At 36.5% G+C, this 121,896-nt stretch overlaps 6 protein-coding genes across 6 annotated transcripts; 1 reads left to right on the top strand and 5 right to left on the bottom strand.

The window, feature by feature from the left end:
• Positions 1–2,582: 2,582 nt before the first annotated feature.
• On the bottom strand, positions 2,583–14,545 carry LOC129276824 (uncharacterized). The gene is made up of 2 exons (XM_064109191.1): positions 12,731–14,545; positions 2,583–4,562 (listed from the first exon to the last, which is right to left on the bottom strand). Exons 1-2 carry the CDS (start codon positions 14,467–14,469, stop codon positions 2,669–2,671), a joined length of 3,633 nt encoding a protein of 1,210 aa, XP_063965261.1. The 5' UTR covers positions 14,470–14,545; the 3' UTR covers positions 2,583–2,668.
• A 7,457-nt stretch (positions 14,546–22,002) lies between these two features.
• LOC129276386 (uncharacterized) lies at positions 22,003–38,888 on the bottom strand. The gene is made up of 5 exons (XM_064109190.1): positions 38,819–38,888; positions 30,322–32,064; positions 29,654–29,657; positions 26,874–28,619; positions 22,003–23,979 (listed from the first exon to the last, which is right to left on the bottom strand). The coding sequence occupies exons 2-5, from the start codon at positions 32,021–32,023 to the stop codon at positions 22,098–22,100; spliced, it is 5,334 nt and encodes a 1,777-aa protein (XP_063965260.1). The 5' UTR covers positions 32,024–32,064; positions 38,819–38,888; the 3' UTR covers positions 22,003–22,097.
• An 8,470-nt stretch (positions 38,889–47,358) lies between these two features.
• Positions 47,359–55,554, bottom strand: LOC129276387 (protein fem-1 homolog B-like). Its single transcript, XM_054912763.2, has 2 exons — positions 55,477–55,554; positions 47,359–52,028 (listed from the first exon to the last, which is right to left on the bottom strand). The coding sequence occupies exon 2, from the start codon at positions 51,946–51,948 to the stop codon at positions 50,005–50,007; it is 1,944 nt and encodes a 647-aa protein (XP_054768738.2). The 5' UTR covers positions 51,949–52,028; positions 55,477–55,554; the 3' UTR covers positions 47,359–50,004.
• On the bottom strand, positions 53,590–55,470 carry LOC129276829 (protein fem-1 homolog B-like). Its single transcript, XM_054913233.2, has one exon. It carries the CDS (start codon positions 55,468–55,470, stop codon positions 53,590–53,592), a length of 1,881 nt encoding a protein of 626 aa, XP_054769208.2.
• Positions 55,555–60,101: 4,547 nt separating the features above from the next.
• On the top strand, positions 60,102–60,623 carry LOC135156608 (uncharacterized). The gene has a single exon (XM_064109189.1). The coding sequence runs from the start codon at positions 60,102–60,104 to the stop codon at positions 60,621–60,623; it is 522 nt and encodes a 173-aa protein (XP_063965259.1).
• A 32,690-nt stretch (positions 60,624–93,313) lies between these two features.
• Positions 93,314–120,997, bottom strand: LOC129276388 (rap1 GTPase-activating protein 1-like). Its single transcript, XM_054912765.2, has 16 exons — positions 120,954–120,997; positions 117,078–117,197; positions 116,250–116,537; positions 106,583–106,765; positions 106,043–106,096; positions 105,002–105,186; positions 104,437–104,566; positions 103,856–104,011; positions 103,237–103,477; positions 102,317–102,552; positions 101,829–101,914; positions 101,058–101,183; positions 100,275–100,386; positions 99,702–99,789; positions 98,918–99,003; positions 93,314–98,270 (listed from the first exon to the last, which is right to left on the bottom strand). The coding sequence occupies exons 3-16, from the start codon at positions 116,391–116,393 to the stop codon at positions 98,112–98,114; spliced, it is 1,986 nt and encodes a 661-aa protein (XP_054768740.2). The 5' UTR covers positions 116,394–116,537; positions 117,078–117,197; positions 120,954–120,997; the 3' UTR covers positions 93,314–98,111.
• Between the last annotated feature and the right edge of the window lie 899 nt (positions 120,998–121,896).

Below are 121,896 nucleotides of genomic sequence, written 5' to 3'. Positions count from 1 at the left end.
AATAAATGTTCCCTAGTACTCTTTAAAATCTCAAAATGGAAATGTTTCAAACATTGAGTAATAACATTTGGTGAATAGGCCTAGTACGGAAATCGAAATAAATCTTTATAAGTACTCACTCCAGCATTTTCTCAAAGGTTTGTTACTCCATGGGATAGAATAATTCAAAGATAAGGCAATCTGAGGGTTTGAAATGAGGTTCAACATTCCGAATAGGCCTACGACTTGTACAGTAATTTATCTTGTAACACACTTCATATTTTTGTTGGATGAACAAACCTTTGGAATAACGCCACAAATATAATTTGCGAACCCAATTTTTCATTTGGACTAATGAACGTATTAGTATATGTAATTTGCACATTTCAAAATATTGAACTTTCGAAATAAACAAGTGTATACACATACCTGACTAAAAATAAGCATACTTCAAGAAACCTTAACTTTATGAATTTAGCATCTGTGCCTTCCTGTGGAACATAGCCTACCTCATGAAGCTTGAATACTCAATTTATTTTTCAATATATCTGCAAATTTTTGACCTCATTACCTTTTACAATCCTAAATGTATTTGTAATAAATGTTCCTTTGACCCTTGAGTACTCTTTAAAATCTCAAAACGGAAATGTTTCAAATATCGAGTAATAACATTTAGTGAATAAGCCAATACGTAGATCGAAATAAGTCTTAAAGTACTCACTCCAGCATTTTCTAAAATTTGTTTGGACATAAAATTGATATTATTTTACTAATCCCACACGAATTGGCAAGATAACTACCCTGAATTATCCATGATTTTGATAATGAACCTCATCTCTTATATTTCATGTATTGTAGAGTTTGGTATGTGATTTCCTACATAAAAAAAAGGCCTTCACTTGCATATGGACGAGAATTTTAACTAAAAAATAATTTTTATTACATCTCTTAGAGGGGATGGGGGGGGGGGGCAGGGTGGGATGTTCTCCCCCCCCCCCTGGATCCCCCACTGGATAAGATGCAATGATTTTCAGCAAGTCGTTGCAAGTCAAACAAAACTCTTCATCAAAACATGATGAAACGCTACCGATTACAAATTGGCGGTTCTATCATCAAAGTAGTCCTACAGATGTATTGGAAAATAATGAACACGGTTGTAGGCCCAAATCATGATCACAAAACAATTTTAACACCGATCAACACACTGGACATGATGTAACAGCAAACTACTCTGTCAAAAGAGCAATATGGACAAATACCAAAACTTGTGACAACACCAACATCAACACATTTACTAAGACATCTTGCAGTGGGGATAATAACCAAATACCTCAGTAGAAAATTATGCCACTATAATTGTGAATTATGAAGGGTAATAATTATTATTCTAGTAGAATAAAAAGGTCACTGTTATTTTTCCTCTGGGTTTATTGAATGGTACATGTAGGTATACTTGCATGTGATGGATGAAAGCTTTTGTGACATCCAATATGGATGATCAATCTGAGTAGGAAAATTTCATGGGGCAAAGCCTGAGCTTGAGAACAAGAAGCCATCTCTTTTATAGAATGAAATCCTTTTTCTTTTGATAGAATATATGTAGTATGTACGGCAAGGAAACAGGTTTTATGCTTGCAAATCTGAAAGATTATGCTGTTATTTCAAATAGAGAATTTGAAGGAAAATTGCCTTTATATGCATTTGAACCCCTTTTTCTGCTTGATTCCCTCAGAGGAAGTAAACATTTCCTGCAAACCATTATACTCCATTGTGTGAGGAATAGATTTCTGACATTCATGGTTGTTCAGTATTCCATGCATTGTACTGGTCTTAGGGGTTTGTTTCACAAAGACTTATAAAAATCACACTTAAATTCCAAGTTTTAACACATCGTCGCATTGGTCTGATCATGCCAACTACTATATGTAGTCATCAAAGAATTAGGTTGAGTGCTTCTTGGCATTTCAGTGTGACTTTAAGTTACTCTTTGTGAAACACCCGTAATATGCCTATATTATTATTATCAATATGTTAAAGGCCCACACTGCAGTCATCATCAAAGACCTCTCTGTAAAACAAATGTGACTTGAGAACACTGCTATTTAAGCACCTTGTCCTTGTTGGTTTAGAGCAATGTGCATCAGTAATAAAACAATTTTAGTATATAAGTATAGTAGTTGTTGAAGCATAGTAGGTAGGCCTACAATTGTGGTTAAAAATTATTGATGTGAACTGGATCAATGCTTACATTATCATTCAATTCTCTGATAATTGGAATACTAAGATAAGATAAGATAAGATAAGATATTTATTCGTCTTTCTTTCTGCACATACATTTTATCTTACAAGTATGATTTCACATTCTACAAATGAAAAAAATCAATTAACCATAAATCATTGTTACAGTAGAAAAAAAGAAACATAGCAAATAACTAAACGTATTGAGAGAAAGACAAGGAGAACCCCTGAAAAAGCAAGGCTTGTAAGGCTAGGATCTCCTTTGTTTCAAGTACATGACTGAATAGTATTCAGTGTTGACATGTAATATCTAACTCAAAATCAGAGTAATCATTTTCTTCTTCTTTACTCCTCCTTTTCAGCATCCAGCTAGTACTCCTAACCATGACTTCCACATAGCAATTCTCCTTATTGACACTGTGACAAGCAAATGCTCCACATTGTAATATTCCTAATTATAATTCTCGCCATCCCAACTATCATCATCATCATCATCATCGGACTCATCCAAACTCTCATCATCGTAATTCCAATCACCATACTTAAAATTAAATCTTGGAGGACTTGAAAGAAAGAGCTTGGCGTCTGGTTCGGGTTCTCCTTTAACCATGACAGACAGGTGTCTCGGCAGAATACCTTCATGGGGGATCTTGTGACGCAAGATTTTCCTAGCTGCTATCTCTTCCAATCTCAAAACTTCTGTTGGCGGAGAGATGACAGTCACCACTTGTTTGTCCTTGGGTGAGTTTGGATCAAAGAATACGTAATTAACAAACATCTCTTTTACAGTCTTACCATCAGCGTTGCGAACATCAGGATCACATCCATTGCGGATAAGGATAAGAGACACATCCCGGAGTAACGACGGATACAGATCGAACGCGATAATATTGAACAAAGGATGCAACATCGAATTACCACTGTCACTTATCTGTGTCGCATCTTCACACTGAACTAGAGCTGAAATGAGCAGCTTCAAACGGTTTTCTTTCAATGTACCCTTACTATCAGAGTCCAAGAGTATTTGAGCCATCCTATCCATAATATAGTGGGTAACTGATGGGGAACTTCTTCCACATCTTCTTCTCATCATGGAAATCATACGTCCAAAGACCTGAAGAAGTGACTTGAACATTTCCTTTGACATGGAGAAATCAAAGAGAGGAACATGATACAGGAATGCTCCCAGGTGATCATGGGCCAACTCTGTTGCAAACTTGTGTAGACGAGCATCTGAGAGTTCCGTGAATTCTTGAAGACATAGTTCAAGAAGCTTGTAGCACTCCCCAAACAGGTCATGTTTAAGCTGAATATCTCGCCTAACAAAGAAAATGACGTAGAGGACATTAAGGATCATCTGCAGGACACTCCCCAGCTTGGCCGTGGTGGACTTCAATTCCCATCGGACTGCTTCCTCAAATATTTGAGTACCCTCAGAACGCCGTTCATTTCCTTTGGAAAAGAGATAACAATCATGTCCATGGGCTAGAAGTCTTGGAAAGAGATATATGTCCCTCTTTTTCACTGGTAACACTCTACTTGCAACTAGGAAGCACTGAATTCTTACAGCCCAATTGTCAGATTGAATTCGTTGCCAATCCTTTTCGGTGGTGCATGCCCGCTTTGTTCTAAATAAATGAAAATGATTGGCTATTCCTACTCTCTCCTGATCTGGTACTGGCACTCCACTACCCTTCCGGATAGCAAACGCTTTACAGAGATATTCATGAGGAGTCACATCATCACCTTTGCAAAAGCCCATAGTCAATGCAAGCACCACAGCATAGATTTCACAGGCTCGTGCTTTCTGTTCAGCGGGTACCTTTAATCTACACGTGCCTCTGTTGACGAAAAAGTCCACAGCAGCCTTGAATCTGTGTAGTGCAGCAAATGATGGGGGATCCAACCCATCAGAATTACACTGCAGGGTTGCTCCATGACTGATCAGGTTCCTCATCATGTCTATTCTTGGCTTCTTGGCTACCTTGTTAAGGTAGCTATCGAATAAATCGCAGCTTTCTCCCCACAAGCAGCAGCAATTGCATCCCACTGATGCAAAATGCATAGGTGTGTTACCCCCTTTGGTGCTTGTAGCATTCGGGTCAGCACCATGCTCGAGTAGAAGGCTAACCAATTCATTGTTTGTGTGCATACATGCAATCATCAAAGGTGACCATCCAAGGTGGTTCCTAGAATTCACATCCACCTCGCGAGTAGAACAGAGTGATTTAATTCTGGCCACACTGAGTACGAGACATGTATCTCGGGATTCACGTACTTCAATCATAATAGAGGCAAGATTGATGGGGTCTCTTTGGCCTTTAATGTGGTCTTTCTTCTTCTTACTCATGATTGGTGATCATCTGCACCAAACTTGAAGAATCTGTACACAAAAAAGAAAATATACAAAATTTTTTAGAATAAAGTTAATAACAAAGTCTGTATGACGAATGATCGCCAAGATGGTCATGCTTTATATCCAATTGCAAACTTTGTAAGGGGGGGGGTTCTTTTAGGATTATATTCACTTGGTATACAACGAGTTGTTTTACTTCTCAGATAGCCTTTATGGGCTCAACCAATTTGGTCTGGATGGAACCCTTGATGAATATCCGTCCTTATAAATAATTGAATTACCAATGATCAATAAATGGTGAGCTTCTTAACATGTTCCTTTGCTGGTTGTTTATGATGTATAGGCTGCATAGTGTATGAAATGTTTTGGATATACGTGGTCATTGCAAAAAGGATTTTGCGTTTTGAGTGCAAATTATATTAGCCATTATGCAATCAGGTTTTAAAATAAATGAACTAACGTCAGGATGTTGTTTCACAAAGATTCAAGACCAACCATGGAGAGGTTTACTCGTCTTATGCCAATTTGTCCAATTGCCAACTTGTCACCTTCCATTTGGTCTATCATCAGTTCGTCTACTCACCACATGGTCTACTTTCATTTAGTCTAATGCCATTCCGTCTAATAACCAGTTGGTTCAATGGCCATTTAGTCCATATACCACTTGGCCTCATTAAACTAAAGTGTTAATTGTGCAAAATGAATGAAAAAAAAAGTGGGTATTAGACCAACTGGTTATTAGACGAAATGGTAATAGACAAAATGGTGATTAGACAAAGTGATGATTGAACCAAATGGTTGTGAGACGAAATGTTGGACGGAATGGCATTAGACTAAATGAAGGTAGACCATGTGGTGAGTGGACGAGTTGGCAGTGGACGTATTGACAATTTACCCCATGGAGATCCATGTACATTTAGTTGTATTAGTATCTTCATCATATCAAGTCACACCGACACGTATGGGAACACATTACCTACCGCTTTGATGAGTATTTATTGTGCATCATCTCCATAAATACCATGTGACCAAAGAGGTGATGTGTCTGAAACGCATTTTAAATAAATATAGGCATGGACACATCTGTGTTTTGAGCTAATCAAGTATGAAATCACAGATTCTGGCCTAGAAAGTGGAAGCATAAACATGCCCTATTTGTACTATAGGATTACACACCAACCAAAGTATATTCAAACGTGATTCATATTCATGCTGTTGTAACTGTCAAATTTGCTGTTATCACTTTTAATAGTTGCCTTTACATTTTGATTTCCATACATTATTCTGTACATTTAAATTGGTTTATTAACATCCCAAGTCATGAGATCATCCTTCTTTCCATCTTCACCATCTAGTCAGGGGCCTTAGGCCCATAATTTGAAGTTTTGGGGACAGAGTTTACAAAAGCACCAAACTTTCCCTATGTCACTATTAGGTCAATAGCTTCATTTTTTCCCACAGAACATGGTGTTGAAAATTGCATCTTCATGCAAAAATATGCTAACTTATGTAAATTAGCAGTAATTTATGCATGAAGCCATATGCCAATAGGAATTGATTAATAAAAGTTAATAAAAAAGATACCAAACTTTAGGAAAGTCTCTATCAGGTCAATAGCTTTAATTTTTCCCACAGAACATGGTGTTGAAAATTGCATCTTCATACAAAAATATGCTAATTTATATAAATTAGCAGTAATTTATGCATGAAGCCATATGCCAATAGGAATTAATTAATAAAAGTAAATAAAGCGATACCAATTGACTAGGAAAGTCTCTTTCAGGTCAATAGCTTTAAATTTCCTTATCAAACATGATATTGAAAATTGTGTCTTCATGCAAAATAATGTTAATTAATGTAAATTAGCAGTTAATTTATGCATGAATAGTAAAAATTAGTAAAAAGGAATAAAAAGAAAGCAAACTTAGAGAAAATCTCTATCAGATCGATAGCTTTAATTTTCCCTATCAAACGTGCTATTGAAAATCCCGTCTTCATGCAAAATATGCTAATTTATGTAAATTAGCAATTATTTCATATGTATAAATTAGTCCCATTCTAATGGATACTAACAGTGAAAAAAGGGCCAAACTTTTGAAGTACCTCTATCAGCTCAAAAGCTTCAATTTTACCAGCAATATATTGACAGGAAAATTCAAAACTTTGGAGACACCCCACACCAAAGGCTATGTATACGGAAACATATAGCCTTGTACTATCAGTTAAAGTCTGATTTTCTCAATAGCTATAAAGTATATACGGATCACAGTTAAGCAAATTTTCAGTCTTTGGGAAACAAAATGGTGTCCAAAAATCTCTTTCAAGTTGTGTAATAATCACATCATGGGCAATGTATACATAGGCATATTCTATAAATCTGTACATTATTACTATCTCCTTTCAGTTAGAGACCTATCCTATATTGTAATTAATTTGTTGAGATGTGAAGTAATGATTTTCAGTAAATATCAATTAAAATCTGCAGCTTCACCGTGAGGAGGGATTGTAGACCACGATATAATTCAAGCAGCAAGCAACGAGTCTGATCGAGACTATACTTCAACCAGGGTTACACGAGAACCGAATTCTCCCTCATAAAGTTGGACTGGTTCTTCCCTAATATGGCCTGATTCGGATGAATTCGGTGGATGCGCAACCTATTCGTCTCTGATTCGGCTCTGATTCGGGGTGCTCACTGAATTAGAGACGATAAGGTCTGGAATACGTCCCGTATCAGAGTAGAATCCCAAAGAATTTACCCGAATCAATATTGACTGTCCCGCATAAAGCCGTATGCCAACCCGAACAGTGGCAACAATCGAGCCAAAGGTGACCAGAATCAAGCCGAATTTAGCCCGAATGATCCTCCGATTATCGCCAAATGACGACCCGAATCGGAACAATTATGCCCGAATTCGCCAAGTATGCCACCGAATTTCCCGAAAATACCCCAGATTCTTTTGAAATGGGCTATAATTATTGACCGATTCGGCAGCTATTCGGATGCTATTTTCTATTTTCTGGCCAATTCGTCTCACTCGTCTACATTCTTCTCTGTATTTGAGTAATGATTCGTACGATATGGGGAGGCAAGAGTCGGACCTTTATACGTCTTAATCTTCCCAGAATACCCCAAATGCCTCCCAAAATCCAACCAAATTCCATCGGAATACATCCCGAATGTGGCCCGAATGAAATTTGTCATAGCCACATTCGGGAGTATTTTGGAGGTATTCGGCTGGTTTTGAACATTTTCATAACGAGCCGAATTCCTCCAAGAATGTTCCCTAATTCCTCCTGAATATTCCTGCATTCGGGAGGGGAGAACAGAGTGCTCCAGAATTCATCCTTATGTGTATTTGCAGCTGATTTTAAGTAGGCAATCCGTTTCTAGACGACAAACCAGAATAGGATGCAACTAAGGTAAACACTCAGAGGATAACCAAAGTACAGTCGCAAGAATACATCACGTCAGTCCTGGTTTAAGCTAGGATTACACCAAAACCAAATTCTCCCGAATAAATTCGGACTGATTCTGCCCGATTATGGCCTGATTCAGATGGATTAGGGGAGTTCCCCCAAATAGAGAAGAATGGGTCCGGAATATGTCCCGATTCAGCGCAGAATCGCCAAGAACTGACCAAATCAATTTTGGCCATCCCCCAAAAAGCAGAATGCCAACACGAATTGTGGCAAGAATCGACCCAAGCATGTCCAGAATTCAGCCGAATGTGACCTGATATCTCTGATTACAGCCGAAAGATGGCCTGAATGTTCGGGACAGTTATGTTCAGAATGATACAAATAGTTCCGAATCTGCCCAGAAAACTCCAAATGCCTTCCCTAATCCAACCGAATGTCACCCGAATAGATCCCAAATGTGGCCCGAATGAAATTTGTTGTGGTCATATTCGGGAGTATTCTGGGGGGTATTCGGCTGGTTTTAAACATTTCAAAATGAGCTGAATTCCTCAGCGAATGTTCCCGAATTTTCTCGCATTTACGAAGGCAAAACAGAATATTCCTGAAACCACCCGAATACGTATATGGATGGATTCGCAGCTGATTCGATTCCTTTCTAACCCTAGCTTTAAGCAAGGGTTACACCAAAACCAAATTCTCCCGAACAAATTCGGACCAATTCTGCCCAAAATGGCCTGGATTCGGTACTTATTCATCTCCTATTCGGGGAGCTCCCGGAATCAATTCGGAAGGATCCGGGACTATTCTGTTCTCCCTCCCCATATACGAAAACATTCGGGAACATTCGTGGAGGGATTCTGCTTGTCTTGAAATGTTTAAAACCAGCCGAATATCCTCCAAAATACTCCCAAATGTAGCCACAACAAATTTTTTTCGAGCCACATTCGGGATGTATTCGGATGGAATTCGGTTGAGTTTGGGGAGGCATTTGGACAATTATTTTGGGAAGTCAATAGTGCTCTGATTCGGGACCTATTCCAGACCGATTCGACTCTGATTCGGTCTGAAATTGGTTGGGAGGTTTTGGTGTTACCCTAGTTTTAGTGATAGAGATCAATTCATAAGCCAATAAAGAAAAATCACTGAAATTATTCAGGTCACCGTCAACCAAGGGACGACAGAATAAGAAAAAGGATCAGGTCTCTTTGCTCAAATCTGATGTGTCCTTGTTCTAAAAATGTACATAGTTGCCAGAGGGGCAGACATGGACAGCTTTTACTGACATGAGAAGCATCCATATACCCTCCTCTTTCTGACAGGGGAAAACTCTACTTGGGAAAGAAATCTAACCTTTTTAATTGCTTTGAAAAAAAAAGAGATAAAATACTGGTTTATCTTTTCCATATGATTTGGGTTTTTTTTTATTGTGAAAGGGGTATGCACAGGATTTATAATTTGCATAAATTTGCATTTAAACATGATACCCTCCTCTGGTCGCATGCAAAAGTCACCATAATGAATGAATTGTGTAAGAGTGTCTCATATGCATAGTGTTGCGCTCGTCCCTCGGTTTAAAACCTCGAAATATGATAGTTGATGTGTTTTACACATATGTGCATAACTTTTGCATAAATTTGCATTAATTAACATTGAAAATTGATTCTTATTCTGGAACTGTACAGAAATCAATCTAGATTTGATGCCCCATCAAAATAAATCCCAAATCCCACCCCCCCCCCAAAAAAAAAAGGCTTCTAGAAAAGTTTAGGTCTGTACTATACATATACAGTAATTTACGGTGAATAGTGTGATTTTGCATAATTTTGCATAAATTAGCACTATGAAATTGGATTCCAGTCATTGATATCGAGGTACATGTATCCTATCAAGAATTAATGCTTTTGGTACTAGTGACACATGTGGAAAAATAATTGTGATTTTGACAATTCTATATGTCGAGATATGATAAAATATGTGTTTTTTACATATAATTTGCATAAAATTTGCATAAATTAACCTTAAGAATTGATTCATACTCACCAATTTTATTAAAATCGACCTGCAGTTGAATATTTAGCAAAAGGAGACCCAAATACACAAAAATTGGGCATTTGAAAATTATTTTTAGTGAGATATGGTGAATTATGAGTTTTTTGCATAACATTTGCATAAATTAGCATTTTAAAATAGGGTGCCCTTCACCGATTTCGAGGCACCCTATCTAGAATTAATGCTTTTGATACCAGGGACCCACATACAAAAAATGGCGCTTTTGTAAATTCTGTCCCCAAAATTTTGCTAAGGCCCCTGACTAATCCCCATACATAGGCAGCGGAAGAGGGGGGACGTGTCCCCCCTAAATTTGAGGTGGGGGGACGACCCCCCCCCTAAATTTTTTTGTTGATAACCTTTTTTTTTTTTTTTTGCTTGTCAAATTTTTTTGTCGATCCCCCCTAAAATTTTGTTTAATATATAACCTTTTTTTTTTGCTTGTCAAAATTTTTTGGTGGTCCCCCCCCCTAAATTTTTGGGCTTCCGCCACCAATGTCCCCATATATCTGTCATAGCAACACCAGATTCATTGAATTCCATTCTCTCATTCATTTTCCCTTCATTCATGCTTCCTAGTTTTCCCTTGTTCTTTTCCACTCCACATGGCCTCATTGTTTAGTTCTCATTAGTATTCATTTCCACATCATGATCACTCTTCTATGCTTTCATTGGTTCTTATTTTCAAAAGGGATTAGTTTATTTTGTGGGCCATACCATTTTCCTTGTATTTGATTGGTAGAAATATGATTATTTTAAAAGACAAGTTCACCAAAACAAAAAGTTGATTTGAAATAAAGGAGAAAAATCCAACAAGCATAACACTGAAAATTTCATCAGAATCAGATGTAAAATAAGAAAGTTATGATATTATGAAGTTTCGCTTAATTTCACAAAATAGTTATATGCACATCCTGGTCAGTATGCAAATGAGGTAACTAATTACGTCACCCACACATTATTTCTTTTGTATTTCATTATACATGTATTAAGTATGAACTGTTCTAATTTTCTCCTCATTGTCCTGTGAAACAAAGTTTTGTTCTTCCCTGAACATGTTGAATTACCATTGTTTTAACATTTCATGGTTCAGTCAGTCCTTATTTGTCACAATGATAAAAATCAAAATATTGCATACTTCAAAAGACAAAAGAAATAGTGAGTCAGGGACATAATCAACTCTCTCATTTGCATATCACTGAGTTGTGCATGTAACAGTTTTGTGAAAAATAAGCGAAACTTAAAAATGTCATAACTTTCTATTTTACATCCGATTTTGATGAAATTTTCAGTGTTGTGTTTGTTTGATTTTTCTCTATTCATTCAAATCAACATAGTTCTGGGATGGACTTGACCTTTAATGATTTAAAGTGGTGCATCTCAGTTAATTTGTGTTCACCCTTCTTCAGATAGTTTTAGTCTATTTTCTTTATAGGAGAGCAATGGAGATTGATTTTATTTGAACAGGGGTCCGTTTCAAAAAGGACTTGTAACTGTTGTCACTTTGCCATTATGGCAACTACCATGGAAACCTTGATTATGATTGGCTGCTGAGCCCTGTTGCCATGGTAGTTGCCATTATGGCAAAGTTACAACACTGTTGTAAGTCCTTTATGAAACACCCAAGGAGTGCATATAAGACTGGAGAGTTATTTATTTTGAGAGTGTTACGTTTTACTTACTGTAAATAAACATTGAATACTAATCTCACTGGAGCCTGCTTTGCCTCATTATATGTTAACCTTACTAAACATTATATAATCTGATTGCAATACATAATTCATGTTTCCCAATTAGCTCAACTTTTATTTAATCACTGCGCAGTATGATCAAAGGGTCAGAGCCTGGTATATTCCATGACAAGTGTCAAGCTAGGCTGAGAATATGCTAGTAGTTTATGTTAATGATACTCACAATAGGAACATACCACTATTTTTCAATATTTCAATTTTTTGAGAAAATGGCATTTCGTTGGTTTTATTTTTACTACATGTACAGTATATATATGGGGAAGCTGCTAGCATATGATGTCACAAATAAAAAATATATAAAATCAAGGATTTTAAATCCTTATAACTTTTTAAATCTTTAATGGATTTTACGCAAACCTTCACCAATATTTTTTTATCATATTTATATTTTTACAATATATTTGTAAGAGTGAACTCCCCTTTAATTGAACTTGAATGGTTGGTGAGTTCTTTAGGTAGAATTATACTAAAACTTAATAATGTCTTGTGATAAACATTTAATGCACTGTAGATCAGACAATCGGTGACGGGCATCAACATGTATTTCAATTCCAATCAAAATTTACATTACATGTAGCTGGTTGATAGAGGCAGAATTAGAGCAAGCTAAATCTGCATGCAAAGAGCACAATGTTTTATTTAACTTTATTAGAGAAGACTTCTAAGGTTTGATGTTGTACTTTGATGTTGGTCCTTTATAGCAGATTACATTTCCCTAATTAAAGACTTAATAGAGTCAGGGAAATTCAAATTAAGTTGAGACATTTCAGGGCTGCACCAGACTGTTACATTGACTGTTCACCTGGTCTTATCATTTATTCAGATATGATTAAATAATAGAACTTGTGAGTGATTGTAGACCATGATCAGTTAAAACACAGATTCTCAACAATCCTTGTCAGGGAACTGGGTGTCGATTGTTGATATTTATTCAATTCTCTCAAATTCATCTGATTTCTCAGAAGAATCTGAAGAAACAGAAGAATCTAAATCAGAAGGAGGTGGTCTGAAGTACATATCCGCATCTATTCTCTCAGAGAGCAAACTTGGAAGTCTTTCTCTGTAAGGAACATTGTTGCGCAGGATAACTTGTGTGCTTAGCTCCTCAAGAGATGGAGGAGACGTTGGGTTCAAAAGAGGCAACATTTCCATCACCTCTGGATAATCCTGCTCAGATTGCTCAATGCAAACACTGTCCGGTGGGCAACCATATCGAATCAGCATCTTGGCAATTGGGATAATGAAATCTCTATCATGGGCCGCAGCAACAATCCTCACCAGTGTTTCTAGTAATGAAGAATGTGAAGCAGGATCGTAGCCGTTGTGGAAGAGGAGACTGGAAATGACATACTTCAATCGATTCCTTGCTTCCTTGGTCTGCCCACAATACACATCGTCAAACATTGTATTGGCCATGTTTTCAAAGAAAACAGAGATGACTGATACTGGACGGTCACCAGTTGTTGGACAGCCATCTTCAGCATACATCTTGATGCAATGCAGAATATCCTTGACATATGACAGCACTTCCTCAAGATATTTTGCTTGTGATTGGTAGTATGCAAAATTGAACAACAGACCTCCCGATAGTTCTAAGATCTCTGGTCTTTTCTCTCTGAGCATCTTGCTATCTTCTTGGAATCCCTCTGCGTATGCCTGCAACAACCTTGGAATGAACTTCACCCCTAATGATGTTGACAATCTGGACGTCAATGCATTCTGAATCATGTCCAGGACAGTTCCAAGTGGACATTTCCCAAGCATTTCTTTCTTTACCAAAGACAACAAGAGGTTGTAGCCCTCTTCTGAACCAATCTCAAAGAAAGCTGGATCAGTGTAACTGGATGTAAATCGCCAGAAATCATATTTATTTTTCACGTTGTCAGGTATGCATTTAATACCAATAGTGAATGCCTTCTGCCTGATCTTACTTCTCTGATCACAGTTGAGAACAAGAGTTGTCATGTGAGTAAAGAAGTTGTCGAGGGCACAGTCAACATTAAGTGAAGATAAATCATTCTCATTTCCAGGATGTTTCCATGTAGATGCAGCAAGGTGAAAGGAGTGACATGCATCAACTAAATGGTATACATCAAAGAGTGCTTGTGAAACTCCCAACAATTCATATGCCTTGACCATGTCTCCGGGAGGCACTGGAATTTCACTATTTGATGAAAAGAACTCCACCACATCTTTGAAGCTGTTTAGAGCTGCCACACACACAGGACTCAATCCATCATCATTCATTTGCATTATTGCTCCATTGTGGATCAGGATTTCAATGATCTCAATAACTCTTTGAAGCTCCTGTTTTGGGTACTTTATTTTAGTCCGACATATGGAAATCATATGTTTGTCCCCTTGACAGGCATAATGAAGAGCAGTGCTACCATTGACAGTGCAAGTCAGGTTAGGGTCGGCTCTGGCTTCCAACAAGATATTAACAATGTGTTTTTGTCTATTTCTGCAAGCAATCATCAAGGGTGTTTGTCCTGATCCATTACATCTGTTAACACAAGGATCACTTGAATAGGATAGGTACAGTCTAACATCCTCTGCATCTCCTATCTCTCCTCCTTCAATAATGGACACCAAATCAACTCCGTCTTTGATCCATTGAACTATCTTATTCTTCACACTACTTTCCATGTATGATGCCATCAGTGTGAACATATGGAACTCAAGTGCCTCAAGAATCTGAGGGGATAAAAACAAATATTGAGCTCAAAATTTGAATTCATACCAATGTGCTAAAATTTTATGGTCACAGCCCAGGCAAGTTTCTAACTACTGATAATCAGGACAAGGCATAAGCGATTTGTGTCTTGCCCACTTATGAAAATAACCAGAAATATTGTGATTTGCGAGGGCATGCAACAGAATTGTATCAAAACTTCATTGTGAAATAACTGGGATGAAATAAAATTTGTCATACAAGTCTTCCACGTAAATTTTAACACCGACCTCATAATGAACTCTCACCTAACCATGTGACCTCTGAACACAATAACATGCAGGTCTCCTAAGTACACCTACAACCCAAGTTTGGTTTAAAAGTGATTTACGGTTGCAGAGTTATGTGCCATAACATCGACATCAAAATGATCTTTGACCTTACCATGTGACCTCTGATTGCAACATAACATGCAGGTCACCCAAGTCCATATACCATCCAAGTTTGGTTGAAAAGTATGTGACTTACAGTTACGGAGTTAGGTGTCATGAGTAAACTTTAACGTTGACCTGAAAATGACCTTTGCCCTTACCATGTGACCTCCAACTGCAGCCTAACATGCAGGTTCCCCAAGTAAATCTGCCATCCAAGCATTACGTCAAACCCCCGTTTGGAGAAAGACCGCAGTTCAGATTGCAAACTGCGGTTCTATACCCCATTTTGCGTTTGTAAATCCCAAAATCATTTCCAAGCCCAGGGGGCCGTTTCATAAAGCTGCTCGTAAGTTAAGAGCGACTTTAAGAACGACTGGTGATCCTTTCTCGCGCGCTAGATCTTCGCCAATGGTGTGTACCATTTACCGCAAGACAGGATCACCAGTCGCTCTTTATTTACGAACAGCTTTATGAAACACCCGCCTGATCAATCCCGCTAGGCCAGGTAATCCCCGCTGTCTCAATTTTACCTCCACAGGCCAGATTATGAGCGTTGAGCCAAGGACGAAATGATAAACAACAGCTGTGCTATTACGTAAGACTTCTCTGCCTGTAGTAGGACCTTCGGAATGAAATTATTGTATTCGATATTTAATCACGTTTTCAAATGCATATTGTATTCAGAAATCCAATGTTAGTCCATTTTCAAGTTCGAACGAAGAAAATCGACCTCGAAATAAGGAAAGTAAGTGAATTAAAATGACGGCATGCTTTGCTCGAGCTGTTGTGTTATCTTCGGACCGAGGTCAAGAAACAGGTGTTTTGATACTTAAATTGCTTGCTTGGGGCAGTTATGGTTTGTCGTACTTGGAGAAGAGAATTGATTGAGGGAAACTGGGGTAAAGTGTTTTCAAATGAAAGGTTTTCGTCATGGTTTGGTTGAAAAGTGACTAACAGTTGCAGAGTTCTTAAGAGAGTCTTGCATGTAAACTCTAACATTGACCTGAAAATGACCTTTGACCTTACCATGTGACCTCCGACTGCAGCATAACATGCAGGTCCCTCAAATACATCTACCATCCAAGTTTGGTTGAAAAGTGACTTAGGTTGCGGAGTTAGGTGTCATAAGAGAGACTTGCATGTAAACTTAAACGTTAATTGACCTCAAAATGACCTTTGACCTTACCATGTGACGTCCGAGTGCAGCATAACATGCAGGTCCCCCAAGTCCACCTACCATCCACATTTGGTTGAAAATTTACTTACAGTTGCGGAGTTATGTGTCATAAGGTTTGTGACAGACGGACAACATTTGGATCCCTAAGTCTCGCCTTCACCTCTGGTGGGCGAGACAAAAAGTGATGTATGTGGCAATGTATTTTTCTTTTTTATCTAGCCATGACAACATGAACTTTTAAAAAGTCGGCATGGCGAGATAATGAACCTCGCCATGTTAAACTTCCAAACTTTTGTGTTATTTTGTTCTGATGAAGATGCAAACTGAGCCTAAATGTAGATTCAACTGATCCTTCTTGAAGCGATTAGAACCACTTCACTGTCTTTATGTGATCATTGGTCAGCCTTTATTTAAAGGAACCTTTCCTTTTCAGTGTGTTTTGCTTTATTTTGTAACTGTTATTGAATTATAAAAAGAAATCAATTCATATTAAATCATTAATCACTTAAATATCTCAAATTTTTCTATTTAGTTTGTTTGTAAACTAATTAATCAACGAATATATTTCCTATTTGCTCATCTTTCTATGGCACAACTTATTCAAAGGCGAAGCAACTCGGAGGGCAAGATAGATTGGACAAATACCAACAAAATTAAGAGAGTAGTAAATAAAGAACTTAGAAAAGCCCAACGGACATTCATAGCTACTCTTTCAGAAGCCGGTAATAAACAGTTCTGGAAATACATTAAAACCAGGCACAAGGACAACGTAGGGATCCAGAGCCTTAAGAAGGGAAACGAAATCATCACTGATGACCAAGGGAAAGCAGACGCACTTGCCGAACAGTTCCAGAGCGTCTTCTCCAGGGACGAAACCCAAACCCCCAACCTTCCAACAAGAAACATCCCTGATATGCCAGATATCAACTTCATGGTTAGTGGCATCCTCAAGCTATTGAACAAGTTAGATGTTTTAAAGGCCGCAGGACCAGATAGCATACCAAACCGTGTTCTTAAAATTACAGCTGAAGAAATAGCTCCAGTCCTGCAATTCATATTTAAACAGTCAAATGACCAAGGGATCCTTCCCGAAGATTGGCGTAAAGCGAACATCGCTGCTATCTACAAGAAGGGTCCTAAAAATGAACCGGCTAATTATCGCCCTATATCCTTGACCAGTGTATGCTGTAAACTTATGGAGCATATAGTGGACAGCCATCTAATGACACACCTTACTACAAACTCAATCCTTTCTGACTACCAGCATGCTTTCAGACGGGTAGATCATGTGACACATCATTAGTTGCCACAATCCATGATCTTGCTACTCATCACAACAACAAGGAGACATGAAACTAAATTTTGTCAGGGTGAACTTCCCCTTTAATTTCATAGGTTCATGAATGCTAACACATATATGATACAAAGATAAGATTTATACAATATACAAGTACTGTACATGTGGTACATGTGTATCATAATAATATGGAACTATATACAACCAAAATAATTATCTGCATTACCCCTTCAAAGTCATAATTAACAAAACATCCGCATCCTGCTGAATTTGCTCACCTTCAAAACTTACTTTTGTGACTTTCATATTAATTTTCCCTATATGCAACAGTTCAATTATCATCAATTTACAAAATAATAAATAAAAATGACAAAATAAGCATAACGGTACATGGAGATAATTGTAGAAGTTTTTCAAAACATGTATGGTTGTTCTTCTTCAAATTATTGTTCAAATTCGGATTTTGTAAATCAACCATCATGGCTGACATCATAACAACCAAATCAAAATATTTCGATTTTTTCCAGTCTGCGCTCTACAGTACATGTTTCTCAAATTCTAATATTATTTGCTCACCTTCAAAACTTACTTATGTGACTTTCACAATAATTTTCCCTATATGCAACAGTTCAATTATCATCAATTTACAAAATAAAAATTACAAAAAAGGCCTACATAATAGTAGAAGTTTTTTCAAAACGTGATTCATGTTTCTCAAATTCTAATATTATAGAAAAAAATGTCACTGATGATTCATTGTGATTCATGGCATTCCACAGGGTTCTTCATTGGACCCTTTTATACCCTCTGTATTTGGTAGTCTCCAAACAAAATATCTGAAGATATCATGCCATTGTTACCAGATGATAGATTGCTTTTCCTGATTGATACTATTTTATAGCACCATGTGTCACTTCTAAAATGTGTACCATGAGTAGTGTTGCAATTGGCCAACATGTATATATGTAGAGTGAGAATAAGGCCTAAAAAATTGTTATGTTGCCCTAATAAGCCAGAATTCGGATGTTTGGTTGAACAACAACAAAAATTGCCTTTGCTGGTGTGCTGCATAAAGAAAATCATGCATGGGATGATATACATGTACATGTGTAATATGCAGTAAAAACACATATTAAAGTGTTTTGAAGCCACTGAATACAAATTTAAGCAAAACATCAGCCTAAAGCTGACAGTCTCTGTCCAAAACATTGCATTTAACTATTTTGTGTCTGCAAAAATGTTATCATAAACAAAATACATGTAGATAAAATAGCGATCTTTTTGTTTGCATTTATTTCATTACTGTGGGTCAGACTACTGAGGGCAACACAATGTCTTTTTTAGGTCTTAGGTCAAACAGGCAGGCATAATTTATACTATCCAAGTTATATCAGTTGGAGATTCCATTTTAAACCAACTGTGTAGTCCATCATCAAATGTTTTGAAAACATATACATTCATATCCATTTATAACCTGTTAATGCGCGCACAAAATTTGACTCTTGTACTGGTTTACTAGCTGTATTGGATCCCAGCATGGGTGTCAATCACAGGGGGCTGGGGGATATCCCCACCAATATTTCAGGTGGGGGGGGGGGTGGGGGTATCATCTGCTCAAACATCAGAATATATGTGATGAAGCACGTAACAAGTATGATAATGATGATGAGGAGAGAGTACATGATGATCATGATAGTATTGATTATTGTGTATACAAATGACAGGATGACCATAAATTTTTATTCTAGCAATTTTATGTTTATTATTGAAACTATTGATTTCATTGTTAGATACAGATAGGTGGAGAAAGAAAAAATTCCAGGATGAAATAGAATAACCTGTTGTTTGTTTTTATACATGACATTATCTTTTTAAAATAAAAATCCTCCAGCAACCAAGCAAATGGGGGGTGCTCCGTTTATGACGACCTTTTTTTAATGTCACTTCATTTTTATACGCCCGTTCTCCGGGACATATTATGGTATCATGCTCGGTGTCCGTCCGTCATCCATTAACTTTTCCTTGTAAATGTGATAACTTCAGTTTAACTTATCTTGGCTCATATAATTTGGTGTGTATGATACTAGCATGGATCCCAGGAAGCCTATTGATTTTGAGGTCAAAAGGTCAAAGGACAAGGTCACAGTGACAAGTTTTCATTTTAACCTTCTGCAGTCTTTGTAAACGCGATAACTTCAGTTCAACTTATTCTAGGCTCATACAATTCAGTGTCCAAAGATCCCAGGAATTCTTTTGATTTTGAGGTTAGAAGGTCAAAGGAAGGTCAAAGGTGAAGTTGCCACCTTCCACTTTTCTTTGACCAATAACTCCATTTTCTGCATTACAGGTGGGTGTATTATGTGCTTGCCTTGTTGTATGTATTTGAGATCCAGGTTTATAGAATATAATAACTTTATTGTCAATAAAGGAAATTCCTTTTTCACTAGTTTTGATGTAAAATGGATGAAGAACATACAAAAGAAATGAGAACTAAAATTCAAAACTGTATAAAAAAGCAAAACAACCATGAAATTGGACAAGAGTCCTCATTATTCAGAGAAAGATATTTGTGTAAGTCATCCCCAAATGATGACTGCATATTGCCCCCCCCCTGGAGTGTTTGAAGCTCCTGCGTTGGATGGTTTGGATTATTTCAACATGTAAAACTTTCCTCCCCTTCGCAGGCATAATGGGGGCAGTGCTACCATTGACAGTGCAAGTCAGATTAGGGTTACCTCCGCCTTCCAACAAGATATTAACAATGTCTTTCTATTTCTGCATGCAATCATCAATGGTGTTTGTCCTGTCTCATTCCTTTTGTCAATGGGATTGCTTGACAAAGCAAGATATTGTCTCACACCATGTGCATCTCTCCCCATTGTCAATTGGACACACCAAATCAATACCATCTTTGATCCACTGATCAATCTTCTTATGACAAGAAGGATCCCTGAGTTCTGGATGGTCACTTGCAGATGTCATCAGGGCAAAACAGTAATAATAATAATAATAATATAGGGGTTTTATATTGTGCACATCCACCTTGTTAGGTGCTCAAGGCGCTCCTTTATTACCCGGCTACTGTAAGCTAGGCGTTCATAGTGCACACAGCTTTGTAAGGAATTACTTCCTACCGGTACCCATTTACCTCACCTGGGTTGAGTGCAGCACACTTTGGATCAGTTTCTTGCTGAAAGAAATTATGCCATGGCTGGGATTCGAACCCACGACCCTCTGTTTCAAAGTCAGAAGACTAATCCACTGGGCCACAACGCTCCACATCAAAAGTATTGATCAAAATCTACATGAATCCGAAGCGGTGAAAGACAAAAACTGAGCTCTAAGATTTTCATACACTCCCAAATGTCTGAAAACTGTATACAATTACACAGAAAATATTTGTGTATCCTGGACCAAACCATGTAACCATCTTTCAAATAACATTGGTACATGTATCTGAATGTATTTCAAGATCCTTGTTTTACTTACCCCTTGAGAGCAGTGCTTCATTTCACCCACATACATGTAAGTGTGTGCTTGTTTCAATACCTCTCCACTTTTAAATACATGATTTACAGCATGGTGTAACAATAAACTACATCCATGCTACAACCAATATGGAGGGGAGGACAACTACTATAAAAGACCATTGTTAACAGACCTGCCAACCTCTGGAATGAAGAATTGTATTCTGTGATGAAAAAACCCTGTATTTTTCCCTAAAAAACTGTACATGTATGTCATAATAAAATGCGTGGCATGCACACTTATCGCGGTGCTCAAGCTGCATGCAAGCTAAAATGCGCACTGCTCTTTTCAGATGGATAAAAAACAACATTGCAACATGTGTATATCTAATCCTGGTTTTAACAAAATGAAAAAAAAGTTACCTGAAATTACATGGATCCAATAACCATACTTCTGTAATTTTTATGAAATAGAGACATACAGAGATGATTTTTCTCAATAAATTACGATTTTGTAAAAAAAATAAAAATATTTAATCAATTTTATTCTTATTTTTTATACAAAGTCATATTTTTAAAAGAAAAATGTACTGTTGCATTTTGGTTGCAAAAACATACTCGTTGGCAGCTCTGCATCTATTTGAATCCTCATAATTTCAGGAAACTGCTGCTCTGTCATATTTCAAAATATCCTTCAAAATCGGAACATTTTTGATCAGCAGAAACATGTGAACATGTACTACTTGCTCCTAAAATATAATAAATCCCCCCCCCCCTCCCCACAAATAACCCATGTTATTTCAGACAAGCTTATTTCCAATTCCAATACCGATGTTTTTAAATCAAACAGACATAACATTGAAAGTCATTAATTACAGAAGACCTTGCCTGGGAGAATGTAGTTTGTTTGAAATGAATATTTACATATTCTTCTGTTTTATACATGTAACTACAAAGTACAAAAGGTAATTTTTCAATAGATATTAAATAAAGGACATAATACTCGGAGGGTAGTGTGCCAGCTTAAGTGACGGAACAGTACTTGGTCTATAATGTAGAAATAACTTGATATGGACTAAATACAAAAGATTGATGTGTCCTAAGTTTAGAACCTCATTCTAATTCAACTAATCTCACTTTATCATCGCAATGAAAATTTTGAGGAAAAAGAAGGCAGGAGACATATTTTTTTCTGCAATTAATAACCCATAGAGATGTCCATTAAGAATAAGTAAAATAAATTTCTCAGGATTTAATCTGCATCAAATTCTGGTGATGAATACATTTGAGAAGGATCGGGGGTTAGCTTTTCACCCTCTATTTTCTCACACAGGACATCAGGAAGCCTCTCTCTGTAAGGTATCCTTGTTCGGAGAATTAACCGAGAAGCCAGTTCCTCAAGAGGAACAGGAGTTGTGGGTGGGCTTAAGAGTGAAAGAAGTACCTGTACTTCAGGATCATCCTCATCTATACCCTCATCAAGGGTAACAACTCCAGTTGAACAACCATAACGGATCAATACGCAAGATACAGCAAGTATCCACTCCGTGTCATAGGCAACACGAACAACTTGGAGAAAGGTGTCAAGTAAAGATGGATCTATATCTGGATCAAAACCAGTGAAATGGAGGAGTCTGCAGATTGTAAACTTCAACCTATTTCTGGTTTCTTTGCTTTGACCACAGTATATATCTTCCCACATGGCTTCAGCCAACTTATTAATAAAACTTTCAAGGATTGACACCTTTCCGCCATCTCCCACAAGGTCCTCTGCAGATATCTGCTTGATGCAGTTGACGATAGTGGCCACAGCCGGGAAGCTTGATTCAAGATATTTTGATGAGTAATAATATGAATAATTGAACATCAGTTCACCCAGGCTCTGAACAATATCCCATTTCCTTATTTTCAACTGGGTGCTACAAGTATCTGCTGTAAATGCATTAGCGTACGCATCCAACAGTTTGTTGACATATTTAAATATGCGTGGCAGAGGACGCAGCCTGGGTGCTAGTGCATGTTGTATCATGTCCATTACAGATCCCAGAGGGTAATCATCTGACATCTCCCTATGAATAAGGTTTAAAAGCATTTCGTATCCATCCTGTGGAGCTTTGCCCTTAAACAAAGCGCTTCGGGCACATTCACTCATTTCTCTGTAGAAATCATGTCTATCCCTGGTTTTATGTGGCAAAGACTGCATACCAAAGATGAAAGCTTTTGCCTTGACCTCAAACCTTTCAGAGTCACTTGGATTCTCTTTGTCCATCAAATTTACAAACCAGGCATCAAGATCAGAGGTGACATGGCAAGGTGTTACATCGCTATTCTCAGAAGAATGAAAAGATGCAGCTAGATGAAATGATTTACAGGCATCCATAGTATGGTGCTTATCAAAGACTGCCTGCGAAACTCCCAAAAGTTCATATGCTTTGACCTTGACATCAACAGGCGTTGAAACAACAGAGCTGGAAACAAAGTAATCCACTACATCTTTGAAACTGTTCAAAGCTGCAACACAAACTGGACTCAATCCCTCATCATTCATCTTCAGAACTGCGCCCTGATTGCAAAGTTCTGTCACAATCTCTACGACGTCTTCAAGGGCAAATTGAGGGAAGTTTGGTTCCTCTCTACACTTTTGAATGAGATTTTCTTCCCCTTGACAGGCATAATGAAGAGCAGTGCTACCACTGACAGTGCAAGTCAGGTTAGGGTCAGCTCCAGCTTCCAACAAGAGATTAACAATGTCTTTCTGTCTATATTTGCAGGCGACCATCAGGGGTGTTTGTCCCAAGTGATTACATCTGTTAACACAAGAAGGATCACCTGAAGAATCAAGGTACCGTCTCACACCATCCACATTACACTGTCTGTGCTCAATGAGATGTACTAAGTCAACACCATCTTTGATCCACTCATCAATACGACAATTTCCATCTTCTGCGCAACCACTTTCTATGACCGATGCCATCAGGATGACGATATCAGACAAAGGCCTCAAGAATCTGAGGAGGAAATGAATATGAATATCCCAGGTTTTAATTCTCCTACTATATTGCTCAAAAGATAGAGTTTGACTACAAGACAGAGGAAAGACAAAGATATTCCTATTGACTCTATTTGCCAAGAACATTCAAAGCTCTCAATTTGAGGGAAGTTTAAAAGTGTATCTAAAGCTTTGATACAGGGTCAGTAATGTGAATTATATGAAATTATCAACTGAAATTTCAATAATAAAAAGTGTGGATGCTGCCATAGAATTATTTTCAGCTGTTCAAATTCAAAATCTAGCACTCACTCTCAGTAAATAAACAAGTGGAGCGCCTCTGACAGTCTCGCCTGCATTACGCAATTCAATGTACATGTAGCATCAGTGCTGACTTTGATATTGACTATGACACAATCATTAAAAAAACACTATTCATATACTAATATACTACTTTCATTGTCCCTTGATCAAGTGACCTACAGTACTGAGCAATGATACTGGCTTAGCCATATGTCCACATTTCATTAACTATATCCATAAACTTCAAAGTTATGAGATGGCAACAATTACCCACAACATGGCACATATAGTCTCGCTCTGCTATGCAGGTGAGACAGAATAGCCCTTTGCGCACATGTACTTTATGTATTTAGCATTGGATATATGAGTATTTCCTGAAATTATAGGTTCATTCCATTCTTGAAAAGAGGTTTTATAATATGCTGGTTAACAAAATTGAAATATGAAGGTATTTCATTTTGGTAAGACACCTGATGAAATAAATTTTGAGGTTAAATCTGTTAATCAAACCAATAGAGCACATTTTGTTATATTCTTCACTTTATAAACCATTCTACATGCAGAAATGAATTGAAATACTGACATGCACTATTGGGAATTCACCTAAATTAAAGGTCAAGTCCACCCCAAGAAAAAGTTGATTTGAATAAAACGATGAAAATCCAACAAGCATAACATTGAAAATTTTACCAAAATGGGATGTAAAATAAGAAAGCTATGACATTTAAAGTTTCGCTTAATTTCACAAAGCAGTTATATCCACATCCTGGTTGATATGCACATGAGGAGACTGATGACATCATCCATTCACTATTTCTTTTGTATTTTATTCCATGATAATTCTAATTTACTCCTCATTGTCAAGTGAAACAAATAATTCCTCCCTGAACATGTGGAATTAGCATTGTTTATTACCATATGGTTCAGTCGAGTTGGCCCTTATTGTCAAATCTGTAAAATATCAAATATGGTATAATTCAAACAATAAAAAACAAAGAAATAGTGAGGGACATCATCGACTCTATAATTTGCCTATGAATAAATTGTGCATTTTGTGAAAATATAAAGCGAAACTTTAAAATATCATCACTTTCTTATTTCACATCCGATTTTGATGAAATTTACAGCATTATGCTTGTCTGATTTTTCTCTATTGATTCAAATCAAAATTTTTCTGAGCTGGACTTGACCTTTAAAGATAGAGGCCTGTATTCTGAAGTCAGGTTTAAGTTAGACCACGGTCTAACTCTGTGCTAAAAATTCAAAAATTTAGTTCATATTGTATATTTCTTTAATATGATTTATTTTTTTCATTTTGCTTTCATATTAAAGAAAATACTTCAGAACACTTCACTTATCATTCCCAGACAATTTGGGTGTCATAATATGAGTTAAAAGATAGATGTGTACTGTTAGGGATTTGTGCCCAAATTGGCTCTCAATAGTTAAACCATAACATTTATCCAGGGTTTAATTTAAACCAGAGTTCAGAATATGGGCCAGAGAATTTAAAACAAGAATGTAGCGAAAAGGTGGGCACATAATACACCCACCTGTGACGCGGAAAATGGAGAAATTGGTCAAGCAAGAAAAGTGGAAGGTGGCGACTTGACCTTTGACCTTCTGACTTCAAAATCGATAGGCTTCCTGGGATCCATGCTAGTATAATACACACCAAATTATATGAGCCTAGGTTAATTTAAACTGACGTTATCGCGTTTACAAGGACTGCAGAAGGGTAAGATGAAAACATGTCAGTGTGACCTTGAACTTCAGCCTTTTGAACTCAAAATCAGTAGGCTTCCTGGGATCCATGCTAGTATCATACGCATCAAGTTATATGAGCCTAGGTTGAGTCAAACTGAAGTTACTGTGTTTACAAAAAAAGTTAACGGACGGACAGACAGACAGACGAACGTATAAAAAAATCTATCCAAAGGGAAAGATTCAACTGTTCAAACAGAAGTGAACAATAATTCTCAGTGATTGATTGATTGACTGCCTGTTATGCCTCCATTGAAGTGTAGGGCAGCAACGAATGTCCTCCATTTCTGTCGGTCCTGGGCCAAGATCTGTATAGTTCTCCATGTGTGCCTTAAGTGTTTTAGTTCTCCCTCAGTGAACATTATTCAAAACAAAGATCAAAATGAGCAATCTAAAAAGGTAAAATGCTGTAGTAATAAGAAGTGACCAGCCAACCAAAACGAGGGCTTGGATGCTTGATTAAAATGTGACATAAAGACCTCCCAAGAAAATGTAATATGTTTGTCTCTTACTCTTTCTTTCACTGCTATATGTACATTATCTCCAGAAATACATGTAGATTCTAAAGTTTGATCCGTTCACTCATAAGAACTACATGTACCCATCAGCTGGAATCATTCACTATAAAAATTACACAGAATTTCGAACAAAAAATATAAACAAGTTGATACAACATCTATGAATCAATATTCTGCATACCAAACAACAGACCTGAAGCACCTGCAGTAAAGTGTGCTATATTGTATAGTACATGTATGTACAAACTAAAAAAATGAAATTATTTACAAACATTTAACCCATCTTTTGTATGGTTCAACAAAACTTGTGCCAGCCACACACTATAGTGAGTAGTCAAGTTATCTTGAAATTTGTGGTAACAAATAAGCACTTGGCTAAGTAGAACTTTCCTATCAAATCAACTTGACATGAATCCTATTCTAATCTGAATCAGAATTTTCTGGTGAAGAGTACAATTCAGAACGATCTGGATGCAGCTTTTCTCCTTCTATTTTCTCACACAGGATATCAGGAAGTCTCTCTCTGTATGGTATCCCATAGCAGAGTAATGCCCGAGCAGAAAGCTCCTCAAGTGTGGGAGGACTAGTAGATGGACTCAAGAGTTCCTGCAGTACTGGCATATCTTCATCATCTTCATCCACATCCACAAGCGTAACACATGAAGTGTCACAACCATAGCGGATCAACACGTGAGCAATGGAGAGTATCCACTCTGTATCATAAGCAACACGGAAAACTTGAAGGAAGGTGTCGAGCAAGAATGAATCTGTATCTGGATCAAAGCCAATGTAGTGGAGGAGCCGACAGATAGTATACTTCAAGCGTTTCTTTGTCTCGTTGCTCTGGCCACAGTACATATCTTCCCACATGGTTTGAGCCAACTTATCCATAAAGACTGACAGAATTGACTTCTCCATCCCTGCATGATAAACTGTAGCAATTTTTTTGAGACAGTTGAAAACACGCACCACAGATGGAAAACTGGACTCTAGGTATTTTGTCTGTGAGTGATAATATGTAAACCCAAACATCACATTTCCAAGAACCTCAACTACTTCCCACACATCTAGCTGCGCACTGCTATCTGCATCCACTTCTTCAGCATAGGTATCCAACAGTTTGATAATATATTTTAACATTGAAGATTCACCACTTCGAGTACATAGTGCAGGTTCTAATGCATCCCTGATCATCTCCATCACTGTCCCTATTGTTGTGTATTCATCCGTCATCTCTCCGTGGATATGGTCTCGAAGCATCTCGTATCCTTCTTGTGAAGCTTTGCCTTCAAACAATGCTAGCTGACCATATTCGGCCAAGGTGTCGTAGAAGTCATGTTCATTTCTGGTTTCATTAGAAAGACAATGCAAACCAATGACTATAGCTTTTGCTTTGACCACAAACATATCATCGTCACTTGGATTCTCTTTGTCCATCAAATTTACAAACCAGGCATCAAGATCAGGAGTGACATGGCAAGGTGTTACATTGCTATCCTCAGAAGAATGAAAAGATGCTGCTAGATGAAATGATTTACAGGCATCCATAGTATGGTGCTTATCAAAGACTGCTTGCGAAACTCCCAACAGTTCAAAAGCTTTAACCTTGACATCAACAGGCATTGAAATAACAGAGCTGGAAGCAAAGTAATCCACTACATCTTTGAAACTGTTCAAAGCTGCAACACAAACTGGACTCAACCCCTTATCATTCATCTTCAGAATGGCGCCCTGATTGCCAAGTGCTTCCACAATCTCTATGATATCACTGAGCTCGTATTGAGGGTAGTTTGGTTCCTCTCTACACCGTTTTATTAGATTTTTCTCCCCTTCGCAGGCATAATGAAGTGCAGTGCAACCATAATAAGTGCAAGTCAGGTTAGGGTCAGCTCCAGCTTCCAACAAGAGATTAACAATGTCTTTCTGTCTATTTCTGCAGGCAATCATCAAAGGTGTTTGTCCTACTCCATTTGGTTTATCCACACAAGCGGGATTATTTGAAAGGGCGAGGTATTGTCTCACATCATCCGCATTGCTCACCTTGCCTTCATGCATCAGAGAGACCAAATCAACACCATCTTTGACCCACTGATCAATCTTCTCCTTCTGGCAAGGAGGATCCCCAACTTCTTGACAATCGTTTTCTGATTCTGATGCCATCAGGATATCAGTATGGATCTCGGACCAATGCCTCAAGAATCTACAAAAGGAAACAATAATTACTAAACGATATTGTAATAAGTTTTCTACATTTTTTAAGTGCTTTTCAGTAAAATTCTAACGCACATGACCTGAAAGAGGAAACTTGTTGCCAATGAAAAACATAACACAATTTGGGAAAGAACACTTCCTCAATATGAATCATGTTCATTCCGGTCATCAGTGGCGTACGCAGGGGGGGGGGAGTTACAGGTGTTCAACCCCCCCTAATTTTTTAATACCCAACCCCCCCCTAAGAATTCAAACACTCTTTAAAAAATGTTAAAGATATATATTTTTTTTTGGTTGTCAAATTTGTATTGGGTACAAAATGACCTAAAATATGTGGTGAAGACCTTTTTTAAAATTTATTTATGGGTTGTAAACATTTCATTTAGCTTAAACCCCCCCCCTTTTCAAAAATCCTGAGTACGCTATTGCCGGTCATATTTACAAAATAATGCCCCAAGCCCAAGATCATATCACTGGTTAATGAATATTCTTGAAAATTAGAAAAATTAAAGATAAGTCACCTAGACTTTCTGAATTTCTTAACCTATTGAGCCCCAATGGTATATCTGAGATAACACTGGTTTAATATGTGGCTTAAGGTGCTTTTGTAAAGGTTTGCAAGGATATGAATGTTAAAAATGGAAAACTCCAACATTCGCCAATAGGGTGCTTAACAGTTTAGAAGATTTGCAAATAAGTTTGTAGAAGTCACTTGTCATTCGTTATAGTTTTTTTTACATTTCTTAAAGAGTGATGAAAAGTGACTATAATCTACAATAATAGACTATTTACGAAGCAGGGGAACCCTCTTGCAAATGTTTGGTGCACTTTTGTTGTAAAAAATTGAAATTATATTTTGTATCATCCTGATTCTTCTATGTTGTACATGTAAAGACGTACTGTATTGTATACTGTAGCAGCATAAAAAAATGTGGAGCAAATTGCAATGTGATATAAGGAAAATTATTCTGTGTAATAATCCATGGCCACAAATTTTTTGGGAGTTTTCATAAAGAACAATACTCAGCTGTCAAGCAATGAATGTACATACATGTAAAACTTACATTGTAGTACTACATGTATGTAGCTTTTTTTTCAATTGGAATAGAACAAGGAACAGGCCTTAAATATCAACATATTTTCGACGAGGCCACTTTTCAAAGGGGTAAATTTAATTTTCGAACAGAAGGATCAGATGGGTAATTAAAAGGGCAAGTAAAATATCCAAGGTCATTGAGGGGCAAGATGTGACGAGATAGAAGGGGTTTAAATCACCTAAGAATTCAAAGCAATTCTGATTTCTAATACAATCATCAATCCAACATACATGTACATCTGTGAATGGGTTCCTGAAAGTGATATTGCTCAGACTAAAATCATCTTAGGTACCGGTAAATGAATGATCAGTATTTATTTCCTCCTTCATTGAATAGTAAGTCTCTACGATGACTAAAATCTGTTAATAGTACACCCTACAAAGGATATTTGCACATTACAAAACAAGCAGTTTGTTCCTTGGGGAAAATGGCAACAAACTTAAGGCAAAAAACATAAAAACTTGCACTGCAGTACAAGAAAATTATTCCCTGCATGAGTAGAAACTGTCATTATGACATTTTGTTAATGTTCATATTTTCATCTCCATGCATTAAGAACTTAATATCTAGAATGAAACAGGAATTTATGGTTTCAGTCATTGTCTGATTCAGTTGATGAATCCAAATCAGAGGAATCAGGGAACAGCTTTTCTCCCTCTATTTTTTCACACAAGACATCAGGAAGCATCTCTCTGTATGGTATCCTATTGTTGAGTATTGCTCTGGCAGCTAGTTCCTCTAGAGGGATTGGTTTTGTAGGTTCAAATAACTCTGACAACTCTTGGTCATCATCCTCTATATCACCAAGGACAAGGCAACCATCCTCAGTCGGGCACCCATACCGTATTAATACTTGAGCAACTGACACAATAAAATCCCTATCACGAGCCACAGGAGCAACCTCAAGTAGTGTTTCCAAGAGGGATTTGTCCAAGTCTCTGTCCAGACCATTGTAGTGGAGGAGCCTACAAATGGTAAACTTCAATCTATTTCTTGTTTGTTTGCTTTGCCAGCTGTACACATCCTCCCACATATCCTCTGCCATCCGTTCAAAGAAGACATACAAAACTGATTTACGTTCATCCCCATCATTTCCACTCACATCTTTCCTCTTCATGTTAACAATGTGGCCAATGAACGGAAGGCATTCCACTAGGTATTTTGATTCAGACAAGTAATATGCAATGTTGAATATCATATTCCCCATATGTTCAATGCTCTTGTACGGGGGCTGGGTATTGCTGATTCTATAAGCATCAGCATAACCCTCCAACAGTTTAGGAATAAAAGGCATGTGTAGTTTTGGCGAATCCCGATAGAGCGTTGATGTACCCTTCTCATCCAGTATCTCCATGACAGAGCCAGAGAGACTCTCATGCTTCATTTCAGCTTTTATGAGTGCAGCAAACAGTTCATATCCTTTCTCAATAGCCTTACCATTAAATAAATCATCTACGGCAAGACTGATTGAATCATTCCAGAAGTTGTCAAGAGCCTTGTTAGGTAAGCTTTTAACAGCAATAGACAAGGCTTTCATTTTGACCTTAGACATTTCAGAGTCACTTGGATTCTTTTTGTCCATCAAATTTACAAACCAGGCATCCAGATCAGAAGTGACATGGCAAGATGTTACATCGCTATCCTCAGAAGAATGAAAAGATGCTGCTAGATGAAATGATTTACAGGCATCCATAGTATGGTGCTTATCAAAGACTGCCTGTGAAGCTCCCAACAGTTCATATGCTTTGACCTTGACACTAATTGGCACCGTTAGCATATTGCTTGATGTGAAGAAATCCACTACATCTTTGAAACGATTCAAAGCTGCAATATAAACTGGACTCAATCCCTTGTCATTTACCTGCAGAACAGCGCCATGACTTGCAAGTACTTTCACGATATCTATGATGACACGGAGCTCGTCTTGAGGGTAACTTGGTTCCTCTCTACATCGCAACATTACACTTCCCTCCCCTTCACAGGCATAATGAAGTGCAGTGCTACCGTTGACAGTGCAAGTCAGGTTAGGGTCAGCCCCAGCGTCCAACAAAAGAGTAACAACATCCTTCTTTCTATTTCTGCATGCAACCATCAATGGTGTTTGTCCTGTATCATTCCTTTTGTCAATGGGATTGCTTGACAAATCAAGATATTGTCTCACACCAACTGCATCTCTTATCTCCCCATTGCCAATTAGAAACACCAAATCAATACCATCTTTGATCCACTGGTCAATCTTCTTTTGTGTAGGAGGATCTTCAAGTTTGTGCAAATCGCTCTCTGGATTGGATGCCATTTTAAGAGATGGGAATAGTATTAAACCAGTGTGTCCATTATCTGAGGAAACAGATGGAAAATCAAGCCTTTATTGTTTTTTTTAATGACACGCAAAAAAATATTGTCTACATGTAAACATAGGCCTAAACTGAACGTTGAATTAATGTGGATGGTGAAAAATTCAGTATCTTGTTTTGGTCTTTGTCTTGAACCTGTGTGCAGAACCTATATCAAAGGAGGTATATTTTGGTGTTAAAAGAATTTGAGTGAAAGAGCACTCCCTATAACTTAAGACTGTAAACATGGCACATGTGTACCAGTAGGCTATAAGGTAGCATAGCACACAAATCTTGATATATACCTGACTTTAATCGGAAGTGTTCTCTTTCACTTCTAAATAGTAACAAAAAAAATTATTCACAAATAAAAATAAAAACACCAAAGATGGTACGAGTCAGCATGAAGTGAATTACAGTATGCTGATTTTGGCCACTTCAATCCATCCCAGCTACACTGTATACCTACATGTACTTTGCAGATTGACAAAGTAGTCACCTTGCTTTATAGCTGACTTTGAAAACAACTTAATAAGGTGAAAAGAGGTTGAAAATTCATAAAATTTATCAAGATTTTATAGAACCCAATTGAACCCCAATTCAAAACAGCTGTGCATACCAGGAAATCTGATAATTAGAACTGTTAATTGCCAGTTCATGTGCTGGAACTCGTAAAGCGAGTCGCGAGACAATCGGCCAGCACCATGACATTATAGCACTGGTTTGGAAGAGTCTGAATATTTAGCTAGTGTGACGAGAATTGGCTGTAAAATTTGTCAAAAAAGAGGGTGCAAATTTTACAATAGAAATCATCCCATTCGATGGTTGCCAATATCTACACGCATAGGGTTCCAGTCATTGATATACGTAAACATAGGAAATGGGGTTCTAATCTGCTGCATTTTGTACACATAAGAAAATTGGGTAAACCAATTGTAAGGGTTGAATTTTGCCAGATTAATCTAATCGTTTGTTTTACACTTTGCTTTCCATAGTTCTCTTCACTTCCCATTTCTATGCCATTGTCACACACCTGTTTCTCTCATTCCTAATACCTCAGTCACATTTACTCTACGGCGGCCGTATGGCGAGTCAAAAACAGCCGTTTTAACATTTTTTGTATAGCAGCTACATGTATACATAGGTGGTTTGAATAAAAATGAATAAAACTGCTGTTTTTGACTCGCCGTAGAGCAAATGTGACCGAGGTATTAGTTTCTACATCACATCATTCCATTTACCATTTCAACTCCATGCAGCTCCACATGTTTCTATTGTCATTTTCTCATTTATATTCAAACATACATGTACTTCTTCATTCATATCATCCTATCTCATCCTCATTGATTCACCTTTCACCCTATTTTCTTCTACTTTTCTGGGTTCTTCCATTCTCTGTTTCTCTATTGGTTGAGTTGATCATGTCACACCATTGTTTAATATATTATTTATAAAGGCAATGCCTCGTGAGGTATGGATTTCAGGCCAATAAATCAGAGCATCACTGGACTTCATTTTATCGACATTTTAGGTTCTTCTTATTTGGTGCTTCTGGCTGTTTGATATGAGTTTGCTTGTTTACAACTGTTTTTTGTAAGGTGTATCTTTGAACATTCGGCCACTCTACAAACTGGTGGCAGCAGTGGTGGCTGGTGGCACCAATGAATATATTCACAGATACGATGCTAAGAAAATTAGGTGGTTGATAAGGGGCGAGGTTAGCTATAATTAGGTCTTTACTACCCATAGCTCAAAAAAGACTAACGACAAGGTTAAAACTCCCACTTCCAAGTTAAATTCTACACCCTAACAACTTTATGGGTTCTACATGTAACAGTTATAGTGAGTGATTTTATTACCAACCAGCCTCTTGTTGTTGTTGGCCTGTAATGCACACAATAATGCATCAAAAAACAATTTCAATATGCTTTAAGTTTTCAAAATCTTTATTTTCTCAAAATAACCAAAATATGGTCAAAATAGCAGATCAGCGATTTCATTTTCAAAGTTTTCCAACAGAAAACACCGCTGAGGTATGGTAAGGTCCCTCATGTCTGCGCACACACGTATCTGCACAATTCTAGTATTAGAGAAGATACGCAATGACCACAAACTTTACAGATGCAATACATAGAAAGGTATTCATTAAAAAGTCTGACTCAAAATAATGGAAAAACAATGAATTTCAGGCATTTCATGTGACGGCCTCAAAATGCAGCCTTTTTCATCAAAATCCCTGAATCGTGTAAAAAGCAAAAGGGTGTGCAGACATGGGGCACCATTTTTTTGTCCAAACTGAAAATGACTGGCCGGGGTTTTTTCTAAGAAAATCATATATTTCTTTCAAATTTTTATGAGATTTTTGGCACACTTGCATGGACAATGTAGTCTGAGCTCATAAGAATTTAAGGAACATTATCAACTAAAAAGTTTGTGAAATAAAAAGAAATTTAACATTAAATCTTAAATCAAATACTAGTAATTACATAAAGCCTAGATGTAGGTGCACAGACATAGGGCCTAAAATGCAATACCATTTTCAATTCAGGTGACAAAAATATTTCAAATGTGAAGAGGGGTGTGTAAACTGTCTTGTGTTTCTTATCTGAATAGTGAGGCATGCTTACACACAATGCTATATCATCAGATTTTTTGTTACACGTGTTTCGAGCGGGACTCAAACCCCTCACGTTGAGATTTTTTATCCTATCAGAAACATGCGCTCTGACCGACTGAGCTACGCTGCCCAAATAACTGAGATCAGAAAATGATATTGTAAAAAATAAAACTGATCACGGCAGAAAGTTTACATCTTTATTTTATTTTTTTGTAGGTATTTATGTATGTATTCATGGTGGCAGTTTGATGAGTTTTAAGAACCTATTGTGTCTGACCTAAAGTGTTCAGAGATCTACTACATGTAACGATCAGTAGAGCCTAGAGGTGCCGGTCAGTAGTCGTCTACTCATGTAGAGTTTAAATAGATTAGTCCAAAGGGGTAAACACCTCCCCTCAGAGTATAAATTAGGAAAGGCTTGATATTCTCTTGGTTCTTTCTTAGTCTTCGGATGACAACTTCACAAGCTTGCGCTCCTGCCCTTTGAGGCCTTGATAGGGGAGTGCCTGAGTTCCCACCAAGCAACTGTTTGTTTACATGTATAATACCGGTATATGTTTGTGTGCATCACCAACAAACCTTAATAAATATTATTTGAACTTTATATTTATTTAAGTACTTCTGAGTTTGGAGTCAATGAAGAGCTAGATAACACTCATCTACCAATCAATACATGATTTGTCTTGGTTTATGAGGATATCCTTTTCTGGGACAATCCCAATTTTTGGACCGGCACCGTAAGTCTCTACTGACAATCTGCTAACAAAGTTCATGCATAAAAAGTCACAATTCATGTTGTTTGTAATGGTAGGTATCAATTATTGTATGGCAGTGCATCCTATTGCCGGACACCTTTATTTTAGTGCTTTAAAACTGACAACTAGAGGAAATACAATCAAGAAAAATTCGCACTTGCTATTCCAAATAAAATTATTTGATATTTACCAACCGTTTTCTTTGCATCGCACTTGGCGCATACCCCTCCAGGAAAAAAAATAATTTCGTGCGCGACAAAATTACATCATGATTCCGGACGGGTAAAGATATTCTTGATTATAATGATGCAAGAAAGAATTTGTGTGATTTTTTCTTCATATATCACATGAGTAAATTTTAAGTTTTTGTTTGCTTTTTTTATATCGAATCTGAGCAGATGTTGGTAATAAATTTGTGTTTGCTAACTAATTTTATTTTTTGTTAATTTTTACTGCATGTTCCATGACACTTTCCAATATTATGCTCGTTCGTATCGTGACCCTCATATCTATCGATGCGCTGTCGATCGTCGACAGCTCTAATCACGATAAACCTCGCGCACGGGTACCTTGAGAACTAGCCCGCCGTTGATGATCACCCACAATCACTAACGTTACACCTCAACATTCGATCGAAGGAGCAGATGAGATTGAAATTTGGCAAATCAGGCCCATATTTCCGTCAGAAAATATATCAATTGTTAATGCAAAACTATGTTATATTATATTTTAAGCATTTTCTGTCATTTAAAAGATAAATAAGGTAAAAGTTGGATTTTTTCGCCTTGTTTTTGCAATCTTGTTCTATGTGTTGCTCTGTGAAATTGAACTACGGAAGTCTTGCGGTATGAAATTGTTTTCGTACGCAGTAATATCCGCGTCCGGAATCATAATACGTCCTGTAATACAATACGTGACGGTCTATAGTCTATATTAGTATATAACTAGGGTGTCTGATTTAGGGGAAAATATGGCACATTTTTTTCGGGAAGTTCAGGCTACTAGAAAAATGTGATCTGAATTGATTATTAACTTTTGTTTAGCATGTATGGAAAGAGAAAATTCAGGGGCTTCTTTTGACAGTAAGGACAAGTTTATATGATCATTTTAAATAAGGATTTAGAGATGAATTGCAAACCCTTATTTTTGTGTGTGTTGAGATTGCCATTTCCCCATGCGTTTTCTATGGGAAATTAAATTTTCTGTTTTGCACAATTTTTTCACTTTGTCGCAATTTTTCATTGTGATCTGGTTTCCAAATCTTCATAAAAATCATACCATCAGAAAGAGCATAAAAAATCCTATTGGACTCTTTATGGACAAGTTTTTGGCATTAATAATGAATTTATAACAGCTCTCGGAAGCTAAAAATTTGGATTTGTGTGTGTCCATTTCTTAACTACACAGTCTATGGCAGAGAAATGCTGAAAATTTACCTAATTTCATTCTTCTTTTTTGCAGCCAATAATTGGATTTTTTTCAAAAATGTTACATTTTTGTCAGTCTGAAGGTCATTTCTCTTCAAATTCACAAAAAAAAATGTGATATTTTCTTGAAATAAGAAAAATATTTTTTTTCTCCAGACACCCTACTCGGGGGTGAAAGTTTCAGGTTTTGGCTTCCTTTGTGTGGGTCTATGAGGTAGAAGTCTTGGCTTCGTATAAGAGTAACCTTACGTTAGTAAATGATTTTTACTCTCTAGAAGCCGCCTGGCTAGTAATATCCGCGTCCGGAATCATAATAAGTGACAATTATCAGTAGGATGGGGGGTCGGGTGTCCGGACACTTTATATTTTTGAAGCCTTCTTTTTGTCTTTGGATTACACTAAAAATATGAATTCAATACTTGTAATCATCTTCTATTTTGTTCTTTATAATATTTCCTAACATTTGTACTAAAAATTTATGAAACTTCGCTTTCAAATTTTTCCAAATGACTTTCTAAAATTGATCGTCCGGACACACAACCTGTCCGGACACACAACAACTGGGTATATATGACATGCATTTCTCCCACACAACTTGTCTTAATAATAATATGTCTTATAAAATATTGCAATGCAACAAATTGCAAGCAAAAAATCATGTCATGAAATCACTGTCTTGTCAGGGAAGACCTTTCAATCTTTCATAACCTGTCTGGACATGAACACTCACTCAAGTCTCAGAACAACGGGTATAGTCACGTATTGTATTACCGGACACTATTGTGATTCCGGACGCGCATATTACTGCGTTTGAAAACAATTTCGTACCTCAAGACTTTCGCAATTCAATTTCACAAAGCAATACATAGAACAAGATTGCAAAAACAAGGCGAAAAAATAAATTTTCTACCTTATTTATCTCTAAAATGACAGAAAATGCTTAAAATATAATATAACATAGTTTTGCATTAACAATTGAATGAATTTATATATTTTCTAACGGAAATATGGGCCTGATTTGCCAAATTTCAGTCTCGTCGGCTCCTTCGATCGAATGATGAGGTGAGGTGTATTGTGGGTGATCGTCGACGGCTAGTTCTCAAGGTACCGTGCACGAGGTTTACCGTGAATAGAGCCGTCGACGATCGGCTGCGCATCGATAGAACTTGATGAGCGTCACGATACGAACAAGCACTGGAAAGTGCCATGAAACATGCAGCTAACCAAAAAATAAAAAATAAATTAAGTTATCAAACACGAATTTATTACCAACATCTGCTCAGATTCGATATAAAAAAAGCAAACAAAAAGTTAGAATTTATTCATGATATGATATAAGAAGAAAAAAATCAAAGAAATTTATTCTTACATCATTATAATCAAGGATATCTTTACCCGTCCGGCGCGCGTCCGGAATCATGATGTAATTTGTCGCGCACGAAAATAATTGTTTTTCGTGGAGGGGTATGCGGCAAGTGCGATGCAAAGAAAATGGTTGGTAAATATAAAATAATTTTATCATATTAATAATTTTCATAATATTTGGAATAGCAAGTGCAAATTTTTCTTGATTTTATTTCCTCTAGTTGTCATTTTTAAAGCACTGAAATAAAGGTGTCCGGCAATAGGATACACTGCCATACTCAGATCCATCCCTCCCATCCCCCACGATCGACAAGCCGTACAAGTAAGCTAGAGATTTCACTCATGTGCTTCTCGAACACAAATATCAAGGAATTGTGATATCACCCTCTTCATTCGTGCATTAGAATTTGCCACGCCCACGACAGTACAAATACAAAGATTATTACAATGTCAACATAATCGCTGCGCATACACACATGTGCGTGTCACTTTATCGACCCTATTCCTTCATATTTTTTCTTTATTTTAATTATCATACTCTACGAATAGTACAATTGGCTGTGAAGCATAAAAAACAAAAAAAGTTTCACTTACCAGAAAAAGCAGAACTTCATAACTAACCATAGAGATGTATACTAGTACTGTTATATGTCTATACACGTACGTACGTCTCGACACCGCGCGCACTGCAGCTTGATGATTCGAGGTGCGGGGGTGGGGGGGGGGGGGGCACGTACCCATGCCCCCCCCCCTGAACAAAAACTGGCAGAGCAAAAAAAAAGGGAAATAGAAAAAGGGAAAATGAAAGAAAGAATAAAGAAAAAGAAGGGGAAAGAGAATTTTTTCCGCTGTTGCATCGGTACTATATCATATCATTCAAATATTTTCAATGTACATTTTTAACCTTAACTCGGTGGCCCCTTTATATAAGCTCTGCTTTCTCCGGGGTCACAAACCATCATTCTATAGTATATTTAGTACTTGTATAATTATCAATATTGGTATGTATTTATGTAATTGTTTAACTTGATGATGGTTGAATAAATATATTGAAGTTGAATTGAAGAAGGAAGACGAGTGAATAATTATAAGTGAGGGACCTACTATATACTCCGCTACTGTCTATACGTATTACACGTAGGTCCATGGCATGGTGAGGGAAGGAGTTGCAAAAATAAAACCGTGCTATATATTTTCGCTCGCTCTTCGCTATCTCATTGTCTGTTGTTCGGTGATATTCATATTTTACTCAATAGGCCAATAATATGGAGCTTAAAATATCCAAGTTTTGAAGTCAATATATTTAAAATTTTTAGCTCAAGTACGCTGCGGGGTCGCATTATTTGTTTTGCCAAATTCCTATTGTCTCATTTGTGAATTCCATACAGTTCTCAAAATATCCCTTTTCAGACGTGATTGTCAAAAGGGGAGGCCTATCAGCTAGTGCTGCGCGCTCGCATTTTGTTTGGTGAGTACATATCTCCAGTGGCGTAGACCTACCGTGGGTCACGGCATTGGGGGGATTGGGGGGCACCAGCAAAAATTTTGAGTCACTTATTGCTTATTGAGCGAAGCGCGCTCAGTTGCTAAGTATACTGACCTAATAGAGGCATTTTAAGGACAGTGCCATTAAACGAATATGTATCTCACTGATCAAATAATGCGAGCGCGAAGCGCGAGCTGAAATTTTTTGGTATTCAGACCTAACAATTAAGGGACATTATAAGCAAATTCTTCGCGCTCACAATAATATTATGTTAGGGCCGACCTCCGAATTCGAGACGACTGGTCCTAAAATCTTTAGCAGGAGCTAAGACAAGTGGGGATCCCCTCTCTCCAAATTCCCCTTTTTAGTTAATTTATACATTACAATGTCTATAACGCATTGCATTCGTAATTAAGTAAAGGGTACTGTATTCGATATTTGCGTGGTGAAACGGCAGTTTAACAAAATTATATACTGATGATATAACTATTTTTGTAGAAAATTCTTATAGATTACAAGTCATTCTGTAGAATTTTAGGAGGATATTGGTACTAGAAATTAAATGAAACAAAAAACCTTTTATTTTTCCTCTAAAACTCTCTGTTAGCCTTAGACAAAATTCGCAATTGGAAAAAGTTGACATGGCCTAAGAATTTTTTTTTTTTTATTTATCAAATACTGACGTTCCTGAAGAAATAGATTATAAGAAATATTAAGTAGAACTTAGAAGACATCAAACTGTTGAAACAAAGAAATCTAACTTTGGAAAGATCCACCTGCTTAACATATTCCAAGTTGATCTGAGCTCTTTAACGCCAGAGTTCGAGAGTCAGAGCTGTTGAAGAAAATAATGAACATTGTTCTGCCTATTGTCGTATGCATCGGGGGCAGAACGGCAGATCTTTGCGACACAGAAATTTTGAAAATTTAAATTTTTTCACTGCAGATTTTCCCAAATTCACAAAAATTATGCATGAAAACCTTTAATTTCATATGACAAAATGCAAAGGCGCCCCAATGACAAGCTCGGTTGCTTTGCTCCCTCGCTTCCGATATTTATCTAAAAAGATTATGCCTCCTGCCCCCCCCCCAGCAGAAATGTTTCATTTTGCGTACGGCCATGGCTTCGCCTTTTTAATGTCGAGGGGGGTACACTTTTATGTGAATTGCAAACATGGGGGGGGGGATGTTTAACTGTTTGTTATTGTACAGAGGGTTGTGTAGATCAAAAGACTGATAAATGAAGACCAGAAAGTGTAATGGAACTAAAGTATTTTAGATTTGCACAGACCATTAGGTGGTAATTATTCTTTTCATTGCAATTTTACACCCGATATGATCAGTATGAAAATACTAAAAGTATTTATTTTGATATAGATATGAATGTGTTCATTAAAAAGAACACAAGTTCCCGTAATTAACTAGATCAAGAGCAGAGGAGCGACCTCTTCAAAATACATTGATAAAATCGTTTCTCTATCTTTTGTTTGTTAAATTCTTGATTGATTCACCGCTGAATATTTTTCATGGATTATATAGAGGAGCAACTTAATTATCAGGAAATATCAGACAGATCTTAACTTCAAGTTGTTTTATAAAACAAAGCGTTAATAGATCATCGAGGTTCGACTTAATTTATTAAAGCTATTAGAAAAAGACTACTTAAATTTTGTTAAAGTAAATTTCAATGCGTTGTCCAATTCCAGAGAAATTATACAATCAGCAATTTTTAGACGACAATGCAAGTGTTTTTCATTTCTACTGGCTTGCAGCTAAAAACAGATACCAACTTCTGATAGAGCATACTTGAGATGAAAGTATATTGGCGATCACTATGAATAGAAATAGCAATGGTATACAAGGTTTCTCATTTACCTCATAAAAACGATGTTGACCCTCTTTCCGAATAGACGTATGATAATAAGTGTGAGTTAAGTTCCATTAATATAGGCCTAGGCCGATATAGGTTTAAGTACGTCCGTATGCGAAGCTTTATAAGGCAGAAGTAAACAAACAGCTTTATATCACGCAGAAGTAAACAAACAGGTGCGCCTACATCACTCACTTGGTTACCGCGACCCGATTGGATAAAAGTTTTCAATCTGCGCAGATGTCATTGTGATGTCACGTCAGCGTTGACCCATTATTGCACTACACAATATAAAGGTGCACCATTGAACTTGACCTTGCTAGCTTACGCATTTTTAATCGTCCAGTCGATCTAAAACGATATTTTCTTTCTAACTTATCTCTCTAATCATTATTTTGTTTATTATTGTTGTTATTTGGGATGGTGAGAATGGAGTTTGAGAGGGAGTGGGATTCCATTTCATGAAGAGGCGTCGCGAGCCAGGTTAATTTGAGTCATCCCCCAATCGAATGCCTCATATACAGTGTATATAAACTGCATGGGTTCTAAAAGAAACTGATCAAACTTCAAGCGAACGACACAAATTCCACTAAAGTCAAAATGAACAAAATTTTGACACAGGCAAGCTTCAATAATCTTTACTAAGCACATGTCAATAATTAAATATTGGTTTAATAACAAAGAGGCTGTAGCCCCTAAAATCAATTGGTTCCGGACTCCAAAGTCACAAAATGGCAAAAGAAAGACCAATGAAAATGAGATGATTTTAAACAAACTTACCAGTTTATGAAAGTTCACAGTATGACCATCGTCATGTTTAATTGATTGCCTCAATAACTAAAAAGTTACAGGAAGTTAAAATTAACATTTTATTAATATTTTAAACACACCTATTGAGGTAAAAATGCATGAATTGATTCAATCATGTCAATAGCATGCAGTCAAGCAAAGAATTACCATTTGGTTGAGACTGAAACTGAGACTTTTGTGATTTTGGATTCTGGAACAATTGATTTGAAGGGCTACAGCCTCTTTGTTTTTAAACCAATCTCTTAATTATTGACATGTGCTTAGTAAAGATTATTGAAGCTAGCCTGTGTCAGAATTTTGTTCATTTTGACTTTAGTGGAATTTGTGTAGTGCGCTTGGGAAGTTTGATAAGTTTCTTTTGAACCCAGTTTAGTAGACAGTGTTATAAGGAAAAGGAACGTAGATTGCCTTTTGAAATCGTGACAAAACCTGACAAACTATATATTTTTGGCTTACCATTAATTATCATTTTATCGGGGGGGGGGGGGAGGGGGTGGGTGGCAGTTTGATAATTTCAGTTGCCTTTGATATGCCTCTTTTTGTAAGTCAAATAAAAAATAATTTTTTTTTTCTTGACTTTCCCAGTTTATTGTATTACATTGTGGAAAACTTTCAAGGAAAGGGCATGCTTGATGTTTTATCCGACAAAGTCGTTTTCGTTTGACGGCAACGATACAAAACAATGTATCCCTATAACAATTATGTTTCTCACATGACGGAACGTCGTCAGATTTGACAACCTTTCTGATGCCAAAATTAATGTTGATGAAAAGCTCTTCTTGATCGGCCTCTTTTGGCGTTGTTATGAAAGTCGAAATTTTGATTACTTTCAAGCACTCTGAAAAAAAAAAATTAAAGCGGTTTTTTATTGGCAATATTCACTGATGTAATCGTTCAAGTGCATGTATAATCGTTTCGTCATGATAGCGTTTTAAATTGTGAATCTAAGAACTTCGGTCTCAATTCATTCAATTTATTATTCCTCAAACTTCCGATACATGACATGACTTCCTAAATGCATTTTTATACATCATAATAATCTCATAATCCCTATATTTAAATAATACGTAATGCGAGCGCGAGCTATTTTTTTTTGGAAATTTCATGCATTTTGAGTCATGAAATTGAACATTCTGGGCAATGTTTGTGATCTTGAACAAGATGCGTATGTAACTGATCGAATAGGGACCTGTTAAGGACTGTTTGTAGGACTGGTAGCCATGGAGACGATATTATTTCAACAATCAAATAAAGCGAGCGCGAATCGCAAGCTGAAAATTTTGACATTCCGACCTATAAAAATTGACATTCTAAGCACAGTTTGTAACTATGTACGGATAGGTATATAACTAAACCATGCGAGCGCGGAGCGCGAGCGGAAAAAAAATTGAGATTCAGACCTAAAATCGGGTCACTCTATTCATGTTTTGAAAATCTTGAAAAGGATGGATAATTGGGTATCATACATTAATAATGTGAGCGCGAAGCGCGAGCAGAAAATTGTTGACATTCTAATCTGAAACTGGACAATTTAAGCATGTTTTAAATAAAGAACAAGCTGCTTTTCTTAATAAACATGCGTGCGTGTGTTTTAGATTTATACCTAGTTATTTGGGAATTCTAAATATTTTTTTTATCATAAAAATCAATACGAGCGCGAAGCGCGAGCTGAAATATTTGACATTCCGATCTGAAAAGGGGTAAATTTAAGTACTAATTCAACAAATTTTTTGGAAAATTGTGAAGTGGATTTTATGGATCGCACTTAATGAATGATGCGAGCGCGAAGCGTAAGCTGATATTTTTTTAATTATTATTTTGACCTAGGACCGGGACATTCTGAGGACATTTTTTCATCATATGACAATGATGATTATCTTCCTATTTCTCTCCCTAAGTGCGAGATATTTCAATCTGAAAAAAATACAATTTAATCATTACGAATTCATGAAAATGTTATTTTATATATCAATCTAATAAGCCTAATTTTGATATTAAGGCCTGAAAAATTGACATTTTAAGTACTTTGGTAATTATGAATAGGATGATTGGTTTATATATTAACAATTAATGCGAGCGCAAATCGAGATGTCATGAAATGGGGATTTTAAGTAGTTTGTTATAGAATTACTCATTATTATAGAGGTAAGTATAGAGATATACATTACTCACCAATCAAAATGGGAGTACGTAGCGCTGGCTGATGGGTTTTGACAATGAAACCTGAAAAAAGATATTTTGAGAACTTTATGGAATACACGAAGAGAACAGGTACTTGAAAAAATCTGAAAATGTCGATACTGAGACACAATAATACGGACATTTTACAGAGCACTTTTAGAAAATCAACAAAATGATGAAAAGTCGATGTCGGAGCTGAATTTTTTTGCATATTGACTTCAAAACTTGATATTTTAAGTTCCATATCGGACTATTGTCGAGCAAGAATCATAATGTATCTCATCAAACATGCAATGCGAACGCAAGTGAAAAGACATGAACGATTAAAAAAAAAAATCTATATTCCAAGTCTTCCCCCCACCTTATTTCATTCACTTGTCTTCCTCCTCTTTTTCTCCTTCTCTTTTTTCTCCTCTCTCTTCCCTTCTTTATCTTTTTCCTTACCCCCTTTTTTTGGGGCTCCACCAATAGGGGGCCCGGGCCCCCTGGATCCGCCTATGTAAATTTGACAAGGAAAAAAATTCACTGGAAAATGAAGGTCGTTTTGGTGCCCCCCAAAAATTGACAAGCTGAAAAATAAAGGTTTCAGCACAAGATAGATGTTGTTCATTTTAAATACATTTCTCATTTGTGACACGCCTTCCAAAATTCAAGGGGATGCTGCCTATGGAAAATAATACACGCAGCACCCCCTGGGAAAATCTTGCGGGTGCTCAGCACCCCCAGCTTCACAGGGCCATGTTTATTGTACCTCTTAATGCACATCATAAATTCCTCCTTCGATAATGTTTGAATTGGTGAGGGTTGAGGCCATGTCCATAAAATAGAGGAGCGACCGTCTCTTCCACAAAAAAAATCAAAGCGCCCTTTTTTAAATAACATCATCCCTTTCTCTCTTTGATCGTTTCTTCATTGATTCAACATTGATAAGTTTTGGGTGAATCAAGAGGATTAGGTCCTACCTTGATTAGATCTATCAGGAAACATCATTTTATAAGACATATCTCAACTTCAAGTCAACTTGTTGCATGGTTGAACGAAAAGTTAATATAGAGGGTCAACGTTTTAAGCTATATTACGAAGAAAATTACTTAATTTCAAGAGGAAAAAATCAATTCGTTGTACAATTTCATACAATAAGCAAATTATAGTTGATATTGCAAGTGATGTTTTTCATATGAATTTCTATTGATTTACCGCTCCAACTTATATTAACTTCACGCTGACTCACTGAATGTACTTGAGATGAAAGTAAATTGACGATCGTTCTGAATAGAAATAGCAATGCCGGGACTAGGTTTCTCAATAACCTTACGTTTCCCCTCGTTCTGGTACAGCGAACGAATCTTAGATTCCTAATAAAGACGTAAGATAATGTGAAGTAAGTTCTATGAATAAAGGCCCAAGCTCGTTGTGTGCAAAGTTGATTGCAGAAGTAAACAATCAGGTGCGCCTACACCATTCCCTTGGTTACCGCGACCCGATTGGATAAAAGTTTTCACTCTGCGCAGATGTCATTGTGATGTCACGTCAGAAAGATCGTTGACTCATCACGGGTTGAGCCTTACCCTCGTCGGGCACAATCACTGATCTCAATGTATTCAAGAAAATTCTAAAAACACATCTTTTCTGTTAATGCCTGCTTGCCAGCATTGGTCTTTCAATGTTCTATAATTTTCATTCGCATTCAAATCTATAATAAATTATGTTAATGTTTTGTTTCACTGTAAAAACATTATGTAATGCGCTTTGTACCTTTCTAAAAAAACAAAAAAACAACGAGCTTTAGAAACATTATTAAATATCATTATCATTAATTTGTAGCAGTAGTAGTGGTAGTAGTAGTACTGCTATTAAGGCGCACCACAGTACTTGGAATCTTTAATCATCAAATAAATCAAATCATCCAATCAATTGAATGCCTATATGTACACCGCGCGAGTTAAAAAAAATGACACCTCACAAACCCCCAATTTGCAAATCCCTTTTCAATAAAATTAACTTGAGAATTGATATTATAAGTGTTTAATATGCAATTATAATGTTATCTATTGAATAGGTGTATCGCAGTGGATATATATTCAACCCTTGAAGGATTCGGATTCATTAATTGCTGTTATACCTTACTTTGGCGCAAATCAAAAGTTGCATCACTGCAAAGAATACCTACTGGTTATCCAAGCGTCAACACATACGACATAAATATGGTATCAAATATAAATTATCATGTGTTCATGATATATTTTTTCCTTTTTTTTTTACTATTACAGACCAGTCCTAGTCTGCAGGCACAGACCCTGATTGGAACTTTGATCAACAAGTGTGTCTCCACGCAAAGACTAACACATACAAAACTTGCCGTTTCAATTCAGGAGGGCCTTCAGTACACAAGGCATGAGTAGGCTGCAACTCAGACCCTTAACTCAAGTGAAGGGTTTGCACAGCAGACTAGACCAGTTCTGGGTACATGACTGTACAGCTTGGGCACCGTAAAACAAGGTTAACGGTTAATCGCTAAATGAAATGGCCTATCGCTTTGCTCGATGGACTAAGAACCAATGAGAAGTGATTTTTTTTCAAATTTGGGATTAATAGCAAATCTTTGTGACATGCATGGTGCCCAGGTGTATGCACTCTTCTTGTTTCGTCATTCATAGGATAGCGTTTCAAAGTCTGAAACTTAATAATTTCCCGCCATATATCATTCCTTGAAATTGATTATAGGGCCTACTTTGGAAGTCTGTATAAGAGTGCTAAAATGTGGCGAAATCAATTCAAAATACACTGAATTTGTTTTAATTTTGTATTTCAGTTTTTATTTTTGTACTACCCCTCAACAGTTGTATGATTTAGAAGAAAATGGAACACTAAAACACGATGTGAGAGGAAAACACTCAAAGTAGCTTCATAATGCAAGATCCCAGACATGTAGAACAGAAATGTGTATACAACATAGAGAACAGAACAAGATCAATGAAAATTTGCAGCGTACATTTTACAGTATTAATGTTTACCCATTTGTTCTATGAGTTGTTTAAAAATAGTTCAATCTCGGTTCCTATGATTAGCATACTATTAAAGAATTTAAAACCAAGAATACAATTTGCAATGGCATGTAGTGCTATAATTATTTAAATGTAGTGTATACGCAGCCATACCAATATCTCTAAGCAATATTATCATCGTGCTCAAATTTTGTTTTGCTAATTTTTCAACAATTACTTACAGAATACTTTGGCACACATGTTTTTTTATTCATACACACAGACACTTGGGTAGTCATTTGATTAGATTCTGTGCGATCTCATTTTGAAATCGTTACCACAACAAGCATATATCTTTAAAAAGGTTTGATTTTCTAGTAGAGTACGATACTGTGTGTAGCATAGAGCATATTATGTAGTACTGTATAAATATTCATTACAGAAAGCACTGCAATCATGGATCATGTGATTGATTCATTGAGTTGTGTTTGATTGGAATTCTTTCTGTAACAGGTCCACTGGAGGGACACATATGTGCAGGTTGCTATTTTCATACATACATGTACATAAAAAAGAAACTTTAAGGCTCTGTCACATCGTTCCGTGAAAGCCTTGTGTGCGACTTGCTGGTAACTATTTTTGCTTCCCGCATTTCACCCGCATTGATAGTGTCTTGGCAGTCTCGCACGTATCTCACATGCAGTTGCCTCCAGGAGCGCACCCAGGTCTGCTTTGCAAGCAGAAAAGTTTTGAACATGCTCAAAACTTTATTGTGGGTGAGTTGCGGCCAATCACCTTCAACCCATCCGCAACGCTTGCACGGAACGATGTGACAGAGCCTTTAGGCCCTTATATAGTTTCAAGTATTCTGTAAACAAGGCACATTGCTTCTGGGCACATAGTCATGATGATTAAGGTAAATACCATGGTAACAGGGGTCTACAGCCAATCTATTCAAGGTTCTAGGCAGAATAACCAGTCATAAGCGTTATGATATGGGTTCATGAACTGCAACTTAATTATTTGATTCAATCAACATGCCTGTGAAAAAAGTGCATGCGACAGCTGAATGATCATATGAAACCAAGATAACCAGACAGCAGTAAAATTATTCTCACTGAAAATAGTGTATAAATGCTGTTTCATGAAATTCAATTTGGCTTTAGATATATACCAGGGGAGCAGAACCAAGGCACTTGGGGGCTTAAGTCAACCGCTACACCCACTTTTTCTTCTGTAAGCATTAAAAAAATATGAAAATTATCATTATTAATTGGGATTATATTTTGACGTCCAGCCCCAACTTCCGGCTTATACCCTCCCCCCCCAAAAAAAAAAAAAATAGTTCCCTGGCCCCCGATACGCATGGTAAATTTTACATGTTGTCTACTGCAATTAGATGGTCCTTGTACAAAATAAGGAATTACAGAATTCAATAATCAATCATTTAGATTGTCACATAAATTGAAACAGGTCTGCCTACTCATTGTCATACTTTGACCAAAAAAAAAATGGATACAATGACTCAATAAGAATAATAGAAAGCATAATATTAACAAAAAGTTGCCAAACTGCATTTATAAACATTGATTTATACTTCCATTGCTTTGCTAATCGAGAGTGACAAAGAAAGTAAAACTGTTCCATGGCTTTGATGCCATAACACAGTTAAAAAAACATGCCAGCCAGATATGTAGAAGTCGGCCTACTTTGAAAACGACTATAGAATAATTATTGACAAAAACACCATTCATATGATAATAAAATACTGTGTTCATTGACCCTAAATGACATTTTACCTTGATCATGTGACCTATGACTTGTGCAAGATGATCAGTGATACTTGATTACCCTTATGTATATCCATAAACTTTCAAAGTTATGGCAATTCAACAAATACCCCAAACATGGCCAAAGTTCATTGACTTTAAATAACCTTTGATCTTGGTCATGTGACCTAAACTCAGGCAGGATGTTCAGTAACACTTGATTACCCTTATGTCCATGTTACACGAAGTAGGTCCATATACTTTCTAAGTTATGATGACCCATTAAATAACTTAACCTTGGTTAGGTTTTTTATGTTGATTCCCCCAACATGGTCTATTAAGTTCATTGATCCTAAATAACCTTTGACCAAGATTGTATGATCTGAAACTCAGGCAAAATGTTCTGTAATACTTGATTACCCTATTTCCAAGTTTCATGAACCAACTCCATATACTTTTTAAGAAATGATGACATTTCAAAGATTTCAATGCTGATGACATTACCGTCGCCATTGGAAAAAAAGCGGCACCTATAGTCTTGCTTTGCTATGCACGTGAGACAAAAATCACAGATGCAGGTGAAAAATGAGACCTTGCAGTTCAATTTTTTTTTAAAAGTCAAATCAATGTTTATCAATGCCTATAAAGAAAGCAAAGAAGTTATAGACAAGCTTGCATCCTCAAGATATTGGGCAGTTTTGTTCATCATCTGAATCATAGTCACTAGATGTCTCAGAGTCTCCAGCTTCATAATTTTCATCCAAGACTGGGTCTCTTAGAATAGCAAACAGTGTAGATGGAAGCTTCTGGCGATAAGGAATCCTATAGCTAAGGATAGACCTTGCAGCAAGCTCTTGAAGAGAATACACTTCTTCTGGACCCTTCAAGAGCTCATACACAATGCCCATTCCACGTGGGTCCAGTTGTAGGCGAGGTTCATCTCCATCCTCATCCTCAAAATCATCTTCATCATCAAAGTCATCTTCATTTTCTCTCATTTCCATGTTGATGTCATAGGGGGTTTCCCCTTTCTTGTTCTTTGCATCAGTAGGGCAGCCATGTCTTATCAGGAGCTTTGCAATATCTATAATCAGTTGTGGTGATAATGTTTGTGAGTACACCATCAGCGTGTGAATCATCGTGTTCCCATGACAGTCTAAATCAAGGGCACCTTCAACATGCAGAAGACTAGCAATCAACCGCTCGGAGAGGAAAGTGATGTACCTGCGTGTCCTGGAGGGATGAGGGGCACAGAAGAAGATATTTGGACAGAACTCTCTTCCCAGGTGAAGCAGAACATTGTGACAGACAGAAATAGTGGGGAACAGGATACCACTGCCAGTAGCTTCAGGCTTTGGAATCCTATCCCAAATGACATTGATTATCTCTATGATGGGTGTGAGAAACTGCTCCAAGATTTCAAGACTTTGATATTCATTAACTACATCAAACAGGATACGACCAAGGTTGCACATGATGTCTTTGACACTTTTCTCAAGATGATCAATGGGGACATCTTTTATGACATCAATGTACTTTCCTAACGTCTTGCATGTGCTGTTAATAAACTGAGTATCTCTGAAAATATCAAGGGTTTCTGCTCTAGGTATACTCATCCGCAGGTACATCAAAACAGTATTCAAATAAAGCAATCCTTTCCTTTCCAGATGAAGACATGCATCAAATATGAGAAACCCTTTAGCCCTTGTTTTCATCTTGAAAAGCAACTCATGTCCGTATTTTGCAAGTGGTCCATACAGTACCTTTGGCTTCAACTTCTCTGGAAGAACACGATCACCAACAAGGAAAGCATTAACTTTGGTTGCATGATTAGTTTTCTTCAATGCGTTCCAATCTGCCATTGTCTTGCACTCTTTTTGACTGAGGAAAGTTTCAAGATCTGATGTGAATTCGACAGGATCTGGATTGTCAGTGTCACTCTCCCTTTCCATCACAGCTTTTTCCAGTATTCTTGCTGCATCTTTATGTTTATCCTCCAGAGCCAATAAGTAACCCAGAATGTCCAATCCCCTAGCAAGCATAGACTTTTCCACTAGATCTTTACTGCCAAGGAAAGCAAAGACAGCGAGTCTCTTGTTCAATGCAGCTAAGTCAAGTGGATATAGTACATCATCATTCTTCTGGAATTTGGCTTTGTGCAACAGGAGGTTAAGGATAAGTTGTAATACAATCGTATCTGCTTTGGTATCAAAATGAGCCTCTAAACCATCTCCTTTGGCTTCTCCACTTGCTGGATTTTTAGCCCCTTCTACAGTCTTTTCTCCTTTCAGTGCACTGTCTGCTTCACTGATGCTTTGCATGAACATGCAAGCAAAGTGCAACGCAGTGTTCTTTTTGTCAGGTGCGGTAAGATGATGATCGGCTCCTATCTCAAGAAGATACTTCACAATTTCCAGCTTACCATGCAAACATGCCACCATCAATGCCGTCTGACCATGCTTATTTCTCTCATTCAAGTCAGACTTCCCATCCTGCTGCTTGATGAAATCCTGAACCATTGCCAGTGTGGCATCATCCTCAATGATCCTGACCAGATGACCCTCTCTTCTAGAACTGCTACTGTCTTTCACACTGGATGATGCTACAGGTCCAGTAGAAGCCATGACTAAACATGCATTACCTGGTGACCTTTCAGAAGCACAAAACTAGCAGTTCAACTCAGCATGCAGCACATCAATCATATCTGAAAAGAGGCAAAACAATACAGATATTAGTAAAATCATGCATGTGAAAAATCCAGCACATTGGCCTATATTCTGAAGTCAGGTTTAATTCAAACTCTGGTATAAGTATAAAGTTGTTGTTTAACTATGGATAGCCAATTGTGGCACAAATATCTAATGGTACAGGTTTTAATTTATCAGCTTATTTGACACTCAGATAATTTATAATTGTCTGAAAATAGTAAAGCCAAACAGTTTCATTCATTATTAAAAAGAGCACGACAAACATTAGAAATATACCATATAAACAAATGTTCAATATTTTCGGCTTCCAATAACTTTAGCACAGAGTTAGGCCATGGCCAAAGTTAAAGGGAAATCCTACCCAAATAAAAACTTGTTTTTAGAGGGAAAAGAAAAATCAGACAAGGTGAAAGTTTGAACAATATCGGACAATAAAAAAGTTATGAATTTTTAAAAGTTGTAAATATTGGTAATCATTATACCCGTGGAGACTTCAAATTGGCAGCATAGGTGATGTCTTAGAGATGTAAGGCAAGGACTACTCTTCCCTGTACTCCAATAAATAAAATGGCTAAAATGTCATTTCTCAAAAGTTTTACTTCAAATTATATTTTTCTTTCATGAGGATATCAAACAATATACTTCCTGGATTATATTTAGATTACTGCCCCAGGGAAATGGGTAGGCCTACTTAAGAGAAAACCACAAATCCCTGATAATTAGGTACATGGCCTATGGGAAAGTTGTCCTTGTCTCTTGTTATAATTGACTTACCCTGTTGACAATTTGAAATCTACATAGTCTTTAATAGGGGGTGTTGCAAGAAAATATTTGCAATCAATTGCAAATATTCTGTTACCATTTTACAATAGATAAATTTTAACTGCAGCAAATGAGATTAAATGCCTTGTTTCAAGAAGCAGATAAGCAATAAATTTCAAATTCGCAATTAATTTCAAGACTTATGATATATTTAGGGAACAAAAATAGACTAATCGTAAGTTTCTTGCAATGCTCCATTAGGGATAACTTTCTTATTGCTTGTCAATTTCCTTCAAACTTTCACCATTCTTTTTATCTCTATTTTTCTCCTTTCCACATGATATTATTTTATGACCAAGGCTGGATTCTCCTTTATATCGGACTTCAGAATACGGGTCGATGTCATCAATATCATTATCCATGCAGCATGTTAAGATGGATGAAATAGCTATTGGCATGGAAATGCAATAAATTAGCATAATGCAACTGTATATGAATGCTTACAAAGAAATCTTTGACGTGCTAGCTGGTTCATGTATGGCATGGGTCTGTAATTCACAAGGCCTAGGCTACAGCTAGCAAAATGGGCATGTCAAATGACAAAAATGTACCATTCTATATATGTATGTGCACATCAAATTATTATTTCGCGCACATTAAATAAAGTTTAAATTTCAAAAAAAAGAGCAAGTCATTATCATGAGCAGATTTGATACATGTACATGTAGTCTTGAGGCTTCCGTGGAAAGAGCCTGTTTGTAATGATGGCATGCAAGCAGTCCAGAACAGCAGCACTTAAGGAAATTCCACCGGATCCACCTGTATCATGGAACAGAGCTTCCTGGGAAGTTTATCCTGATAAGGGATGTTACACCTTAGAATAGTTCTGATAGCAATCTCCTGTAAAGTGAGTACAGTAGAAGACAGGAGACTGTAGAGCTCAGTAAGATCTGAAAGGTAGGAATCATCAAGACTAAAAGCCTCTTCCTGTGCAACATCAATAGGTCTCTTCCCTCTATTATTCCTCAAATTGTACGGACAGCCATACCTTAGAAATAGAAGAGATATGTCTTGAACCATCGGAATCTCTCCCGAGAACACAAGACCCATCAATGAATGCAGAAGGGTATCTCCATTGATATCAATATCTGAGGCACCTTCAACTTGGACTAAGTGGACAAGTACTTGCTTGAAACAGTGACAAGTGTTCCTGTTTTCCTCAAAGTCAAAGTAGTATCTAAAGTGCGCAACCATATCACAAAGTAACTTATGACAGACAGAGTTGGTGAGGTGTCTGTATGGATCCCTGAAGACTGAAGCTCTGTCTAACCTGCTCCATATGACTTTGATCATCTGGACAACTGGCCGAATCACACATTCCACACCTTGGACACTGCAAAGACTATTAGTGAAGGAATATAAGATCTTGGATAGATTGATTAGAATTTCCTGGATGTGGCTTTTAAGGTTTTTAACATTGACCTGCCTGATGACATCAATACAAAGCTCTAAAGACTGACAAAGTAGACTCACATATTGTGGAATAAACCTATGTAGGCTTGGAGAGCTTGTAGCTTGGCTGATGCTGTACCTCAATGACAAAAGGACCCTTCCAACAGGCAAACATCCTTTGCGTTCTAGACAAAGACATTTTGTGAACACCCTGAAGCCTGCATCCAGCGTATCCCACAGAAACAATAAGGAATATCCATAATCCACAAGACGTTCATAAATAAATTCTTCCTTCAGTGAATCGGGTAAGACACGATCCGCAACCAGCATACCTTCAACTCTCATTGCATATTTGTCACCATTAATCTTTCTGAGGTCATGGAGACTCCTGCATTCCGAGCGACCTAGACAATCTTCTAAATCAGATTTCTTGATATTGCCTTGCTCAGTGTGTGGATTATCATAGCACTTTTCTACTGCCATTGTAAATGCTTTGTACGCTTTCTCATACTCATCCTTCATCATGAACGACGATCCCATGATTTCTAACGCTGTTGTTTGCTCTGACTTTGGAATATATTCTCGATTTATGTAGTACAACACAGTTGATAGTTTCCTATGTAGCCCAGCAATATCTGCAGGCGTCAATCCATAATTGTTGACCTGAATCAAAGCACCGTACTGTAATATTAAAGTATCTATTATTCTAGCACTTCTCTTCTGCTTTTTAAACACAGTATATTGACAGTATTTTTCATCCAAGCAGTTCTTCATGATCAAACGGTTGTAAGTATCATCTTGGCTTTCCCGAGTCAAGAAGTCTTTGCAACTGCTCTCGGCTTCTGACACGTTGTCGAGAATAGGTTCCCAATCTTCCAAGTCTGTCTCGCTTTCTGTGTCACAGCATGGTCGACTTCGGCTAAGAAAGTGTAGAGCAGTATTTCCCTCTCTTATGCATCTCAAATTAGGATCTGCTCCTTTCTCTAACAGAAACTCCACAACTGCTTTGTTTCTATCAAGACAAGCTCTCATGAGAGCAGTTTGACCCTCCTCATTTCTCTGATCAATATTTATGTTTCCATGATTCCTATCAATAAAATCCCTGAAGTCTTGAAGATTATACATCTCTGTTGTCATGTATGTCACTAAGTTTATCTGGCAATCATTAACCCTTAGACATTGTTCACTACTTTCATTAAGAGGTTCCTCTCTAGATGCTGCCATACTTACTATAGATAGGACATCTGGACCTGTGGATGTTGGGCAGCTCTGCAAATCCCTCTGAAGTCTGCCACTCATATACCTGTTGATAGTAAATGGGAAGTTATGAGCTCTTCTAATGGTAAAATTTAATCACTGATAAAAATTGAGTGTTGAGCATAAGGGCGACCACACACCTTACGATTGGTCTGCGACCCGATTTTGGAATAAAACGTAGTAGAATTTGATGCTAATATTGAGACATGGAACATCTTACTGTGTAATGTTTTAAATCACCGTACGAATACCTATGTTCAAAACTGTGACTAAGCTATCATCCATCTTAGAATAAAAGCAAATTTTATACCTAGTCGTAATGATGTCATAGCAGTCGTACGATTAGCTACGACTTGAAACTAATTTGGCCTTTACTCCTAAATAAAGGCTTGCAATCTTTCATAATGGTTATATTAGTACTGGTATTCTTTCAATTAATTTTAACCTCAAATAAAATGATATGTTCATTCACATTTTCAGAAAATGAGCAAAATGCGATTTTGTTCCAAAATCGGATCGTGAACAGTCGTAAGGTGTGCGGTGGCCTTTACTGATAAGATATTACATGCAACGCTCCCACGGCGAGTAGATTATCAAGAGCCAAAATGTGAGCCCCATCCTCCAAAAAAGGTTAGCCTCCTAAGATGTTTGCCCCCCCTTCCCCATCCAGTAATGTGTGCCTGATACAAAATATTTTCATGTGTGAAGTTTGCCAAGTACATCCACCCGCATCATTATGATGTTAGTATTGACACTAGAGGGTGTACTCTCCAGATGGCTTGGCTCCTGCCATCTATCAGGGGTGTGAGTGGTCACAGATCTGAAAAAAAGCTGAAAGGGGGTTGAAAAATTCTGAAATTGAAAGAGCTCTCATACTTTTTGTACAGAGGAAAGCCAAAAAATAAGCTGAAAATCAAAACAAAAAAAATATGAAATCAGCTAAAAATCTGAACTCTCACACCCCTGATCTACAGAAAAACACCATGTTGCGTGCAAATTTTTTTTAAATGGAATTACTTTTTATTTTATGAGGATTACCAACTTAACTGATGTTGGGGTCAGAGGCAGGGAGGAAAATACCAATAGGACATACATTCACTTTGAAACCAATTTATTTTCTTTTTTCAACAAAATTCAGCATAACTTGAGAGGTGAGATATCCCCTGGATGGAAAGAGGGTGGGGGATTTATTTGTGAGTGTCCCAAATCTTATATATATCTAGTTTCTTGCCTTTAACCAATCTCAGTCACATATTTACTGTTATATCACTCATATGAATATTCATGAATATTCTAGATAAACGATGGGTCAATTTGTGATCATGTGACAAAGTATAATGTCAATAGGAAACACATCGCTACAAATACATGTAGCTCCGTATAGTTTTCTTGTAGCTTGGTATATTTTTTTATATACTTTCATGGGCAGAACTGCGCATGCTCATGCTCGATATTTTCTCTCAACGTTGAACTGCACATGCTCCGATCCCCGACTTGACCAAAACCAGATCATCATCCGCGAAAAATAAATAAAGTCAAATACATGCTCTCGCTCAAACTACTTACCGACAATCTGAAAAAACAGTATGGAATTGGGTCTAGATTATCATGCAAAAAATATAATTGCGACGGCCATTCATACAGGATCTTTAAATTTGGAACAAACATGCCTAACAATTTTCAGTGTTATGCTTGTTTGATTTTTCTCTCTTTATTCAAATCAACTTTTTCTTGGGGTGGACTTGTCCTTGGGTGGCCTGGGGTGATTGAGGTTTTCCATGGTTCGTAACAGGGGTTTGCCTTCTCCAATGACGGAATTGCCTCATGTACTATTTTTTTGCATGATAAATCAAGTGCGTAGCTTAGGACCCCTTCTACATGTACATCAGGCCGCGATATCAAGAGGTGTTTGGAAAACACAGAGGGATTTTCGTATTTAGTGAGTTTTGTGATATTTTCTAATCTTGGTTAATGATTTTTAGAAGGTTTGCCACAAATAAGTGAAAGATAAAATTGTTCAAATATTAATTGGCATACCTAGGCCTACCTGTTATCGTTTGTATTGTAAACAAACATGCGTAGCTTTAAAGTTTACTTCTACTTTTACGACGATACTCAGCAGGATCCATAGGTCAGGATGTAGTGCTAAGGAAATATCTTGGGTGCTGATCTGCAGTGCATACTTGTTGGTGCTTTTAAAACATTGTGCTGTTTGTGCAAGTAAAAATATAGTTCCTTGGTTTAGATGTTGGTTGGAAGCGCCCCCCTGAAGGCCTCCAATGAAGGGGCATCAAGGATGGTTTTGGGAAGCGCATTCTACGCAGTCACTGTCCTGGGAAAATAGGAGTTCTGGTATAGTTGGGTGCGGCATGGAATAGCCAACAACTTCTTTGGATGATATTGCCGAGTATTGCTGGCAATCATAGGAGCTGTGTAGTGGTCTGCATTGATTGCTACCATCCTGTGTTGAATTTTGTACATGAGGTAGAGGCTTGCAGCATTTCTCCTCCTCTCCAGGCTCTCCCATTTAAGTTGTTGGGTCATGGCAGAGACGCTGTCCATACGATGGTATCTCTGGAGGGTAAATCTTGCTGCTCGTCTTTGTACTGCTTCCATTTGTGAGATGTGCTTGTTTGTGTGAGGGTTCCAGATTGAGCTACAGTATTCCAGGTGTGGTCTAACAAGACTGAAGTAGGCTTGTTGACGGATCTTTTGGGTGGTTCTACGGAGGTTCCTGCTGACAAGTCCTAGGAGTCGATTTGCTCGTGATGTGATGTTGTTTATATGATTATTCCAGGACATGTTTGATGAGAAGGTCAGGCCAAGATACCGGAGATCTGAAACTGATGCAAGGGGAGTATTTCCAAGTGTGTACATTGTGGTGATGGCTTTCCGACGAAGAGAAAATGAGATATGATAGCATTTCTCTGTGTTGAATTTCATCTGCCATGTATTAGCCCACAAATGTAGCTGGTTGAGATCTTGTTATGGAGTAAGGCAGTCGGTTTCATCAGAGATTTGACGGTAAAGTAGGCAGTCGTCAGCAAAGAGCCGGATGTTAGAAGAGATCCCATCTACTATATCATTGATGAAAGAGATAAACAGTAGTGGCCCGAGGACAGTGCCTTGTGGTACCCCAGAGGTGACTGGTACCCATTCCGAAGACTCTCCATCCACAACAACATGCTGCAACCTTTCAGTAAGAAAAACCCTGATCCATCTTAGCAGATTGTCACGGATCCCATAGTGATGAAGTTTACGAAGGAGGCGTTCGTGGGGTACACGGTGTGGCTGCCGCCCTTTATCCCAGATAAACGGACAGAGTTTCGGCTAAATACTCTCACTCCAAAAGAAATGTATTCACAGACTTTAGTGTGGCTTATGTGGAACTTTAATTATCCGTCATCCCACGGTCCAAAATCCGAGTTAAAATACAATTGGAGGCTATAAGACAATACACTTGGTTGCAATCAATACGAGAAATATCTTGACGGTCAACTGGAGTTCGTAGTAAAGACATAGAAGAGAGAACTCCAGTTGACCGTCAAGATATTTCTCGTATTGATTGCAACCAAGTGTATTGTCTTATAGCCTCCAATTGTATTTTAACTCGGATTTTGGACCGTGGGATGACGGATAATTAAAGTTCCACATAAGCCACACTAAAGTCTGTGAATACATTTCTTTTGGAGTGAGAGTATTTAGCCGAAACTCCGTCCGTTTATCTGGGATAAAGGGCGGCAGCCACAATAAAATACAAGTGCTTAAAGCAGTTCGTGACAGACACCAGCAGTCCTGGCTTTTAGGAGAAACTGAGAGGGAAGATGTCGGCTATAGAAGAGTCTAACTTTAGTAGAAGAGATACGTGAAGATAGATCTCCTCGAAGTGAGATAAGTGTTCACAGTATGAAGAGTAGAACTAGCCAAGTGGCTAAGAGTCATGCAAGTTCTCTTCAGTCAGTGAAGAGTGAGAGACTGTCCATCAAGAAACATGAAGCCTCTCTTAAGGTTAAGCAGTCATTTGAAGATGACCATCTTAAACTGTTGCAGCAAGAAACAGAAGTCGAACAACTTTTTAGAAAGCGACGGATAGCTCTTCAACAGCAACTAGATAAGGAAGAAGCTACCTTCAAACGGCAACAGAAGGAGATTGCAATGAGAAAGGATCGCCTAGCTAGACGCGAGCGTTTAGCTCAATTGACTGCCATAAAGCAAGTATTAGAGGAATTTGAAGATGAAGAATTGGGCGAAAGTGATTCAGAGATTTCATTTAGAGGAATGAGAAAGGAAGAGAAGAGTGAGGGAATGCAGAGATTCTTTGATTCCCAAGAAAAGATCTACCCCCATCAGTCAGAAAAGACAGGGTTCATCAGAAAACCGAGGCAGTATCTGATCTCAGTAACCCATGGGTGCCAGCTGGGTTGGACAGTTTAGTATCATCGTTAGAAGCTTGTGTAGCCCAAATCACCCGCATTGCTATTGGACAAAGTGAAGTAAGTAACCAGTTGGCAGCAACTAGCCAACTACCAAATATCGATGTTCCAATGTTTAGTGGTGAACCGATGAATTATCCTTTGTGGAAGAATGCATTTGATTGCATGGTGGATGCTAAGCCAATCAGTGACTCTAATAAATTGAACTACTTGAACACCTACGTTTGTGGAAAAGCTAAAGAAATTGTTGAAAACTATTTGTTATTAGGAGAGGACGATGGTTATCAGAAGGCTCGTGCGGAAATTGATAGGAGGTTTGGCAACCCAAGTGCTCTCAGTGTTGCTTACACCAGAAAGCTCTGTTTGTGGCCACGTATTGAAAGTAAAGATGCAAGTGGATTGAGAGACTTTTCCGACTTCTTGCAGAAGGTCTTGTCAGCCAAGACGAAGGTCAAGAATCTAGGAATCCTGGACTTTCCCCAAGAGAATGTAAAGCTCGTAGCAAAGTTGCCAGAGTACTTGGAAGATGAATGGCGAGAGGAAATTGATAGATGGCGCGAAACTAATAGCCCCCAAAGTTATCCATCGTTCTCGTGTTTCGTTGGTTTTGTGAAGAAAGCAGCTGACAGAGCGAACATTCCTGAGTTGGAACCTTTAAAGGACAAGTCCACCCCAACAAAAAGTTGATTTGAATAAAAAGAGAAAAATCCAACAAGCACAACACTGAAAATTTCATCAAAATCGGATGTAAAATAAGAAAGTTATGACATTTTAAAGTTTCGCTTAATTTCACAAAACAGTTATATGCACATCCTGGTCGGTATGCAAATTGGCAGACTGATGACGTCACCCACTCACTATTTCTTTTGTATTTTATTATATGAAATATGAAACATTCTAATTTTCTCCTCCTTGTCAAGTGAAACAAAGTTTCATCTCTCCCTGAACATGTGGAATTACCATTGTTTGATACTATATGGTTCAGTCAAGTTGGTCCTTATTGTCAAATCTATAAAAAATGAAATATTGTATAATTCAAACAATAAAAAACAAAAGAAATAGTGAGTGATGGACATCATGGACTGACTCACCTAGTTGTGCATATCACTGTTTTGTGAAAAATAAGCGAAACTTTAAAATGTCATAACTTTCTTATTTTACATCCGATTTTGATAAAATTTTCAGCACTATGCTAGTTTGATTTTTCTCTATTTATTCAAGTCAGCATTTGCCTGGGGTGGACTTGACCTTTAAGGTTAAACCTATCAAGGCGATCTCCAAATGGAAATGCACGGATCTTTTGCATCTCTGGGCTGGAGGATGAAAGCTCCATATGTCCTTTCTGTGATGGAAGCCATCACCTCGAATCATGTTCTAGTTTCTTGATGAAATCTATTGAAGAGAGGAAATTATTCTTTTTGAAAAGAAAGTTGTGTTTTGGTTGCGCTCTTACAGATCAACATCGTGGTAAAGAATGTAGAAACAAGAGTGTAGAATCTGTGGAGGTAGACACCTTACATGTCTACATGAAGATAGGTCAAAGAAGACAGAAGACCAGGGAATTCCCAATCAAGGAGCCAACAACACAAAATGAACATTTGATTTGATTTGATGTAATTCGTTGTTTTCCACTTTCTTATCTCTTTCAATCTCTTCTCTCCCTTTTCTTGTTTCCTTTCCATTATTAGTCTAATCATTTCGCTAGAGTTGTCATTTCAGTTTTTCATATGGTTTCGATCTTTCCTGCTTTTCTAGTTTTATTGTTCACATTCTAGTCTTTATCTTCTTTCTAGTTTTATAGCTCTCTTTACTTCCAGTTTTTCTGTACATATGCATTAGTAATTGATTTGATTTCTTTTGTTTGTTGAATCTGCTGGCATGCATGCAGTTACAGTATATGATTTTATACTTAATGCTTAATGGCTAATATTTCTTAGTGTATCCAAAGTAGTTTAAGAAGATATGTCTTAATTTTGTTGTGCCTGACAGCAACGGGATTGGAATGTTATGGTTCACATTTTTTTTTATTAAGTTCAATAATGATAGGTGATCAGTTAAAGTATCTTACATGTATATATACGATTTTGAGTTTATTGGTTGATTTTAGATATTCAGACATAATTGATGTTGTGTGTGTTTAAGTTAAGTAACTGATGGCAATCAGTTAAAGGAGCCATGTCACTGCAGCAGTGTGCAGTGAGATATATGTAATTTCTAGGCTGTTTACATTTCTTGTTATATGTTGTTTTAATTGAATTTCCACTTTCCTAGATGTTTCATTTCTGCATTTCTGCGTCTTTTTCTTAATCCTTTTCTACATAAAGTCCCATAGGGCAGGTTATGTGTTAATGTATAGGCATAGAGAAAGCCAAGCCAAAGAGCAAACTGTAGGTCCACCCTACATTGTTCCGATTTGAATATCTTAATCAAGTTCATTGTCTGGTTTTCTGTTAAGACATGGTCAGAGTACCAGCAACTCTAATTGGGAAACAATAACTTAAGAACATAGCAAAAGAATGATCTATGTTGGTTCAGTTTCTGCATGCTTTATATAGAGAGAAAAAGCTTTCAGCTATCAGTTTTATCAAAGTTTTCAGAGAGAGCGACAGAGATTCAGAGAAAGAGATAGAACTCCTAAGTTGTGCTTTTGACAAGCTTCTCATCTAGATTTTACAAGTGTGCTATATAAGGTGTAATCTGCTTAAAGCCTCCAATTGTATTGACTTTGAAACTCCGCATTGGTTACCAAGGGTAAAGTGCGGCAGTCACACACGGTCAAAGGCTTTGGAGAAGTCCAATGCAATCGCATCAACCTGTTCTTTCTTGTCGAGTGAGTGTGCAATATCAGCTGGGTCTCACAAGAATGGCCAGGTCGAAAGCCATGTTGAACATCGTTGAGAATATTATTCATGTCATAGTGATCCATGATGTTGCTAAAGATCACATGTTCAAGCAATTTACTGCAGATGGATGTGATTGATACCGGGCGATAGTTGGAGGCCTTGCTCTTGTCTCCTTTCTTGAAAACTGGTGATATATGTTTGCAAGACGCCAATCGGAGGGTACCATTCCTGTGTCAAGGGATTGCTGAAAAATATAGGTCAGGATCGGTGCAATTTCCTCAGCATAGTACTTCATGATCCTTCCTGGTAAGCCATCTGGACCTGTAGCTTTGCTAACATTTATATCTTTCAATAACTTGACAATGCCATCTACAGAGATGTCGATCCCTTCCATTATAGGGAACGCAGGATGGCTAAGCCTAAGATCTGGGATGTGCAAGTTATCCTCAACTGTAAAGACTGATTGGAACTGGTCATTCAGCACTGTTGCTTTCCCTTTACTGTCTGATATAAGCTTCTGGCCACTTTGAAGGGATCCAATTCCAGTTGACTCTTGCTTTCTGGATTTGATGAACTTCCAGAATGCTTTGTTGCTCTTATCCGCTGGGGAGAACATCATATTTTGGAAAGTCCAATAGTTGTGACGAAGTTGAGACCTCAACTCTTCCTGGTAATTCTTGTACCTTAGCCAATCATCATGTTTTTTTTATCCTTTGGCTTTGTTGTACAACCTTTGCTTTTTCCTGATCCCCCTCTTCATGGCATTTGTGATCCAGGGACTGGTTTCCTTCCTCCCAGACAACTTTGTTGGGATATACTTTTCCATCAGGTTTCCAATCACCGATTTGAAATCATTCCAATTCTGCTGTACAGTTCTGGATACTGGGTTGTTGCTGACAAAAAGCTTGAAAAGATGTTTAGAATCTACATGTACAACTATAGTGCAAGCCAAGGTCCCCCAAATCATATTGACCATTTGTAATGTACCATTGTATAATTTGAACCGAATTGATCTAATAAATACAATTACAAAAAAGATAAAATAATGATTAAAACCTTAAATTAAAGGGCAAAATCGTGATATAGGCCCCGCTCGAGAAAAACTTGTAATCGATCATACCTCAATATTTAGGTTGCTAACTTCAGCTCACTATATATACTCGTGATATAGGCCCCGCTGCTGTGTTGAATGGCTCAGAATGTCCGTTCGCGGGGCCTGTTTCACGAGTATAATACTATAATCGTTATATAGGCCCCGCACTACCGCACTTCAGGCACTCCAACACAGTAGCGGGGCCTATATCACGAGTATATTATTAAGCTTGCATCCTAAGATAATCGCGAAACTGGCCCCGTCCAATGCGCTTTTCCCAACATTCGCACGTGTGTGGGGCTCGGATGACGGCTATTAGTATACTCGTTATCGAGGCCCCTTGCACTGTTATATCATGGAAAATAACGTGGTTGTGGGGCTTGTTTCCCCGGCCGGTGAGAATTATCATGGGCGGCGCTGGAGTGGGGGGGGGGGGGGGAGGGCCTCCAATTTATTTTCCAAATAAACAAGGAGAGAGAATAATAAAATGTGTATGTATGTACTTCTTCAGAAATTTATTTGTCAATTTACTTCATACAAATATAGTTATTAACTTATTTATCAATCTATTTCTATTGATTAATTAATGTATTTTATTCATCATTTAATTTATTTTTTTTCAGTTTATTTTTCTTTTGTGATATAGAGAGTCAGAGGTATCATTTTTTTCAATCTATTTTAATTGATTAATTAATCATTTAATTTATTTGTTTTCAGTTTTTTTTTCTTTTGTGATATAGAGAGCTAGTAAGAGGTATCATTCGTTTTTAATTATTTCTATGTGTGGAAGTTCATTTATTTCAGTCTATTTTAATTGATTAATTAATGTATTTATATTGATTAATTAATGTTTTTATATTTATTCATTAATCATTTAATTTATTTGTTTTCAGTTTTTTTGTCTTTTGTGATGTAGAGAGTCAGAGGTATCATTCGTTTTTAATTATTTTTATGTGTGGAAGTTCATTTATTTATCATTCTATTTTAATTGATTAATTAATATATTTATATTTATTCATTAATCATTTAATTTATTTGTTTTCAGTTTTTTTGTCTTTTGTGATGTAGAGAGTCAGAGGTATCATTCGTTTTTAATTATTTCTATGTGTGGAAGTTCATTTATTTCAGTCTATTTTAATTGATTAATTAATGTATTTATATTGATTAATTAATGTTTTTATATTTATTCATTAATCATTTAATTTATTTGTTTTCAGTTTTTTTGTCTTTTGTGATGTAGAGAGTCAGAGGTATCATTCGTTTTTAATTATTTTTATGTGTGGAAGTTCATTTATTTATCATTCTATTTTAATTGATTAATTAATATATTTATATTTATTCATTAATCATTTAATTTATTTGTATTAATATTTTTCCTTTTGTGATATAGAGAGCCAGAGGTATCATTCGTTTTTAATTCTTTTTATGTGTGAAAGTTCATTTATTTATTTATTATCTATATATTCATTTATTATATATATATTTTTTTGTTATCTGAGAGGCGTGCGTAGGCCTAGGTCTTATGTTGATACAGGCTCGTACATTTCATTTATTTTTATTCATTCTGTAAGTTCTTGTGGATATACAAAATGATGACGGCAGTCATTGTAAAGCTCAGAATATCTACTCTTTCACCTGGTATCCGCAGAAGATTCCTCGATCATTCAGGCATGAATGACTTTAACAATTTGAAGAAAGTATAGTTATACAATCTAAATTTAAAAATAATCGTTTACCTTTTTTTAATTAGTCGTAGTTGAAGGGTGTTATAACCTTATTTTTCGTTACATAAAGGGGATTTATATTTTATTTAAAGGTCAAGTTCACCCCAGAAAAATGTTGATTTGAATAAATAGAGAAAAATCAAACTCGCATATCGCTGGAAATTTCATCAAAATTGGATGTAAAAGGAGAAAGTTGTGATATTTTAAAGTTTCGCTTATTTTTTTTACAAAACAGTGATATGCACAACTCATTTGCTTGCAAATGATACAGTTGATGATGTCCCTCGCTATTTCTTTTGTTTTTTTATTGTTTGAATTATACAATATTTCAATTTTCACAGATTTTACAATAAGGGCCAACGTGACTGAACCATATATTCCACATGTTCGGGGAGGAATTAATCATTGTTTCACTTGACAATGAGGAGAAAATTGGAAAACATATTTCATAAATAAAATACTTAAGAAATAGTGAGTGGGTGGCGTCATCAGTTTCTTCATTTGCATACCGACCTGGATGTGCATATATAACTATTATTTTGAATTAAACTAAACTTCAAAATGTTATAAGTTTCTTATTTTGCATCCGATTTTTATGAAATTTTCTGCGTTATGATCGTTCGATTTTCCTTTTTTTATTCAAATCAAATTTTTTGGGGTGGACTTGTCCTTTAAATTAATTTTTTTTATTCATGTATTTGTTTGTATTAAACTTTTTGTTTTATTTGATGTTAGACCAACAATTATCGTTAATTTCTCTTTTTTGTGTATGGATTTGATCTCTCTCTCTCTATACCGTATATTATTATATATATAACAAACTATATTTTGTTACCTTATAATACCACTGAAACCAATACGTGAAACGTTTATATATATATATATATATAGAGAGAGAGAGAGAGAGAGAGAGAGAGAGAGAGAGAGGGCCTAATACATTACTATTTCAAGTTCTCCTTCGTATTGCTTCACTTATTCATTTCCTGGTTTATTCGTTCATGTTTGTGCTGTTTTGGGAAAAAACTGTTGTCTATTAATTGACACGATAGGCATACCCCGAGAGGGGGCAGTATACCCTGACCGTGACGTAAAGTTGATGATAATTAAAGCAGAAACTAGAAAAAATATGCTTAAAGGTTTGCTGAAAATATATTTTTTTAATTGCCACGCATTTTGGTTAAGAAGTTCGCTATTCTCTTATCAAATATTTCCATTCTCACACTTTAATTAGTGTTTATTATATTAAATTGTATTCTACTCATTAATGTAATGAATGACTTGCTAAGATCAATTGTAATGTCACTTTCACCTGCCCAGTAACCTGCACAATCAAGGTACTAATGGATAATTTGTTTTTCTGTTCCAATCGTGAAGAAGCGAAAACGAAAATCAGCCCCTTAGTTTGGGGTTTTTGAAAACACAAAAACGAAATCACAACGAGAATAACGTGTTGTGATTTGGTTTTTGTATATAAAAAAACAGAAAAATTAAATTAGAAAAACTTTTGTGCTATCTGATTTCTCATTCTAAATTTGTGTTTTTATATATATATAAAAAAACCATATCAGAACATGCCACGATTCGTGACCTCACTGTCAACTAAGTATATGTATGATGCAACTGCATGAAAAACAGCGCCTATAGAATTGTGGGATGTCGCCTAGCAACAGGATACTATGTTAGTGGTAATTAAACTACATGTAAATCGATGTAAAATATTGATATTTACAGATGAATCCAACATGACCAAGCAATATCATTTTGGTTATATATCCTAAATATAATGCTAATCAAATAAAGCTAATTTCTTACCCTCCAGAAACTATTAGACGAAACTGACAAGGTAAAAAATGTCACTTAAACACAACAGTCATATCATTTCGTCTTCAAGAAATATAATTTTACAAACAAAGAAGTTTTAATATGAAGCATGATCTGATTATTAAATCAAGAACTATGTACATCTCAAATATAGAGAGAAAAAAAATATCCACGCAAATCATGTTCGATAAACGATCAAGCAGGGCACTGGGAACGATTTCTAGTAGGGGGTGCTGTGGGTTTTGTTTAAAAAATGGCAAAAAATAAGAAAAAAAATTACACTCCAAGATGATGGGGATTTTGGTAAAAATTATTGCTCCCAAATAAAAAAGAATTACAATCGATTATAGACCTATAATTTTATGCTCCCATCAATTCAAAGAATACAACGGTTCAAGGAAAACGTCAATATTATACTAAAATCATTTAAAATGCATTATTATCCTTTGTAATGGATCAAATTCAACAAGGAAAGTTAAATGTTGAACAAGATGCCCCCCCCCCTCCTCTCTCACTCCTACATGTCAGCAGTGTTTAAAAACATAACCTTTTCGTCATGTTCGTGTCGATATAATTCAACAAAATTCATCTCGAACTTCGATTGCATTTGCATCCTATTTTCAAGTGTGAAAAAAAAAATCAGCTCGCGCTCCTCTTTCATATCCTGTTCATGCGTCACTGTAAAGTCCTTTTCCCATTTTCAGTTAAGTAATTAAAATATTAAATAAACGTTTGTTGTTTGGGGTTAATAAGAGCTTAGTGTGCTCCATTCATAGCTTTTAACACATGGATTACAATTAATTTTTTTTCACAGTTAGCGTTCTCGTTTAGTTCGGCCGTATAGTCATGGTAGGCCTATCTTGTTGGTAAATATTAAAGTAAAATGTACATAAACTTCCATATCACAACGCCCCCCCCCCAAAAAAAAAAAAAACACTTACCTTTTCCTCTTTGAGTGGCCGACCAGGGATTTCATGAATGGCAATGTGTCCAACCGGCCTGTACGGCTGTACCCCCGCCCCTTTAAAAATACTGAACCCGTACCTGTGTGTATATTTTTTTCTGACGCATTCAACCAGACAGACCTATGCGCCACCAACTGTCTTCTCAAATTTGCGCTCCCCCCCCCCCCCCGCTACGAAATCTCGGATCTGGGGGACACATTAAACTCCTGAAATAAAATATCACAGATAAGGAAATAGTAGAATAATTCGTGCATGAAAATAAATTATAAGAACACATTGAGACACTTTTCCGAAATTATTAAATCTTTTAATAAAATCGGGGGCGAGGGTGTATGAATTAGTAAATAAATGAATACCATATCGGCGAAGAAAAAAATGCAATATTTGGATGGTGAATTAATGAAATGACGATCGATCAATAAATGTTTTTTGTTAATAATTTGTTGATGCGATATGCCATTATTTCAGGCCTACTACCATGTATACCAGCAAACAATCGAAATCCATCATTTTTAAAACCATGCTATCAAATACAGTTACAAACAATCTTCAAGTGGATTGATTAAAATGAAAGAAGGATGAGAAAATAATAGGTTAATTAGCTGAAGAAAAACTGGAATATCAATGAACGGTATAAGTAAGCTTTAAAAAAAAATAAAAGATTAATAAATTGATATTTAGGTAATAGAGAAAACGTACTTAACGTACTTAGATAATATAGATAATGATAGGCCTATCCCCAATTGTGGGGGCCGGGAGGGGGATAAGTCTCAGTAAAATATAGATTAAGTTAATTATAGCGTAGATATCCCTCAAGCAATAATAAAATTGACCAAAAGAAAATTAATACATTTTTCCCGAATGAATATGCCTATTCGTTTTCTTTTCTGAACTTAAATGGATGAAAAGTGGGGAAGCGGGGGGGGGGGGGGGGATTTATGAAAGGAATGAAAAAAATACAAATTGATAATACGCAGGAAGCCATGATGAATGATTCAATATTGAATAAGAGAAGAAAGCCGTTTTGAAAAAAATGTATATTGACTTCTTACATCCAGGTGATTATAAATAGATTATGATACATGAATTAATAAATGGATTCATTCGCAGCATTACGTCAAGTGAAAGATTGGGGGAAATTATACAAGAACTATGTAATTTAATCATTAATGACACCTCCCTCCCCGCAAAAAAAATAATTCAAATGAAATGCTGAATAAAACGAGGTTATCAAATAACTAGCAAATACAAATTACGATGGATAATGGAACAAAAATAACTATATAGGCCTAACGTTACATCGACACTCCCCAAAAAATAGCAAATGAATGAATCATTCACGGATTTATCAAAAGTTATTCAGAGAGCAGATCTTTAAAAGCAAAATATTAGCAACACGAGGGCGGCGTCAGGTTGTGAGGGGCCTGGTTGATTTTTCTCTGAAAACTGGAAGGATAACATCATGCCTAAAACAAGTCGCCCATATGGATCCTACTCCATTGTCATGCAGAGTTTTTATACTCACTTTTTTATTATTCCCCTTGTTTTTTTTTAAATGAATTGGAGCCCCCGGGCCCCTACAGCGCCGCGCATGATATCACTCACCGGGGAATCAAGACCCACGACCACGCTATTTTCCATGATATAGCAAGTGTAAGGGGCCTCGATAACGAGTATATTACTATAGCCGTCATCCGAGCCCCACACACGGCGAATGCTTGGACAAGCGCATTGGACATCACAAAAAAACTGAAAACAAATAAATTAAATGATTAATGAATAAATATAAATACATTAATTAATCAATATAAATACATTAATTAATCAATTAAAATAGATTGAAATAAGTGAACTTCCACACATAAAAATAATTAAAAACGAATGATACCTCTTACTCTCTCTATCACAAAAGAAAAAAAAAACTGAAAACAAATAAAATAAATGATTAATTAATCAATTAAAATAGATTGAAATAAATGATACCTCTGACTCTCTATATCACAAAAGAAAAAAAACTGTAAACAAATAAATTAAATGAATAAAATACATTAATTAATCAATAAAAATAGATTGATAAATAAATTAATAACTGTATTAATATATAAGTAAATCGACAAATAAATTTCTGAAGAAGTAAATACATACACATTTTATTATTCTCTCTCCTTGTTTATTTGGAAAATAAATTGGAGGCCCTCCCCCCCCCCCCCCACTCCAGCGCCGCCCATGATAATTCTCACCGGCCGGGGAAACAAGCCCCACGACCACGTTATTTTCCATGATATAACAGTACAAGGGGCCTCGATAACGAGTATACTAATAGCCGTCATCCGAGCCCCACACACGTGCGAATGTTGGGAAAAGCGCATTGGACGGGGCCAGTTTCGCGATTATCTTAGGATGCAAGCTTAATAATATACTCGTGATGTAGGCCCCGCTACTGTGTTGGAGTGTCTGAAGTGCCGTAGTGCGGGGCCTATTCTCGAGGTCGGACATCCGGGGATTTTCACTCGCGAAAGTAACTTCTGCAAAGCAACCGATCGTGAAGGTGCAAACAAAGCCGGAACAAGCCGGGCGCGCACACAAATGTCCATTGACTCAGCTGGGTTGAGATATACGTTGAGACGCCACCCCTCTTATTTTGATAACAATTGTCACCCCCACTTTCAAAATGAAATGATCGTGAGCATTTTTTTATATTCTATATTTTGATACCAAATATTGGTAACTTGAGCGGGCAGCTTTGGAAACATCGATTGCTTAGTGTGGGCGTCTCAAATCGTCGCCCGAGAAAAATGGCAGCTAAAATGCGCACCGTACAGACCAAGCTTGCAAGTCCGAATTTGACTGCGCTAAACTCCTTTTTCTTTTGCTGGATCTTTTAGCCAAATGTTGCAGCATTTCAGGGAATTACTGAGGATTAATATCAGATGCCACAAGACACTTTTCAACATTGTAAATGATTTCTAGAACCATTTTGGTCATGCAGTGACAGGTGAGTGGCGCAACAGTAAAAAAATTGCACATGGCGACTCACTGCGCATGTAGTGATGTACGTTAAAACTTAGGATAAAGCTGGCCATCTTGCCTTGTTCTTGGAACACCCGTACACACAACATATTTTCACCATTTTCCAGCAATTAAAATCAAAATGCAGTACAAAACGCGATGAAAATATAATGGAGAAACAGTTCAAATCAACGAGTTCCAAAAAACGTCAAGGAAACTGCACAGCCAACACGTACACTCGCACCCTTTGTTTGCACCTTTGCCCTTTGTTGTTAGGGAAATCATGTGACTGTGACGTCATGCCGACCTCGAGAATATAACGATTATAGTATTATACTCGTGAAACAGGCCCCGCGAACGGACATTCTGAGCCATTCAACACAGCAGCGGGGCCTATATCACGAGTATATATAGTGAGCTGAAGTTAGCAACCTAGATATTGAGGTATGATCGATTACAATTTTTTTCTCGAGCGGGGCCTATATCACGAGTAGGCCTATGCCAATTAAAGTCCGCCCACGGGCCGCGGCACATCATGATCGGGTTGAAATAATCTACTACGTCTACGGTACCCGCTACCGCAAGAGTTTGGTCGGGAGAGCTCTGGCGACCAAACTCAAACGGTACCGTACTGGCTACTGCCACTGGTGGGGGTTAGTGAGATCGACAGGGGATTTATTATTTAAAGTATTTTAAAAACAACACTAGCCAGATACGGTCTAACAGAAGGTCTTATCAAAACATTATCATTAGGCCTAAGTGAGAAGTTAAAGGCTTGAAGGTTTATTAAAAATGCTAACTTACAAAAAAAACTCCAGTCCAGTTGCAGTTTCAAGTGGCAGTGCAGTAGTGGTCAAAATTGTGCATGTGCGGACGACGCGAAGGTACAGTAGCGTTAAAAAATATTTAAGCAAAAATTAATCGATACCAATAATTTTTGGCAACAAATTGAAAATGAGCGATCTTTTCGAAAGAAAATAAGATAAATAATCAGGGGCGAATCCAGCTTCCGCCAATGGGGGGGGGGGGGTATTTTCATCCACAATTTGCCCGACTGACCGTTAAAACCTGACTTTTGTCGGGTTTTTAAGGAGCTAGTCCTATGGTCAGTTCCCCCATGTCTGCGCGGTCGGTCTCCCAAGTCTGCGCACCCGCGTATCTGCGCGATTCTAGTAAAAGAAGATACGCAACGAGCACGAACTTTACACATGCAATACATAGACAGGTATTCATAAAAAAATCCGACTCAAAATGGTGAAAAAATCATGAATTCAGGGCATTTCATGTGACGGCCTCAAAATACAGCCTTTCTAATCAAAATCTCCGAATCGTGTGCAAAGTGAATGAGTGCGCAGACATGGGGTACCATTTTTTTTTTTCAATCTGAAAATGACTGCCCAAGGTTTTTTCAAGAAAATCCTATATTCTCTTTCATTTTTTAATGAGAAATGTGGTATACTTACTCTCAATAATATAAGGAACATTATTATCCAAAAGATTTTGTGAAATAAGAAGAAATTCATGTTAAATCTTAACTCAAATTGTTAGGTGCGCAGACTTAGGGCCCACCATCATATAACTAAAGACTAAAGTACATCCTAACTTTTTTCTTATACACATATCAAAGATTCTGAGTAATTTTTATAATTATGATCAATATGCGGAGTTAAATTAACGAACAATGCTCTCGCGAAGCGCGGGCTAAAATTGTTTACGTACTTACAAGTGACTCATGATGAAAAGGGTTTATTTTATGCGAGCTCAAATAATAATAATATACCGATCTGAAAATGAAATTAGGTTTATTCAAATTTTTTCCTCCAAGAACTAGAAAAGTTGGATTGACAACTGAATAGTGCTTTAGATATTTATTGCTGCAACTTATTTCATTATAAGGGAGACATATTATTCACACAAGTATGAAATAATGATTTTATGTAATAACATAAGAAAACGGAAAGTGGAGATGTGACATCATCAGCCCACCTAATGAATATCATGACGACTGTTTTCACAAAATATTGCTAAACTTTAAACTTCAATAACTTTATTATTTGTTATCCGATTTTGATGAAATTTTCGGCATTTTGCTCAGTGAATTCTACTCTATGTATTAAGATATAAATATTTTCAGCCCGGACCATCCCTTTAAGCACGTTTGTAACACTATCTCATGAAAACAAGTAAGTGAATGTGAAGCGCGAACTGAAATTTTGTCATATACCATGTAATATGTCCATGCATATCGATTATCGACTCACCAGAAAGGGAACATGTTAAGCACTGTTTAATATGTAGGAATTTAGACCCCAACTAAAAAAAAGGGACTCTAATTTTATTAAGTATACCTTTTCTTAATCATGGAGACGATGCGTATCTAAATAAACAATTGTTGCTTTTGCAAAGCGATGCAAATATTTTCAATAATAAAAACAAATAGTCATAGACTCTATAAAATATGATTATTGCGCAAAAAATAGTAACAATGCAAAATTGAAGATTAATTACGTTGGCTCACTAAAATTGAATGTTTACCCCAAAAAAAGTATTATATGAGGTTTTCTGTAAACCAATTCAATAATATGTCAACACTGGGAATTTAAAAAAGTAAATAGAATGCATGGATAAGAGAAAGGAAATAAAAGATGCACAATGACCGTGATCATGCAGTGACGAAAATGTCAATCAGGGTTGCAGAATAGGCCTTCAAAGTGATTCTTCATGAAAGACAAGGCCGATGTTTGAAGTAATGACAGATAGGCTTATAACTAATCGTAATTAGATAAATTTCCCAATAATTCAGGTTGCTCTCCTAATACATTAGTCGTATCATTCTTAGCTCATGTATTGATAATGATTGCTTTTTCAAAAGCTAGCTGACGCTCCAATACCCCTCGAAGCTCAGTCTACATTTATGGAAATGGTGCACCCAGCATCATAGTGTGGAGAGGGGATGCTAGCTGCCCCTTTCCTCTTTTTTTTGTCAAAAAAATTATGTCGGTCCCCCATAAAATTTTGTTTGATATATAACTTTTTATTTTTTGGTTGTCAAAAATTTTTGGTAGTCCCCCCTAAATTTTTTGGCTTCCGCCGCCAATGCTCATATAGCTTCCTCTGCCGAAGAACTTCAATTCATGCTGAACCTCACCCATATTATACAACCACGTGGAAGTACAAGATCAACCCATCAAAAAGTGCAATCCTCGTTTTAAATGGACAAGGCCACGTCAAGTACGTACACCTGCATGGCACCTTGGTCTTGAGAAAGTTGGTCAGCATCGATCCCCACCTTGGTGTTACCAAGTCCTCTACTCTTGTAGATCCTGAAGCGAACATCATTCCCAAGGAATACCATACATTTTGCTCTGTGAGGTTCAAGAAAAAACTTCTGGCCTTCAACCATTGCCAAGTTATGCTCCACCTATTGCATGAGCGTACAGAGGGGGGGCTTTTTCATGACCAAGAAAAAAAAAGAAAAGGAAAGGGACAAGGGTGAAATATGATATTATTTTCCGAATATTATATGAAAATCTATCACTAACTTGGATTTTTGTGATAAAAATATCGAAATTTCAAACTTCTTATTAACTTTACGCAATTCGCCATATTGAGCCCCTCAAAATCTTTGGCTCAATACGCCACTGACTATTGTATCCCAAGGGTGCTTTATGGAGTTGCTGTTAGTGATATAAGAGTGACCAAGAGGTCCAGGTGGGTGTTTCCTAAAGCTGTTCGTAAGTTAAGAGCGACTTTAAGAACGACTGGTGATCCTTTCTTGTAAATGGTATACCTACACCAAAACGTTCATTGGCGATGGTTTAGTGAGTAAGAAAGGTTCACCGGTCGCAGTGGCGTACCGTGGGTCACGGCATTGGGGGGGGGGGGCACCTGAACAAATTTGAGTCACTTCGTGAGCACGCAAAGCGCGCTCAGTTGCCAGGTGTACTATACTATTCAATAGAGGCATTTTAAGGACAATGCTATTAAACGGATATGTATCTCACTGATCAAATAATGCGAGCGCGAAGCGCCAGCTGAAAATTTTTTGATATTCAGACCTAAAAAGGGACATTAAAATCAAATTTTTGTAATCATGATACGTACCTGTCTCGCTAAACAATGCGAGCGCGAAGCGCGAGCTGAAATTTTGTCTTATACCATGTAATATGTCCATGCATATCGATTATCGACTCACCAGAAAGGGAACATGTTAAGCACTGTTTAATATGTAGGAATTTAGACCCCAACTAAAAAAAAGGGACTCTAATTTCATTAAGTATACATTTTCTTAATCATGGAGACGATGCGTATCTAAATAAACAATTGTTGCTTTTGCAAAGCGATGCAAATATTTTCAATAATAAAAACAAATAGTCATAGACTCTATAAAATATAATTATTGCGCAAAAAATAGTAGCAATGCAAAATTGAAGATTAATTACGTTGGCTCACTAAAATTGAATGTTTACCCAAAAAAAAGTATTATATGAGGTTTTCTGTAAACCAATTCAATAATATGTCAACACTGGGAATTTAAAAAAGAAGATAGAATGCATGGATAAGAGAAAGGAAATAAAAGATGCACAATGACCGTGATCATGCAGTGACGAAAATGTCAATCAGGGTTGCAGAATAGGCCTACAAAGTGATTCTTCATGAAAGACAAGTCCAATGTTTGAAGTAATGACAGATAGGCTTATAACTAATCGTAGTTAGATAAATTTCCCAATAATTCAGGTTGCTCTCCTAATACATTAGTCGTATCACCCCTTTCATAAACCCAATAAAACACAATTATGCGGCTAATAGCAGCATAATTTGGTCGTAAAATCAGAGGAGGACAAGAGTTATCCGCATTATGTATTGATAATGATTGCTTTTTCAAAAGCTAGCTGACGCTCCAATACCCCTCGAAGCTACATTTATGGAAATGGTGCACCCAGCAGCATAGTGTGGAGAGGGGATGCTAGCTGCCCCTTTCCTCTTTTTTTTTGTCAAAAAAATTCTGTCGGTCCCCCCTAAAATTTTGTTTGATATATAACTTTTTTTTTGGTTGTCAAACATTTTTGGTGGTCCCCCCTAAATTAGTTGGCTTCCGCCGCCAATGCTCATTATAGCTTCCTCTGCCGAAGAACTTCAATTCATGCTGAACCTCACCCATATTATACAACCACGTGGAAGTACAAGATCAATAACCCATCAAAAAGTGCAATCCTCGTTTTAAATGGACAAGGCCACGTCAAGTACACCTGCATGGCACCTTGGTCTTGAGAAAGTTGGTCAGCATCCACACCTTGGTGTTACCAAGTCCTCTACTCTTGTAGATCCTGAAGCGAACATCATTCCCAAGGGATACCATACCTTTTGCTCTGTGAGGTTCAAGAAAAAACTTCTGGCCTTCAACCATTGCCAAGTTATGCTCCTATTGCATGGGCGTACAGAGGGGGGGGGGGGGGGGGGGGGGGGGGCTTGGGCTTTTTCATGACCAAGAAAAAAAAAGGAAAGGGACAAGGGTGAAATATGATATTATTTTCCGAATATTATATGAAAATCTATCACTAACTTGGATTTTTGTGATAAAAATATCGAAATTTCAACTTCTTATTAATTTTACGCAATTTGCCATATTGAGCCCCTCAAAATCTTTGGCTCAATACGCCACTGACTTTTGTATCCCAAGGGTGCTTTATGGAGTTGCTGTTAGTGATATAAGAGTGACCAAGAGGTCCAGGTGGGTGTTTCCTAAAGCTGTTCGTAAGTTAAGAGCGACTTTAAGAACGACTGGTGATCCTTTCTTGTAAATGGTATACCTACACCAAAACGTTCATTGGCGATGGTTTAGTGAGTAAGAAAGGTTCACCGGTCGCAGTGGCGTATCGTGGGACACGGCATGGGGGGGGGGGGCACCTGAAAAAATTTGAGTCACTTCGTGAGCACGCAAAGCGCGCTCAGTTGCCAGGTGTACTATACTAATCAATAGAGGCATTTTAAGGACAATTAAACGGATATGTATCTCACTGATCAAATAAAAATTTTCAGCTCGCGCTGAAAATTTTTGATATTCAGACCTAAAAAGGGACATTATAATCAAATTTTTGTAATCATGATACGTACCTGTCTCGCTAAACAATTCGAGCGGGAAGCGCGAGCTGAAATTTTTGTATATATTGACCCCAAACAGGGAGATTTTAAGGACTATATTTTAGGAATCCATTAAGAGTATACATATCTCACCATAGTCATCTAAATACATGAAGCACTTGTAGTCATTGTAATCATGAATATCTCACTTATCAAATATTGCGAGCGCGAGCTGAAAATTTAGATAATTCAGACATGAAGAGGGGCATTTTAAGGCTTGTTTGTAGGAATTCACGAAGACCCTACGTATTTCACTAACCAAGTGATGCGAGCGCGAAGCGCGAGCTGAAAATTTTTGATGTTCAGATCAGAAAAAGGACTGATCCGAAGTGCGAGGAAACATATTTGGTGTATATTGACTTGAAAATGGGAGGTTTTGAGTACAACAGGATCATACATCGCATTAAACAGACAATGCAAGCACCAGGAACAGTGAAGACATAGGCCCTGAGAAAATTATGTTTCATAAAGTTTCGATAAAAATGTATATCTAATATAACATAACAAAGTTATAATATAACATTATAATGAATAATAAGTTCTTCTTTCCCACTTCGTTTCTCTTCATTTCTCCCTCTTTTCCTCCTTTTCCCGTTTTTTTTAATGGTCAGCTGATTGGGGGGGGGGGGGCACGTGCCCCACGTGCCCCCCATGCCCCCCCCCGTAGTTACGCCACTGACCGGTCGTTCTTAAAGTCGCTCTTAACTTATGAACAGCTTTATGAAACGGCCCCCTAGAAGAACGATTGGGGATATGACATCATCTGCCCACCTAATGAATATTCATAAAGACATGCCCAGAACTGTTTCACCAGAATAATGCAAATCTATAAAATTCAATAACTTCGTTATTTGTTGCCCGATTTTGATCAAATTTTCAGGATTTTGCTTTGTAAATTTTACTCTATTTATTGATATATAAATATCTCCAACCTAAACCATTCCTTTTAGCCCCTTTCACAATTGGTGGTGCGACTGCTTACAACCGTTGCGATTGTGTGCAACATAATATATTGTGAGCAAATGATCGCAAACTATCGCAAGAGCGATTGTGAAAGCCCCTTAAGTGACATAATAATGTATCCGCTTTAGAAGTAATTGCAAACAGTCCTTATCATGTCCCAGATCATGCAGGATAGTATAAATGATGTTATATTTTTATAATAACTCCCATCATTTCAATTCATGCTTATATATAAAGAAAAGTATCAAAACTCCGTGGACAATACTTTTTAACGATTTTTCGCCATTAGGGGTTTGTCAAGTTATGACAAATTTATTAGATTGCATCATAAAGATGCGCGTATCCAAAATAGTAAGCGAAAGCAAAAGCAGTCGACGTGACGACGTGCGAATTTCGTCGTGTGCTAAAAAAAAGAAGAATTATTGTCCACGGAGTTTTAATACTTTTCTTTGTTTGAAACTGTTTATAATCCCCGAGCAGATCATTTGACTTAATATATATTCTGAGAGAAACGAATGAAGAGAAGAATGCCAAAGCTGTTGTACATGTATAATTTCTCAAGTAGGCCTATACATGTAAAGCTAAATATTTCTGTTATAGACCCCATGAAGAAGGCTTACAGGCGAAAATTTAGCAAAGTAAATCGGTGGTTTACAGGAAAAGTCCACATTGCCCCCCCCCCCGTCTGTCTTTCTGCTCTCTCTCTCTCTCTCTCTCTCTATATATATATACTCTACACTTATAAAAGAATAGCAATCAATCTAACAAAGAGGATACAGCACCAAGGTAGAATTGCACTTCAACATTACCATACATTGATAGAATTCGTCGACCAAATTAGGGTGCAGTGTCATGTTACTTTCATCAGCAGCATCCTCTAGCAGTCGATGTGACGACGTGCGTATTTCATCGTCTGCTAAAACTAAGAGCTACAGCAGTACATCCCAAAACATTACCTTCATAAGGACAGTGTCAGGAACCTACAATGTAAGTTCTTCTTTGTATCATATTTATTATAATTTTCAGAGATATATTGCGATTCTGTGGTGATGTTGTTGCAAGTTGTGAGTCAGAAATATTATGAATCAGAGATTGAACGCATGTTGCAATAACTGGAACTGGTATATATACAGTCATTGGGTCAGAGTTTAAAAAGGGAGAGTGTTTAATAAAAAGGGGGGAGGGAGGTCCGCGCTCCTAAGGCGACCGCACACCTTGCGATTGGTCTGCGACTCAATTTTGGAATAAAACGTAATAGAATTTGTATTAATATTGGGACTTGGAATATCTTACTGTGCAATGTTCGAAGTCATCGTACGAAACCCTATGTTCAAATCTGTGACTATGCTATCATCCTTCAAAGCAAATTTAATATCTAGTCGTAATGACGTCGTAGCAGTCGTACGATTGGCTATGATTTGAAACTAATTTGGCCTTTACTCCAAAATAAAGGCTTATAATCTTACGAAATGGTTATATAAGTATTCTTTCAATTAATTTTAACCTCAAATAAAATGATATGTTCCATTCACATATTCAGAAAATGAGCAAAATGCGATTTGTTCCAAAATCGGATCGCAAACAGTCGTGCGGTGACCTTTAAGCCTCCTGATAATACACAATATCAAACTTAGTCAGATCAGAACTTGTGGCAGCGGTGGGATGTAATTATTTTATGCACAGGGCATTTGTTTTTATTGAAGATTGCTCTCATATTTGAAAGCTTGCCAAAGGTTTGACATACATATCAAGAGCTCAACGTATGGAAACTGGATTCCAGCTGAGTCAATTTTAGCTTGTTCGTAGTCTGCAGTCACAGACCCTGATTGAAATCTAATCAACAAGGTGCTAGCCTAGCACAACATATTTCCATTCAGCTCTGGGATTAAAATTAAGAACCTGCATGCAATATATTTTAAATAAGACACTTTGTGTCCATTGGAAAATGTGTTTACATCTCATACTGATTAGCAGACCCTTAAAGATTACGAAGATTCCGATGTCTCACTATACATTTACCCTTTTCGGAGGATGAGGGTTTCCTTCGGGTAAAAAGGGGTAATGGGCTACAAAGCAATTAAATTTGAGGATCCTATTGAAGCTACTACAATGAAAAATTGCCGTTGATTTTAAGCAATGTGATCCTGTTGTCTGCTTCGATTAACTGAAAAATCAAGTGATAGATTTGATAAATGTGATGATAGAATAGATTTAAGGTCTGTAATGTGTATATAAATGAATGAATGAATACATACATACACACACACACACACACATATATATATATATATATATATATATATATATATATATATATATGAAGAAGGCCTAAGGCCTAAGGCCGAAAGCTCGGATTAAATTGTGGTCTACAGCAACGTCAAATCGTCTTGTCATTTTTTCGCCTATATATATATATATATATATATATATACATATATATATATCTAGTTAGAGAGTGCGTGAGGCGATTACCATTAATTACATCTACATATGAATACATGCTGAAAGAGTTATAATTGAGTTATAAATTGCCACAAGATAAAGCTTCAAACTGGCCTTGATATACTATTGTTCTGAGGCAAACAAGTTGAGCAAAAATGAAAATGATACACTTTCATGAATTCTCAACTATACTAAGTGGTTTCGAATTTATGGAGATTCATATAACGATGGGCTCGTATATAGCTCTTTTGTTGCAGGATGCTAGATTCTGTTTTTTTTTTATTTGTTTGTTTATTTCTTTGCTTTGGGATTTCGGGTGAGTCCTCTTTTAATGTATACTGGTTGCTCTAATACCCGCATAGTAAAAGATGAATTAAATATCGTTACTATTAATATCAACAGGTATATGTTTGCGGCAGACTTTAGAGGGACTTGCAGAGACGCACACTATCACACTATCTAAAGGTCCAGATGTCCCATCTAGAGTAAGTATGGCGACGGCCAGAGAAGTAGAGGATTCTTTTGATGACAGTAGGTGTCTAAGGGTTAATTGTCAGATAAACTTAGCTACATACACGACAAGAGAGATGTACAATCTTCAAGACATCAGGGATTTTATTGATAGGAATCATGGAAACATAAATATTGATCAGAGGAATGAGGAGGGTCAAACTGCTCTCATGAGAGCTTGTCTTGATAGAAACAAAGAAGTTGTGGAGTTTTTGTTGGAGAAGGGAGCAGATCCTAATTTGAGATGCATAAGAGAGGGAAATACTGCTCTACACTTTCTTAGCCAAAGTCGACCATGCTGTGACACAGAAAGCGAGACAGACTTGGAAGATGGGGAAAACGTGTCAGAAGCCGAGAGCAGTTGCAAAGACTTCTTGACTCGGGAAAGCCAAGATGATACTTACAACCGTTTGATCATGAAGAACTGCTTGGATGAAAAATACTGTCAAAATACTGTGTTTAAAAAGCAGAAGAGAAGTGCTAGAATAACAGATACTTTAATATTACAGTATGGTGCTTTGATTCATATCAACAATGATGGATTGACTCCTGCAGATATTGCTGGGTTACGTAGGAAACTATCAACTGTGTTGCACTACATAAATCAAGACTATATTCCCAAGTCAGAGCAAACAAGAGCGTTAGAGATCATGGGATCGTCGTTCATGATGGAGGGTGAGTATGAGAAAGCTTATCATGCATTTACCATGGCAATGGAAAATCGTGAAGGTTCTGGTACTGTTCCGATGAGCATCCAAAGATCTCAGTTCGAAAGTTGCTTGGGTCGCACGGAATCTAGGAGTCTCAGTGACCTTAGAAAGATTAACGGTGACAAGTATGCAATGAAGATTCAAGGCATCCTTGTTGCAGATCGTGTTTTACCAGATTCACTAAAGTCAGAATATGTTTATGAACGCCTTGTCGACTATGGATATTCACTGTTGTTTCATTGGGATACATTGGATGACGCCTTCAGAGTGTTCACAGAATGTCTTTGTCTGGAACGCAAAGGACGTTTGCCTGTTGGGAGGGTCCTTTTGTCATTGATGTACAGCATCAGTCAAGCTACAAGCTCTCCAAGCCTCCACAGATGCATTCCGCAATATGTAACTCTACTCAGTCAGTCTTTACAGGTTTATGTTGATGTAATCAGTGAGGCAAGCGTTGAGAACTTGACAAGTCAGATCCAGGATGTTCTTACAAACCTATCAATGACCTTGTATTCCTTCACAAACCATCTGTGTAGAGTAAAGGATGTTCAGTGTGTCGTTGAACCAGTTGTCAAGATGATTAAAGTCATATGGAAAAGGATAGATAAACATTCTGTCTCCAGAGACCCTTACAAGCACCTAACAAACTCTGTCTGTCATAAATTACTTTGTGATATGATAACCCACTTTCGATACTATCATGACTTTGAAGAAAATAAATATACTTGTAACTGTTTTAAACAAGTACTTGCTCGTTTAGTACAAGTCGAAGGAGCATTAGATATCGATATGAGAGGAGATACGCTATTGCACTCATTGGTTGGTCTTGTGTCCTTTGGTGAGATTCAGATGATTGCCGATATCGCTGCTCTTTTTCTGAAATATGGTTGTCCCCACCGAGTGAAGAATATTCAAGGCAAGATGCCTATTGACATTGCACACGACGAAGCTACTGGTCTTGACAATGGTTTCCTTCAAGAACTCGCCATTCTCTACGATGTCCTATCTCCTGCAACACTCACTTTGCAAGAGTTGAGCATCAGAACAATCCTTAGGTATGGTATCCGTTATTGGGGTAACCTTCCTGGAAAACTCTGTTCCCTTATTGATGAACGGTTTCTTGAGGGTTATGACCCTTGGCAAATGACCTAGAAATAAGGCCAATGAAGATTCAATATCCATATCTAGATTAAACGTCCTGGTAAGCTCATAGATTGTGGATTCTGTTAGATCTAACGGAGGTGTCCAGGTCCATTGGATATATCATTGGGGTTCTGAACATGAGGTCTGCTGTTTAGATTCTTCCTCGATAGAAGGCCCTAATTTTCTTTGAAAGACTTGATGTATAACTGCCACTATAAATAATATAAGATCCTAGCTGGAAGGATTTGCTTGTAAAGTGATCACCAATTTGGGTGCCTGGCAGCACAAGGATGCTATTGTTTTTGGTCAGTGATACTTAATGCGTGTTTCTGGTTTGAAATGTTTCGCAAAATGTTGTAGGCCTACTTGTTAATATCTGTCTATACTTACAGACTAATGAAAAGAAGATTCGAATTTATCAATTATCAATCATCGAGTGTCTTCTGAAAATGTAATGTTGGTCTATGATTGAATCAAATGATAGTCATAATGTTGATTGTAATTGAATACTGCATTTGTGACCTAAAGTATGTGCATATCATGCGCATTTTTGCATAAATAATCCTTCCATTTCAACTTTTTTTGCATCTTTTTACATGCATCATGAGACGCGACATTTTGTCGATGCATTTTAATCTCTGTTTTCACGCTTGCATCTTGTTTTAAGCAGGATTACTTAAAGGGGATTCAAACCCTTGGAACAAGTGGACTTGTGTGGAAAGGGAAAAATAAAAGAATAAGATCAAAGAAAGTTTGAGAAAAATCGGACAAATAATGAGAAAGTTATGAGCATTTGAATATTGCGATCACTAATGCTATGGAGATCCTCCCATTGGCAATGCCGCAGATATGTGTGATGTCACATGTGAACAACTTTCCCTTTGATGGACTATAAAATACCCCCAAAATGTTTCTTTTTGCTCTTTCTTATTGTTATACAAACTCTTTATCCATAATATATTCTTTGAAAATCTGTATTACAAGCCCTCCTATAGAAAGAATTAATGATCTACTGATAGATTTTATAAAAAGAGGCATAGTTTAGGTGAAATATATACAAAAGCAATGGGAAAGTTGTTCACATGCGTGCGATATCACATATCTTTGTCGCATTGCCAACGGAAGGATCTACATTACGATAATGATCTAAACTTAAAATGCTCATAACTTTCTTATTGTTCATTCAATTTTTCTCAAACTTTCGTTGATCTGTTTCTTTCATTTTTCTGTTTTCACACAAGCTATCTTGTTCCAAAGGTTTCATTTTCCTTGAAGGATTGTGTTTAAAGTCTATATAGATGACCATGTTTTTATCTCAAAGAATCCAGAGTATAAAAATCGAATATGCACTACTTTATCTTGTTCAGGTGATTCAGGGATGCGAGCCAATATTGGTGACAGACTGTAAATCGACTGAATGTTGTCAGGAACACTAATGTTGCCTGGTGGTAGTTATTGGTATTGATTTACTTCGACCAATTGGCAAAGGCTATGGGTTGATATCATGCTACAATATACTCTGGAATTAAACCAAATAATAAAATGCTCATGTGTTAATACTTTCAGAATATTTTACTTTCATTAGTAAGGAATGCACAGTTAATATTTCCCGCTCTTTTTATCCAACAGATCCCCTATAAGCAGTGCATGTAAACATGATCTGATCAAGCCGGTATCTTCGCATCTTGAGTTTTAGGCTCATTTCTATGGATGAGTATGAAATTTTGGGGTTGATGGTTTTGGATTTTACACACACATTGTACAGATCCTAAAATGGATAAAATCGATATAAACATTATTGCACTTTGGAAATAACACTTAATCCATGTTTCAGGTTTTTCAGGCCACATTTTAAGAAGGTCTTTTCATGTCTGTGTGTGTTTTTGCGTGTTCATGGAATTAACGATTTTCTGAGGAATTATACTAGTATTTGATCGAGAGCATGGTTCCATGGTTATTTATTAATATCAAAGTTGTTTGCAACTAATATTTAAATAGAACACATTTGACTGGGGCCGCTACCTTATCAACAATTCTTCGTTGAATGTTTGGGACATCGGCCCTGAGAAGCGGGGGTGCAGCGTGTAATGTTCTCCATAGGTAGCACGGCCTGGAATTTTAGTAGGTGTGACAAAATTTTTGTAACAAAAAATGACCTACATTTTGTTTTAACCCCCTTTTTTGCTTTTCAAATTTACATCAGCACCCCCTGTAAAAATTGTTCCCAGGGCCCTTGTCTTAGTTTTCAGTTTAAATGAAGTTTGTTTTCCACTTCTCGTTTACGAATATATAGAAAGGCAAACAATATTGATAAATTATACCTTTAAATACATTTCAAGACAATATGTGGAAGGCAACCGCATCTCTCTTATGCGAAAGGTGGAACCCAAGAGCATAGACAACTTCAAGGAAAAAGAAAATAGTTGATTGATGTATACACGTAAGGACGAGTGAGCTCACATTATCTGCAGGTATTGTAAGATTTCTTGACATACCAAAGCATTTTAAGTAATTTCTTCATAACCGTAAAGGAATAATAACCATAATGGGTTTCTATTTTTACAGGTCAAATGTGTTTTATAAAGAAAAATGTTTTTTTTGCAGTACAGTACTAAATTTATATTGTGCGTTGTGTTGATAAATTAATGATGTTGTTAACATTTTGTATTGAAATGTTGATATTTGGTATTTTGGTTGTTCTGAAGCATGTATTGCATGTTATTCTTGCAATTGCTGTTTCCATTGCAATTGTTCACATAGTTTTAAGAATAAAATGTAGAAATAAATTAATGTCGCCAATTTGAAGACTAAAAGATGATCAAGTATGTCCTGGATGACCCTAATTCTTAATTTTGATGATAAATCATAGCATATCCATATATTGCTTCGTTTGCCCTGCTGGGAAGAACATAGTATTACGTGTGTTCACAGTATCATCACAGTTTGTTCATAGTGTGCTCTCAGTGTGTTCACAATGTGTACACAGTGTTTTTACATTGTGTTCACTGTGCGGTCATAGTGGTTCACAGTGTGATCAAAGTGTGTTCACAGTGCGGTCATAGTGGTTCACAGTGTGTTCACAGTATGTTCACAGTGTGATCATAGTGTGTTCACAGTGTGCTCACAGTGCGGTCATAATGGTTCACAGTGCGGTTGTAGTTGTTCACAGTGCAGTCATAGCGGTTCAGTGTGTTCACAGTGTGCGGTCATAGTGGTTCACAGTGTGATCATAGTGTGTTCACAGTGCGGTCATAGTGGTTCACAGTGTGATCATAGTGTGTTCACAGTGTGCTCACAGTGCGGTCATAATGGTTCACAGTGTGCTCACAGTGCGGTTGTAGTGGTTCACTGTGCAGTCATAGCGGTTCAGTGTGTTCACAGTGTGCGGTCATAGTGGTTCACAGTGTGATCATAGTGTGTTCACAGTGCGGTCATAGTGGTTCACAGTGTGTTCACAGTGCGGTCATAGTGGTTCACCGTGTGATCATAGTGTGTTCACAGTGTGATCATAGTGCGGTCGTAGTGGTTCACAATGTGATCATAGTGTGTTCACAGTGTACTCACACTGCAGTCGTAGTGGTTCACAGTGTGATCACAGTGTGCTCACAGTGCGGTCATAGTGGTTCACAGTGTGATCATAGTGTGTTCACAGTGTGATCACAGTGTGTTCACATTGTGTTCCCAGTATGCTCACAGTGTGCTCTCAGTATGTTCACATTGCATTCAGGGTGTGGTCTCAGTTTGTTCAGTGTGCTCTCAGTGTGTTCACAGTGCGTTCATAGTGTGTTCACAGCGTTTTTCCAGTGTACACTTAATGTGTTCACAGTGCCTTCAGGGTGTGGTCTCAGTTTGTTCAGTGTGTCCGGTGTGTTCACAGTCTGTTGACCATGTGATTACTTAGTTGACTGTGTGTAGATGATTCAAAGTGAACAGTGAGAATATGATTTTTTCCACACTTTGGACACCCCCTGCAGTGCGATTGTTCACATTGTGTTCACGTAGTTGACTATGTGAAAAGTGATCCATACTGTTAAAAGGCTCAAATTTATCAATGTGAAGATGATGTCACAGTTAAGCACACTGTTTGGCACTCTTTTCTCTCCAGTTGGGCTATGTGTTTAAAACATTTAATGGTGCACATTCATCCAATGATATTAACATTCAAATTATGCAGTAAGTGAAAATTGTGTGTCTTATCCATAAATATACTTGATACTTGAATCAAAGTCTCTTTTGGGAAGATAGGTTATGATGGTTTTGGAAAATACACCGCCTTGGTCTACTAGTATCTCATTAAATGTTTATTTGCTGTGGTCTTTGAGAGTGTTGTACTTTTGTGAATATAGGGCCTTTTTACACGTGAATCTTGAAAATCATCATTGTAATGATGATTAGAGGCGTTCGTGATTCTAATCATGCTCTAGTTTGGTTTCACACGTGCTAAAAATTCGTCATTAGCCTTATTTTTTCACTGGAATCATCATTCAATTTACGATTTTTTTTACCGTGTGAAAGGGCGGTCAGAAATTCCGCAAGCATATTTTCATTGATAATCATCACATTCATCACTTTAGGTAAAACAATATGGGAACTGTGAAGGACGCATGGTGCCTTATATCAGGACAGTGGTTTCCCGCATTGTTTAGTTTATGATGAACTAATGAGGAAAATGCGCTTGCTGGAGTTCTGTGTGACTCTATCCGCCCTTTCACAAATTACGATTCTTTTTACAGTGTGAAAGGGCGGATAGAGTCACACAGAACTCCAGCAAGCGCATTTTCCTCATTAGTTCATCATAAACTAAACAATGCGGGAATGAGGGAAACCACTGTCCTGACAGTTCCCATATTGTTTAATAATAATAATAATACATGAGATTTATATAGCGCCATTATCCACTTTGTTGAAATGCTCAAGGCGCTTGAAAAAGAGGAGCTAGAATTATAATTTAATGTAAGAAACAATTGTTTAAAACAATTGTTTTACCTAAAGTGATGAATGTGATGATTATCACTGAAAATATGCTTGCGGATTTTCTGACCGCCCTTTCACACGGTAAAAATATCGTGATTTGAATGATGATTCCAGTGAAAAATAAGACTAATGACGAATTTTTCCACGTATGAAACCAAATTAGAACATGATTAGAATCACGAACGCTAATCACAATCACGAATTCAAATTCTACTCCGGAGGTGAATTCCAGTTAAGTTTCACTCAAATTACGGTACGAATTTTGCTTGTGAAAGGCTTGACCTCCAAAACGTCTTTTGGGGCGGAACTTACGTGACCTTTCAAGCACTTCCGTAGATAATACAATAAGCCTGTTCACGGTTGTAAACTGCGCACGAGCAGAAAAAGGTCATTGGAGACAACCATGAAGGTGGCTTTCAAATTCACTGACATAGGCATTTGTGATTTGATGATTATTCATGTATTCCTTACAAAATATTCATCACATCCAAGCTGAAGAGTAATAAATAGAGCCTTCATAATCACTGGTATTTGACAGTAGTCTAAACAATAGTCAAATGTGCCAAAGGCAGACAATAAAACAGATTTCCAAACTTTATCCCTGATGTACTATTCTAGTCACCTGGTCTATACAATGCCTTTTGTTCTTAGAATTTGAATACTCTACCGGTAAAGCTTACGCAACATCTACATTTGAAATTGATAGTGCTTATCCTAATGAAAAATCACAAAGGTCATTGGAGATAAGTTGATCATGAGCTAACCGTGAACTGGCTTATTGTCATGCACTCATCGTAGTTTGTATTTGCGATGCAGTGCTTTGATTGACAAGTCACCAAGGACATATACCGCTTTCGCTCGGGAATTCGAATTCAAATCACAATTTTCGAGTGAACGTGTGAAAGGTCCAATGATTCTAAAGACGAATTGAAATCATCATTACAATGATGATTCAAGATTCACGTGTGAAAAAGGCCCTAAGTTAAAGACGCAGCTCTGACTTTTAGTAACGTGTCAGGTCACCTGGGTCCCGTAACACAAAAGTTAGCGATTAATCGTAAGCTTGATTTTTACGATTGATTGTTCATTATAGTCAATGCAATCAATCGTAGAAAGGTGTTCAACGATGATTGCTAAGCTTTGTGTTACAGGCCCCTGGTTAAATTTGTACATTGATTCTGAACACCATTTTATTTATGAATTCATGTTTGGATGTTTGTGTATTTGAATTATTATGATGTCGTAGTCATAAAGTCAATAAGTGGGGGTTACATAATTTTGTATTTCACTCTGACGCCTCATTGAAATCTACGAGAAGGTCGTGTCTTAAAACCATTTTAGTTCTTAAGATGATCCTTAAGAAGGGACACAGATCAGTAAACAATGTGTAAAAAAGTAGAAATTACCATCTTATTCATTTTTTTGCTTGGTCAGACCCCTGCCCTCCCTTTCGAAACCGTCCTGTGGACTTTGCTTAGTCAAAGTTGGGAGTTCAGATATTCTATTTCAAAGATTTTGCTGATTATAGTATATAATGATGATGATAATAATATTAACAACAATACAAATGATAATACATAAAAGATGTGTGACTGAGCTCACTTTGTTGAAGTGAGGTACATTTTGAATAAATAAGTTTCAAGAGCTATTTTGAATTTGTCAACTGAATTAATTGTATTGTTGCGATGTCTGTCAATGATGTAGTTGTGTCTTGAAGTGTAAAAGGCTCTTGCCTTCACACTTTCATGTGACACGATAGTATCACTTGCTGCCAATGGCGTAATGAGCCAACAATTTGAGGGGGCGAGATATGGCATAACAGGCAGCGAGCAAAGCGTGCGAGCAAATATTTTGACATTTTTTGTTGCAAAAATCTAATTTTGTGATAGATTTTTACATAATATTCTGAAAATAATGTCACCTTCTCTCTTTACTTTTCCTTTCCTTTCCTGGTCATGATTTTGTTATTTTTTTTTATTTATTTATGTTTTTTTTTTTTTTTTTTGGGGGGGGGGGGCAAGCACCTCAAGCACCCCCCATCTGTATGCCACTGCTTGCTGCCATTTTTGCTGATAATTATTGTAGCAATTTGAGACACGGACGTTGAATTAATTTTAAAACAGTCACTTAATGTGTCTTTAAAGGAGAATGAAACCCTTGAAACCAGCTGAATCCATATCAAAGAGAAAAATCAAAGGAACACATTGTTGAAAGTTTGAGGAAGATTGAATGAATAATAAGAAAGTTATGAGCATTTGAATATTGAGATCACTAGTGCCATGTAGATCCTCCCATCGGCAATGCGACCAAGATCTGTGATATCACACACGTACAACTCCCTCATTACTTTAGTACTTATTTCACTTATATTCTCACTTTTATAGAGTCTATCACAAGGTGAGGTGTTCTCTTTATGAGATGACAAGTACAGAGGTTTCACAACATTATATCATTGATGAATCGTTTGTCATATGATTAGAATGAGCAAAAAGAAATGTTTTTGGGTATATTTTCAGTGTCCAAATGGGAGAGTTGTACGTGTGTGACATCACAGATCTTGGTCGCATTGCCAATGGGAGGATCTACATGGCACTAGTGATCTCAATATTCAAATGCTCATAACTTTCTTATTATTCATTCAATCTTCCTCAAACTTTCAACAATGTGTTCCTTTGATTTTTCTCTTTGATATGGATTCAGCTGGTTTCAGGGGTTTCATTCTCCTTTAACAAAATGGTGTAAAGTGGTGTCATACTGTAGAGTGTATAACCCCTTTGTGTACATTATCTCTCTTTCAGTGGTTTAGAGTCACCAGTGTGAGTCACAAGGTTCAAACTTGAATGCTATGTCATATTCCATTGACTTGACCAGTTGCATTAAATATTACGATCAAATGCAGCTTTTAAGAAATCAGACAAAGGTCAAATAGCATGCTTCTAATTGGTCTAAAATCAATTTGTATTTCATTTGAGATTTCAATAACATACTCATCATATTTAGGTAATGTGCTGCGTTTAACATTGCGTTGAACCTATTCAGATGGAATAGACTTGTAATGAAAGTGTGTCTCTATCATGGTCATCATTAAAAACAAATTGAAATGACACTGTTACAGTAAATTGCATCATTTTTTTCTTTTCAATTCTTAATTTACTTCATAATTCTTGAAGAGTGCCTTATTGAGCAGGCACAGATCCTTGGTTTTTGCGATTTGCATGGTGCATGATACAGAGTCTGAAATAGTGAGACTAGTTTCACTATGTACTATGGCTGGCTCTTATTTGACGCAGAGAGTTTGGCATCTTGTCTTCACTTCAGACATGGTATAATTGGTGAAAGTGTCAAATATAAGTCTGTGATTGCATACTACTACAGACTGGATCTGGCGTAATATAAGTCCAATATGTTATTATTACTATTAATCATGAAGTTAAAAGATCCTATGAAAATTTGAAGAAAAAACAAATTGAGCGCCTCTGGCAGTCTCACCTGCATTACGCCATTCAATATAGCAGCAGTGCTGACTTTGAAAACTACTATAAAATAATTATTCACAAAACACCATTCATATTATGATAAAATACGATGTTCATTGACCCTAAATAACATTTGACCTTGATCATGTGACATAAAACTTGTCAGTGATACTTGATTACCCTTATGTCCACAATTCATAAACTATATCCATAAACTTTGAAAGTTCTGATAGCAATTGAATAATTACCTCCAACATGGTCAAAGTTCATTGACCTTAACTTACCTTTGAATTTGGTCATGTGACCTGAAACACGCACAGGATGTTCAGTGATACTTGATAACTCTTACGTCCAAGTTTTATGAACTAGACCAATACAATTTCAGAGTTATGATGTTAATTCAACAAATACCCCCCAAATGGCCAAAGTTCAGTGACCTTAAATGACCTTTGACCTTGGTCATGTGACTTGAAACTTAGGCAGGATGTTCAGTAATATTTGATTACCCTTATAGCCAAGTTTCATGAACTAGTTCCATATGCTTTCTAAGTTATGGTGTCATTTAAAAAACTTCACCTAAGAAGATTTCAATATTGACTCCCCCAACATGGTCTAAGTTCATTGACCCTAAATGACCTTTGACCTTGGTAATGTGAACTGAAACTCGGGCAGGATGTTCAGTACTATTTGATTAATCTTATGTCCAAGTTTCATTAACTAGGTCCATATACTTTCTAAGTTATGGTGTCATTTCAATAACTTAACCTTCGGTTAAGATTTGATGTTGACGCCGCCGCCATTGGAAAAGCGGCGCCTATCAATATTCTCACTCTGCTATGCAGGTGAGACAAAAATACAATCTTTCTGTTTGTATCAGTCCTTAGGATTCTTTCAGCAAACCAAAATAGATTATTAAAAAAAGAGGAAAATTTGTAACTTTTTTACAACTTAATTTCCCAGTATTTCAAGATAAACGTATTGTAATTCGGTTCCTTAGTATTCTTAGATCAATAATTTTCTCCCTCTTTTCACAAACAGTACTACATTTTTAATTAAATTGTTTATATTTCTATTTTTTATCTAGTTTTTTCAATACAATCGAGTTATCATGGTGATAACAAAATAGTTCATGGTTTCATTTATGTTGACAGTGTACAAAGCTTTATTAGGATCATGACATGTTCCTCATTAAAAATTGTTCTCATTTCTTTGTTTTTATTTCCTTCTTCTATTTTTGTCTTTATCTCTTTATCTCTGTCTTTGCCCATGTCTCTCTCCCTATCTCACCTTCACACCATTCTCAATCTCTGCAAACCACTTTCCAGTGTCCTCCTCTCCAAATCATTTTATCCCTCCCGTTCTTCTACTCCCCCCTCTCTCTCTTCCTCCACTATACTGTAATAGACATTTATTAAAGGGATTTCAAATTATGCTACAGTCACGCCAATGAAACAAACTATTAACCGACCAGTCAGTCTGGAGTCAGTTATGCTGTTATGACTGTGTATACTTATTGTATTATGTCCATACAACACTATAACAAACAAACATGTAATCATTAAGTATTGCGCATATGACATATATTTTATTTCCAATTTTACTTGAGAAAATAATAACAAAACTATGAAATCTTGAACTTTCAAAAAGTCAAAATGGACATTGTATTTCTAAGACAAAAAGGTGCTTTGAATATTAAAACTAATTTCAGCCTTCATCTAGGCCCCGTTAAGACGTGAACAAATATATAAATCGTAAAAAAGAAAATCACTGCAAGTCTGATTTCTAGTCAGCTACAATCATCATGTAATATTACGGTCTATTGGGAATGGCAAAAGGCCGGCTTTTAATCGGCCTTGGTATCAGTCCCATACAAATATGCAAAGTATATGGCTTTTTTTTTCTTCATCCAACGCCTTTTGGCTCATACTGGATTTTATCCCTGTAATCTACCGAGGAATTTCAAAGCAACAATGCTTCAAGTTGATTCACGAAAATAATCTAACATGGAAATAAATAAGAGACTAAATGAATAATTGCGAATAGCAAGAGAAAATTGGATGCATTGATGGAATGGAAAATTGCAAGAAAACTGACTTGCTTGGAGGCTAGAAGGTTTGAGCAAAGATTAATCAAAAGAAATATGGTAGATTTCTGATTTTAGCTATTAATGATTTAAATCGTTTTCTTCATGAGTTGTGTTGTAGTTCATATATTTGTATTTTACAGTTTACTTTTCTAAACCACATTTGTATATACGTATTGCCATTGTAAATTGAACTAATTCTGGCATTTGTCTGCCACATGAAATATTTCATAAAAACCCTTTATATTTAGTTAGATTAAATTCATTTCATTTAAATTCAGTTTCAAACCATGTTTCAACTTCGTACACCTTTCTGAATGTAGCCCAATATGTTAATTGGTTCTTAGGAGCCATTTGTTTCAATTCAAGTAACATTAAAATGACCAGGGGTTGCTTCATGATGCAGTTTGTAAGTAACACACAACTGCTGACTCTTTTTGTGTGAGGCCTAAAACGATCTGTTTTTTTTTATTCAAGCAGCCTTCTATCAAATCATGAAAAACATCAAAAGTTGGATTAAAATGGTTGTTAAAAATGAGTTTACTTCACAAAGATTGGATTTTTGATCAACATAAATTTAAATTCCAATATTTGTAAATTAAATATATTCGATTTGAATGGAAGTGTGTATCAGCACCCAAGAAAGAGTCACCAGTTGTGCGTAGAGTTACAAAAAGTTTTGTGAAACCCCATCCCTTGCATTAGAATCAAACCTTTTAGTTCTGTACTTCTTTACTTATAAATCATATTTTCGGCAAAAAGATCATGTCTAGGAAACATAAGAGTTATTTTAAATAATAAAAAATAAAACAAGTCAAACATTGAACAGTCATCTAAAAAAAAATAATTCTCCATCATTTTGATTTGCTAGGAAATCAAGTTCTAGCCAACTCCAAATGTCCTTGTCCCTTGTAAAATGGAAATAAATTTGTCTGGAATTGTAAGATTATCTATCAGACTCACTACTATATAGACATCTGTTGATTGTAACAACATAGCTCATAAATGAAATGGATAGGAGGGGGGGGGGGGGGGGGGGGGGGCTCAAGAAAAGATGCAAAAAAAGAGTTCAGCAAACATGGGTATTCATGACTTGGAATTATTCTCTTACTGCTACTACACATTTTACACACTGGTCTGCAACCAAATTTTGGAATAGAACAATACAAAATTTTATGTGATATATTGGAAAATGCAACATCCTACTGACCAAGGTTCTGAATGATCTTAAAGTGAATAATAAACAAAATATTGTGACTATTATGATCCTCTGTAAAAAAAAAATGGCTTAGCTTTGAAAACATATTACACTTTACTCCGAATTTAAAGGCATGCAATAATCTTAATTGCAATATTAGCATTGTCATAGTTAAAAATTAAAATAAAAATGCCAGAAAGAATGCAAAAAGCAGGTAAGGTGGCCTTTAGGCAACTGATTGGAAAAAGTTGCAGGTCTCACGTACAAAAAATACCTTCATAACTTATGAACGGATTAAACATTGTCAAATTGTCGCGTTTGACTGTGAAATGGATCTTCATATAATTACGTTGTGCTTTCTCTAAAATATTTTCTTGGATGAAATTAAAAATGTTGTTCATTTCTGCCTTGGAACTTAATACACTTTGTTAAGATAATGAAAATAACTTTTTTTTTACTATGAATGAAAAAAATGTCGCTATCCTTCAGGTAAGATGCCACTGGGTTATTTGAAGAAGTATGAGGGGAAATTTTCTTACTCGCGCGAGTCAAGCCACAGTTAGAAAAGTTATTCATTAATTATCAATTCATTTCTTTGACTTACCAGGCATAATTTACCTTGAAATTTAAAAATGGGTGGCAATTTAAGTTTATGTAAAGATTGAATAAAACATTATTGCAAAGATATTGTCTATACAAAGGTCAAATAAAAGAAGAAATCATTCCAATCCCACAATTGCACTCATTCAATTTTTACCAAGAATAATAAATAATGAAAAATGTCTGGGACTCGCCCAACATCGAGAAAAGAACAATTTTCAAAATTTTCACCATGTTCTCCCCTTCTCACTCTAATATATAACAGAATGAGACAGTTACCACCAATAAATATTGTCTAATAAATAATGGTCTCTGTGGAAAACAGGAGGGATATATTCATCTATACATGCATTTAAAGTGGGAAATTAAAGCGAGAGTAAAAATATCCCATTTTAATCCCTGATTGAAAATTCTCACTCTATTCACTTTAGAGATGATAAAAAAAATGATATCAAGATAGATAAATAAAAACCAAAATTAACTACAATGGGCAAGGATGATGATAAATATATATAACTTCATAAGATTTTGTATGTTACATTGCATATCACAACCAACTGAAACGCTCTTTATTTTTTTTTTACAGAATATGACTAAACATACTCGATGTATTAAAACATATTTCAAATCAACAAGATTACCAAAAAACCGACAAAACATGGAAAAAATGTACATATACCACATAAGGACCCTATGGCATTTAATTATCACAATAATTCTTTACATATTTTCATGGTATATACAATCTGTTTAGTTATGTACATTGATGCAAGTATCATACAAGCGGATTAATAGAAACCAAGGCTATCTCTGACCGATCCAAGCTCACTATGATCTGAAACTTCTCTCTCTACAAAAATAATTTCACACAATGTTTGCATGTACTGGTCATATGTTCAAATGAGAATAATTCATTGTTTCCCATCAAAAAATAAAAGACTATTCCCTGCAAATTTTGAGAAAGTATTGACGATTGAAAGTCTTTTTAGAAAAAAAAAGGGAAAGATCATCATAATTCGCCAGGAGTTATATTCCACAGCCATTCAGTTGGTAGAAGAGCAAGCCTTCATAAGAAAGAGTGGGATCAGTATATTGTGTTTTGAACACAAGACAATTAAACCAATGCAAGTATGTTTTGTAAGAACTGTTGTTATTTTTTTACAAGATGATAAACTCAGGGAGCTTTGATGAAAGGTTTTTCTCATGTAACTTTATTTATGATAACCTAGACCTACCATCTAACAAAGAATCTAAGCACTAAGTATAATGCATTAAATTACTTTCTTCAAATTATTGAAGAAGAATAACTGATTTTCATACATAAATGCAATGATTGACTACAGGTTTGTGAGCTTCTGGTATGCTAAACTCAAATGTCAATGTATACTCTGAAATCGGCTGCTTCGTAGATAAATGCGACCTGCAGTAATACCTCACTTTATTCTACTACACAACTTTTCTTAAAAGCAACTTCCTTCATTATTTCTGAACTTCTGACAAGAACCTGAAACAGCTCACGTAGGCGGTTTGGAGAATCTTTGGTACGAAACTTATTACAATATACCACAACAAAGTAGTCACTTCTTTAAGCACTGTATGCTTCGTACAAAAACACTAAAAAAAAATCACAATAGTGTAATTCCTTGTGTTATTTCAATGGCTACTTCTTACCTGGCTTTATGTAACAATTTGTAGGCTTACAGAAGCTGTTGAGCCGTGCAATACACCCATTACAATGTGAAACTTTAGTAATGATCAGGTTAATTGATTTGGCAAGAGGTTGATTCAATCAACACAAGCAAAGGTAATCTGCATCCTCAGTACACAAACATATTCATACAATCACCAAAATAATTCTAATTTCAATAAATAATTCTCAAGGAATCAAAGTCATAAGTGTATCTTTTCCTTGTAATGAAATCACACAGCACACTCCTATCTGGTGTCAGTGAAATATTCCAAACTCTGAATTTAACACCGGTCAAGGACAATTATTTCTTCGCACCAAGGTCGGGTTCCTCAAGGCATTCTCATTCAAGGCAGATTCCAATCAAAGCTTTAATCCGTCTTTTTCCATCATCTATCACCAGATGACTTCTTCCTCTGACAGTGCCCTCAATAGCAATGTAGCAAACTACTTCGGACCTAAGCTGGTACAAGGTATCTGAAGTAGCGCTGTTGTCTGAGCATCAGAATCAGTTTCATAACTGCATGGTGACGATACAATAGCAGAACAGTCATATCCATGACTCTCACCCTTGCATTCAACATTCTAAGATGACAGCACAAGTTTCTTGGACAATGATCCCCCAACTGCAGATGTGTTCGTGACATACTTCCATCAGAACTGTTCAAATCTATAGGATTTTCCAATGTAAAGAGTTCCTGATGTCACACCTACATCAACATCTAGAAATGTGCCTTTGAGCATTGAGGACATCGCTCTTCTGCAATGTCTGTGCAGCTGAAGGAACAGCTCTTCAGCAGTTGGATGCATCTGTTGAGAGTGACTTCTGAAGTCTGTCTTCCACCTTACGATGGTGATCTTTAATTCTATGAAGCTCTTTGTTTGCCACCGTAAGCTCAGCCATGTGCTTCAGTTCTCGTTCCTTTAGCTTCTTTAGATCTTGTTGCCAAGTCTAAGAAAAGAAACAATGTGAATACCATTTTTTAAAGTTTGTGTGACATTTTAACTTGATAAAACTGAAAATTATATCAAAATTTCGATAATTGCTCCTTTTAAAGGTCAAGTCCATAAAGAATTTATTCCAACCTTCCTGAAATAATTAATCTTTATTCTATTTCATTTGAAAAGTTAGTAATTCTCTTGGCCTGAACAGTGAAATTAAATAGGTGAAGAATGCAGGTTGGACGTTTAAAAAGGATAAATAATTTATAGAATTTTCCAAAATATAAAGGGAAATCCTGTACAATTTTCCTATTAATGAATCATTCACTGAAACATGATATCATGCATAATACCAGCATACGCAGGTTGAACACCTAGATGGCACATAGACCTTCAAACTTTGGACTAGTACATTTATTGATTTAACAGGGTAGCCCAATCAGTAATTACAATATTGTTATATTCCAAGGCCATGCATGACATAAATACAAAGACATAACTATACCTATGAACATAATTGCATGGTGAATGTTCATTATAAAAACTTGGTACCAAAAGGCATGGCATTGGACAGAACTGCCTGCAAATTGAACATCTTAAAAAAAAAAATTCTCTTTACATTAGAAACAAAAGGTACTAATAGTTGCCTATACTTACCACATTTTGTTGTAAGAGTTCTTTCTTTTCTGTTGATAATCTCATGATCTCTTGCCTCATAGCTTCTAGCTGCTGACCTAAGTTCGCTATAATACAAGCAAAATTTGGAAATAAATATTTACAAGCACATTTTATGACACGTCTGCGATACTTGATGCCTTGCCTACACTTAACAATGGAAATACTGGGAAAGGGAGATTTTTTCCTTTAAAGCCGCAATAGCTACTTTGAACAGCACCTTCTCAAGACATAAACTACCTCATATAGACCCTGCATTAGTATCCAAGATGCAGTCTTATAAAACACACTCACTTCATTGATGAATAATTTCCTTCATACTATCATAACATTTGCCAAGAAATAGTAAGTTTAGAGTGTGCTTCCAGCCTTGCTGCGTATTTCAATAAAGATCAAATGACTATTATATTTTTTAAACCCCAAATTTACAATCGACAAAGGATCACCGGTCATGCATAAGTTACATAAAAAAGGGAAGAAGTATTCTAACTTTATTAAACTCTATGAAAACAGTAGGAGCAAGGCACCTTGTAAAAAGTATGTGCTATGTCTTATAGCATGAATTCCAATATAATGGTGGTTTTTCTTTTTTTCTTTACACCTTTCAGAGCAGCTTTCCTGCTATTCCTATTATACTGTCTATCATAAAATATGAGGATTGGTAATAAAAAGCTGCTTTTGATATTCCTGAGGGGAAGACAAAGCTTTGACATTTTGACAAGATGACTAAGTAAAAGAGAGGGAGTAGGTAGAATAGAGGGCATACCTTCAATATCAGCAGCAGCTGAGCATTTGCCTTCGGGACAAATACATGGATTCATTGGACTGGGCTTGTTGCTTGATGACATACTCCCCTATAAAAATAACAACAAATAACACATTAATGGAATACAGTTTTATGGATCCAATATACATTCCATTTCTAGTGGTTTTCAAATTATTATATAATTTATCATCCTAGGGTTTTATTTTTGGCATAAACCATGACAAATATATTTCTGCCTGAAAACTACAAGGGTTTTCTCAAAATATAATCTTTACAATAATTACCTCTACCCAGTACCCGAAAACCCCCCAAAGTAATACAGACATTGGTGCACAGGAATGTGGCATCCGTGTGATGAATACAAATGAACAGTCAAAATTTACTTTGCTCATACGGACTATGGAATTAAGTTAACTATAGCAAGCCAGTGTAGAATGCATGCAAGAGTGATGGAAGGGAAAACGGTTAACAAAGCAATAAAAAATTATATTTCTTCAAATTGTAACAAGACAGCGAAAAAATGATAGATTAAACATAAATCCAATCATGATATGGTTTATTGCAGTATCTTACCATTCCTGTATCTGAATCGTCATGGTGATCATGTGACTCGTGGTGTAGCTGGGCATCTTCATCACTATTGAAGCTATCCAATGAATTACTAGGTGATACTCTGGTGTATATCCTACAGAGGCAACAGAACAGGACATGAAAATTAATATATGGTGCTACACAAAAAGGGATGGCAACAAAACATGAAATGAAATGGAGAATACATTTCCCATTTCTCTTGATTTCTCAAGTTTCGTTGTCTGTTTATATTCCTTTACTTCCCTACCCCCTTCAAAAATTATTTGCCCATCTGTGATTTGCCTCACTTCTATTTTTAACCATAATGCTTCTCTTTAGTTTATATTGGAGTATTGTGGCCCAGTGGATAAGTCTTCTGACTTTGAAACAGAGGGTCGTGGGTTTGAATCCCAGTCATGGCGTAATTTCCTTCAGCAAGAAATTTATTCACATTGTGCTGCACTCGACCCAGTTGAGGTGAATGGGCACCCGGCAGGATTAATTTCTTGCATGCATGAGCGCTGAAAGTCAGCTCGAGCTAAAGCCGGGGTAATAATAATAATAACAACGCGCCTCGGAATAGAATATTTCTAGATAGATGGCGCTATATAAATGCCTATTATTATTATTGAACATTTGTCTTTTTTACTTTCTCAGACCTTAAATCCTTATTCTGTTTTCTGCTTTCTCTCAACCTCTTTCTCTTATTTTATTTCTCTCTATCCTTCCCCTTCTCTGTCTCTCTCTCCCCCTCTCTCTCCCTCTCTCTCTCTCCCTGTGTTTTACCTTTGTTGTTGTGAGCTAGCATTGATATCAGGTGAACTGTTGAGTGAGTTAGAGGAAGACTTATGAGACTCTTGGCTACCGTTAATACTCTCTGATGAATGGGAGGATCGACTGAGGACACTGTCCCTAGAGTTCGAACAAATGAAAAAAAATCATTCATTAACATGGACGATTCCAGAAATGTTCAGAATTGTTGTATGTCCCCCCACACTTTCCTTCTAAAGTGTACTCCACTTTACCAACTTTGAAAATCACAATTATTTGAGGGCCTTAAACTTTTTCCTCCAAACTATAAAACAGAGACAAATCAGTTCATGAAGGTTCCACATATAGTTGGTTGGATGAACATACTTCATTGAATTGACCTCATAAATAATGGATTAATGATAAAAAAGGAGGGCGGAGTTTATAAATCATAATGGACATAAACGTACAGATACATGAACAAAGGGGATAATTTAGGAGATGGGAACAAACATGAAGTCACTTCAAAGAGAAAAGTGAAATATAGTGCATTTTCCTCAAGTGGTTTTATGAGGACAAGAGACAAGAGGTCCAAGATGAATGAGATTGACAAAAATATATTCAATGTTGTTTTAGAAAATATTTACACATTAAAAACAACAGCTCCCTCAGACCATGTTATACCATATCTATGTCCAAACAAAAACAAATATAGTCATTAAACATCACATCTTATAAAACTAAAGGTGTTTGACTAACGGGCTGGTAAGAGAAAGAATTATGTAATGAAGATTAGGATTTTCTAACCTTTTTTTCTTTGGTTCTTTCTTGTCTGCGCTTCCAAAGCTTTGGACCGATCTTTGTGATGACCTGCTGTTTGATCTCTGCTTAGTCTAAACATGCAAAAAAAAAAAAAAAAAAAAACAGTTATATATTTTTCTCCAAATATCAACCACTTACACATGTATACATACATTTGCAACACATATAACATTCATTTGGCAAGAAATGTAACATAACTTTCATTTTCAAAATTCTGAATATCATATTTTCCAAAATATTCTCAATTTCTCAGCTATATATACACACATATATTGTGATTTTTATTTCCAGAACAAATACCTTTTTCCATCATAATAATAAATCATTACCAACAGCAATATTGTCATCATCATCATCATCACCATCATCTTCATCACCAGCACCGCCAACAGCAGAACCACTACCACCACCACCATCATCTACACTCTTCCCCTTCCTCCTCTTATTCCATCTCATCATCATCATCTACTCACAGCTGGGCTTGTGCTATCAGCTTGATCTACAGGCGGCCTTGACAACCCCTCCGTTCCGGCAAACAATGTATTCCCATTGACATTCTTGGGTAGCGTCCCTGATGACCCTGTGCTCTCCAGAGATGTAGTGCGCCCTCTAAAGGCGTTCTTGAAGCTCTTGAGTAGTCTGCTGTTACCTCCCGGTGAATAGTCTCCCTTACCCTGACTCGACTGGAGAGGTGAGATGATGTCATCTCCTAAAAATACAAAGATAAGTCATTTGCATATAACGTAACATGACATTGGCTTGAATATTTGTAAATATACAGTGTAATTTTAAGATTTAAAAAAAAATTCTCTTTCAATATAGGTCATTCTCCACAAGCATTCCACCAATATTTTGTTCTTTCCACACTACATGTATGTATTGTAATCACCATTGAATATGTTGTTTTTATATGGCTATGGATGATAAAATCTTTTCTTTGAAGCTTGGCGTCCATTGTATGGCATCTTTCATGAGCTAAAGAGGATTGTCAATATCAATTACAGGACTTCACAAAAGTGTAAATGTTGGCTGATACATCATACAAGGAAGAATTAGAAGCACAGCTTCACAAAGGAATCAAACGTTAAAGCATGTCTAAAGCTCTGGTAATGGGTCAATAATTTGAATGCAGTGGCAGTTGAATATTTTTTCAACCAATTTTCAATTCTATGGTATTTTCTTAAATTTTCAATTTCTTTGTATTTAGCAGTCTTTCAGTCTTGGTAATATTTTTTAACATTTTAAATGGCCCATCAATTATCTCATAAATTTAGTGATTGGCTACCAGAAAGCAACAAACACACATGAAATAATGAATTTCAGCCATTTACATAGTTCAAAAGTGGTTATATATACACAGGGCAAAAATGTGCATAAATTGTGAGAGGTATACCTGCTACAGCACAAAAGATGTCTTCATTCTTTGACATGAGATCATGGTAGAGATGATCTAGTAAAGCACTTCTTGTTCTAGCTTGGATACTGGCAAACTTCTGAGCCTTGTAACAGGAGTGTTCTGCATTGAGAAGCTTACAGAGTAAGAACTCCTTCAGTTCAGAACCTTTCTTGTAGATTGAAGGAGCTGGCAAGATTGGACCGAAGGGTGGAACATTGTTCCTTGCTGTTATCGTTACCTGGAGAAGGAGACAAATACAGGTTAGTTTTTCAACTGAATTTCTTAGGTTACTGGAATTGAGTATTCCTGACCATTCCTGATGCTATGGTTCTCCCAAAACTCATGATGTACATACTCAAATTTATTTGTATAAAATAAACTACTGCTAATAGGTGCCCTCATCCTATTTCCTCCCATTCTTTCTTTGACTTCTCTTTTACCTCTCCCTTCCCTTCCTTCCTCCTCTCCCTCTTCATCTTCTTATCCTTCCTCTTCTTCCAAGTCTTCAGAGCACATAGCACATTTCAAAAATATAAAGTTCAACAATTTTTATCTAAAATTGAAAAATATAGCAAATATAAACCATATAAACATCAATCAGTCAAAATTAGCTCACCTTATATTTGGTTTCTTCTGAGTTAGCCTGGATGGCTTGTACGACGATGTACGCATGAAGGAAGTTTGATGCAATCATATCAGGAATGAATGGCGTATTCTCCTCCTGGAAGATGATCGCTACAATGTCGTTACCAATGTGTCTCTTCCTTTGGAGCTAAATTGAAAGCAAAGAACAGAGAAAAGGTTAGGAATGATCAAGGAATAATAATTAGGGTAGATGGTACTTCATGTGGAAATGTCCTCCAGGGTTATATGATGATGAAAAGTATTTTGAGAACCCCTGCCTCGTCCCTTCCAGTGCCTTCTTCTCAGTTGTCTTCTTTTCCTTGCTCTTCATATTAGCATTCATATTTCTCCTCTTCTTTTTCACCCCTTTCTATTCCATTCTTTTTAAAATCATTGCTCCCTTTTCTCCCCCTCTTACTCAAGATGCACAGTAGAGTGTGAAGCTCTACTGGAGGTAAAAATAAAAGACTGTTATAGCCACCCCACTCCTGATATCAATTTCAAGACTATCTCAGATTTCCAAGATAGTAGAAAACCTGAGATAATCTATGAAGATAATTATGATTGACATACCTGTTGTGCATCTCCTTCTGTATAGGGAAGCATGGTGGAAACATGGAACATGATTTCATTATTGTGGTACTTGCAATAAATGGAATGAGTGCCGGTTTGGCCGTGATTTACATCTAGACCTCCTCGAAAACTGCAAAATAACAGGAAAAAACAAACACAAAGAAAGGTGAATAGCAATTAAGTGTTTGTACTACAGATAACTGCCAAAGTTAAACCTATTAGGACCACAGCAATCTATTCGACTTATGAGAAATTCAACTTAGAAGAGGGAGATGCATTTTGCATAATCTGGTTAAAAAATCATTTGATTGAATATTCAACTCACCGAATGTTGACTTAAGCAAGTTTACCCATATATACATATCTTTTTAAAGCAATGTTGAGGTCTACTTGATACATCAGTTTTGATCTAATTATCAAATCGGTAAAAGAATTGCTGTATGCATCTATTCATCGCAAGGGGGAATGTAAAAAAGATACCACCATTGAATCCCACTCTAAAAGCATTGTGTGTCTTTCTCATTGGCTCATCATTGAAATCATGAAATTTCTAAAGTTCCCTTACCCTGAGAAATTTTTGAGCTCCACCTTATCTCCTAGCATCTCTAGGAACTCATCGAGGGCGGGGCTTGAGTTCCTATTACCAAACATCTCCTCCTCCGTTGATTGGCCAAAGCACTGGTAGACTATACCAAACTTAAACTTGTTGACGAAGGAGTGTTCATCGTAGCTTACAATCAGCTCGGAACCCTGGTAAATCAAAGATTCACAAGATTTAATTTCAAATAATGTTTCTTTGTTTTTCATTTTTTTAAATCAAGTCTCGAAGTAGACAGTGTGAGATATGCATAATTCTGGCTTATGTTCGTTTTAGGTTGTTGGCTTTCTCCAGGAAGGCCATTCTGGGGCTTTTTCAATCCTAGATGACAGCAGAAGACTGTATGACTTATGAGGAATTCAATAATGAAGAGAAAACACAAGTTCAAAGAATCTGGTTTGAAAAAGGCTTTGATTTTATTTTATGCAGATTAATTCATATCACTCTTGGTTTTTTTTCTGCTTAAAGTGTAGTTAACAAGAATTAATAATAATAATAATATAATATAGGGTATTTATATTGCGCAAATATCCACCTTGTTAGGTGCTCAAGGCGATCCTATATTACCCGGCTAAGCTAGGCATTCATAGCGCACACAGCTTTTTAAGGAATTACTTCCTACCGGTACCCATTTACCTCACCTGGGTTGAGTGCAGCACACTGTGGATCAGTTTCTTGCTGAAGGAAATAATCCATAGAGTAGACAAGGCGAGAGAAATAGAGAGTAGGTGAGTGAGAGAGAGGGAGAGACAAAGAGAGTGAGAAGGAGAGAGATAGAGAGAAAGAAAGAGAGAGTGAGACAGAGAAACAGAAAGAGGTATAGAGAATAAGAGAGTTGGATTGAGCTGGTACAGTCATGTTCTATTTCATCATTTTACACTGCACCAATTTTATTCATAATCTCAGTATACCAGATGTGACTGCTGCCATGAGTGACGTTTGACAGTGTGTTTGCCTGAGACTATCCCTCCTAGCAACAGACAGATAACAAGGAGTGAAGATACTCACCTTTGGAAAAAGTACTGGTTGATATCTTTCTGTTGTAATACTGTCACACAGCGTCTGCAAGAAAATAGGAGTAAAGAAAATACTATTAGCAAAGGCAAAGAGTTCTTCCAGTGGCGGCTCCAGCTAAAGTTACAGTAATGACAGTGCGCCTTGGACAGGATCATCTTTAGATGGGCGAAGCCTCAAAATATCATAACATTCATCATGATTATGTTTCATCATTAGCCAAGAATGTGAAATATTAAATTAGGTTTTTAAAGTTTGTTAAAAAAACACAATACTAGGTTATATTCTTTAAATATGTAACCACTTTAAATTGTGAAAACCTCAAAACTTCATTTATGCTATGAAATGCCTAGTGTCCTGACTCCAAACACCCATTGTATCATAACTCTATGGTCCTATTTTATGAATCTTACTCTGATAACAGAGTTACATGAACTGATTTAACAGCTTTTCAAAAATGGGTGAATTTATCATAGTAATCTGGCTCTTTTTTTAATAAGTGTTGTGAAAGAGGAGCCAAGGACTGCATCTTACCTTTGCGATTCTTGCCGGTATCGGTGAGTCTCCAAGCGTTGAGACAGCGAGAAGATCATGGATAGTACCGGCTTTAGACCTGAGTACCACTCTCAATGCATCCTCAGTGCCTATCGTTTCATGCTTCACTGACAACACCAATGGACCAAGGTCCTCATCTTGCGCAAAGTAGTTAAAATGCTCCTGTTTAGTAAACAAAAAATGGTTTAAAATGATTTAATAATAATAATTATCATTTTATTGGCTTACATAGAAGAACTTACTGCTAACTTAAAGGACAAGTCCACCCCAACAAAAACTTGATTTGAATAAAAGAGAAAAATTCAACAAGCAAAACACTGAAAATTTCATCAAAATCGGATGTAAAATAAGAAAGTTATGACATTTTAAAGTTTCGCTTCATTTCACAAAACAGTTATATGCACATCTCGGTCAGTATGCAAATGAGGGAACTGATGACATCACTCACTCACTATTTCTTTTGTATTTTATTATATGAAATATGAAATATTTTGATTTTCTCGTCATTGTCATGTGAAATGAAGTTTCATTCCTCCCTGAACACGTGGAATTCCCTTATTTTAACATTTTGTGCTTCAGGCAAGGAGGTCCTAATCATCAAATTCGTAAAAATTGAAATATTGTATAATTCAAACAATAAAAAACAAAAGAAATAGTGAGTGAGTGACATCATCGACTCTCTCATTTGGATGTAACTGGCTCGTTCATATAACTATTTTGTTAAAAATAAGCGAAACTTTGAAATGTCATAACTTTCTTATTTTACATCCGATTTTGATGAAATTTTCAGCATTGTGCTTGTCTGATTTTTCTCTTTTTATTCAAATCAACATTTTTCTGAGGTGGACTTGACCTTTAATAAGAATACTCTTTTCTACCAATAGGCAGCAAAGTTAAAAATTATTTGGTTTTTCAGGATTTTCAATTACCAAACTGAGGTTTTTATCCTCTCTCTAATATTACTCACATTCTACTTTAAACTGCCTTTTTCTGAATCGTTATTTGACTATAATTTCAACAGAAAATAACAAGTGAAGAAGAACTGGGGCATAAGTGAGTACTAGACTTTCAATCTTCAGTTCACCCATGAGGAATCTATCATAATCCCAGGTGTTTTCTTTACAGGTGTTAATTAATAATTCCTGCCTGAATAGTCTAACTTGCCACCAGGTATACTGGAGCTAAGGGGTAATGACTCTTAGGAGGGGGGTAAGCACAGAAAAGGGGTCTTCCACCTAACCACTGTATGAGGAAAAGAGTAATTATAGAAGAAAATACCAGTTTAAAAAGACAAAACAAGTAAGCAGGGAATAGAGTTTGGCCTGGACGACATTGTGTTGATAATGTGCTGATTCATACACGTAATATATCAATCCCGAACACTAGTATAACCCTCTCTACAAGTTTTTTTTTCTTGTCATGTTTCACTTTGAATGGGCCAGATGAATTGCATTTCTATGGGATTTATGTGTATCATTTGGTGTCTGTTGGTAAAAGTGACATGTTAAGGTTACTGGTCTTTTAAAACATGTTTATAATTAGGGATCTTCTACTAATCTTTACTGTTCTGTCACCTCCCCCAAAACATTATGTTCCCAAAGGAAAGCCTTGGGGAACCCCACATGATATAGCCACAGTTTAGTGTATAATTTTTTTTAGTATACTTTTTAAATGAGACAAGGAGGGATGAATACCTCTTAACCAAAAGGCACCAAAGGATTGACTTTGTTTTGAACCATGTTCAACTGGTTAAGAGACCGACCATTCTACCACTGAACCATTACGCTGGCCTGCAACAGACTACGCAAACACTGAAACAATCTTATCAAGATAACGGGTCACTTTCTATCTTTAGCATCAAGGAAAGCCATTGGATGATCGAGATACACTCAAACTAAGATCCTACAAAAACAAGATTTTGAAGTTTATCTCTCAAATTAGCTACTGATATACAAGCAAACATGAGATGATAAACTATGTAAAGACATGTCTGATACTCCGATCAGGTTCCAATCACCAGACTCTAAAAGGCTTTCAACAACCCAAAACTGGTCTTTACAATCCATTTTTCAGGTTAAGAAATTTATATAAAGTTAAGTTCACGCTACTTCTGCTGGCTGCCAAGTCCTTATCTCATAAGGAACAAGTCCTGCATTGGGATTAAATGGGATTTTTTTTTCTGAAGTCGAGTTTAAGGAGGGGACTATATAAGCATTTAAGGTCCAATATCTGACGACGCAACGATCCAATGAAAAAATATCTACAAGAGTTTCTAACCCATATTCTTGGCTTTAGTTTTTTTCTTCTTTAGCAAATATTCGCTGGGAATGTCATCGGCTCTTAAGCCCCTGCTTCCTCGACAACTTGTGATTCAGAACTGGCCAATTACACCGTTGCATGCTGCAGCAAATCTTACATCACGATGAAAGCCACAGTCCACTTACAGAAGCCTCTACAACCTCCCTAAACTCACAAAGTTGGTTTTGTAAGAACTCCCGGGAGACCTCAAGGAAATAGATACGATTGACCTACATTTCTTCCTCTCTCTTAAGTCCGTTTTCCCCTTCTTTACCTCTATTCGGTCATTGGGTTCTAAAAACAACTTCTCGGTGGGCGAGACGCAAAAAGATTTATTGAAGAGGGTGAATGATTTTGAGTCTGCTTTTATTTTTTATTATCATGCAATGATAGGATTGTTTTTCTCAATTGTTTACTAATAAGGAAAAGGGAAAGCAAATTCGCAATGAGAACAGAACAAAATAAAGTCAAATCTGATTTAGCATCAACTTGTATGAAAAGCTCACCCACCTATAAACACTAGTATGTTTTCCCTTCAATAGTTTTCTCCATTCAGACCTATTACCAGAATCTGTTCATAACGACCACCTGCTAAAAGGGCCAGTTCTGTTGTCTTTGTTAATTAAGTGGTCTAAATACAGGCTTACAGGTTTCACTGTACATTTTCAAAGAATGTAATATAGATAAGCAGGATCATAAGAAAATTTCCACTCTAACGCTGATGAGGATTCCACTTCTCAAGCACTGTAAGATGAATTTAATGATATTGCAATGTACTATCGAGCACCCATGACCTAGAGGTAGAGCAGTCTATCACAGGTTATTGGAAAATTAGATAATGGTTCCCCTGCGGAATACCAACCTGTTAGACACTCTGCTGCTGGCAAATCAATAGAGACGTTGCCAATTTGTAAAATGGGTCTGGACATTTTGGAGAAAGTGCAGAGACGATCATGCGGGTACCTATATTGGCATTTCTTATCACAGATTATACATAAGGGGGAACAGCTATACTGTACATGCACAAACTATCAAACTCAACTTAAATAATTATTTAAGTCACACTCGACCATGGATGACAACTGTATTATCTATTGTAATATTTGAGGAAACAGTAGGCTCACATATGTTTGTTATTCTACATATATCATCCAGTTATATAACCATGGAATGCATAGAGACATGAATATGGTCAGAATGTAAGAAATGCTAAATGCTTTGTCACATTTCAAAAGGAATTTCTCATTTTGTTTTGAGTTAAAATCTTTTCATTTGTCCTTACTGGGAAGTGTCTGTCAAGCAACGGTTGCACATTTATTTCAATTAAGGCATTTGATTATGAGAATGATAATTTTAAAGGCAAACAGAAATGCTTCTGAATGATATTGAATGTCAGGTATGTCAGTATAAGCAAGTAATATTGTAAAAAAAAATCAAAGTAGCATTTTGGTTTGGAGATTTATAAATTTAACAATGGGGAGCTGAAAATAATTTTTCAAAATCTTTTGTTTTCAGCTGTTAGATAACTTCTCTTGAACATTTCTCTTGCTACTTGAAGCATTAGAGAATATGTACTCTGTATTGTTTTTCTGTAGTTTGGTTTTTCTTTCCATAAAAAAGGCATCCTCGAAAGCAAACCAAAGAATAAACCTTAAAGTAATTACAAAATGGAAATGGGAAATTTATCACATATCAAAACAATGGTATTAGATGTTCTCATTTCTGTTTGTCTCAACTGAAGGGATATTGGAAAGGAAATTGATCTTAAATCATCAAATTGGCATGTATTGATCTAATTTCTCACAGCTTTCATATATTTGATAATAAACTTGAACGCAATCAAAACCTAAGTAGGAGGCACAGCTGACACTTGATAAAGATTTTATAATTCTCTGATCAAAATCTTGATTTTATGAAACACGAGAACAGGAAAGTGATTATCATGAACAAAGGTTCGGCCTACAAATTGACAAGTCTGTAATAATTTAGGGCAAAATAACAAATTTAAGTTGTTTAAAATTTGCTTGATCAGCATGTGTCCCACAAAACTCAGTAATTGGATTGGAAGTATACTTTCATTTCAATCTAGGAATAGTCAATGTTAAACTGTGCCAGACTTGACCAGTGGCCCATTTTCAAGTTCCGTAGCAATTTTCAGAGTTCTTTTTTCTCTCTTGGCTTGTGAAACTTGGCAAGAAGCAGGCTTTTCTGTTTAACAGGGGAATATCAAACAAGTATTAATCTGGATAAATAAAGGGGTACTTAAACAGAAGTCGAGTTAAATTGGGTTTTGGATATAACCTTCAACAGGTGATGTATCATAGCTAATTCATGTTGTAAATCATGAAAGGGTGTTTTGTTCTAAAGAATGATTGGAAAGCAAAAGCTTTCACAGGTGTGCAATCATGTCCAAGTAGAATCTAAAGAGAGATTATCAGCACAAAATGGAAAAAAAGTAAAGGAGCGGGATACAGAGAGAGAGCGAGAGAGAGATAACGATTGGAAATTAAGGGGACAAAAAATGGGAGAACATAAGTAGTTTCAAAGAAAAATAATAAAAGTGACAATAAATAGAAAAACATGATTTTAAAAATATATCATAGTATCAAATAAACTGCAGTGATTAATGAATACATGGGATGGTGTAGGTACAAAGAGAGTGAGAGGTTGAAATACAGAAATAAGAAGCTGGTATAAAAAGAAAGGATTAGATAAAGAAAAAAGATGGAGGAGGATATGATAAGATAGAAAGAAGATGTTTAAGGAGAAGATATGAAAAAAAGCTAAGAGGTACATCAAAAGGAATCAATTGGAACCATCTTCTAATTTTCTGCTAAATGCTGACATATGTCACCTGTGATTTAATAAGAACTCTGTCTATTAAATCTCATGGACAAGCTTTAGGCTATTACAGGTAGAATAAAACCACATAACGGAATAGTTACTCAAGGTGTATCTCAAAGATTTCCATACTATCCTATTTACACTGCACGCTTTTTTAAAGAAACTTGTTCAAGATTTCCTCGTAGTGTGAAAGTCAGAACATCCAAATCTTACGAAAGACATAAGAGAGCTTTTTGGTGAGAGATCTGTTAAAGCTTACAAAGATTGCCAGGGGCAAAAATGTAAAAATATTGTTAGTCAAGCAAAAGGGAGATGGAAAAAAGATATTCATTTACTATTTTAGATTTTTTAATAATAAATTATCTATGAAATGATTATTGAACACAAGGTCAAAACACACTTTCAAATCAGCTGGTCAATCTTAACTCCAAAGATAAAAAATGGGAATATTTCATGAGAGACTCAGCCAGAAGAACTAAACTGACTTAAATCTCAAGGATTTCCTGAAGATTAATTCCAATTTTACTTTGCTTCAAGCTGTGCCTTACAAGAAACTTGAGACACTTCTATCAACCATCAATGGATGATGGCTCATCTTCAAAAAGTATTTGAACTTCAAGATTCTCCAAAGGATTGTTGCTTAAAGGACTTATAACTATTGTAACTTTACCATTATTGCAACTACCATTTCAAGGAATAACATGGCCATTCTACATAACGGTCAGATCACTTGTAAGGATGGCAAACTCCTAGTAAACAAGTTGGTACTGTAATAGAATTTGATGTTATACAGAGAACAAACCCATCCCAACGCAAGGTAAATCTTTCTTCGAATCGTAGCAGAGAGGTGTTTGCCTCAGAAATCAGAGAGACTCGCCCTGTCTTCTCGGCAAGGTGTGAAACTCAATTACCCCCCACTGAACATCCAGAGCACTAAAAAACACCCCTACGATCCTTGATCAAGAACTTCCCCCTTGCTCATTAGGGTCTGAGCTTATGACCCTTCCACACTGCCAGTCAATTCATGTCAGCTAGTTGGACACTGGCTGCTTTGTGGTGCTTAGCTCCTTGAATATAATTCACTTTTTCGTTTTTTTTTTCCATTTTAATTCAGCAAATTTGATTTACCAGACAGTTGTAACATTCCAAGCAAGTAATCTATCTGCATTATGCTGCACTCGACCCAGGTGAGGTGAATGGGTACCTAGCAGGGATAATTCCTTGAAAGCATTCAGCATCAGCATTAAGTGGTTGCCAGAGCTAAAGCTTTTGTGCTTATCGTTGCACTTTATATCCTCTGAAAACCCTGTTACATTAATCCTACTATCATCATACATAGACAAATATTTAGATCTTATGTATAGCAATGAACAACATCCACGACCAAGTTGACGCAACAACGTAAATTTTGCTACAGCACACATTTTTACGACTAGGTTCTTTGGAGAGGTTTCAATGAAGCCATCAAACCTTTAACAGGCTAAAGACGTTTGCCAATGGGGACATTCCTGGCTATGTATCTCTTTTCAAATAAAACTTTCTTTCGGCTTTATTCTCCACCTCCTTATTCGATTAAAGAAACAATGAGGAGTGAGTCACAAGACATCGCAGGTTCTAAGGCACTAATAATGCCCCAAACGATGGAGGATAGCTGAGCTAATGAAGAGCCAATTTAAAACATTTCCTGATTAGACTCCCAAAGAAAATACAAAAGCACACAATACATGGAGTACAGGTAGGGCACTGAACTGCAGATATAACCTGTACGAGCCATAAATGATATGATGTACATTGTAAAAGCAGGGGGATATGTCATAAGAATTATAAAACCTGATGTAAGCATAATGTTGTCGCTTTGTAGAATTACATTTTGGCATTAAACAGAAAGTAATGACCCATTTTTTATTTTATTTTCATAGTTAATTCACTAATTACTTCAAGTCTAAATATATATTGGAAAATATACACACCCAAAGAAAGAATTAAAAAAAAGAAACAGGGATCTAGTACCAAATATAATTATTTCAAAATATGAATAATTCTTAAACTAGACTTTAACTCTGACTTGTAATTCAAACACTTGTGCATTGTAAATTTTGGGTGAATCACGTATACCAGAGTTAAAATAATTTCCTGATGTTCACCTGTTATCATCATTATTTGTTTTGTGCTGTGTATATAAATTGAACATTCTATCTACATGTGTGTAAACCAGTTAAAAAAAAAAGAATTTCCTTTATGGACAATAAAGTTATTCAATTAAATTTAATTCAACAATTAAATATATATAAGTTACAAACTTCGATATTCAAGAAAAGAAAATACATACACAATTTCTCAATGCTGGAAGGATCACATTATACTACACATTCATAGGGTGTGTCTTCTGTTCTATTTAAGGTAATGAAATTTGTGTACATGGTCATTGTCTAAAACATTGAACAAACATTTATGAAAATTCCTTAGCTGACAAAGGAGAGGGAACGCCTTTTATAATTAAACAATAAAATGACCTCCAATAGGGTCACTTTTAAATCCACCCCAAGGGTCGATGTGACTCAGTATCTATTGTCTTATGAACCATGACAGACTTTGATTTTGCTACATGAAGGAACCTGGGAATATTCATTAACAGGGTTTAATACACTGAAGGTTTTAGGAAGACTACTATTATCATAGGGCCTTGGGTGGCATGGAGAATTAAAACAAGCTCAGAACAATCTTCAACTGTAGTGTAAACGTTCTAATAATCTTAAATATATTGTGGTCCCTTACATCACTGGAGTGTTTCAGTTTTAAACTGTCATGGAAAAAATAAAATATTTTTTTTAATTTCTATGGTCTAGGTTAATTTCTAGAATTAAATTATGTAAAAAGTCAAGTGCATCTAACTAGGACCTTAAATAGGGACACTTGAGTCCATAATCAGCCGAGAATTGTGATGAGACAGGAGACACAAATGCTGTCTCGAGACAGTGTTTAAAGGTACCCAACACCGTTATCAGGTCAGCAGATATAATTAATCAGGACCCAAGAATGTCCATTCTCACTACCGCCTTAAACTAGTTTAGTGGAAACTAGTTTAACGTGTAATGAGAACGGTCGAAGCGATCTTCCAAACCGGTTCAAAAAACCACCTCGCGATGTAATTTTGAAGATCGCTTTACCTCACTATACTGGTTTTAGCGAAGTAAGGACACAACCGTTCTTCGGGAAGCGATCTTTGCAGATTTCAAGCGTGCTACTCCACACACTGTGTGTAGAATGCCCACGCTGCGGTTTCAAATTTTGCGCCGAACATGTCATCCTACTGAGAGTGTTCCCATAGCAACAAGACTGCTTTACATGAAGTGATTTTGAAAACCACTTTTGGGTGATGAAATGGGAACGCTAGCAAAGCGATCTTCCGAACTGGTTTCCTATACCAGTTTCCAGTTTTAGAAAGTATAATGAGAACGGTGTCACTGTAACTACTATGTTAGAACCTGCAAACAAGTGCCGAGGGGTTATTAACATAAGTGATACTAGTGAACGATTATACACCCTGGAAATGTGATATTTTGAAGGAAATACACTTGAGGGTACGCAAGCAATGCGAGGTGGAACAAAAGGAAATTATGGTCAAGAGATTTGATTATATTATTATTTCCTCCACATTTCTTTTTATGTGTGTAAATCTGAGAACCAATGAAACCTTTTCCTGGAAAACTAAGAAACAAGTTAAACTTTAACAGAATGACACACTGACTTGCTCCACGATGAAAAAAACAAAGGAATTAAATTTCAATTCTTATAAGGTGGTGATTATTATGCATAATGTTTTGAACCACAAACCATATTCCCATTGCTAAATTCTGGAAGTACACACTAATTTATAATTGGTAATGTGTACATACTGTCAGCCAAGGCATGCAATCTTTGTGACGTCTCTTCTATCAGAAAACAACGAGGCTAAAATCTATATAGCTTGTAAAAGCTAAGGGAAATGAGCCCAAAGAGTTGGAACTCAGCAGTGCTTGAAATATCAATTATTTGGCAAAGAATCAGAATAAACTCCGCAATTCTCAATGACTGTACGTTAGTGCCAAAGAATAAAATTCCTTTCAATCCCACTGCCTCTCGATTCATCACTTACAATGCTTTTTAAGGAAGGAGATTTCAAGACTAATGTAAAATGGATCAGTTGTGAAGTTTGAGGGGCTTGTGCCCCTTCTAAAGATTTAGAAGGGGCATCAAGCACATGAAAAATATCAATGAAAAGTCTATTTTTGATAGTCCTTGCTCCTTCAAGAATAAATAGAGGCTGAATAAAGCTACTCTGGAAAGAATTCTAACCAATGCACAAAAAGCTGCAACCACTTCAAAAATAAAATTTATCTGAAATTAACAGTTTCAAGACAATAAACTAATAGTATCCAGGTGATCGCACTTTTAAACCTCTTGGAATTAAAACGTGTGAATCCACAAGTCAATATTGTGCTTCATAAAAGAAATCATAGCATACCTTTCCAAGGAAGTATTTTCTATACATCTGATTGCTATCATCAAACTCCAACTGAAGAGGAAATGGAATTGATGAGCACGACGGTGATGGCGAGATATCCCCAACTGCCGACAAACTTCCGTTGAGCGATGATGACGTGACCATGCTGCAGGCTTCTTCGTCGAGGCTCGTATCGACATCTTTCTCTGACCTGGTGTCATCTGCATTGAGGGTGATTGATCCATCGAGCCAGTAGCCTCTATCAGTCGGCTGGACTATGGACGGGTAGGGTCCCTCTTTCTTTAATAACTGCAGGAAGAATATAGCAAGTGTCACAATAAAAAACAGTATTTAACACACAGAGAACAAGATTTCTCAGTTCTAACAGGTTATGAAATCTCAGCATAGCACCATATCCTTAGGAAAGGCATTACTCTACATTTGCCAGACTGCAACTATTACCGTCAACCCTAACAGTAAGATTTCATCAATAGAAATGTCTATTCTACATTGCGACAATGCTATCGTGCTAATTCCCTCTCACATTTGAGGTTCTTTTTAATGAAGTTTAAAGTAAAAAAATATGTGTTATTTCCAACAGGGCAAAAATCAACAGGGTACTGGAGTTAGGTTTTCTAAATATTTGGAAAGAAGGATTCATTTGTCCAAAAGACTCTAATGCTGTATGGAGCTGCACAGCCAGGGAAATTGTATCCAGACGTCTTTGGCTGTGCATTTAGAGATTATCACATGACTATGCCCTATACAAGATTTACTTGTCTAAAATTACGATATCTATGTAATGCACCTTTATATTAAAAAAACAAAATCATTAAAACCAATAGTTACCTCTTTGATCTTATCTGTATTTGATTTTTTTGCTTTAACCTTTGGTTTTGGAGAGGGTGAACTGAAAGAAGGCTGGAGTACGACGGGTAATGAACATCTCTGCTCATCTAATCTATCACTCTGTAAAGAAATCAAACAATAAAAAATTAAACATCAACACAAGAAATAGATTTGGGTACTTTTACACAAACATTATTCTACAATCACACCAATGAATGCGACACTCAAGACTGAATGGTTTATTTCCAATTCGTCTAATGCCAATTCGTCATATTGCCAACACGTCTTCTACCATTTGGTCTATCATCAGTTCGTCTACTCACCACATGGTCTACTTTCATTTAGTCTAATGCCATTCCGTCTAATAACCAGTTGGTCCAATAGCCATTTAGTCCATATGCCAATGGGTATAGGCAGAGTGAAAACATTTAACAATAATAAACTTAGAGTGACAATTCAAAAAAATATTTTCAGTGGCAATACCGAGTATGTAACAATAATATCCACTACTCTTTTTTGTTCAACAAGTGTAGCCAACTCTTAAGTATGTTTGAAATTATCTATTTTTTATGTTGGACTGTGAGGGCCAACCTAACGAGATACTCTCCATAAACTAAATATCCAAGGAGAGCCTAAACACCTATACTTCATACTTCTCCTTTTATCTTTGTTTAGAATGTCTGGAAGCAGATCGCCGGTGACATTAAGGGCTTTGGAATCTTAATGGAGATGATGACAAAACTGCATCATCTTATCTAGTCACTATCGGAAGATGAGTAAGAGAAGTATGATGGGATGTTTAGAATGCCATCTTTGATTATTTACTCATCAATATGAACAAGATGTCAAGTGTGGGTTTGTGAAAGCAGAGACAGGCGATGATGAGTAGGTTAATATCTAACGCTACAGACACACCAATGAAACCGACCCCAAACCAAGCATTGGTATGTCATTGGTAATAATGTAATAGGTTTGGTCGGTCTGGAGGGGTTGGTTTCACCAGTCTGACTATTAGTAGCACGAAAGATTAGAGAGATTGAGTGTAGATGATACAATCAGTGACATACAAGACCTACATCATACATTCAGGTCATGCTGCATTATGTCGTGCTCAAGCATGCATCAGTATAAGGTGTCCAAAAAAAGGAAAAGTTGTTCCAAATTCAATTGCCTCAGAATATTAATAATTTTGTTTTCTACTTCACCAAATTAAATGCTCTGGATTTCCCTTGCTCTGATACAAGAGGCTTTAACCGATGAAGCAAATAGAATTGAAACATTTTGAAAGCCAATAACTAGTAATCCTCAAAACAATGTTCCATTTTTTGTGGAACACCTTGTAACACACCGTTTCAGGCAGTACTTCCTTTTCAAGATTCTACTAAACTCTAAATAATATATGTACATCATAGCACAACATTGATTAATAACTGGTATCTTATCAATGAAAGAGAAAATTAGAAAGGATTTGACAGGTTGATAATATGAAAAATGAAACCACAAGACGAAATGAAATTTAAGTTCAGAGAGAGGGAGAGGGGGGGATAGAGAAATAGAGGTGTACATGGAAAAATTAAGATTAATACTAAACATGACACAATAAATAACACCCACGAAATTGGTCCAAATTGTGCGCTATTCTCCACTGTTGCCAATAGCAACCGTTCAATAATTGCATTCAAACGACAAGAGGTGAAATTTCTCTTTCAACGTCTCCAGAGTCTTCCAGAAAATTTATTGTCCAAATATCACCAGGCGAAATGTGAGGGAATAAGCACTCTATTTATAGCTGCTAACACACATCAGTGGTTTACAAGAAACTATAGAATGACTGAAACAGGGATGGTGAATAAGACAAAAATAATCACGGATGAACTTTCTCAACAGCGATAGTCTCTGTTTTTATCAAATCTGATTCTTCATTGAGAGTGGTGACTGAATCGTTATAAGAAAATGTATTAGAAAGTCAAAAAGGGGCCTAAGCTTTCGATCCTAGCAGAATCTTCGTCGGAGGCAAAATGACAAACATATAAAGTGGAACAACCATAATATAGACCACAAACAAGCTACAGCAACACTAGAAACAAGGAGACAAAAGGGGCATTAGTGAGTAGAGAAGACCAATCAGGTTAGTGAAGGGGATGAAAGAAAAGGAGTAGGCAGACACAAAGGGAAGTTAGTGTAAGTAAGGCCAGTAAAAGACCTCAAGCCAAGAGGGATTAAAATAATGAGGCAGGCAACATCAAACAGGTTCTGGAACATATATATATATATACATGTATAACTTCACACATTTATATATATATATATATATATATATAATAATTATTATATCGCCTGAATAAGGAAGGAAAAATTGGAGCTGAGCTTGTATGAGATATGGGAGGAAAGTAGAGTAAGAAACTATAATGTAACTATTCAAAAGAAAATGTAACTATTCAAAAGAAAATGTATTGGCAGACTTGATACAACATGAGAAAAGTAAGGTAAAGGTAGAATGAGTATTCGTTTTTAAAAGAACTATTTTTAAACAGCACGGGAGCAAAATAAAGTGAAAGTAGAGTAAATAAATAGCAAGAAAAATTGAAAAGAACTGCTGGTGATAGGAAAAACAAGAAAAATGGAAGAGGGCGAAAAATATCAAAATAAAGTAAGAAAGTGAAAGATCAAGAGAGGTGAGGGGCAAGCAACCAGACTGACCTAGCGGACAAATAATACGCCCAGGGTGATCATAACATCCTTACTTTTCTAAAAATTGATTTAGATGATTTAATTTGATTTCGGTTCCCCCTGAAGGGTTGGGTCCCGCGTGATTCACAGTGCAAATTTGTATCGCCTCCGCTGAAAGACAACTTGGCAAATTGATTAATTAGTTCTGGTCTGCTGAAATTCATTACCATGTAATTTGGTGCGATCACCTCCAGGCAACAATAATTCCATCTTTCATTGTGAGTTGAGTAATGAAGAGGATAAAGGGTTTTAATGGTCAGCTGTTGAATGCTTGAGACTCAATTTTATAAATTGGCTTGAGGTCTAATCAGGCCCATGATGTATACACTCAAGGATATAACAGAATAACATAGCAAACATCATCAAAACATTTTCTGGAAATATTTGTGATAGAATTTTATAGGAATTACAACTAGTTGATCTCAGTTAAATCTATTATATCAAAATATTTCGCATGAAAACATTACATTGCCAATAACGTCTTTACTTCTCAAAGCATTATCTTGAATGGAGGAGTGAAATATGCTGGAATTCAATACCAATCTTTATTTTTTTTAAACAAAAACAAAACAAATCGAAAAATTAATACTTACAATTTGACATTTTATCATTTTCAAGGGGTTGAATACCATTATAAAGAACTGGAATGCTCTGTTATATTTATTATATTTGACTTTAATTTAGCCTTAATGCGAAAAATACACTCGTATTAACATGAGCTTGAAATGTTGAGAATTATTGTTATTTCTAACAAAGGATACATAACATACTTTCACTAATATGAACAGATGTTTTTAAACCTTTGAATTTTTTTTTAATAAAGATTTTTGAACATTTAGTTCAATTGTTTCTGTCAGGATGAAATTACTTGTAAACATGATAAGCCTTTGGAGTGTATACTGACTGATGTTTGAGAGCTAGCTTGTCTGCGCCTAAAAACCAATGACTTCTTATTTTAAGAGGATTATTTTGACAAGTTAGTAGCATGGCACCTGCTATTGTGTTGACATCATGTTGAACATTGGTGGATTTATGAAGCACATACAGTACATGCAATGCTGAGAGATTGGGAATAGGAACAGAGTGAGAGAGGAAGGGGTAAAAAAGAAGAAAAAAAAAGAATGACAGAAAATAAGAATTTCTTACCTGTATCTTTTCGAGGAACTCAAAGAAATCTAATTCTGCATCGTTTTTCTGAAAAATAAAATGAAAATGAAAATTATACAATTACGTTTGATATCAGCATTTTATGCAAAATACAATCTAATGTCGAGAGTGAGTCAATGAAAATTTTGACGTTTTTTTATAAGTAAAATGATAACGGAATACAAACCGCAAAGCATATTGTGACATAGTTTAATACAAGATTGAATTACATATACCTTCAAAAGTTGCAAGAATGTTTGTGATAAGAAGTCGGGCCTACAAATACAATGGGAGGCAGAAGAAAATTTGCATTTTTCAATACCATTGTTGCTGGTTCATTATTACAGGAAATTGATCTGGTTATGGCAGATATGAACATGCAGAATAAATTATCAGGTACATTGAGGCATGGATAATGAATAACAGGTACATATGCCTTCAATAAATATTATGCAATTGGATTAAAGGCATTTCACAATGTAGGAGACAGGCAACAAAACAAAGACATTCGTTGAGAGAAATAAAAAAACAAAATGCCTGACTTCAGGAATCTTGTTGGAAAAAAACCCCCAACAAAGCATGGATAAGATTGCACTCTATTGACCAACAGAGTCAGGATGTAAACAAAAAAAACTTCATTAGGTTTTGTTCTTGAATGATGATTACTTGCACATGAGTAAAACCGAGAAATCTGAAACATCTTGAGAATGGTTCACCAAGGAGCGGGTCAAGCTTCTCAATACTGCACCCATTCACACAATGAAATTTATCGAATTACAAAATAATACTGCTATGCCACTACCAGCATATGTTTTCTTAATGAGACTAATGAACTTGATAGTGCAGTGCATACCATTCTTATCTCTTTCTCAAGACATTGTTTGTGGTATACACTTCTTACATTTTTTCTTTGATCTTTTTCCTAGTGTAAATAGGTTGCTTA

Source organism: Lytechinus pictus, chromosome 14, assembly GCF_037042905.1.
Source record: "Lytechinus pictus isolate F3 Inbred chromosome 14, Lp3.0, whole genome shotgun sequence".
Lineage (NCBI taxonomy): Eukaryota > Metazoa > Echinodermata > Echinoidea > Temnopleuroida > Toxopneustidae > Lytechinus > Lytechinus pictus.
Note: the sequence above shows the minus strand (reverse complement) of the source record. Positions and strands in the feature narration are given on the sequence as shown.

What these genes read in the sequence shown, in the direction of transcription:
- LOC129276386 (XM_064109190.1), bottom strand. Translation starts at nt 32,023, where the DNA reads ATGGCATCCAATCCAGAGAGCGATTTGCACAAACTTGAAGATCCTCCT. An exon ending in CATCCAGATCGTTCTGAATT is followed by an intron (nt 23,980 to 26,873) that starts GTACTCTTCACC and finishes AGAGCTTTGAAT; the next exon opens with GTTCTTGGCAAATAGAGTCA.
- LOC135156608 (XM_064109189.1), top strand. Translation starts at nt 60,102, where the DNA reads ATGGTGGATGCTAAGCCAATCAGTGACTCTAATAAATTGAACTACTTG.
- LOC129276388 (XM_054912765.2), bottom strand. Translation starts at nt 116,393, where the DNA reads ATGGTCACGTCATCATCGCTCAACGGAAGTTTGTCGGCAGTTGGGGAT. An exon ending in CAGAAGAAACCAAATATAAG is followed by an intron (nt 103,478 to 103,855) that starts GTGAGCTAATTT and finishes CTCCTTCTCCAG; the next exon opens with GTAACGATAACAGCAAGGAA. An exon ending in CATCTTTTGTGCTGTAGCAG is followed by an intron (nt 102,553 to 103,236) that starts GTATACCTCTCA and finishes TTGTATTTTTAG; the next exon opens with GAGATGACATCATCTCACCT.
- LOC129276824 (XM_064109191.1), bottom strand. Translation starts at nt 14,469, where the DNA reads ATGTTCACACTGATGGCATCATACATGGAAAGTAGTGTGAAGAATAAG. An exon ending in TCAGATGAATTTGAGAGAAT is followed by an intron (nt 4,563 to 12,730) that starts TGAATAAATATC and finishes ACCAATCATGAG; the next exon opens with TAAGAAGAAGAAAGACCACA.
- LOC129276829 (XM_054913233.2), bottom strand. Translation starts at nt 55,470, where the DNA reads ATGGCAGCATCTAGAGAGGAACCTCTTAATGAAAGTAGTGAACAATGT.
- LOC129276387 (XM_054912763.2), bottom strand. Translation starts at nt 51,948, where the DNA reads ATGGCTTCTACTGGACCTGTAGCATCATCCAGTGTGAAAGACAGTAGC.